The 144,179-nt window shown below is 36.1% G+C and overlaps 1 protein-coding gene across 1 annotated transcript; it reads right to left on the bottom strand.

The window, feature by feature from the left end:
- Positions 1-1,473: 1,473 nt before the first annotated feature.
- On the bottom strand, positions 1,474-120,615 carry ABCB5 (ATP binding cassette subfamily B member 5). Its single transcript, XM_046020966.1, has 27 exons — positions 120,563-120,615; positions 118,141-118,195; positions 116,025-116,175; positions 111,848-111,902; positions 102,235-102,426; positions 101,978-102,149; positions 99,687-99,811; positions 99,429-99,606; positions 97,703-97,816; positions 97,318-97,428; positions 94,013-94,138; positions 92,189-92,392; positions 81,989-82,159; positions 64,476-64,637; positions 59,298-59,432; positions 48,999-49,142; positions 47,971-48,075; positions 47,718-47,795; positions 40,625-40,708; positions 31,779-31,982; positions 28,385-28,485; positions 27,361-27,501; positions 17,137-17,293; positions 14,027-14,224; positions 9,928-10,134; positions 3,719-3,865; positions 1,474-1,671 (listed from the first exon to the last, which is right to left on the bottom strand). Exons 1-27 carry the CDS (start codon positions 120,613-120,615, stop codon positions 1,474-1,476), a joined length of 3,768 nt encoding a protein of 1,255 aa, XP_045876922.1.
- Positions 120,616-144,179: the final 23,564 nt, after the last annotated feature.

Consider the following 144,179-nt stretch of genomic DNA (forward strand, 5'->3'; position numbering starts at 1 on the left):
GGTGATGGGCATTAATGAGGGCACTTGAAGTAATGAGCACTGAGTGTTGTATGCAACTGATGAATCACTACATTCTACATCTAATTCTTTATCTAAATTCTGAAACTAATAATACAGTATATGTTAATTAAATTGAATTAAAAAAAAAAGGAGCCACAGGCTTTCATGCTAATGCTTCTAAACAATAAATCTGTTCTCACCCCCCCAATTCCTATTTTTATTTTCCATTAAAAAAAAAGTGGCATATGGGGTGCTTGGGTGGCTCAGTGGGTTAAGCCTCTGCCTTCAGTTCGGGTCATGGTCCTGGGGTCCTGGGATCAAGCCCCGCTTGGGCTCTCTGCTCAGTGGAGAGCCTAATCCCCCTCTCTCTCTGCCTGCCTCTCTGTCTACTTGTGATTTCTGTCAAATAACTAAATAAAATCTTTTTAAAAAAGTCACATATGCACAAATGGTTTTAGTTTTTTTCACAATATTTCTGATTATTGGTAGAACATACTTTAGAGAGGCTGGCTGTGTCACTGTAAATGGAAGAAAATACAATTAAAAATAGAGATAATATCACTAGGTGAAATTACATCTTTAAGTAAGTGGAAAATATGACTCAGCTTATCAATATTGTTGTTTACACTGAAATTTTAGATAACATTTCATATAAAGTACATGTAAAATTTTAAACAAATTACTTGATTGAATAATAGAAGATGGTTTTAAAATTTTTCACCAATAATAAAACCAGCTCTTATTTTAAGTAAGTGTTCATACACAAATATGCTTGTAATTTATTCGCAAAATCTAAAGCTTGGAATAATGAGATCTTCAGAATGGATCATGTGTAGCATTTTACTTACTGGTAAATTAGAAGATAACTATCTAATTCTGCCAGAAATTTTACATTGTAATCCTCTGTATCCCCCTAATAAAGGGATGTAATAGAATTTTGGGAAACAGTGGATATTATATTAAAAGAAACATTGAGAGAGAGATTATGGGAGAAAGTCCTATGGTCTGAAGGCTAGGAGTTGCACAAAGTGGTTTGATATGTGTTACAAAATGCTGGAGGCTCCAAGTTAAAATCATTCTGTCTACAGTGTCAGCCCAACTACATCTCTCTCTTTATTAAATCTTTCAATTTAGTTAATTGGATAATTTTTCTCTCTTGGAGTATATTCCCAATTTTATAGCCAAAGTTGACAGGAATATAAATTCATTTTGTAGTAAACTTCTTTACAAACACATGGGTCAGAACATTTTTACAAAGAAAGGATGCAGGCATTATCTCACAGGAGTTCAGCAAATTTTGCTTCCTTTAAAAAAATCTGAAGAGAAGTTGTGTACACAGAACATGTCTGTACTTGAATAGCATGATTCCAGGTATTGATACATGTAATAAAAGAGATCAAAGCATGCCAAATAATTACTAAGTACTTTCTTTGCATTACACAAAGATCAAAATATGTGCTAACTCCAACAGCGTCACTGCACTGACTGTGCATTTACTAATTTAAAATACATATCTCGATTTCTCAGGAGTTCTTGATGAGTTCCCTTTTCCTTTATTTTCCCATCGTGCAGGACCACTATCAGATCAGCATTCTGTATTGTGGAGAGTCTGTGAGCAACCACTAGGCAAGTCCTCCCCTTTCTGGCACTATTGAGGGCATACTGAACCACCTGAAAGAGAAAAGGACCTGTGACTGCTAGCTTAACTTAGATGAAAATAAACGTCCCCAAATCAAATTGATAAAAGTAACCTAATAACACTCTTTGTGTATTTGCTTATCCCCAAAGGCAACTGCTCTGCTTTGTGAAAAATTCACCATACTCAAAAGAAATCTAGAAAAAGTAGTTATAGATACATTTAGCTTTCTAATTAGAAAAGCTTTTGTGATAATGAATAAAAATGAGATGGTTGTCAGTATGTAAGTAGCTGGTTCCAAACTCAGAGTCAGAAAGTAGTATTTCCACATCTAAGTAGAATGCCCAATTTTTAAAAATTTTTAAATTTTAAATTTTTCATTAACATATAATGTATTATTAGCCCCAGGGGTACAGGTCTGTGAATCGCCAGGTTTACACACTTCACAGCATTCACCATAGCACATACCCTCCCCAATGTCCATAACCCAGCCACCCCCTCCCTCACCCCCTCCCTCCTGGCAACCCTCAGTTTGTTTTGTGAGATTAAGAGTCCCTTATGGTTTGTCTCCCCCTCAATCCCATCTTGTTTCATTTATTCTTTTCCTGCCCCCCAAACCCCCCATATTGCTTCTCAACTTCCTCATTATCAGGGAGATCATATGATAATTGTCTTTCTCTGACTGACTTTTTCTAGAATGTCTAACTTACTTACTTCATTTCTTCTCATAGGATTTATTTATTTATTTTGGTAGAATTTAGCTTTAAAATTGTCCTGGCTAAAGTCTCAGCTATGATGGGTTATAATGTACAGAAGAAATGAGAGTGGAGTCTGAAAACCACTATTTGTTGAAGATATAAAATATTCATTCCAATGATTGATATCTAATTTAAGTCCCTACAATGGTGGGGAATATTTTCATTTTTGTTATGAATAAACTGAGATTTGAAAAGTCCAGGTCATTTGACCAAGGTCATAATGCTAGTAATCGATGAATCCTGGATTAAAGCTCAGGTATGCCTGATTCCAAAAATCATGTTTTTTTCTTTTGTAACACACTGTCTACTTAGAAGTCAAGAATGATAATCATCTACAAAAGCAATTGTGTGATGGTTAACCACATAAGCTCTTAGATCAGACACACTCTATTAAAATTCAGAGAAGTTACTTAACTTTTCTAAGCCTTAGTGTGTTAACCTATAAAACACACATGGCTAATAAAATAAGATAATTCATCAAGTTGTGAGGATTGAGATAATAGCATATGATGGACACTTAGAAAATTTTAAGTTATCATTCATTCAACTAATGTTCATTTAACAAGTAAGTGCTTACTATGTGCAAGAAACTACTAGAGTACAAGGACATAACAAAATTAAACATCTGAAGGAACTTGCAGTGTAGGTCTATTGTCACATCTCGTTGCTGGTTTTCTTCTCAGAGCTGATTGTCTATAGAGGATGGAGTAACCAGCAGCCTCTGACATTGCAGTGTAGATTACTCTTTTTGTTGATTTTTTTTTAAGGTTTTATTTATTTATTTGAGAGAGAGACAGTGAGAGAGTACATGAGAGGGGAGAAGATCAGGGGGGAGAAGCAGACTCCCCGTGGAGCTGGGAGCCCGATGTGGGACTCGATCCCTGGATGCCGGGATCATGACCCGAGCTGAAGGCAGTCGCCCAACCAACTGAGCCGCCCAGGTGGCCCTAAATTATTCTTTTATGCATGCAGATTGCTTTATTGATTTGTTTGGTATCATAAGAATAATAATAAAATGAGAAAGTTATTTTTCTTGGGCCTTTTCCTTGATTGGAGAAACATTTCAAGAATTGTGCCTTTACTGATAAATCATTTCAAATGAGAAAACCTTCTAGAACATAAGATGCCCTGTGCCCCAACTCCCTCCCACCTTCCCAACCAGCCTCTAACTTTTTTTTAAAGGCCAAAACTTTAATTAGAACTTGTGACCCTATGACTATAATTCTCTCCAGGTCTTTCTTGTCCCAAACTGACCTTGACTTCTTTCACAATACTCCACTCTCTTTTTGATATAATATTCTGAGAAGAAATAAGAGAATGTTACCTTTTCACTCTCATTATCAAGGGCTGAAGTGGCCTCATCCAACAGTAAAATTTTTGGTTTCCGGAGAAGAGCCCTTGCAATAGCTAGTCTTTGTTTCTGGCCTCCAGAAAGCAGTGTTCCTTTCAGTCCAACTTGTGTGTTGTATTTCTATTACAGGAACATGCAATTAAGAAAGCAAGGCTTGGTTATTTAAATTAGCATGACAACTGTGGGCGAGAACCATCTAAATATTTCAAATTTTGCTACTCTTGAAAATTTGTGTCCCAACAAGTGCTGAAATCTATTCTTGGGCTTTGTTGCAAATAAATGCTAAACCAGCAGTAAACAGTACCATCTCATTTACATATCTACACTGATCACAAACAGCAGACCTTTGCCATTATGCTTCTACAAAGGGATTGTTTGAATTAAAACATAAGAAAAAAAAATTACTGGCAAAAGAAAGTTCCCAGTAAACAGAAATCTTTTTGCATTAAATTCTATTACCTTCTATTTTCAGGTCAAAATGATTTGAAGTATATAAAAACAAGGAAGTCACTGGGTTTCTTCACTCTGGCTCTCACCAAACCTCTAGAGGCACATCTCTCTAGGGCCTGGGATTCTGTTCTCAGTCCTGCAGGTTATCTTCCTGGCAGTAAATTAAGCTGACGTCCAGAGACAGTCCGTTCATCTTTTCAGGCCATAATAGGGACATTTACCACTCTCAATGTTTCCACGGCCCTCCTACTTACTAATGACCTTTTCTCCAGTTTTCCTCTACAGAAGAATAAAGAAACTGCTAGAGGAGTATCCTAGAGCTATTGTAGTCTGCTATATCATGACCTGTCAGTTCAGTTGGTGCAAGCAAGCTCCCACTTGCTTTCTAGATTGTCCCATTGACTCTCTTCCCTCCAAGGTTTCACACTGCTTTCTAGTACCCCCTGCCACTTGTCTAACAAATATATGCTACTGATATCCAGAGAAGAATGTGTGGATGGATTGACTCCACTGGGAAAGCAAGTCTAATTATGCAACCTTCTAAAGGTGGATCCTTGTAGCAGCATCATAGCGAAGATGCAGCATGTGATTAATATGCTGTTTATTCTGTCTTAGTGCCTTAGAGAAGCTTGAATTAATTGCCTTTCTCTCCACATCTGACTGCCTTCAAGGGGTACCATTTGGGCAGAGTAGGTATCATGAGAGCCTGTGACACAGCCATATGATAAATGTGTCTACTTCACCTCAAATTTCATTTTTTAATTTAAAATACACAGTTGTTACCTTTATATAAAACAATGGTGTCTGAGTTACTAAAGCCCAGGAGAAGTGTCTTCTTTGAGTGAATGCTCTCCAAAGAAAACAGACTTTATCTTCTCTGTGCTTTTATATAGGACTGCCAGCACGCTGGGTCCCTGCCTTCTAACATACATTTTATTAAATTTGGACTCACAGGGCAGAATAATCAGGTAAAATTATGCCATTCATTTCCACATACCAAAAAGTTCCCATCCAAATGAGAGAATCCAACCTTAAACCAAAAATTGAGAGAGGATTGGGTGGAAATGATAATGGATTGTAACTCTTTCTGCCAGTCTACCTTAAATTGTACATGAATTATTCTAGTGTAGCTGAAGAAGACAACAAAACTAGCTTAGAAATCACTTTGCATTTCTTGGCCTTCTCTGGATTGTAGGAAAATATTAGCATCAAGAATGAATCAGATGAAAATTAAGTCATTTTGTCCATCATTAAGCAGAACATATTATAAATGTGAATATACACCTGTCTTAATACCAAACTAAAAACATTTTCAGATACTTGAAGTAAAGGTTTTCATTTTTTAATTTAGAATTGCAGGCGCACCTGGTGGTTCAGTTGGTTAAGCATCTGCCTTTGGCTCAGGTTATGGTCAAACCTCACATCAGATTCCCTGCTCAGCAGAGAGCCTGCTTCTCCCTCTGCCCGTCCCCTTGCTCATGTAGGCGCGCTCGTCTCTCAAATAAATAAATGAATAAAATCTTTAAAAAATGAACTACAGAGTTTCATTTTCCTGTTTAAAGATTTTATTTATTTTTATGAGGGAGAGGGAGAAGCAGGCTCCTCACTAGCAGGGAGTCTGACTCGACTAGAGGCTCAATCCCAGGCCCCTGAGACCCTGAGATCATGACCTGAGTCGATGCTTAACCAACTGAGCCACCCAGGCACCCCTCAGTCTCCTGTTTACTTACTTATTTTTAAGGATTTTATTTATTTATTTGACAGAGAGAGAGTACAGCAGGGGCAGCTGCAGGCAGAGGGAGAAGCAGACTCCCCACTGAGCAGGGAGCCCGATGTGGGGCTCAATCCCAGGACCCTGGGATCATGACCCGAGCCGAAGGCAGACACCTAACTGCTGAACCATCCGGTGCCCTCTTAGTCTCCTGTTTAAACTGAAAATCTAAATTAATTTTCTGGCAAACACTGGGATGGATTGTGAGTGTCCTGAAATATGCAAGCTGTTTATGACAAGCTCAGGGAACAATGGCTCTTCAATATGAACCTGGGACTAAGAGCCAGTTGGGTTCTGGAGGGAACATCAAAAAGAGTCTCATCCTGAACCAACTGTATTCTAAGGAATCCTTGCAAGCTCTGTGGAGGAATTTAGGGTGGTTTCAGTGGTTGAAGTCTTATTCAAGGAGCCATGATATAGCTTGATTGAGACCTGAATCTACATCTGGTGAGTTTTTCTGAGGATCCTCAAAGAGCAAGGCATGTTGCTGCAACTCCCTTCCTAGGTGGATATTTCTGGATGTCTGCGGGTCACCTCCATGGCATATAGTATAGATGTGTTATCCAGAGTGTACTCTAATAATATATTTTTTTAAGATTTTATTTATTTATTTGACAGAGAGAGATCACAAGTAGGCAGAGAGGCAGGCAGAGAGAGAGAGAGGAGGAAGCAGGCTCCCCACCAAGCAGAGAGCCCGATACGGAACTCGATCCCAGGACCCTGGGATCATGACCTGAGCCGAAGGCAGAGGCTTAAACCACTGAGCCACCCAGGCGCCCCCCAGAGTGTACTCTAAATTGATGCCTTGCTATTCATCCTCTGATATTGAGTTGCCAGGCAGCTCCAAAATCCCTTACCAGAAGCTCTTAGGACTATATCTCTTTAAGAATTCTGTTTTGGGGGCTCCTGGATGGCTCACTTTGTTAAGCATCTGACTCCTGCTTTTAGCTCAGGTTAAGATCTCACTGTTGTGAGATCAAGCCCCTTGTTGTGCTCTGTGCTGGGCGCAGAGCCTGCTTGAGATTCTCTCTCCTGCTCTGGCCCTCCCTCCTGCTCTCTCTCTCAAAACAAAAACAAAAACAAAAACAAAAAAACAACATTATTTATTTATTTAGTAATCTCTATACCCAATATGGGGCTCAAACTTACAACCCTGAGATCAAGAGACACATGCTTTACCAATTGAGCCAGCCAGGTGCCCCTCTGTTTGACTTTAGAAGAAAATTCACCACAAATTGTGTCTACTATATGTACTATATGTGTACTATATTTAGTATGTGGTAACTAATAACACCTTCAGAAGTTCTGGGGAAGCAAGTGGTAATCAAATATATGAATGTGAAGAAATAGTTGATTATTCATTTTAAGTAGGATTAACAAGGCTTACATATGGCTTCACATCATTTTGTCCACCAAATAAGTAAGCACAAAACATAACAAGATTTGTGTGTAAGGGATGGAGTGTAACAGCTTTTGGAAATTGGAACTGGGGAACAGAAAATGTGGACCTGCACTGCTCTCCTCCAGAATGCTGTAAAGCACAGAGGCTTGTCCTTTTAATGCCAACCTCTGCCATCACCACAAAGGCCACAGTGCCTCCTGGATGAGCAAAGAAAAGGCTGAGCTTCAGCAGCAGTTTTTTGTTTTAAAATGTGATCAGCTTATTTCTTTACCTAAAAAATATCTAGTGGTTTCCTATTTCCAATAAGACCGAGTCTAAACTTCTTAGGCTAGTGTATCAAAACCTTCACATTTAGTCTGCTCATGTTTTGGCTGCTTCTCAATTCCCCAATTTATGCCTTATGCTCAAGATTTTAAATTTATTTCCTTCCAAACACCTAAAACTCTTTTACATGTGTATGTTTCCATGTGAGCTTATTTGTCTTCTAAATATGGATTTGTCGGGGCACCTGGGTGGCTCAGTGGGTTAAAGCCTCTGCCTTCGGCTCAGGTCATGATCCCAGGTTCCTGGGATCGAGACCCACATCAGGCTCTCTGCTCAGCAGGGAGTCTGCTTCCTCCTCTCTCTCTCTGCCTGCCTCTCTGCCTACTTGTGATATTTCTCTCTGTCTAATAAATAAATAAAATCTTAAAAATAAATAAATAAATATGGATTTGTCTCCTTTCTGCCTGAAGAAAGCCTACTCATTCTTCAAAACCTGGTTTAAAACAGCATCTTCTGTGTGATTTTCTCTGAGTTCCTAGAGAATTTGTCATTCCTTCCTTTGTACTCTCATCACACACTCTGCGTGCTTTTATTCCAGCGGGCTGTCCAGTGTATCATACACTTTCTTGTTCACTTTTCACAGACAATCCTGAGCCATGTCTTGGCAGTTCCACTTTTCCAATATCTTTTAAATCCTTTTCCTTGTTTTATTTCACGTTATAATTACTAATCCAGGCATTCATAACACTGGAAATAGCTCCTAAGTCCTCTCCCAACTTCCTGTCTTTTCCTCACTACAACAAATGGTCATTTACATTGCTGCTAGATGTAATGTCCAATGTCCTCTTCCAAAATGATATTTTGGCACCAGATTTCTTTATGGTTCTACATATATATATATATATATATATATATGTAATGGTGATATGAAGGTAAACTACAGGTAAACTTAAAAACACTGAGAAACAAGTTATTCTTTCTTTCTTTTAGGAAATATCTTGGTTTTCAAAGTTTACTGTAAAGTTAGCACAGTGAGTCTCTGCAAAATGTAGTTTGGGGTAAATTTGGGAAATAGTACAACAAAAATAATGAAAGATCATAAACAATTTAAGAGTAAAAGTCAAATGGTATAAATAAGTAGTAGGTGACAGGAGTGATGGGGACTCTTCTTCTTCTTCTTTTTTTTTTTTTTTTTAAAGATTTTATTTATTTATTTGACAGCCAGAGATCACAAGTAGGCAGAGAGGCTGGAAGAGAAGCAGGCTTCCCGCTGAGCAGAGAGCCCAATGCGGGGCTCGATCCCAGGACCCTGGAATCATGACCTGAGCTGAAGGCAGAGGCCTTAACCCACTGAGCCACCCATGCACCCCGATGGGGACTCTTCTAAGTAAGGTGGCCATGGAGGGTCTTGGCAAAGATGACATTACAATGAGCTTGAAAGTTAAGGAGCTGGCTCTGCAAAGAGCCAGAGAAAGGGAGGTCCTGGCTGAAGAAACAGCAAGTATAAATGCCCTGAGGTAGGGAAAAACTTGGTGTGTTCATGAGATAGAAAAGAGGACAGCATGGCTGGAGCAGAATGAGTATATGGTGAGGAAGGAATTGCAGAGGCAAGCAGAACCAGATCACAGAAAGCTTTGCCAGTCACATAAGACACCTGGACTTGTTATAAGTGCAAAGGGATGCCATTAGGAAGTTTTAAGCAGGAAGGGACAAAATCTAATTTATGTTTTTTTTTTAATATTTTATTTATTTGACAGAGAGAGAGAGATATCACAAGTAGGCAGAGAGAGAGAGGGGGAAGCAGGCTCCCTGCCGAGCAGAGAGCTTGATGCGGGGCTCCATCCCAGGACCCTAGGATCATGACCTGAGCTGAAGGCAGAGGCTTAATCCACTAAGCTACCCAGGCACCCCCTAATTTATGTTTTTAAAAGATCCCCCTAGTTACTGTGAGGAGGAAGCATTATAATGAGGCAGACTGGCAGCAGGAAGACAGACTAAGATGCTACCGGAGTAGTCCAGGGCAGGGAGGATGATGGTGGTATAGACAGGAATAGAGTGTATACGGATATGGATAAAAGGTAAAGAATCAAAATAAGAAAACTAATTCAGTGAATATTAATACAGTTTGGCTTGGAAAAAGTTTTCACAGAAAAATCTCAATCTTTTTGCTTTTTACATTTAACTTTATATTAGATGCTAGCAATAAATAAATTGTTTAATTCAAGTAGCACAAAAAAAAACAATTTAGGCTTACTTGAGAGCTTTGTAATTCAAGATTTCAGACATTTTTCTTACCTCAGGGAGACCTTCAATAAAAGAATGAATATTTGCTGCCTTTGCTACTTCTTTTATTTCTTCTATTGGCACAACACGGCTGTTATCACCATAGGCAATGTTGTCGGCAATGCTACAGTTGAAGAGGACAGGCTCTTGAGAAACAATTGCTATTTGGGAACGGAGCCATTGTACATTCAATTCCTTCACATCAACACCATCAAATAGCTGTCAAAAGCAAAATGGAGACTGGTATGTGAAGATCCAACAACTATATCGCGTTACAGTTCACTATATTCAAACATATACAAATTATAAGAAGGGTAGGAATTCAAGCCACCTCACAGTAAAATGCTATCCAGGGATGGACTGTAAATGATACTGTATAGAAGCAGAGTGTAACTGCCTAAAATGTCAACTCCTAAACTTACTTGACATTTCTACAAATGGCCACATAGTCTAAAGACTTGCCTGGGGTCTAGAGTAAATAAAGCCTGGTGCTTTGTGTAACCTCTGCTGTAATAGGACCTCACTTTTTTTTTTTTTTTTTGAAGACTTTATTTATTTATTTAACACAGAGAGAGAGAGAGAGAGAGAGAGAGAGAGAGAGATCACAAGTAGGCAGAGAGGCAGGCGGGGGCGGGGGGAAGCAGGCTCCCTGCCGAGCAGAGAGCCCAATGCGGGGCTTGATCCCAGGACCCCAAGATCATGACCTGAGCTGAAGGCAGAGGCTTAACCCACTGAGCCACCCAGGTGCCCCAGGACCTCACTTTTTAAAGCCCAGAGAGAGAAGGTGTAGACTGATAGCAGTCCACATACAGAGAGGTATGTCATTTTGTACACAATCATGCTTATTCATGTGAACATGTAACAACATGCAGCTGGCATTTGATGAGCATATCTACTAGCTGATGGGGACTCTTCAGGTACAAGGGAAACAGTGGTACGCAAGATAAAACTCTTGCCCTCTTTCAGCTTATATTCTAGTGGAGACAGGCAGGCAATAAACACAGTAACAAATAACTCAAGAAAGAAAGAGTCGTGAAGACAGGGTAATGGAATTGAGATTGACTGAGGATGTAGGGGGATGTGGGAAGCAGGTTGGTAAATGCATTATTTTCTATAGAGTAATCTAGGAAGGCCTACCTAAGGAAGAAGTATTTAGATTGAGACTTGAATGATAAGGAGTCAGCAAAGAGATTAGAGCAAGACAATTCCAAGCAGGGGAACAAGAACAAAGGCCATAAGTGAGTTTAAAGAACACAAAGAAGCCAGGGAGTCTGACACATAGTAGTCAAGGTGGGGAGTGATAGGAGAGGAGTTTGGAGAGAGGCAGGGACCAGATCACGAAGGACCAGGACTGATGGAATTGCCTCTGTTTTATTCCAGCTGTGGGAGGACATCATTGGAGGGTTTAAAGTAAGGGATGTGCATATTATGTGCAAATAGATGACTGTTAACCTAATTTTGGACTAACTGTTAACTCATTGTTATCACTGGTAACAAGAGAACCATTCTGAACCATTTTATTTTGCAAAGAGTCATTGAGAATCTGTGAAGGGAAAAACAGTACCTATAAATTGAGGAAGGAGGACTAATATGACAGTCTTTGGCTTTTAGGGGCTTAAGATTTTTTGTAGGGAGGAGGAGGGAGAACAGCAAAGTGTGTGTGTGTGTGTGTGATCTAGTGCTGGTTGGGGGGAGAGGATAATTGAAAAACTGAATACAAGGAAGAGTAAGAAAGGTACCAGGTGAGAAAAAAAGTCATTGGAATTCTAAGGAGAGAGAATTTGTTTTTGTTTTTGTTTTTTTTTTGGAGATCAGGATGCAGGATTTAATGGAGCTGATTTAAATAAGCTGTAACCATGCATAAAATTTTTGAGAGTTGGTGGGTGGAGAAGGCCAGTGGGAATAGTAGGAAGCCTGAATCAGGGTGGCAGAGGAAACTTAGCTCTGTCTTAAACCAAGAGAATAAAGAAAGATTCTAGATATAGATATTAGACCCCTCCTCCAATACCTGTATTCTAAAATAATTCCATGTCTTGTAAGATCAAATTTTTTTTTCTTTTTTAAAATTTCTAATTTGTAGACTTTTCATTTTTCTTAGATTTTAGAAAAAAAATTGAGTCTAGTTGACACACAATGTTACATTAGTTTCAGGTGTACAATATAGTGATTCAACTTCTCTATACATTACGCTATGCTCACCACAAGTATGGCTACCATCTGTCACCATTCAAGTCTAGTACAATATTACTGGCCATATTTCCTATGTTGTGCTCTTTATTCTTGTGACTCATTCATTCCATAACTAGAAGTCTCTATCTCCCACTTACCCCCTTCATTTATTCTGTCCATTCCCCCCCCTCCCCCGCCTACTATCAGTTTGTTCCTCTGTGTTTATAGGTCTAATCCTGCTAGTTTATTTGTTTATTCATTTGTTTTATTTTTTAGATTCTACATATGGGTGAAATCATATGGTGTTTGTCTTTCTCAGTCTCACTTATTTCCCTTGGCATAATATGCTCTAGGTCCATCCATCTTGTCACAAATGGCAAGATCTCATCCCTTTTTATGGCTGAGTAATATTCCATTACATGTATATACCACATCTTCCTTATCCATTTGTCTATCAATGGATACTTAGTTTGCTTCCATATCTTGGTATTACAAATAATGCTGCAATAAACATAGTGGCACACATTTATTTTCAAATTAGTGTTTTCATTTTCTTTGGATAACTATCCAGCAGTGGAATTATTGGATCATGTGGTATTTCTATTTATAATTATTTGAGGAACCTCCATATTCTTTTTCACAGTGGCTGCACCAATTTATATCCCTACCAACAATGCATGAGGGTTCGTTATTCTCCACATCCTTGCCAACATTTGTTATTTCTTGTCTTTTCAATTCTAGTCATTCTAACAGGTTTAAGGTGATAACCCATTGTGCTTTTGATTTATATTTTCCTGATGATTAGTGATGTTGAGCATCTTTTATGTGTCTGTTGGCCATCTGTATGTCTTCTTTGGAAAAATATCTCTTCAGGTCCTCTGTCCATTTTTAAATTGGATTTCTTTTTCTTTTTGGCATTGAGTTGTAGAAATTCTTTATGTATTTTGGATATTAACCCTTTATTGAAGATACCATTTGCAAATATCTTCTCCCATTCAGTAGAATGCCTTTTTATTTTGTTGATGTTTTCCTTCACTCTGTAGAAGTATAATTTAATGTAGTCTCAATAGTTTATTTTTCCTTTCATTTCCCTTGCCTTAGGAGACATATTTAGAAAAATGTTGCTATAGCCAATGTCAGAGAAATAACTGCCTGTGTTCTCTTCTAGGACTGTTGTAGTTTCAGGTCTTATGTGTATATATTTAATCTATTTTGAATTATTTTATATATGATGTTAGAAAGTGGTCCACTTTCATCCTTTTGCATTTAAATGCCCAATTTCCCTAGCACATTTATTGACTGTCTCTTCCCTATTATATATTCTTTCCTCTTTTGTCTAAGGTTTGGCTTTATTTCTGGACTCTGTATTAACATCCATTGGTCTGTGTCTATTTTTGTGCCAGTACCATACTGTTTTGATTACTATAACTTTGTAACATAACTTGAAATCTGGAATTATGATGCCTCTAGCTTTGCTTTTCCTTTTTAAGATTGTTTGGGCTATTCTAGGTCTTTTGTGGTGTCATATAAATTTTAAGATTGTTCTAGTTTTGTGAAAAATGCTGTTGGTGTTTTGATAGACATTGCATTAAATTCTTAGATTGTTTAGGGTAACAGACATTTTAGCAATTTTTGGTCTTCCAATCCATGAGCATGGAATATCTTTCCATTTGTTTGTGTTGTCTTCAATTTAAGATCAAAATTTCTGCCACAATCATAACCGAAGAATCCTTGAGTCTTTGTATTTTGTATTTAGCCTCAAAGGCCTATCATTTTTGTTATTGGTTTGCTTGCCCACTTAGTTAAGGGAGAGAGTTTTCCCCCCCCCAAACTACTGCGCTGTTTGCCCTATTCAAACCAGTAAAGGATGATTAAGCCCAAGAGACTGTTTAAGAATAGCATCACTAAACCCTAGATAAGCAGTATTTAAACTCAGTCTTACCACTTGTCCTTTCACAGGGTCATAAAATCTCTGCAGAAGCTGGATAGAAGTGCTTTTTCCACAGCCACTGCTCCCAACAAATGCTACTGTCTTCCCTTTCTCAATACTGAGGGATAAGTCATAAAGGATGAGAACATCCTGGCGACATGGATAGAAAAAAGAGACTTCTCGAAACTCTATATTTCCTTCACATATATCCTAGGAAAAAAAAGTTGGCAGGGTTCAGAACTTAAAAAAAGACTGTAACACATTATAGTACATTGGCCAACTGTTTCCTGAAAATTACGCATGTTTCCATAACCATTTTATTTTAAACAATATTCCTCTCTATAGAGCTGCTGACTGCATAATCATTTCTGTCACTTTTGTTTAGATTTTTATATCTGTACTTCTTGTCGTTTGTGGACCTCACTAAGTTCCTAAAAAGCACTGGTTTCCTTTGGTTTCACTACATAGACATTGTCTAATCTGCAGACTAGCTGTTTTACCAAATGTTTTGCATAACTGTATATATATATCTTTAAAAATTTAGTTTGTTTTACAGACCTTTATTGCCTAATTCAGAATAGCTGGATTCCTCATAAACTATATGTATAAATGTTAGTTTTGTAAGTTGGACATGGTTTTACAGTTAATATACATTATGTTTTGAATTTGGGCTTATCTTTGTTTTCAATTTATCATTATTTGGCAGTGATGCCTAATAATTTTTCTCTCTATGCTTCAATTTCTTTTTTGTATAAAAGTATTTGTAAACCAATACTTATATATACCAGAGATGTTTATGAAAGACTTCCCAGAACTATTACTAAATGATTAACTCTTCTTGTATAGATTTGGTTCTAAGATTTTGGGGTTCTTTTGATCTTCATGTTTATTTGCCCTCATTCAGTTGCATTTTAAATAGTCAGGTTTAATAGTCACACTCAGCCTATTCTGAACCCAGCATACAGGCAGAAGGCAGGGGTAGGTGGAGGACAAGAGCATCAAAAAATGTTTGATAATGATACTCTGTTGTCAAAAGAAAGAAAATGTTAGGATATATGCCAAAATGTTGTGTGCTACAGTAGCTTATTTTTAGCTTTTTCAGTGCTTTCTGCTTTTCCCCAAAATGAGTATTATTTATGCATAAATGTCTAACAAAATCAACCTGGAAACTATAGTGCATTACTTTTGTATATGCTCTGTGCCTTTGGAAAAGGCATAGAGAGATTTTACACTAGTAGACTTTAATACATTTTAAAATTTATTCTTACTATTTTAAACATTTTCTTAAAAGATTATTTATTTGAGAGAGAGAAAGAGAGCACGAGCAGAGGGAGGGGGGAGAGGGAGAAGGAGAAAAAGACCCACCGCTGAGCAGGGAGCCTGACTTGGGGCTCAATCCCAAGAGCCCAAGGTCACAACCTGAGCCGAAGGCAGACACTTAACTAAGCCACACAGGCACCCTTATTTTAAACACTTATTATGGAAAATTTCAACCATCTACAAAAGTAGGTAGAAAAATGTATTGATTACCTTCATATATTTTGTTTTCCCAGTTTTTAATTTTTAAAAGCACAGGGAGTGATATTTAGAAATATTTGTATATTAAATAAAATGAGTAAATAAATTAATTTTACAGTTTTGATAAGAAACATTTCCAATATTCCATGCCTTGTAATGTAATTCTATGAAGACATTTATCTATGAGATACTCAATCCCTCTACTATAATGCTCTGAAAGAAATGAGTAGCAATGTTATTATAGATCTAAATCCCAAGATTAAAAAAAAAGTTTTCTATGTCCTTTACTTTCTAAAAGACAAATATGAAATCTTATTTTGACTATGATGCATCTTTGAGCATTGTATTTTGAGAATGTCAAGATCTGGGGCACCTGGGTGGCTCAGTGGGTTAAGCCACTGCCTTCAGCTCAGTTCATGATCCCAGGGTCCTGGGATCAAGCCCCATATCGGGCTCTCTGCTTGGCAGGGAGCTTGCTTCCCTTCCTCTCTCTCTGCCTGCCTCTCTGCCTACTTGTGATCTCTGTCTGTCAAATCAATAAATAAAATCTTTAGGAAAAAAAAAAAAAGAGAGATAATGTCAAGATCTTTTCAAAATCTGTAACTAAGGGCTGGCATTCTTTTTAATAATTAGTAGCTTTAGAGATAATGTACTATTTTAGCTACCATACATATAAATCTACTGTTAAAATTTTAACAGGAAAATTATTTATTTATTATTTTCAAAGATTTTATTTATTTATTTGACACAGAGAGAGAGAGAGATCACAAGTAGACAGAGAGGCAGGTAGAGAGAGGAGGGAAGCAGGCTCCCTGCAGAACAGAGAGCCCGACAAGGGGCTCGATCCCAGGACCCTGAGATTATGACGTTAAGCCGAAGAGGCTTAACCCACTCAGCCACCCAGGCGCCCCAAGAGGAAAATAATTTTAAATGAAAAATTTCTTTTAAGTATATACCTAATGGCTATTCTTACTTTTAAATTTAAACTGTCTAGAAAAGTCTTAAAATTGGATATATATTTAATGCATAAGATACTATTAAGAGGCTTGTTTTGAAATTATATAATCTCACTATTATTTCTCTTTTAATATTCATGGTCTTTTAGAGTTAGTGGTTAAATATGTGTGTCTATGTATGTGTGAATTTAATAAATATAGTTCCTCTTTTCCCCCTCTTCTGATTGCAGATATATTTTCCATAAAATATGGTGTCTGAAACAGCAGGCATTATTCATTTGTATAAATTATCAGAGGAAAAAAAAGAATGAATGCCAATGCAAATCCTCATCCAAGACTAAAGTTTCGGCTGTCTAAATAAAATTAAATATATAAATAAATTCTTTGTTCAAGAACATTCTTAAGGCATCAGGTGAATAAACTAGAAGTATATTTTTTAATATAAAATATGTGTATGTTTTAGTAGCAGAGGTGAAAAGACCCCTTTCTCCCTTTGTAGCCATAACAGTTATTTTATACAAGCTTTTAATTCTTTAGAGCACTATCTTTTGCAAAGTTATCAAATAATGCCTTCATTTAAGTCTCTGTATAAGAGTATTCATATGTATAATTAATAATGTAGACATTTAAAATCATACTTGTGCTTACTGGTTTTTTCCCTTCTTGACTATAGCTGTCTATAGTTGGTTTCTTTTCCAGCAAAGCAAACAGATGTGCAGCCCCAGATTTGGCTCTTGAATATTCAGGTGCCAAAACAAGTGTTTCTCCAATGGCCATAGCTCCATATGCAATTGCAGTAAAAATTCTATCAAAAGATAAAGCATTTGAATCTTAGGTTCATTTCCAAACAATAGAACTCTAAAAAAGTAAAGGAAAAAGCAGGCCCAGGAATATAAATAAACTTTCGGTCTAGACAACACCACTAATGTTGAAGTCCCAACAATGATATCTCTTTGTTTGTTTGTAATTAATTAATTAATTATAGAAAGAGAGAGAGAGGGAGAGAAAGAGAGAGAGAATGTGCGCAAGCAAGGGAAGGGTCACAGGGAGAAAGAGAGGGAGAGAAATCTCAAGCTGATTCCCCAGTGAGTGCAGCATCTGACCTGGGGCTCAATGCCATGACCCTGAAATCATGACTGGAACCAAAACGAAGTGTTGGATACTTAACTGAGGCACCCAGGTGCCCCAGTGATACCTCTTTTATAATTTTCTACCACACAGTGATCATCCCTAGCATTGTATACCAAAATAACCTTTGGAGCTCAGGTAATCTTAAAAGTTCCTCTTCCACTTAGAGACAAAGATCAAAGGCCCTAAACTAGTGAATATAAAACTTCTTAGCCACCTTGATATAAGGCTCACTTGCTTGGAGATTTGGCAGAGAATTCAATGACCATGGGAAGGGTGAGTCTCTAGTAGTAAGATCTGAATTTACACAGGAAATATGAGTAGGTATTTCCCCTGCCCCTCTCTCTTTTTTGCATATAATGTAATTAGAACAGACAACTGATGCCAGATGATTGTTTTTTGTTTTTTGTTTTTTTTTTTTTTTTTAAAGATTTTATTTATTTATTTGACAGAGAGATCACAAGTAGACAGAGAGGCAGGCAGAGAGAGAGGGGAAAGCAGGCTCCCTGCCGAGCAGAGAGCCTGATGCGGGACTCGATCCCAGGACCCTGAGATCATGACCTGGGCCGTAAGCAGCGTCTTAACCCACTGAGCCACCCAGGTGCCCCGCCAGATGATTGTTTATGTGCCTGAAGTGCTACATCATTTAAAGAGAGAGCAAAGCATGGAGATTATATTTTGTTAAGGTCCTCGAAACAAAATCTGACTAAAATACACCTTAACAAGCCTGGAAGAAGAGCTTTGATCTTTTAGGTTTGCTATACAGATTATGATCTCACTTCCAAAACATGTTGTAATTCTAAAATAGTAAGTATGCAAATGATGTCCGAAAGCATACAGAATATGCACAAATATGTGGCATATTATGTGGCCATGGTCAAATATTTTTCTCTCATTTTCATTTTAGCCATGGAATTTTTTAATAGAGTAAAATATAATGTATCTCCATAGCAGAACTAAAAGTATAATTCAGCTAAGCCTGGACAAGTTCCAGTGGCAATATTTGTTTATTATTGAAGTATAGATGACATGCAATATTATATTAGTTTTAGGGATATAGCATAGTGATTCAACATTTTTTATACATTATAAAATAATCACCACAGTAAGTCTAGTTCCATCTGTCACCATATAAAGATACTATAATATTACTGGACTAAATTCCCTGTGCTGTACTTTATATCCCCATGGCTTACTTACTTTATAACCAGAAGTTTGTATCTCATAGTCCTCTTCACCTATTTTGCCTATCCCCTTACCCCTTTCTCCTTACTGACCAGTAAAAGGCTATCACAGAACCCAGTTGTTTGTTTGCCATGCTGGATCACAGCAAGGTAAACATGTTCTGGTCTCCTTGTGAGTTTCTCTGGAGATGGAACCTACCAATGGGTGGATGTTGATGCAATCTCTTCAGAGACCTAAACCTCAGATCCTGAATTGTTGTCTTTTCAAAGGTCAAGCACAGTATAAAATATAAAAACCAGTTTACTTGGATGGCTGATGCTTTTTGTAGCCATTAGTTCTGTGATATCAAGACATTTTTAGTACTAATGTTTATGGAAATAGTTTAAAGCCCAAAATGCTGTTCCAAATACTCAACATCCATAATATTCTAAAATATTAGAAGTGATTATTGAGTTTAGTAACACATCAGAGGTTTTTTTTTCCTTGAATGCAAGGAAAACTCTAATTGAATTAGACTTAAGCCTCAGTCTGATCCAAGAGTCAGCAAGTGAGATGGGAAGATCATTGGATTATGAGTCTGGAGACCTGAATTCTGCTCTCACAAGGATAGAGGCTTCTCAGAACAACAGAAAAAATACCTTCCTCCTCTGATTTCAGACATGCCAATATATCTACCTGTCCTAAATTTCCACCACAAAATTCATTTTGAATATTAAGGATAAATATACAGAGGACAATGTCTTTGTTAGGTCCCTCTCTTTTTAAAATAAGAGATTTTATTTATTTATTTATTTCAGAGAGAGATAGAGAGAGAGAGATAGCAGGGGGAGGAGAAGAGGGAGAGGGAGAGAGAGAATCCAAGCCTACTCTGTGCACAACCTGGAGCCCAATGTAGACCTCGATCTCAGGACCCTGAGATCATGTCCTAAGCCGAAATCAGGAGTTGGATGCTCACCCAACTGAGCCACCTGGGTGTCCCTGTTAAAATGTCCTTCTCTTAAAATGGAAGTTTACTGAGAAGGGGAGAAGGGCCTTCCATGCAGAACTTGTATCTGTGAGAGATAAATGACTTTAAGGATGCACATTAGAGGAAGGAAAGTTTCAGTAGAGGAGAGAATTAGCTAAAAGCTCAGTGCTGTCTTTATTGTGTATGTGTTGAGGGGAGGGTAAATACAAAGGGGGGTTGATATTAATGAGGATTATACCGAGGAACCTAATTTTGTGGTAAGGGAACTATCTGGGGATTGAGTCAGGGACATTAATCTCTTATATATATATTTTTTTTTTCCCAGGTGGGTTCTGTATAAACATAGGCTGATACTGGTCTGCTACAGAATGTGCCCTAGCTGCTTCTGGCCCAATTACCTAGAATGAACTGAACTGCAGTTAAACTTTACTCAAAACCTATTTATTGCACAACAAATAGTACTGCAACTTTGTGGGTTGGCCAGGGTTGAGGGAGAATATTGAGCAGGAAGAGGTCTGGAAAGGATTTTCAGGTGCTGGGCTTTGATCTCCTTAGTTTTATGGGTTCTCTGTAGGTTCATGGGGCCATTGTCATTGGATCCTCACTACAATAATTCTTTCAAGCATGTCCAAGCAATGGGGGAAAATCCTCTTGTCCATCACTGCTGCTGAAATCAAACTGGAATTTTACAAATACTCTTTGTTTAGGAACAACACAAAAAAGTACAGAAATGAATGATATTAATTTTAACACAACTGATCCAAATAGGAATAGCCTGTATAGTTATTGGTTCATGTCTATTTGTCTCCCCTTAATCTTGCTTTCATACTCAGTTTGTATACCTTTGGTGACTTACTCTAAGAGTAAGTATACTGGGGGGTTCAGAGCTCTGAAGCCAGACCACTGGGACTACATCCAAACTCCACTGTTTATTTACTAGCTGTGTGACCTTGGGCATGTTCTGTGCTTCTGTTTCCTTACTGGCAAACAGGAGATAAATAGGACTATCTATATCTTACAGACTATTGTGAGAATTAAATATATTAATAATATAAAGTGCTCAGTACAGTGCTCAACAAATGTTTAAGTTATTATTATTACTCTTATGGAACTGAAAGTTAATGAGACACTTTCTGTTGGCAAATAAGCTCTCACACTTCTATGGAGATACATCAGCACACCAGGTCAGATCCCAACTTCTGAAGCCCACACTCAATAAGCTTCTTCTTTTTGACTAGAAAGCAGAGTATTTTTCTTCATAGAGGTGGCCATTATAACTGTACCCATACTCATACTCTTTTTCCCTAACATCCATAGAACACTCCAAAGATTCTTTTCTTCCCACCCTAAATCCTTTCCTCAACACATGGAAGAGAGAAAATACACAACCTTTATTTATTTGGTACTTTGGGCTTTAGAGAATGTTTTCATATATATGAAACCACTTGATCATCTAGGAGATAAGTAAGGCAGGAACTCTTATCCCTTCTTAACACAGCTTAGGGAAATTAAGCGTTTGTTCAGGATCACACAGTTATAAACCTGTAGGACTGGGACCTGAACCTGCTTATTCACTGTACTTTCCTTACATGGTGTTCTTTCCAGTGGAAAGCTGGCCTGGACAATCTCCCCCTGCATGTTGGGGCTTGTTACCACTTTGTTTCCCATTTTAGAATCTTCATAGAGCCCTAGATAATCAAATCCACCTTGATTTTTCTCCTTTAGATCCCGTCAGTGGTTGACCATTCTATCTATTTTCCTTATCTTGTCTCTTCTCTTCTGGATAATCCTTGAGGTGGAGCTGGGCACAAATTGGGTGGCTGCCATGGCAGTGAACACTGAAAGAAGACTTTCCTGTTTTCCTTGTTTGGGCTAGTTAAGGCTTCTCACCTGATTATAATGATGACATGCACAGTTCTTTCATGGCTGCTTGGCCTACCAGAGCAAAAGATGGTGGTGGAGGCCTAGCTTGTCCCCTTCTATCCCTTAGTACTTCAAGGCATCAACCAACTATTAATATTCATTGAAAACCCACTTATGTTGAATATTATATGGCCAATAACCACATTTAATATTCAAAGTCCAAAGGATTTCTTGTCAAGAAATTTATTTGGATTTTTGGAGGACTAGGCCACGACACATGAAATGCATGGTGCTATTTCTCAGCAAGTTTTCATTATTACTGTACTGAGGGCTGCTGTGCCTGATTATTTCTTACCTATCTGCTTCCTGCTAATGTATATAGCAAAGAAGGAAGAAACAGATAGAGGGAAGTTCTGAAGTGGAGGTATGGAAAGTTGCAAAAACCTCTGCTTGGACGCTAGTGGTTTCTGACCTGGATTGCAAAAGCCAAGTCAGCTAGAAAGTAACCTAAAGGTGCTGATGGAAAATCAGACAGGAGAAAATAAACTTATTTTGTATTTTTCAAAATCTGTACATTTATAGTATACATTGAAAGTGTTGCCAGGGCTAACAGAGGCAGAGGGGGAGAATTTTACTACACACAGGTGTGTGAAAACCTAAAAGAAGAGATTTTCAGGGCGCCTGGGTGGCTCAGTGGGTTAAAGCCTCTGCCTTTGGCTCAGGTCATGATCCCAGAGTCCTGGGATCGAGCCCCGTAACAGGCTCTCTGCTCAGCAGGGAGCCTGCTTCCCCCCTCTCTCTGCCTGCCTCCCTGCCTACTTGTGATCTCTCTCTGTCAAATAAATAAATAAATAAAATCTTAAAAAAAAAAAAAAAAGATTTTCTAAATGCCTACCCAGTGCAGCAAGCCAGCAGAATGAAAATGTTATCACCTTTCTGAAATGCTTTATCTCAGAGAAACTCCTATAATAACAGAGATGGATGAAGACAGCTTCTACCAATATATGTTGCCTTTTTTTTTTTTAAGAGGAAAAAAGCTAAGACTGATAGTAGCCTTGCTGATAAACTAATATTATGAGCACATCAAAGGATTCTGCTGTTAAAATTGTGCATTTTCCTTTTCCAAAGCACACTGTCATTTCTGACAGAGACAGCTTACCCATTCCTGTAGCTATGAATCACGAAAATACATTCACATTTTTTGGCTGAATAAAACACCTTTATTTTTTAAACAATAAATTAAAATATGACTTTGCCAATTTTTATATAATTCTGGGAAAGTTTCTGGTAGTGGCCAAAAGAAAACCCTAAGGTTTCAAGTGGGTATGGAGAGCAGCCTGGCATTTAATTCCTATGCTCATATTTCTTGAAGTGTGATCCTCAGATTCTATGTCTCAGAATAATCTGGATGTTTGTTAAAATGTAGATTCCTGGCCCTATATCAAATCTACAAATCTCCGGGTTAAGTTTGTGAGGTGAGACCTGGGTATTTGCACTTTTAACCAGCTCTTTGATTGTTGAATTGGGAAACCACTGATTAGAGAACAGCACAAAGTTCTTTTTACCTAGAGAGGGTTCTAATACAAGGAAGTTTTCTTTGTAAATGTCTTCCATTCGGTTAGTTGATTAGATAGAAAGCTGTCTGTCACCCTAAATTCTGGAAGGCACTGAGTCTACTAGGCCAGGTATTATTGAGTGTGTCTAAAGGACAAATATAACATATCCATGGTAGTTGGAGACTACAGTGAGCCTCTAGCTCAGACAGCTCCCTATTTCTTCCTTTCCTCAGAGTACTGGGAAATACCAATGTGATATTGTTCATTAACCATTTAACCATTGCTCTTATATTTATTAATAGTCCTACATATGTTTTGACAGCTAAAATGCTTATGTCTTCAGAAATGACTCTTTCTAATGAATTTAATGAAAAGAGATTCAGGAAGTATGGCAGGTTAGTAGGAGGAGTTTTTGTATTGGGGCCTTTTGATTCCCCTATATTTTAGGGTCATAAAATAACATTAGGCAAGTTACTTGTTTCATTTATGTTACGACGATTCTTAACATAAATGAATCAGCCCAGCTCTGATGTTGGAAAACTAAGAAAGAATTGAAAAAAAAAAGAATTTACAGAAGGTCTATGAATGTTTTCTATAGAATAAATAATAATAGTCATAATAACAATAATAATAATAAAAAAGTCTGCTAACAAAGTGTCTAGTATCTTGAATTGTGACTGTGGGCAAGTTAGGTAACTTGAGTCTCAAATTTTTTTTATTTTTGTTTTTAAGTTTTTATTTAAGTAATCTCTACACCCAGCATGGTGCTTGAACTCATGATCCTAAGATCAAGAGTTGCATGCTCTTCCTTTTTTTATTTAAAGGTGAAATTAATTTTTAAAAAAAAATTTTATTTATTTATTTGACAGAGAGATCACAAGTAGGCAGAGAGGTAGGTGGCGGGGCGGGGGAAGCAGGCCCCCCCTGAGCATAGAGCCCGACACGGGGTTTGATCCCAGGACCCTGATACCATGACCTGAGCCAAAGGCAGGGTCTTTAACTCACTGAACTACCCAGGTGCCCCAAGAATTGCATGCTCTTCTGACTGAGCCAGCCAGGCGCCCTTAATTTTGAGTCTTAATTTTCCTCATCTGTAAACTGGGAATCTTAACAGCACAAAGCAGTTGAGAGGATTAAGCAGGTAATACATGACAAATCCCTAATAATGAGTAAGGACTCAATTCAGGTTTGCTTTTATAGTGATTATTGTATGAAACAGAATGATGTCAACTGTAAGCATTATTGTAATTAGCATGATTTTGAGGAAAAATAGGAGCCAGTCAAGGAAACAGAGGAGGAAGAGCCAATAAAAGCCTAGAAAAGAAAATGTTTCAGGAAGAAGAGTATCAAATGCTGCTTAGAGGTCAAATTAGGGAGACAGGAGAATGAACAGTGGATGACTGGGTGGGTGAGATGGAGGACAGTGGTGACTCTGATAACAAGTGGCATGGTGGGAACCAAAGCTTGACTGGAATGAATTTAGCAGAGACTGTGGAGATGAGAAGGTGTAGAGAATAAAAATAGGCAACTCTAGAATTTGTTTTGCTGCAAAGGAAAGCAGAGAGTCACTGGAAATAGGTAGAAGGGGACTTAGAGTCATGGCAGAGATTTCTTCTTAAGACAGATGATTATACAGCAAAGAAACAGTAGTGACAGAAAAACTAGTGTAAAGAGATGATTGCTGGAAATTGCTGGAACTCATCAAAAACTCATCTTCCACAAAGATGGCAAGCATGATAGACCATGTGGTAGCCTGGTGAGTTTGATTATGGAAAGATGAGGTGATTCATTCTCTCCCCTTTGCACCACCCCGGCCTTTTTTTTTTTTTTTTTTTTTTTTTTTTTTGGAGAGGGAGAGAGTGGGGAGGGGGCAGAGGAAGAGGGAATCTTAAGCAGACTCCAGCTCAGCCTGGAACCCAATGCAGGGCTTGATCTCAAGATCCTGAGATCATGATCTGAGCTGAAATCAAGATATGGATGCTTAATGAAATAAGCCACTCAGGCGTGCCAAGGTGGTTCTCTCTTAACTGCTTTGTTAAACTACCTTCAGGTAGACCCATTAGAAATTAATTTGGTTTATAACAGGATTTTTTTATGTATTTAATTTGATTTGTTTTTTAAAGATTATTTATTTGAGAGTGAGAGAGACTGAGAGCATGGCCGAATGGAGTAGGAGGCAGAGAGAGAGGCTCTCCAAGCAGACTCTTGCTTAGTGCAGAGTCCCTCATGATGCGGGGTTCCATCTCATGAGCCATGAGATCAGGACCTGAGCTGAAACCAAGTCAGATGTTTAACTGACTGAGCCACTCAGGCGCCCCATAAAGGTTTTTAAATACGGTGAGAACTTATAAAATCATTAGACATCCTACATTAGTATAAATATATTTAATTGGCTAGCCTTCAACTAATACTAAAGACTAGTAACCCTGAAGAAATGAGACCCTAGAGATTTAAAGATGGCTGCAGAAAGTTCAGAGCAAGATGAGGAAAATATGTTCTGAGTCAAACATTTGGCTTGCAAACAAACTTTTGGATTACAATCAACTTTTAAGCTTGTGATTGCCTGTATCACATTAGAACCAAGGGAAAAACTTGCTAATTTTAGTGCAGGCTGGTGAGCTGAATAAATTACTAGAAGTGATTCTACATTTGGCTTCTTGTTAATCTAAGTAGATTAGTTCGTGTAATCAGAATGAAGCTCAGTACTACATGTCTTACTGTGGTTTATGTATTCATACAGGCAATACTGCACAATGTGTTAAGGTGTAGGAAAACATAGAACAAGGAGCCTACAATTTCTGTTGAAATTTCAAATACAGATATTCCATTTTAAAAGGAAATATGCTTCTAGGAAACTGCTAAGTCAGATAAGACTCAGGAATACTGAGTTGGTAAACTGTGGGCTATTTTCTTCTGAGTGCCTAGCAAAAAAAACTTCCCCCAGGAAGTTAATATTTGATAAATAAATAAATAAATAAATAATCACATGAATAGAAGCCAAAAATTATTGCAAGTTATTCTGAAATTAATTGGCTTCAAATGACTTTTTTTTTTTTTTTAAATATTTTATGTATTTCTCTCAGAGAGAGTGAGTTAGCACAAGTGGGGAAGAGGGGCAGAAGGAGAAGTAGATGTAGACTCCCTGCTGAACAGAAAGCCCAACGTGGGGCTCTTTCCCAGGATCCAGGATCATGACCTGAGCCAAAGACAGATATTCAACTGACTGAGCCATCCAGGTGTCCAGGCTTCAAATGACTTTTTGTCATTTCCTCAAATTGAATATATCTTCAAAGTACAACTGTGTGCCATCCCTGAGGAATTCAAAAGAATGTGCCTGAGTCTTGGGAGGCAAACCCCAAAGGCAAATTCCCAATTTATTTTGCCAAATGACAGCATGTTTGGAATAGGTGTAATCTCCCAAGTCAGTATTCTGAAGAGGCTGCTCCTTACTTTGATGTGTATGTTTTGGTGGGCTTGTAAAAAAAACATAGCATTACTTCTGGAGTCAAATACTGTACAGATTTCTCTAGCTCTAAATATTTAGCAGTGACATTTATGATACAGATTAGCAATGTTCGGTCATCTTAGAAGTTCAGATTTCACACTCAAAATTAATTTTTCTAATTTCAGAAGTTGAAGTTAGGTGTTCCTAGAAAGTAAAGCAACTTTCTACTATGCTCAAACAAATGCCTTGAGAAGAATCAGCCTCTTTGGGATGCCATGACCAATTCCAAATGTGACTTTTCTAAAGGGAAGTACTCATTTGTATGTGTTTTTTTCTGGAGCAATTTGCTTAGCAAAGAACTCAGCAAATGTATAGTCTTATTTGATAATGCCATCTCCCCCTGGGAGTTCCATAAAGTCTTACAAATTCTTAAATGAATGGATGACAATAAGGCATATTCTACCCCTACATTCCCACATTCTAGTAAACTGAAGTAGGGAGAAATTCATTTGCGAGTTTAACTCGGACTACTGATACTGTATCAGTATCAGTTTACCAGGTAGACGGCACTTAGAGATATTAAATAACAAATAATATTTTAAAACTTTCTCAGCATGTATTTCCCACATTATGTGATTTAAATGATCAATGAAGTATAAAGTAGGCATCTTTCTGGTTAATTTAAGTACATAACCCATTTACAGGATTTAAATACTTGCACAACTTACATGAACATGCCCTCTGGGGTCACTCGTCCAGCTTGAATTAAATAGCCTCCAAATCGAAAACCCACTGCATATGCGAAATATACAAAAGCATGGCTGAATGCATAACAGATTCCAAAGATCTGTGCTTTCTTCAAGGTATTTCTGAAATGCACAAAATTTACTAAGTAATGAGGCACATGGTATAACAAGTTCATTTAAATAAATGTAGCGTAATGAATACAGAAGACTAGATATATTATCATTTAAGGGATATACATTCTTCTAAGAATAAAAGAGAAAGTGAGTGTTTTAAAATGAGAATTATTATAGAAAAAATAGATAATATAATGATTCTCTCTATAGTTCTATACTCTATAGTTCATTGCAACAAAATTGCCTCTATCTACAAATGGACAAGGTCTGTGAATGAACAGCTACTGAAAGAGTTGAAGAGATTTGGTTTTGAAGTATTTAGAAATATTGTCTATTGTTACATTTCACTAGCACAATAAGTAGTGGAAATTAAAGGGTGGTACCAACCACAGGCATGAATGTAAAAGAGTACAAAGCTATCTCTCTGATAAAGTAATGTAAATAGTACCACTAAGTAAATGTGATAAGGAGGACTGGTTTAAAATTAAAAGGAGTGATCACATTTGTCATATATACATTCATCTTAAAATGTGAACCATTTTAGCTATTCCATATAAAGGGTTAAGCAATCTTATTTTCTTTCTTGAATATGTTATATCCTCAATTTGGTTTCAGGAAAATAATAAAAATGTGCATAGTTAGTAGTAGTTCATACTACTAACTATAGTTAGCAGCAACATGGGAGGACTAAAATATTCTACCTGTGCTTGTTCTCAATTGCTTTTTCTAGTCTCTTCTTGATGAAGTCATAGGAGAAATTATGATATACCATTATTAGGAAAGATTCCAGAGCAAATAAATCGGCAGGCAAACCACTGTTGTCATCCAGGAAGACTGCCTTTACAGGGATAGCTAAAGTTAGTTAATAAAGTCAGTATGAATCTACAATCACCTGTGTTGGATCTGAAGTGTCTCCTCATATGCTTGCTCAAAGGCTTTTTCTCTTGTTAATGATACTATTGTCCGAATATTTTCCACGGCTTCAGTTGCTATCTTATAAAATAGGACAGTAAAATAAAGAAATAAAATTAGTAATGGTTAAACTCTGGTTGTGAATTCCAGTCATTTATACTGGGGGCATATTAAGTATAGCATTAAGTCAATAAGTTTCTTAGCTTCTTTTTTTCTTTCCCAAAAACAAAATATGAAAATAACATTTTGGGAAATAGGCTCAAGAAAAATTTATTTTGAAAAAATTTAGTCCACAGATCTAAATTAAGTCCCCTTGGAATCTTCACTGAATTTCTATTTAAACTGGTTCTGTAGGCAGAGAGATCAAACATTAGCATTATATTCACATGTAATTATGCAAAGGAAGTATGAGATAATTCAAGAAGACAGTAGACAGAATCAAATAAATAATTGCACAAAAATACAAATAGCAACCAAAAAACCTCAGGAACACTGCAGTAAAGTAATATGAGTAAGGCTATTAAATGCTACATAAGTTACAGCCATTTCTCATTTTGATGTCTGTGAACTTAAAAAGATATGTAATTTAGGGGCACCTGGGTGGCTCAATGGGTTAAAGCCTCTGCCTTTGGCTCAGATCATGATCCGAGGGTCCTGGGATCGAGCCCCGCGTCAGGCTCTCTGCTTGGCAGGGAGCCTGCTTCCCCATCTCTATCTGCCTGTCTCTCTGCCTACTTGTGATCTCTGTCTGTCAAATAAATAAATAAAATCTTAAAAAAAAGATATTTGATTTAAATATAATTAATGCCTTTCTTTCTTTCTCCCTTCCTTTCTTTCTTTCTCTTTTTCTTTCCTTCCTTCCTTCCTCTTTTCTTTCTTTCTGAAACAGAGAGAGAGAGCATGCAAGAGCAGAGGGAAGGGCAAAGGGAGAGGGAGAGACAGCAGATTCAAGCAGACTCCCTGCTGAGTGTGGAGCCTGACTTGGGCCTCAATCCTGGGACCCTAAGATCATGAGCTGAGCTGAAATCAAGAGTTGGCCACTTAACCAACTGAGCCACCCAGGTGCCCCAATGCTTTTCAATATTTCTATAATTTTTGAAAAGAAGGAATAATTACATGAGAAATGGAGGAGACTTTTGGCTTAGAATAACTTGTTGGACATGAGAACACATGTTGACTTGAAAGAGAAACTTCCTGCTTTCGCATTCTATTTCCATAGTGGCAGAGTAGACTGTGGGATAGAGGAAGACTTAGGTGGTCACCTAGTGTTATTTAAAGACTAACTTGGGTTATAGGAGAGAACCAGATTTCTGGATGGTGTGCAGGGCACCTGGATTCTGCTCTCAATTTTGACCCTGAGTTGTTCTAAATTCTCATTGATTTTAGAGTAAGCTCAGAGTAACCACCATTTGTAACATACACTGTAGTATGTAAGAAAAATGGGTAAAAATGCTGAAACCCTGAGGGAGAAAATGAGCAAAAAATCTTTGTGATCATTTTTCACAATGGAGAAAGGACTAATATCATTATAGAATCTTAGAAAATAGTCCTCTGTAAAAAATCTAAAAACTAATAGTAACTTTAAGTATAAAAAGTAAAAGTTGATTATTTGTCCAAATCTACACATGCAACTGAAGAAGGATCAATATGTTTTATTGGTCCCTATTCTAAGTTTTGGTGTTTGGTAAATAGATTAAAAGATACTGAGAAAGAGACAGATTGTTTGATTACAGTTACTGACTGTATAGTCTGGGGTTATTAAAATAATCTAAAAAGGAAAAATTGAAGGACACATATAAAGGTTAAAGCACATGATATAAAAATTAAGATGAGTAAAATACAATTAATCATAGCCCCATTAATTTGAAGGTTGTGATAATTTGCACCACAGGGAGGGCCAAACAACTTTTCACTGTCTCTGAGGCAAATATATGCTAAACAGTTCAGTCTGTACTGCCCAAGCAGACATTCCAAGGGTCCTTATCTAGTCCAAGGAAGGTGGAAAGGTCCAAGGGTCACACAAACCAGATTTCAGTGAGTCACGTGCTTGGCATTCCAATTCATGTCTAATTGTGATAGTCACTGGATATGGACCAAAACTAGTATTAAAGTCATTTTCAGAATCAGAGGGTGTTCACCCAAGTGATAAAAGTCTTTGAAACTGTATCATGAGAGGAATAGCTTAAAGACCTGTGGATGGATGACTAAGAGAAGACTTGGCATTTACATGATGCAGTTTCCTAAAGGCTGCTATGAGAAGGGGCTTTGGACCTCTACTGAGATGAAAGCCAAGAATGGTAGAATAGAAAGCCCCCAACAAACAGACAAACACACACCAAAACCAAAAACTGCCTACCATCCAAAGGCTATTCAAGGATAGGCAGCCTGAGAAAGTAATGCACTGTTTGCCACTGGAGGAAAAGGTTGGGTAAAAGATGGGACACTTGATAGGGATGTCATACAAGGGATTCCTTTTTTGGATAACTGGTTGGATCAAATGACATTTCTTTCAATTCTTAGATGTTATGAAACTACAATGCTAATTTCCCCTAAACCTCAAATATAATATAATCATTATAAAATAATATAATATAAATAATATATTATATATTATATTATAAAATAATATAAATAATATATTATAAAATAATATAAAATAATAATCATTATAAAATAATATAATGATTATTTTAATAAATATGATTGTTCCTGAGAGACATTTTCCCAGTAATTAAAATGTTCATCTTGATCAGTATAAAGATGGTCCTTGTTTCTAAAATCTTATTTTAGGCACTATCGGTAACAGCAAATTGCCTTATATTCAGTAACTCTTATTTCCTCTACATTTTGAGAAATAAAAATAACTAAAATTGTTTAAGAAAATTTAATTATTCAACAATCAGAGAATGTGGAATCATGATGTTAGGAATTTCTCTCCTGATAATGGCAATATGGCTGGCATTATTGAGTGCATACTATCTTCTAGACACTATTCTAAATGTCTTGCATATAATAATGGTAAGTGTTTTGTGTAATACTTAGAAAAATCTGCAAGTGGTGTTATTATTATTCCCACCTTACAGAGGAAGAAATTGAAGTCCAGAAAGGTTGACACAACTTGCTCATATCACACATTCGTTAGTGATAGAACCTAAAATGTAATTTAGCCAATTTGACTCTAGAGCCTACATTCTAAATCACAAATCTTGTTATACTATAGCCTATTTATACCCCATCCTAAATGAGTCTGGATGCATTTCAATACATATACACCTCTTTACAGGCACCTAAGAAAGGAAGTTAGCATACAGTAAAAATGGGAACTCTTTGTTTTCCTCTTAAAGTGTTATGATGGTAAAAAGTCTTTATTTTACCTTCCCAGCATGCTTAAGTTCTTGCTTATCCTTTTTGGCAAATCCAGTCATAGCTGTCGTTTCAATCATTCCTGTCAGAGCAAGTACTGGAGCAATACTCAAAATCAAGAGTGTCATCTCCCATCCATATATGAAGGAAATGATAACTGACAGTCCCATGCTAGTTGCATTTTGTGTTAAGACACCAACTCTTGAACCTGTTGCCTATAACAAGACATATTTTGGGAAAAAAGTCAACTAATTTTAAATTTACAAGTATTCCTATTAGTTTCTTACAAAACAAGGCAGGCTTTCTTTTTTAGGATTTATACTTACATTTTTACTTTGAACTCGTACTTAGAAATTAAATAATACCCATACTTAAAAAACTGTCCTCTACTAAGAAGTCATTATGCTTTTTCTATCTTATTTATTTTGTAAAAGATTATTTATTTGACGCACAGAGAGTGAGCACAGGCAGGGGGAGTGGCAAAGGGATAAGTAAGCTCCCTGCTGAGCAGGGAGCCCAATGCAATGTGGGGCTGGATCCCAGGACTCTGTGATCATGACCTTAGTTGAAGGCAGACGCTTAATGGACAGAGCCACCCAGGTGCCCTGCTTTGTCTATCTACGTTGGATATTGTTCTTTGACATGTACCTATCATTCTCTGAATATGTTCTTACTTTCTGACACAAAAAGATTCTCCGGGCTCTACTGCTGGACTCTATCATTTCTCTAAGGAGTCCTGGTTCCTTTTGGTGGATAATGTTATTTAAAAGTCAATATATGGTGTTAGTTGTGCTCATTATTAATGGCATATCAGTGGGAAAAACTGGGGAATGTGTGTGTGTGTGTGTGTGTGTGTGTGTGTGTGTGTGTGTGTGCACGCAGATGCAGACACAAACTGAAATCTGTATTTCTCTATTTATATGAATCATGAATTCACTTTGATATCTCCAATTCCAATTTAGCACCATGAAGTTATTTTCACCTTTCTTCCTTCTCATATTTGCTGTTCCCTTTTCCAACAGTGAGAAACTTGGCTCCCATTTTCCTTGATTTATTTATGTGATCAAACTCTCTGTACGTAACCAATCTGATATCATGGCCTCTGCTTCTCCCTTGCATGGATACCCTTCTCCCTCTGCTCTGGCTTGGCTTTCCCACACCAGGCTGCCACCACACATGGATGTGCAACCCACCATATGTGGGCTCCAAAACCCAACATTCCTCTTTCTTCTACACTGATGGAGGGGCCGGCACTCTTAGTCACTATACCGTAGTAGTGCTGAATCGAATGATTTGTACTATTTATTAAGGTGTATACTTTGGATATCATTACTTTATATTCCATTTTCTGCATTTTATTTGGTTTCACTAAGCAAAGATTTAAAGCATCATTATCAAGATTTATCGAAAAGGAGTTGGAAACATGGTATAAGGTAACTTAAATTTTGAAAAAAATCCCCAATAAGTAGAAATATCTTTATAACAATTTTATGAGGACTATATGTCTTATGAATCAACTTTCAGTGAGACACATGATAAGTAATAAACTGAAATGTTAAATTCCTTTGGTGCTCAGATGAAAAAATGAGACTCCATTTACCTAGAAAAATAGCTATCATCAACAATGTCAATTCACATTTTAAAAGATTTATTTTGTTATGATCATGAAAATATGACCATTGGAAAGGTTTAGATAATGTTAAAATTTACATCCTTCCAGACATTCAGATTAGGATTATTATGTGTATGTAGCTTTGTTTCCTGCTTTAATCCTTTTACATTACACTGCCAGCATTTTCCTGGTAATTAAATAGTCTTCAAAAAATACTTAGAATGCTTCCAATTTTTCACTATTAAAAATAAAGATGTAATGAGCATCTTTGTGCAAAATCTTTATGCTCATCTTTTAATTCCCAATGTTAAATACCTAGACTAGAGTAATATGTTAAAGGGCATATACTCTTACATGTCTGATAGATATTATCAAATTGCTTCTCTAGAAGATTATATCAGATTTAACTAAAGTACCTTCAAATTAGTATAATCATTAAAATAACAACATTAGGGAACCTAGGTGGCTCAGTCTGTTCAGTGTCTGCCTTTGGTGTAGGTAATGATCCCGGGGTCTTGGAATCAAGTCTTGCCTATCAGGCTTCCTGCTCAACAGGGAGTCTGCTTCTTCCTCTACCCTTCCCCCTCTGCTTGTGATCTCTCTCACACACTCTCTCTCAAATAAACAAGTAAAATTAAAAAACAACAACAACAATAAAAAGTCCTGTGTCCCCCAAGGCTCTGCCTTATTCCTAAAATATTTTTCTGGCTTCAGCTTCAAGACTCATTTGGTAATCTGCTATTTCCTTATTTCTCACTATTAAAGAAAATTCCAAAAAAGTAAAAACAAGTAGTAAGAGCAAAACCCAACAAACCATTAAATAATGACAACTAAGACAGGTAAACTATTTTAAGTGTCTAAGGGTATTATAAACTAATTCTAAGACCTGTGAGGCTGAAATAAGAATGTCATTTGCTACTTAATGCTGACTTACACTCTTGACTCTTGAGAGCTGAAGGGTAATGCTGAAGAAACATGATATTGTATATTATGGGATGAATTGTCTCTCTCCCTAACCCCAAATTCATATGTTGTGGTCCTGACTCCCAGCTCCTCAGAATGTCACTATATTTGGAAATGAGGTCTTTAAAGATGTAATTAAGTTAAAATGAGGTCTCTGGTGTGAGCCCTACTCCAATGCAACTTATGTCTTTAGGAGGAGGAAATTTGAAGGCAGACATGTGCTCACGCATGGGAAAGACCATATGAGGACACAGCTAGAAGATAGCTGTTTATTTTATTATTATTATTTTAAAAGATTTTATTTATTTATTTGACAGAGGCAGCAAGAGAGGAAATATAAGTGGGGGAGTGGGAGAGGGAGAAGTAGGCTTCCCGCTAAGCAGGGAGCCCGATGTGGGGCTTGATCCCAGGACCCTGGGATTATGACATGAGCCGAAGGCAGATGCTACACAGACTGAGCCACCCAGGTGCCCTAAAGATAGCTATTTGTAAGTCAAGCATAGAGGACCCCAAATGAAACCAATCCTGCTGACACCTTGATCTCCGGATTCTCACAATCAGAACCGTGAAGAAATAAATTACTGTTGTGTAAGCCATCCAGTCTGTGATACTTTATCATGGCACCCTAGCAACTGAATATACTTACTTGTTCCTCTCCTCCCACCCCTTGCCTTTTGGTGATGGCAGTAGGATAAGAAGAATCTAAATATATTTTTCCTGTTCTAGGAAGAATTAACAAAAAATAATAAACATCTGGCCTTGAAAAATACTACGAGAACTAAAGGAAAACAGAAAATAGTCTTAAAGACCTAGAGGATAGTGTACCTCTGGAAAGAATTTAGGATTGGAATCACAGGAAATTTTTTTTTTAAAGATTTTATTTATTTGACAGAATGAGAGAGAGAGAGACAGAGACAGAGCGCGTAAGCAGGGGAACAGTAGGCAGGGGGACAGGGAGAAATAGGTTCCCTACTGAGTAAGGAGCCTGATGTTGGGCTTGATCCCAGGACCGTGGGATCATTACCTGAGCCAAAGGCAGCTGTTTAATCGACTGAGCAACTCAGGTGTCCTGGAAGCACAGGAATTTTAAAATTCCTTAGATTCTTTAGCAACACGCACAAAGATAAAAGTTTTTTCTTGGAAATGAAGAGCAGAAAGTCATGATGAAATAATTATTTAGATAACAATTTATGGATTATTATGGATTTATAGATTATTATGGAAAAGAACTATGTCTTTGGCAATTTGCTAAATGCAAATAATACGACTTTTTAAAAAAAGATTTTATTTATTTTATATAAAGAGAGAATGAGGTGGTGGGAGGGCGGAGTGAGAGGGCGAGAATATTAAGCAGATTCCCTGCTGAGCGTGGAGCCCCATGCTGGGTTCAATTCTCATAACCCTGAAATCGAGACCTGAGCTGAAACCAAGAGTCAGCCACTTAACCAACTGAGACACCTAAGCACTCCGAGCATAAAAATTTTATAAGAAAATTATAGTGTACAAAGAGGAATGGCTAGTATAAAAAAATAAATGGAAGAGAACTCACAGTGCAATTGTAGAAATAAAATTCTATATGATAAGATTCCTGCTTCTGGGGTAACAAGAAATGGATTTATCTTCCCACATGAAATAAGGGCAGAGATGGGAAACAAACAAGGTGAGCCCAATGACTGCTCCAGTTTGGCCCTTGAAAGAGCTCCCAGGCTGGAGTGTAGGGTAAGCAAACTGAGACAGAGCCCAACAGACCCCCTAAATTCAGTAGACAAAACAGAATCTGGCCAGCTAAGGAAGCTAGAGTTTGTAGCACAGAACACCCGAGAAAAGAGATGCACACAGAAAGAGAAATCTGGAGATCTGCAGAGGGTCCTCCTTGAATATTCAGCTGAGAGTGCTTGTGTGAGGGCTGGGAATAGTGCTCAGTCACACCAGCCAGACTGGAAAACCTCATGCCCTCATAGCATTGGGTAGAGTATATAAGGGTCTTTCCTCAGTCATAGATTCTAGTCCTGCCTATCAAACCGTAAAATTAAGACCCAAATGACTGAACTGTTCCCAGGTAACTTAACTGAATCCCAGAACAAAACAAAAACGTTTACAGAAATGTAAAAATATCCAACACCCAAAAATGTTATATTCGCAATGTGTAACATCTTGTCAAAATTTACTAGATACATAAAAAAGCAAAACAGGACCCATAATGGCATAAAAATCAATCAATTGAAACTGACAGAACTGACACAAATGTTCAACTTAGTAAATGACAATAAAAGTTATCAATGGATAATATATATGCAAAAAGTTAAGAGATAAGGAACATATAGAAAAGACCCACATCAAAATTTTACAAATGCTAATTTCAGTCTCCATAAAGTTTTACTGGAGCATAGTCTCACCCTTTCTTTACGTATTATGACTGGCTGTCTTAGAATTGTAATGATAGAGTTGAGTAGTTGCTAGAGTTAGGGTTGCAATATAAAGACAGATCACCTTTATATTGCTAACCCTAACCCTACCCAACCCAAACTCTAGCCCTAACCCATGTGCCACTGTCCTCACGTTGTATTGCTGCTCACTGTGCTACAAATGTGTGATGCAATTATAATTTGACAGCATTTAGTGCCACATGAATTGTTGTACTGTGACATTTTATCTTAGTTTTAAAAATTACCATTGTATATCCATCATCTAAAAATAAAAAAGGAAGAGAAAAGGAGACCTTGAATGTCCTGCTTTTAAGGCATAGTGGACTGTGGATTACTTTTTCTCATCAGATGCCACAGTGTTGTGTTTATTATGACACTATATAGTACTACCAAATATACAAAATAGGTCAACATTTCCATACTAAGCACTTATCACAATATTCTTAATCCACAGGAAAGCAACATTCAGAAAACTTAGAAAATTTAAAATGGAATCTCTCATTTAGTAGAATTTCTTTATAAAACTAAAAAGTGAAGATAAGTTGAAACCAAAGTAAGTTTCTGAGTGGCTCATTCATTAGCTAAGCAAAGAAAATCATTTATGAACAGTGAGTTTATTAAATCATGTTTAATTGGAGCAGTGGAAGAAATGTGTTCAGTGAGCATAAACCTGTATCAGACAATTAGGCCTTAGGTGAGAACAGTTGCTCAAAAAGTTGACAAGACTGCAGCAACACTGATAGTCAATCAAAATCAGATATACTTTTTTTTTTTTTAAGATTTTTATGTATTTATTTATTTGTCAGAGAGAGAGAGAGAGAGAGCGAGCGAGAGCACAGGCAGACAGAGTGGCAGGCAGAGGCAGAGGGAGAAGCAGGCTCCCTGCTGAGCAAGGAGCCTGATGTGGGACTCGATCCCAGGACGCTGGGATCATGACCTGAGCCGAAGGCAGCTGCTTAACCAACTGAGCCACCCGGGCGTCCCAAAATCAGATACACTTTTTTGAATAGATTTCCCTGGCTCTTGATGGATTGATGTATGTTACTGATACTGCTCAGTTGTTGGTTTTTGAGGAGCCAATGCTGAATTTGAAGCGATTAAAAAATTGGCTGCTATAAATGGTCTGTGTGGATCAACTATAGGTGATAATATTTTCTAAGAAGTTAAATGAAAAGGAAGTCAGTATAACCAGAAGTGGAATCTGCTAAGGTATATTACAACTAATGGTGATAAAAATAATTGTGGAGTAGAAAAAAAGACTTACTTGGACAAATCTACAAAGTTTGTGAAAATGTAAAATGCTTAGAACCTCAATTTAATCCTGTATTACGTACCAGCAACTATTTTGTGGAAAATAATTTATCACATATTATTGGACCAGTATGGTCAATGAAGAAGTTCATTTGGTCCTATAGACTTAACCATCATTGTTTTTACTTTTGTCAAAATTGGAAGCTGAATATCTTGACTTGTCTTACCACACAATAGTTTGAGAGTGTGTTTAGTAGTGATAGTTTCACTGAAACATTCTGAGTTCGGGGCTGAAACGAAAATTTTCCTTTACAAATAGTATCACCTTTAACCACTATGGCTCTGGACATTACCTTTTGCTATAGATTTGATAATGTTTCTTAATGAATTCAACCTAAAATGGTAAGGCAAAACAGCAATTACATGCCAACCTAATAATGTGGTAGAGTCATTTTGATGATGACTTACATTGTTTGAATCACAAGTAATATCAAATTGTTTTATACACCTCCCATGTCAAAAAGTTAAATCAGGAAATGAGGTCACCACTGTCTGGGCAATGATATTCTAGCTCTGGCTATAATCCAATCAATTTATCTGGCTCTTGGAATTAAATGAAATTTTTATGATTTCTTGGGACAATATAATTATAGTTCTGATGAGAAGAGTTCTTGGAACTAACATTGTATCTGCCAGTGGTATATCAAGTGTACATCATGGCATGAATAACACAATTTCTTGTGGGCAAAAATGAGATAACACCTGTGGGTGATGAAAAAAGGTTGCTAAAATATACAGAACTAATTCCTTATAGTTTTATGGAACCTAGTTTTCCAAAGAATCTAAAATGGCTTTGTACCCTTAATAGCACTATATATTACATAGAAAATCGTCTGTTGACAGATGTATGGCAATAAGCCATTACTTTGGGCTGAAATAGTATCAGTTAAATCAGTTGTATTCAATCAAGTATTTCAAGACTCATGTTGTTCTGTGACTTTATTTTACTAACATGTCTTACTCATGACTTTCAAAGTACCTGAGTTTCTAAAAATGACTAAATGTGTATATATTTTTTAGTCATTAGTAAAGGTTTTAAAGTAATGTTTACCATTATTAAGGAGGTAATTTATAACATTTACCCTAATACATTTGATAAAATAAAATTTAACTGAAATTGCATGATGAAAAACTGAGATGGAATATGTCTTAAGTTGAAAAGATAGGAAATATGACCCTGAGTTATTATTTCTTAATTCATCTCTAGTATGTTTTTGTGAGAAAATAAATAATGGACAAATAGGATTGGTAAATAATTCTTCCTTCAATAGAAAGAGTATTCATTCAAGTTAGATATGAATCTGTCTTTATATTGCAAAGCAAGTGTTTATGTGAATTACATGCCAGTAAACATAGTCTCATTCTTGGAAAATTTCTTTGCTTGTCCTGCTTTTTAAATCTGACAGCTTTAAAATCTCCCATGAGTATTTCAACCATTTAATCTTTAGCTATTACTTTTCATTCAATGAAAATGATCTGACTTGCCCAGAAATTATTATGAGACCAACATTTACAAATTCCAACAAAAAAACTTTCCCCTGATCAAATGGTATTAGCCAGATGCTTGTAAGTAATCAGGCTGACAAATATTTTCATTCATTTTTCTCAATGAGAGACAACACTATTTGTTAAAAGCTGAATGGGAGGAGAGTGAGGTTGGTCTTTCAGTTCTAATTTGTTTTTTTGGCTGAAGTAAATACTTGCTAAAAGGGAAGATGTCATACAAGTCTAACATTGCTGCTAATAGGAATGCCTATTTCCCTGGAATTTTAAAAAACTTGAATGATAGGTAGAAAGAGAAAAATATCAGCAAAGAAAATATTACAGCCCTTTTTTAAAATTTAAATTCTGTCTAATAAATTTAGAACCTTGCCTTCCAAATAATGAAAAGGAGTTTCAGGAAGAAATGAAGATGAAGATTTCCTCTTGAGCTCTTTCTACATCGTAAAATTAGTTTTGAAAGCCATTATGGATGCTTATGAATATTCACAAATGTAACTAACTTCTTCTATTCTCTGGTAAGACAAATCTATCCTTAGAAGGAAAAACTACACTTTCCTCTTTTATTAAAGAGGAAAATTTAGAAGAGGAAATTTAGAAGTTATTAAAACTTCTAAATTTTGTGTACATTTTCATTTTGCTACCTTTTCATGTCTTACTATTCAATTCTGAGCTCTTTAGCTCATTCTTGGTATCTTCTTTGGTTCTCTGTTTATCCTATTATATGTGCTAAATCTTTTTTCCCCCTTTTTATTATTTTTTATGTGAGCATATAGTTGACATAAAAGGTTATATTAGTTTCAGGGGTACAATGTGGAGATTCAATAATTTTTTTTTTTTTGTTAAAAACATCCAGAACTGAAAGCCTTTCTTATATCTTTCATCGAGAGCTGCCAGTCAGCCCTGAGACTTACCTGCTCTCCTTAAGGATGTGGGTCGTCTTACAAATATGCACAGATATCTGTGTGTTGCACACATACACACTACATACATACACCACTTAAGAATAAAAGCAAAAAACTCCCTCAAGAAGCAATATACATACTCCTTGGATTTGTGCTATATCTATGGCTAATACTGTTGTCAAGGCTCCCGTGCTGTTTTCCTTATCATCAAACCAGGAAATATCCTAGAGAAAAAGGAGAATTAACATGTGGTTATCAAAAGAAACAAACCAAAACAAAAAAAATGGGTTATCAAAAAGGTTATTTTCTGACTTGTGATTCTGTTGAAATAAGTCAGAAGGCATTTACCAGCCCCCACACTCCCACATATTTAATTCTTATAAATACCATGAATCAAATGACTTGTTTCTTACTTCATAAAGATTTGTAATTAGATACAAAATGAAGAATGTAAGCCCAATAGCTTGGAACCATTACCAATGCTATAATATTGTACAGTAATCAACATCAGAAATGGTCATTTTGAACCATTTGTAATTTGTAATTTTTACTCCACAAGTAATTTGTGAAGAGCAGACTATTTAAAAAGTTAATGCACAAAACCATTTAGAAATATTTCTGAACAATACCAAATATTGTTAAAATGTCTATATTATCGAAAGTAATCTATACATTTAATGCAATCCCTATCAAAATACCACCAGAATTTTTCATAGACCTGGAACAAACCTAAAATTTGTATGGAACTACAGAAGATTCCAAGTAGTCAAAGCAACCTTGAAAAATAAAAGCAAAGCTAGAGGCATCACATTCTGGACTTCAAGCTGTATTATGGGACAATATATTACTGGCATCAAGACAGTATAGTACTGGCACAGAAATGGACATACAGATCAGTGGGACAGAATAGAAAAACCCAGAAATGGACCCACAACTGTGTCAATAATCTTCGACAAAGCAGAAAAGAATATCCAATGGAAAAAAGTCTCTTCAACAAATGGTGTTAGAAAAACTGGACAGTGCCATGCAGAAGAATGAAACTGGAACATTTTATTACTCCTGCACAAAAATAAATTCAAAATGGATGAAAGACCTAAATGTGAGACCAAAACCATCAAAATCTTAGAGAAGAATACAGGCAGCAACCTCTTTGACACTGACCATAGCAATTTCTTACCAGACACATCTCTGGAGACAAGGAAAACAAAAGCAAACATGAATGATTGGGACTTCATCAAGATAAAAAGCTTCTGCACGGTGAAGGAAAAAACAAAACTAAAAGACAACTTATGGAATGAGAGAAGATATTTGCAAATAACATATCGGATAAAGGGTTAGTATCCAAAATCTATAAAGGATTGATCAAACTCAACACCCCCAAAATAAATAATCCAGTCAAGAAATGGGGAGAAGACATAAAGAGACATTTTTTCCAAAGAAGACATACAGATGGCTAGCAAACACACAAAAAGATGCTCAACATCACTCATCATCAGGGAAATACAAATCAAAACCATGATGAGATGCCACCTCACACCTGTTGGAACGACCAAACAACAGAGGAGACAGCAGATATTGGTGAGGATGCAGAAGAAGGGGATACACACACACACACACACACACACACACACACACACACCACACAGGAATATTACTAAGCCATCAAAAATATGAAATCTTGGCATTTGCAATGATGGGGATGGAGCTATGGTGTATTATGCTAAGTGAAGTTAAAAGAAAGACAAATACCATACAATTACACTTATATGTGAAATTTAAGAAACAAAACATATAAAAATAGGGGGAGGGAAAAGAAGAGAGAAGGAAGCAAACCATAAGAGACTCTTAAATATACAGAACAAACTGAGTTGATGGAGGCTGGGGGATGGGCTAAATGGATGATAGGTATTGGGGAGGGCACTTGCAATCTACACTGGGAGTTGTAAGTGAGGAATCATAAATTCTACACTGGAAACCAATTTTACCATACATGTTAACTAACTGAAATTTAAACAAAAACTTGAAATTAAAAAAAAATTTCCAAACCTTTCTGTCTAAACTGATTAATGATAAAAAGTCTATCTCCTCTTTAGGACCCACATAGGCAAGATTTCCTCTGACACTTCATATTACTTCCTAGATCTTATAAGCACCGGGCATTGTGAGAGGCTAAAGAGGCAAAAAGGCCAATGTAAAACCCCTGTGGCCAAGAAGCATGCGATCTGAAGGAGGTAGGTCAAAAATATAAGCAATAAAAGCATAATGTTGTAGCCAATTTCATTTTCAACAGCAAATAGAGACAGCACGTCTTAGCACTTCTTAGCCTCAGGAATTCTGATTTCCTTTTATTAGCTACTGAATGTTTCCTTCCACTCACTAAAACCACTTATCTCTCTTGTGGATTAAAATCATGTGGAGCCTGTCTCTGGAAAATGACTTATTTTTAGTAAATGAAGAGCAAAAGAATTGTTGACTTACAACACGGCCAGGGCCCTGACACTCAGGTTACATGTTTCTTCCAACTAAGTAAACAGAAGCATAACAGAGAGAGGGCTGTGTGTGCATTAATCACACAGTTGTATGAGAATAATTCTCCCGTGGAGGAATATGGCAAGAGCAAGGGTGGGTACGACCCCAGTATGATAGCACTACTCTGTAAGCTCCTGCATTGGGAAGGTGTTCCAAAGAGTTGAGGATCCAAGATTCCCAAAGGGCATCCTATAGAGATTACAATTTGCACTACTAGCCACCATTTTGAAAACACACCCCCACTCAAGAGCCTAACATACTATGAATACACATCAGCAATGATAATAACTATGGCATTCTTGAACTGGAAGACATTACCTGTTTTTTTTTTTATTGTATACTCAAAAAAATTAAGATAAACTTCATATTTTCCAATTATTTCTTTTTTTCAACATGGCATGGTACACAAAGAAATTTTGGATACAATAGAAAGTAAAAATCTAGAAAAGATAATTTATTATGGAATATTACATTCTTGATTCTAGAGTAACTTGTACAATACACTAGGTATAGGATATATATGTGATGAGTCTTAGTCATTATCTGATGTTCAATCAGCAAGAGGTCCAAAATTACTTTCCAACAAGTCAGCAATGTATACTCTAGGGACTGTATTCCAGCACAGACAATGTATGCTAAAACACTTAGAGTTTCTGGAGTATAGCTGGTGTTGAGTAAAAATTAACTTCTTTTTTCTTTTCCTGATGGTAAACTGATTGTAAGATTATCAGTTTTTTGATACTATTAAATCCATTTTTCCCTGTCAGTAATTATACTAGAAGCAAACAAAACAAAACAAAACAATAACACATCGTGATGCATACATATTTGGTATGTATTTTCTCAATTAATCATAACTGTATGAGGTAGATATGACTATCCATATTTTTAAAACAGATTTTATTATTTATTTGAGAGAGAGAGAGAATGAGAGGGAGAGAGGTCAGCGGGAGAAGCCCAATGTGGGACTCAATTCTATGACTCCAGGATCATGACCTGAGCCAAAGGCAGTCGCCTAACTAACTGAGCCACCCAGGCACCTGACTATCCATATTTTATAAATGAGGATGCCAAGGTACTGAGGGATTAAATAACTTACCCAGGTCCACATAGCTTGCAAGTTCTGAGTCCAGGATTTGAACCTAGGCAACCAGATGCTAGAGTTTTTGATCCACTGTTATGTTCTATCTCCCATTTAACTGAAGCATTATAGTTGAGTCTCATTACCTGTTTCTCTTGCTTCAGGACTTGTTACCTGAAATCCTTTTGGAAGTAGCTTTTTGAGATCCCTTAGTGATCACCATTAATTCTATCATCTCATGATTTAGAGACCCCCCCCCCCCAAAGAAGCCCTAGCCAATCTAATTTAAAGAGAAATAAGCAAAAATACTTATCTGTTCAGAAATCCAATCTTTAGGTCAATATTTATCATTAAGAAGTATAAACTTAGCTTTAGGCAATGAATTATTTACAAGCACTGAAGTCAGCAACACTTAGGACATTCTTTTCAACTGGAAGGATGTCAAGTAATCAAATAAAATACAGATTTTATACCTACAAAAAGACCACACCTGATTCCATAAATACCTCTGCCTCAAGTGAGGTTTCAAAATAGTTGTAAAAAACAGTGCAAGTCTCAGCATGCTTTCTAAGCCTAAGAAGTCTTAGGACAAAAACCAGGCAATAAGAGTTGGACAAAAACCAGGCAATAAGAGTTAGGCAAAAGTATGGATTAGGAGTCCCTTACTGTAGACAAAATTGAAACTGGGAAGGTATTTTTAAAGAAAAGGCCAAATACCCTGCTCTTCTTTTCCTCCAATTTGAAAAAGCAAAGAAAAGAAGCAAAAAGAATGCTAAAGCATGAAGAGAAAAAACAAATAATGAGATGACAGGGACTGAGTTGAATTTAGAGGGGAATTTGATAACATGTGGTAAATAGCACAGAGTCTTTGTGTGCGTGTGTTTCAATGTGTATGTTTTTTGAAGGATCAGAGTTTTTTGGTTTATAAATTGGGGAATTCTTTTTTTTTTTTTTTTTTAGATTTTTCTGTAATTTATTTACTTGACAGAGAGAGGTCACAAGTAGGCAGAGAGGCAGGCAGAGAGAGAGAGAGAGAGAGGGAAGCAGGCTCCCCGCTGAGCAGGGAGACTGATGCAGGGCTACATCCCAGGACCCTGAGATCAAGACCCAAGCCAAAGGCAGAGGCCCAACCCACTGAGCCACTCAGGTGCCCCAAATTGGGGCATTCTTATGGGCAGAAGCTACTTTATCCAAGAATGTTACCGTCCAGCTATTCATGTGCCTAATGGTAGGCAGAGCATTAATGTCTAGTATTAACCCTCAGGATATTGGATTCACAGTAACGACTGGTTAAACTGACTCCTGGACTTGGAACTCCACCAAAAGCACACTGTGACCCTTTAGAGACAAAGTTCAAAGCATGTTTGGAGAAGTTACATATATTCTTCTGTTCAAAACATTCAGACATTCAAGATACACTGTCAAAAGTTCCTGGAAATTGAAAAAAATAAATTTCCTTGAATATAGAAAAACATAAATTCATACAGAAAAACAAAAGTGAGCAGAAATTGTCAATAAGTGTAAAATACAGTATTAATTAAAATCCTACCCTAATTTCATCAAAGATTTGAGGAGAGAACATAAAGTATTCATAAATAAAAAACAAAATTAAAGTATAAGTTTAACTTGAGTGAGTTGTGCAGCCATTAAATGGTTTTATGATCCCTCAAGTATATTTTTGTTTATCTCGATTAAGGAGAATCTCCAATTATCTCTGACAGGCCTTTGATCAGAGAATGCATCAAGTTGCTATGAGAAACCTCGCACTTGCTCTACTGAATTTTGTAGCTTGTAGCTCCCCGAGAGGAAAAATTCCTAGGAATTTTGTTACACGGCAGTCCTTTGAATATTACTGCTAAACATCATAAGATGTAAAAACTGGTTTTGACGACTCAGCTGGAGTGACAGTAATTTTGTTTTCTGACAAGAAATGACCTAGGCAGGAAGCTGTTTGCTCCTGCACAAGGAGCTCTGGTGACATCAAGTGTGGTGAGTGTTCCAAATGAGTACTGGCTTTCAGGGAACCCAATACACCTCACCCCCTTGAAAAAATTTTAGAAGTGCTGATTTGGGATATTCTTGCCATTTGCTCTCAAGATTCACTTCTCAAAGGGAGACGAACCATAAAAGGAAACAAACTGAGGGTTGCTGGAGGGGAGGCAGGTGGGAGGGATGGAGTGGCTGGGTGATAGACACTGGGGAGGGTATGTGCTATGGTGAGTGCTATGAATTATGTAAGCCTGATGAATCACAGACTTGTACTCCTTAAACATATAATACATTATATTTTAATTAAAAAATAAAATTCACCCATTCAGAAACCATTAAAAAAAAAGATTCACGGGGCGCCTGGGTGGCTCAGTGGGTTAAGCCTCTGCCTTCGGCTCAGGTCGTGATCTCAGGGTCCTGGGATCGAGTCCCGCATCAGGCTCTCTGCTTAGCAGAGAGTCTGCTTCCCCCTCTCTCTCTGTCGGCCTTTCTGCCTACTTGTGATTTCTCTCTGTGTGTGTCAAATAAATAAATAAAATCTTAAAAAAAAAAAAAGATTCACTTCTCAAGATCATTACTTGATCTACCTAGTTTTAGTTATTTCACAGGTGTGATTGATCTTCTGTGTATGGCAGGCGAACCTGCCAGTGCCTGCTACCTGAATTCAGTACTTTTCTGATGAGGACAGAGACATGATTGGCTGCTTTCAGAAACATGGGGTGAAAAAACTTAAGGTATGCACATGGATGAGAACTAGAGGAATTATCTCCTCCTTTTAAAATATGTTCCTGAGATACTGTAGCTCTTAATTCTTCTTCTCAGTTTTTATTTGGTCTTTCAATCTGATCCTAGAACACTACATTGTACATTAAAAAAAAAAAAAAGATTTGTCAGGGTGCCTTGGTAGCTCAGTGGGTTAATCCTCTGCTTTTGCCTCAGGTCTCAGGTCATGGTCTCAAGGTCCTGGGATCGAGCCCCCCATTAGGCTCTCTGCTCAGCAGGGAGCCTGCTTCCTCCTCTCTCTCTGCCTGACTCTCTGCCTACTTGTGATTTCTCTCTGTCGAATAAAAAAATAAAATCTTAAATAAAAAGATTTGCCAAGATAAATAGAAGGAAAAAGGAATGGACTCTACTGTTTTCTATTATGTTATATTTTCTTTTTACTTTTTTTTTTTAAAGATTTTATATATTTATTTGACAGAGAGAGAGGGAACAGAAGCAGGGAGAGTGGGAGAGGGAGTGGGAGAGGGGAGTGGGAGAGGAAGGCCCCTGTAGGGATGCCTGGGTGGCTCAGTCAGTTAAGCCACTGCCTTTGGCTCAGGTCATGATCCCAGTGTCCTGGGATTGAGTCCCGCATGGGGCTCTTTGCTCAGCGGCCTGCTTCTCTTTCTGCCTCTGCCTGCTTGTATGCTTGTGCTCGCTCACTCTCTCTCTGACAAATAAATAAATAAAAATCTTTAAAAATATATATATGTACTGTAAGAACTCTGATGTTCGATGCTGTTTAGAACACAAGAGGCATGCTTTTAAGGGATCAAAGGAAAGATTATGTTAAGAAATTGACTTGAAAAACTACAAGCTGGAATATTTAAAAATACATTTTAAATAAAATAAGGAAAAAATCAAACACTGACCTGATATAACATGGCTTTAAATGCCAAATGTCTTAATCTCATGGTTAAAATTTCCCCTGCTCTGCCATAAAATAACCCCTGAAAAAAAAAGCAAATTTATATTTATTCTTAATTCTCTTCTCTATTTCTTTATACCATTTAGTCACTACATTGCTTATTTATATTGTTATTATTATTATTATTATTTTTAACTCAGAGAGGATGACATAAAAAATAATCACGTTCAAGCTTATTTAATTCTTTGAAAACTTACCTGAATGAAATAACTGACAAAGCAAATAACACCCAAAATCACAAATATCATGGAATACATCTCAGCATCATGCTTTAATGAGGTTTTATCATCATTTTCAAATATCTAAAAAGGAACAGATTTTTTATCAGGTGATTGGAAGAAAATATAAAAGAAAGATAAAAAAACTGAAATATCTATCAGGAATTTTTTAATGGATTTCAACACAAGAATAAGATTATATATACATTTTTGGAATGTACAATGAAAAGAAATATACCATTATTCTATCCACTACATTCATTACATATGATAAAAGATGATTTGCTGTCAAATTTCTCACTTAAGCTTTGTAATTATGAGATCAGACAATGAGTCTTCTGCTATTATTATCACAATATATTTTCAAAGAAACCACCAGTTTGTTTGAATTACTATTTCTAATAATGGCTAATAATTTAGGTTTCTTAATATTCTTCTAAGGTACTACCTACAATGTGAGACCTTTATACATGTCCCTAGAAATTGTTTTGAAAATTAGTAATTATACATATATTGGCATCTATGTTGACAAAGCGTAGCTGTGCAAATCTGGGAGACTGAAGACTTAACGTGACTGTGTTCTTGAATCCACCAACGCTCCTGAGTCCCTTGGCACAATCCTAAGCTCTTGTTATTTCCTTTCTTTGAGCTGGCTAGTAATAAAAAATGGCCATTGTTCGGACTAGTTGAAAGAAGAGTAGTTGTATTTGTCTATTTTATTGCTTCAGTGCTTTGGAATGCTGATACGGCACTGGAGTCAAAATTAGAAAACAAAGTCATTTCTTTACTGATTGCCCAGTCAACAAGGCCCAGCCAAGACTTCACAATAGAGGCTGGCTTATCCCCTGAGAACATTAGTTAACCTTCCTATTGTGGATCCTACACTATGGGTGATCCACTGCAAATCCCAGTTTCCCCATTACTAGGTCAAAGTACAACAGATCTTTTCTCTCACGCTGTATTTTGTTTAAAATTGTTAAAAATATTAGCAAATTAGCTTTACTTACAGTTACAATTTTTGCAAAGATGACTGAAAATACTGGATGAACAGCTCCATTGAGAACAGCAGCCAACGTCCCCAGAACCACAGAAAGCCATTCAGACTTGATTAATTTAAAAATTTTGAACAGAGAAACTTCAGGAAGACTGGTCTATGAATAAAACAATTTGGTTAGAATTCCAGTTTGAGAGCATAATGGGACCTAGAGAAGTTAGCCAATTTTAAACAGATTTATAATGTAAAATATCAAATATAATAGATAGCAGAGTAAAAGAATATATTTTTTAAAGATTTCACTTATTTATTTGACAGAGAGATCACAAGTAGGCAGAGAGGCAGGCAGAGAGAGAGAGGGGGATGCAGGCTCCCTGCTGGCAGAGAGCCCGATGGAGGGCTCGATCCCAGGACCCTGGGATCATGACCTGAGCCAAAGGCAAAGGCCTTAACCCACTGAGCCACCCAGGCATCCCTCGTAAAGAATTTTAAATGTCATGTATTTTAGAGCTATAATGAGTTACTATAGTTTTCATACAATAAGCTGTATATATTTAAAATTTACAACTTGGTAAGTTTAGATATAACTATACACCCATGAAACCATTACCACAGTCAAGATAATGAACATATCCATTATTTCCAGAAGTTTTCTACTGCCTTTTGTAATCCCCCTCTCCCACACCTCTCAGCTTCCAATCCTCTTCCTGTACAATCACTGACATGCTTTCTGTTACTAGAGATTATTTTGGATTTCCTAAAATTTTATTTAAATGAAATCATACAGTATGTATTCTTTTTCATCTGGCTTCTTTTGCTCAACATAATTACTTTGAGATTTATTCATAATATTGTATAAATTAACACTGCATTCATTTTTATTGCTGAGCAGTATTCCATTGTATGGCTATGCCAAAATTTATATATCCATTTACCTGTTGACATGTTATTTGGATTTTGGGCAATTACAAATAAAACTGCTATGAATATTCATATTTAAGACTTTGTGTGCACATATGCTTTCAATTCTCTCAGGTAAATACCCAGAGATAGAATGGCTGGATCAGGTAGTAGGTGCATGTTCAACTTTTTAAGAAATTGCCAAAGTGTTTTCGAAAGTGTTTACCATTTCATATTACCCTCAGCAAAATGTGGAACAATAGTAGCTTCACATCATTGCCAACACTTGCTACTGTCAGTCTTTTTAGATTTCACCATTCTAATAGGTGTGTCATGAAATCTCAATTACAAGTTTAATTTGCACTTCTCTAATGAGTAACGACATCTGGCATTTTTTGTATGCTTGTGTCCTATATGTGCATCTTCTTTGGCAAAATGTATATTCAAATCTTTTGCCCATTTTTCATTTGGATTGCTGATATTCTTTTTGTGCTTTGGGAGTTCTTTTTATATTTTGGACACAGTCCTTTATCAGGTATGTGACTGACAAATATTTTCTCGCAGATCTTAGCCTATCTTTTCGTCTCTTAAGAGTGTTTTACAAATAGCAAAGGTCTTGGGGTGCCTGGGTGGCTCAGTGGGTTAAAGCCTCTGCCTTTGGCTTGGGTCATGATCCCAGGGTTCTGGGATCGAGCCCCGCATTGGGCTCCCTGCTTGGTGGGAGGCCTGCTTCCTCCTCTCTCTCTGCCTGCCTCTCTGCCTGCTTGTGATCTCTGTCTGTCAAATAAATAAATAAAATCTTTAAAACAAAACAAAACAAAACAAATAGCAAAGGTCTTGATTTTGGTGAAGTCTAATTTATCATTTCTTTCTCTTTTAAGAATTGTGCTTTTGGTGTTGTATCTAGGAAGTCTTTGCTAAATTCAAAGTCACAGAGATTTTCTACTGGATTTTCTTATGGAAGTTTTCTAACTTTAGGTTTTACAGTAAGGTCTGTAATCCATTTTGAGTTGATTTTTATCTGTGATCTGAGGTATGGATTGAGGACAACTATTTTGCATATAGTTATATAAAGTACAGCATCGTTTCTTGAAAAGACTATACATTCTCTATTGAATTGCCTTTGGACTTTTGTCTAACAACAATTAACCACTTATGTGTGGGTCTATTTCTTAACTCTATTCTGTTCTATTGATCAAGTTGTTTATTTTTGTGCTAATAGCACATTATTTTGATTACTATAGCTGTATAAAGAATTGAAATTAGGTAGTACAAATCCTCAGGTAGTATAAATCCTCCAACTTTGTTCTTTTTCAAAGTTGTTTTATTTTATCCTTTTGAATTTCCATTTAGAATTAGTTTGTCAAATTTTACACAAAAGCCTGCTGAAATATTGTTTGGTATTGCCTTGAACCTGTAGAACTGAAACTTCTTATTCATGTACATGGTATATTCCTCTATTTAGGTCTCCTTTCCTTTTCTTAGTGATACTTTATATATTTCAGTGTGTGGATCTTATAATTTTTAAAATCAAATTTATCCCCAAGTATTTCATATTTTGATACTACTGTATATGATGCTATTTTTAAAATTTCAATTCCTATTTTTGATTTTTGCATATTGATCATGTATTCTGCAACCTTGCTAATAAGCTCGATTACCTATTTTAGTATCTTTTTTTGGGTGCATTGGATAGAATTATTTAAAAAATATGGGGCGCCTGGGTGGCTCAGTGGGTTAAGCCGCTGCCTTCGGCTCAGGTCATGATCTCAGGGTCCTGGGATCGAGTCCCGCATCGGGCTCTCTGCTCGGCAGCGAGCCTGCTTCCCTCTCTCTCTCTCTGCCTGCCTCTCTGTCTACTTGTGATCTCTCTCTGTCAAATAAATAAATAAAATCTAAAAAAAAAAAAAAAAAGTTGTTATCTCTGAATAAAGACAGTTTTATATCTTTCTTTCCTATCCAGATGCCTTTTATTTTCTGGCCTTATTGCACAGGTTGGAACTTGGCACAATGTTGACTAGAAGTGGTGGAAGGGTACATCCTTGCCTTGTTCTTGATCTTAGTCTTTCACCATTGAGAATGATATTAGCTGTAGATCTTTTGTTGATGCCTTTTATCAGGTTGAAACAATTTCTCTCAATTCCTAGTTTGCTAAGAGTTATCAGGAATAGACAGTGCATTTTGTCAAATGAATTTTCTGTCTTGATTGATTTAATTTTTTAATAAGAGGAATTACATTAATTTCTTTTTCTAACATTTTTTATTTTTTATTAACATATAATGTTTTATTAGTCCCAGGGGTACAGGTCTGTGAATCGCCAGGTTTACATACTTCACAGCACTCACCATAGCACATACCTTCCCCAATGTCCATAATCCAACCACCCTCTCCCTCCCCGCCTCACCCCAGCAACCCTCAGTTTGTTTTGTGAGATTAAGAGTCTCTTATGGTTTGTCTTCCTCCCGATCCCATCTTGTTTCATTTTTTCCCTCCCTAGCCCCCATGACCCGCACCCTGCCTCTCAAATTGCTCATATCAGAAAGATCATATGATAATTGTCTTTCTCCGATTGACTTATTTCGCTCAGCATAATACCCTCTAGTTCCATCCATGTCGTTGCAAAAGGCAAGATTTCATTTCTTTTGATGGCTGCATAGTATTCCATTGTATATCTATACCACATCTTCTTTATCCATTCATCTGTTTATGGACATCTAGGTTCTTTCCATAGTTTGGTTATTATGGACATTGCTGCTATAAACATTCGGGTGCACATGCCCCTTTGGATCACTACATTTGTAAATGTAGGGTATTTACAAATACCCTAATAAATAGGGTAAATACCCAGTAGTGCGATTGCTGGGTCATAGGATAGCTCTATTTTCACCTTTTTGAGGAACCTCCATGCTGTTTTCCAGAGTGGTTGCACCAGCTTGCATTCCCACCAACAGTGTAGGAGGGTTCCCCTTTCTCTGCATCCTCACCAGCATCTGTCATTTCCTGACTTGTTAGTTTTAGCCATTCTGACTGGTGTGAGGTCGTGTCTCACTGTGGTTTTAATTTGTATTTCCCTGATGTTGAGTGATGTGGAGCACTTTTTCATGTGTTTGTTGGCCCTTTGGATTTGTTCTTTGCAGAAATGTCTGTTCATGTGCCCATTTGATTGGATTATTTGTTCTTTGGGTGTTGAGTTTGATAAGTTCTTTGTAGATTTTGGATACTAGCCCTTTATCTGATATGTCGTTTGCAAATATCTTCTCTCATTCTGTCAGTTGTCTTTTGGTTTTGTTGACTGTTTCCTTTGCTGTGCAAAAGCTTTTGATCTTGATTAAGTCCCCATAGTTCATTTTTGCCCTTGCTTTCCTTGCCTTTGGTGATGTTCCCAGGAAGAAGTTCCAGCGGCTGAGGTCAAAGGGGTTCCTGCCTGTGTTCTCCTCAAGGATATTGATGGATTCCTTTCTCACATTGAGGTCTTTCATCCATTTGGAGTCTATTTTTGTGTGTGGTGTAAGGGAATCATCCAGTTTCATTTTTCTGCATGTGGTTGTCAATTTTCCCAACACCGTTTGTTGAAGAGACTATCTTTTTCCCATTGGACATTCTTTCCTGCTTTGTCGAAGATTAGTTGACCATAGAGTTGAGGGTCTATTTCTGGGCTCTCTGTTCTGTTCCATTGATCTATGTGTCTGTTTTTGTGCCAGTACCATACTGTCTTGATGATGACAGCTTTGTAATAGAAGTCTGGAATTGTGATGCCACCAACTTTTGCTTTCTTTTTCAACATTAAGAGGAATTACATTAATTTCTTAATGTTAAACCAAACTTGTACTTTTTAGATAAATCCTACTTGGTGATGATGTATTATTCTTTTTATATAGGATTCATTAGATTTACTAAAATTTTGTTAAGAGTTTTTCCATCTATGTTCATTGTTGGATATTTACCTATAATTTTGTTTTCTTGTAACATCTTTGTTCATTTTGATACCAGAGTGATGTTGGTCTCATAAAATAGGAGCTCTTCAATTTTCTTTGTGTTAGAATTCACCAGTTAAGCAAAGTGGGCCTTAAGTTTTCTTTAAAGGAAATGTTTTCACTGCAAATTCAAGATGTAAGATTATTCAAGCTATTAATCTATTCTTTTTAAATTAATTTATTCTTGAGCGGGCTTTGGTAGTTTGTGTCTTTCAAAGAATTTGTCCATTTCATCTGAGTTGTAGGATTTATTCGCATAAATGATTTCAAAAGATTATCTTATTTTTCCTTTAATATCTGTAGAACCTGTAGTGATGTCACTACTCTAATTCTTGATATTGGTAATTTGTGTCTTTTTTCTTAATTTGTTCATTCAGTCCAGTGGTTTTTCAGTTTATTGATACTCTCAAAAAACCGGCTTTGGATTTCATTAATTTTTTTTCTTTATAATTATTTTTTTCCTTCTAGTTTCCTAAGGGGTAACTTTATTAATTTGGGTTTTTCCTTTTTATATAATATAGGTGTTTAGTTGTATAAATTTCTTTCTCAATACTACTTTAAATGTCATCACATACATTTTTTTAAAAATTCGACTTACTTTTTTTAAGTTTTAATTTAAATTCCAGTTGGTTAACATGCAGTGTAATATTAGTTTCAGGTGTACAATATAGTGTTTCAACACTTCCATACATCACCCGGTGCTCATCATGGCAAGTGGACTCCTTAATACCCATCACCTATTTAATTCACCCCCTCACCCATCACCTCTCTGGTAAGGATCAGTTTGTTCTCTATAGTTAAGAGTCTGTTTCTTTTCTTTCTTTCTTTTTTTTTTTTTTAAGATTATTTATATATTTGAGAGAGAGAATGAGCGAGCATGAGAGGGGAGAAAGTCAGAGGGAGAAGCAGACTCCCTGCTAGGCTGGGAGCCCAATGTGGAACTTGATCCCGAGACTCCAGGATCATGACCTGAGCCGAAGGCAGTCACTTAACCAACTGAGCCACCCAGGTGCCCAAGAGTCTGTTTCTTGGTTTGCTTCTCTGTTTCTTCTTTTCTCTTTGTTTGTTTTGTTTCTTAAATTCCACATATGAGTGAAATCACACAGTATTTGTCTTTCTCTTACTTATTTCACTTAGCATAATACTCTCTAACTCCATCCACGTTGTTACAAATGGCAAGATTTCATTCTTTTTTATGACTGAGTAATACTCCATTGTGTATATTTACCACATCTTCTTTATCCATTCATTGGTTGATGGACACTTGGGCTGTTTCCATAATTTGGCTATTGTAGATAATGCTGCTATAAACATCTGGGTGCATGTATCCCTTTGAATTAGTGTTTTTGTATTCTTTGGGTAAATACCTAGTAGTACAATTGCTGGATCACAGGATACATTTTGATTATGTTTGGTTTCATTTTAATTTAGTTCAAAATACTTTTGAATTTCTCCTTTGATTTCTTCTTTGATCCATGTATTATTTAGAAGTGAGTTGTTTAGCTTCCAAATATTTAAAGATTTCTAGGCCACCTTCTGTTCTTGATTCCTTTTTCTTTCTTCTTCTTCTTTTTTTAAACGATTTTATTTTTAACTAATCTATACACCTAACATGACACTTGAACCTACAACTCCAAGATCAAGAGTTGCACGCTCTACCAACTAAGCTAGCCAGGCATCCCTCTGTTTTTGATTTCTGATGTAATTCTACATAGGTTAAGTAATATACTGTGCATTATACGAATTTTTAAAAATATATTGTGTTATGGCTTAGAATATGGTCTATCTCAATAAATGTTTCAGATGCATTTGAGAAGAATGTGTATTCTTCAGCTGATACATGGAGACTTTCATCTATGTCTGTTAAGCTGGTTGAGAATGCTATTAAAGTCATCTATATCCCTGCTGAATTTTTTTTCCTTTTTAATTTTTTATTAACATATATTGTATTATTAGCCTCAGGCATACAGGCCTGTGAATCGCCAGGTTTACACACTTCACAGCAGTCACCATTTCACATACCCTCCCCAAAGTCCATAACCCAACCAACCTCTCCATTCCCCCACTCCCCCCAGCAACCTTCAGTTTGTTTTGTGAGATTAAGAGTCTCTTATGGTTTGTCTCCCTGCTGATCCCTCTAGTTCCATCCACGTTGTCACAAATGGAAAGATTCCTTTTGATGGCTGCATAGAATTCCATGGTATATCTATACCACATCTTCTTTATCCATTCATCTGTTGATGGACATCTAGGTTCTCTCCATAGTTTGGCTATTGTGGACACTCTTGCTATAAACATTCGGGTGTACATGCCCCTTCGGATCACTACATTTGTTATCTTTAGGATAAATATCCAGTAGTGTGATTTCCCTGCCGAATTTTTGTCTACTTGTTTTATCAACATTTAAGAGATGTACTGAAATCTCTGAATAAAATTGTGAATTTTTATTACTCTTTTCAGTTCTTGATAAATTGATTCTTTTATTTATATTTTTAAAAATGATTTTATTTATTTATTTAACAGAGAGAGACACAGAGAGAGAGGGAATAGAAGCATGGCGAGTGGGAGAGGGAGAAGCAGGCTTTCCGCTGAGCAGGGAGCCTAATGTGGAGCTCGATCCCAGAACCCTGGGATCATGAACTGAGCTGAAGGCAGACTCTTAATGAGTAAGCCACCTAGGTGCCCAAATTGGTCCTTTTAAAATTATGAAAAAACCTTCTTTATCCCCCCCTTTTTTTTTGCTCTGAAATCAACTTTGACTACTGTTAAGGTCATAGTCTACTTTCAAGTAATATTGCATATCAGTTAGGAACCTTAAAATAAAATATTTCCATTTCTCACTGCTAGTCATTTAGCTATTGTTTTTACACATTTTTACTTATACTTGTATTATAAACCTTATACTACAATGTTATTTTTTTCTTAGAAAAGTAAATTATTTTTAAAAACATAATTAAAAAAATTATTAGGGTGGCAAGTTGACTTAGTAGAGCATGAGACTCTTGATCTCAGGTTCATGAGTTCAAGCCCCATGCTGGGCATGGAGCTTAGGTAAAGGAATTATTAATCATTATTAACCATTATTATAGTAACATTTTTATTTACTATTTTTGATATTTTTCGTTCCTTTTTATAGATTCAGATTTCTATTTGGTATCATCTTCCTTCTGCCTGAAGGCCTTTTTTTTAACATTTCTAGTACTATAGGTCTTCTGGTGATAAATTATTTTAGCTTTTTTTCCCTAAAAAATTCTGTACTTTGCCTTCAATTTCGAGAAATATTTTTCTGCATGTAGCATTTTAATTGAGCTTTTATTCCTCTTATGAGTTTAAAGATACCACTCTATTGTCTTCTGGTTTGCATTTTTTTTTAAAGATTAAAAAAAAATTATTTACTTGACAGACAGAGATCACAAGTAGGCAGAGAGAGAGGAGAAAGCAGGCTCCCTGCTGAGCAGAGAGCCCAATGCGGGGCTCGATCCCAGGACCCTGAGAACATGACCTGAGCCGAAGGCAGAGGCTTTAACCCACTGAGCCACCCAGGCAACCCCCGTTTTGCATATTTTTAATGAGAAGTTTGTGATTTTCTTTTTCCCCCTCCTTATACATATTATGCTGATTTTCTCTGGCTATTTTAAATTTTTCTCCTTATTCTGGGTTTTAAGCAATTTTATTATGATGTGCCTTCATATAGTCTACCTTATCTTTCTTGTATCTGGAATTTATTAAATTTTTAGGATGTGTGAATTTTAAGTTTTCACCAAATTTGGGAAAAAAATTTCATTGTTTATTCCAATGTTTTTGCCTTTCCTTTGGGAACATATGAAATATACTTTTAATAACTGTTTATTGTTCCTACTAAGTCTACCAAGTGTATCATTTCTGGGTCTATTTTTTTTTAATTTTTCAAGATTTTTTTTTTTTTAATTTGACAGAGAGAGAGAGAGAGAGACAGTGAGAGAGAAAACACAAGCAGGGGGAGTGGGAGAGGGAGAAGCAGGGCTGAGTAGGGAGCCTGAAATGGGGCTTGATCCCAGGACCCTGGGATCATGATCTGGGTCTATTTCTATTGATTTAGTTTCTCTTCATTTTGGGAACTATTTTCCTGCTTCTTTACTTGTCTTGTGATTTTTGAGTAGATGCCAGACACTAAATTTTACTCACTGGTTTTTTTTTGAAAAAATTTTTAAGATTTTATTTTATTTTTTAAAGATTTTATTACTTTATTTGACAGACAGAGATCACAAGTAGGCAGAGAGGAGGCAGAGTGCGGGAGGGGGGAAGCAGACTCCTTGCTGAGCAGAAAGCCAGATGCAGGGCTGTTATTGGGGTCTACAAGGTGCTATAGATCTGGTCCCTGACTATCTCACACAACTCTCTGCTCATCCCTCTTCTTAGTCAATGTGACCCCCAACTCCAGGCCATTATATTAGCTATTCCCCTTATTTAAAATAATACCATCTCTGTCGTGGTTACTGATTTATTTCTTCTTGGGTCTAAATCCACCCTTTTGCCTTATAAACACTTTCCCTTTACCAGTTAGTAAGATGTCAAGATTTGTCTGTTAAGGGTACTGGAAAAACGATGCACGAGGAGGGAACTTTTCTTCCTTCTCTTTCTGGTGGCTTTCTGGGAAGGCTCCTCCATGATAAGTTTTTCTCTCTGCTGCTCTGCTTGCAGAGTTTTGTCAGAGTAGGTGCCTGCTGAGTACAGTTTTCTCCTATATTTGGCCAGCAGATGCTTTCTCCAGCTCTTGAATTGGCCAGGAGAAGTATAACCAGGGGACCCAGACAGCATTGGTCTGTGTTTTTGCCAGATGACTAATGCTTGCACCTGCTTACACATGGAACTGTACTTGACTCCTGCAGAGGGCAACCTCTCCAGCTCCTGGTTTCAAAAGTGCCCCGTAGCTTCTCCTGGTACCCAGTAGGTTCTAGCATGCAACAGGACAGATTTCCAGCAAACTCCACCAGTGAGGTACCTTAGCAACTTCTCTGCCATCCACTGAACCAAAGCTGTGCCCTCTGAACCAAGGCATGAATCTCAGCCTTGACAGGGGAAAAGAAGGAGACTCTTCCTTGGATCTCTATTTTAACCTCAGTATTGGTTGCTACTTTTATCTCCTACCTCTGCATTCTTTAAAGTTCTCTGAATTTTCACTAGCCAATTCCTGTTACACCTAAAGGAACTAGAAAAAGAAGAACAAGCCCATTCTTAAGAGTTTTCTTGACCCCAAATGGCCTGTGACATATATGGTCTTATTTGAGGGCCACTTTCTTAAAGCATCACAGTGATATTACAGTGAAGTTTGGGAAAGACTTATGTTTTGTACACTTAGTGTTATAGTAATATTTTATCATAAATTCTAAATATTATAAGAATTAAATAAAAATTAATTGGAGGACATGTGGATAAAACTTAAACCATTAACCATTACCTCTTTATACTGGATGGATTCCTCAGACCTGTTAGGAAGGTCTGACTTGCTGCTCTTTATAGAGCACAGAGGAACTGAGTTGATACTTATTTCAGTAGACATTGATTCCATCTGTTCATCAGCTTTTCTAATATCCTTAAATGAAGAATATATGTTACTATTAGAACAATGTTTTCAAAATTGAAGACTTTTCTTAAGCACCCCTCTAAAACTGTATTGCCTTGATACTGAAGGTGATATATTCCTGTGTAGCTCTCGCTGAAGTTTTCAGGCTTAGTAGAGAGCTAGTAAGTTTAACTTTTACTAAAATGTTAATGGGTGACAAGAGCTTATTGTGGCTTCTTTTCCAAAGACCTACTTTAACTGGAAAAAACAATGCCTTAGTTCAAAACAATTATTCCATTAGTAGGGACAGATTTTAGTAAAAAGAGCTTTGTGAGGGAGATGACTCAAATACTCTTTCTGACTCTGCTGCTACCTACAGCAGAGTAGCTACCTTTCCTACCCCTTTGTAGAGCTTGTACATTTATAACATATCACTAGGCCCTTAAATGTGATGCTAGCCCTGGGTCTGAGAGAGATCTCAAGAGACAGGAACACTTTCCAGGCCAGCAACTCCTGCCCATTCCAAACTGTTCAGAAAGCAAAATCAGTAGGACCAGCTCCTAAAGAATAAAAAAATCCCAGAGACATCAAGTTAACTTAAAAACAAAACAAAACAAAACCCAACTACAACAAAAAACAACTGTTTAAATCACTGGATAGGACGAAATTCTTTTTTTTTTTTTCTTTTTTTTTGATAGGATGAAGTTCTAAACCAGATTGCTCTAAGTCTAGTTTTTGCTTTTCTTGCTACTCAGAGAAATGAGACCAAATTCAGTGAAAAAAGAAATTACATATTTCCTGCTCCTCTGAATGTGGTGTAAGTAAATCTGTGGCTTCTCCATTAAGAGACGGGATGGGAGACAAGACAGAAATGAGCAGCCGGGTTTGGATGATGGTGTCCCAGATCAGGGTGGGGAGCGGAGACAAAAAGCCTTAGGTGGATTTAGGTGCAAATGAGAATATGTATGTGGAAGGCTTTTCAGTGACTGTGACTCTTTGACAAGCTTAACAACTGTTAATCAGGCATTTCAAAGTACAGTAAATTTTAACCAGCCTTATAGTATCCCAACTTCTTTAATCAGATATTCTTTTATGCTATCACTTTCTCTTTTTTTCTATAAATTTCTCTCCCAAGAAAGAAATCCTTTATTTGTCTTTTTTCAAGAGCTATTTACTTTATGGCAAGTTTAAAATAAAAATTTGACCTCTTCTCATAATAAATTTTTCTAAGAAGTTTCTTTAATAGGTCAAAGACAAGTTCTTTTCCTGAGAAGGCTGCTAGACAAAATAATGATGACAGGAAGTTTTGGTATGTATCTGTCTCTACTTTTTTTTTTTTTTAAAGATTTTATTTATTTGACAGAGAAATCAGAAGTAGGCAGAGCAGCAAGCAGAGAGAGGGGGGGAAGCAGGCTCCCCGCTGAGCAGAGAGCCCAATGCGGGGCTCGATCCCAGGACCCCGAGATCATGACCTGAGCCGAAGGCAGAGGCTTAAACCACTGAGCCACCCAGGTGCCCCTCTCTACTTGTTTTTATTTAATTTTCATGTGAAAAGTCACTAAAGGAATAGGTCTGTAAATAATCATGTATGTTCAAGGTAAATAATTATAGCATTAATCTTCATGGTTTGAACTTTCATAAAAAGTTTGACTGAATAATGTTAGTATTAGTAATATAATAAAATTTATTATACCAACATAGATTCTAAGCACTTTACATGAATGACTCATTTAATACATTTTTCACATAATTTCACATATTTTCACATAATTTCACATATTTAATTCATAAATAAGTTACTATTATTTTCCCCATGTTAAAGATTAGCAAACTGAGGCACAGAGAATTTAATAAATAACTCACCTAAGGTCCTAAAACTGTTAAGTGGCAGAGTCAGGATTTTCAAATTTATAGTGTCTCCAGAGCCCATAATCCTAACCACTGCTATTCTGTTTCCTGGGATTGATTCCCTTAGCAATAGTAACTTCTTAGTACTTAGGGACACATGGAGTCTAATAAACTGATTCATTTGGACACTACAGGCATAGCGGTAAATACGCATTTCTAGGGTTTCAGAAATGAGTTCCTGTCTATGGAGATATCATGGGTGTTATATTTACTATGCAGTACCCAGAATATTGTAGTTGTTCATTGAATATTAAAATGGTATTTTTTATCAGAATGAACATTATTTTAGGTAATGAGAGACTACTAATCCATTTTGAATAAGGCATTTTAAGTATTTATACATTCATAACACACTCTATTTTTATTTTCCTTACGCTATGAAACTCTTTAATCTAAGACCTAATAATAGAGTTTTTGTTTAGTTATAATGAAAAATTAAGACATGTTACTTCAAAGAAAGATCTGAGTGTACTGGTTTAAAAAAAATCTCAAAATAGGGTTATTTTAACCATAGCTATTTTCTTTTATTATTATACTTATTAGTTTGAAAATATTGAACTTCATAATTTCATAACTTATTAAGTCTACTCTGGAAAGAAAATCATGCAAATTCAACTCACATAGAACAGCTAACTTTTATTTTTAAAGTAAAATATGGCCTAATGTGAAATAAAATTGGAACTGGAAGTTTTTGAATCAATATAAGATTATATTTGCAAACTTTTTTAAGACTATCCCTGCTTTATAGCAGATGTTTAAAAATAACTTATTCTAGCATTGTGGAGAAAGCTAAGGTTTTAAATGTGAAGTTTTGAGTTTGATGATGAGATAGAGGATCATAACTTTCTAAATTTTCTAATTTGTGAAAATTATTTATTAAGTTCTAAATTTTAATTCTGGTGTAGTTAACATACAACTTTAATTAGTTTTACATGTACAATATTGTGAGTCAACAATTCTATACATTAATCAGTGTTGGTCATGATAAGTGTGTTCTTTAATCCCCATCACCTATTTAATTTACCCTCCCCTCCTCCCCCATCCACCTCCTCTCTGGTAACTATTAATTTGTTCTCTATAGTTGAAGACTCTCTTTCTTGGCTTCTCTCTCCTTTTTCCTTTGTTTATTTGTTTTATTTCTTAAATTCCACATATAAGTGAAATGGTATTTGATTTTCTCTAACTGACCTATTTCACTGAGCATTATCCTCTCTAGTTCCATCCATGTTGTCACCAATGGTAAGATTTCATTATTTTTTTATGGCTGAATAATATTCCACTATACCCCCCCCCCCCACCTTCTTTATCCATTTATCAATCAGTGGACACTTGGGTTGCTTCCATAATTTGGCTATTGTAATAAAGCTGCAATAAACACAGGGGTGCATGTTTCCCTTTGAATTTGTGTTTTTGTATTTTTTTGCTAAATATCAAGTAGTGCAATTACTGGGTCAGAGGGTAGTTCTATTTTTAACTTTTTGAGGACCTGCCATACAGTTTTCCATAGTGGCTCCACCAGTTTGCATTCTCACAAATAGTGCATGAAGTTTCCTTTTTCTCCACATTTTCACCAACACTTGTTGTTTCTGTGGTTTTTATTTTAGCCATTCTGATAGATGTGAGGTGATATCTTATCATAGTTTTGATTTATATTTCCCTGATGATGAGTAATACTGAGCAGCTTTTCATGTTGGGCAACTGAATGTCTTCTTTGGATAAATGTCTACTTATATTTTCTGCCCATTTTTAAATTGGATTTGTTTTTTCTCATGTTGAGTTATATAGGTCCTTTATATATGGAATAATAATATTAACATAAAAATGTAATCAAAATAATAATACTAACATAAAAAATGTAAAAAAAATGTAATCATAAAAATGAAGAAGTAAAATAAACTGCAAAGTGGTGATATTTGTTGTCTGTACATGACCCCCTGAAAAGAAGACTGCCTTCCAAGTCAAGAGAAGACCTGGGCCAGAAGAAGGAAGTTAGCTACAGCCTAATTCCTACAATTTATATTAATGTGTCCTAATGAAAAAACTACGTGAGATCACATGGCATGCTGAAATGTGGATTCGAAAAAAAAAAATTTGCAGAGTGCCTCCAGCATTATCATGCCTCGTTTTATTAGCTAAAGCTTTTGATTGATAAGCTTTCTAGTCTACCTGAGAGGGTGTGGTTTATATAACATACATTTTTGTATATATCCTTTTATTCAGCAGGCATTTATTGAATGCCTACTATGTGTCAGGCGATGCGTTAGGTGATTCTGATACAGTAAAGTAAGTCAGAGTGAAAAAAAATTAACAACTCTTCTGCCTGGTTTCTAAGAATTTCCATGATTTGGGGTGCCTGGGTGGCTCAGTGGGTTAAAGCTCTGCCTCCGGCTCAGATCATGATCCCAGGGTCCTGGAATCGAGCCCTACATCGGACTCTGCTCAGCGGGGAGCCTGCTTCCCTTCCTTTCTCTCTGCCTGCCTCTCTGCCTACTTGTGATCTCTATCAAATAAATAAATAAAATCTTTAAAAAAAAAAGAATTTCCATGATTTGGCTTTCTAATACAACTGTTTTTGATTATGTTCCCAACATTCATTTTTACTTGTGGGAGGAAGGCTGGTTTTTTTGTTTGTTGCACACCAAGTTCCTTCTTACATCTGTGGTGCTTCTCCACCCACAAAGACTTCTCTTCCTCTTCTAACTCCCACCTTCTAGCCTTCAAGACTTCTTCATGAAACCTTCCATGGGTAATTTAGCTTCCCTTTTCCCTACCAGTTTTGGTTATTTCTACATTTTGTAACATCCATATGCAGCATTCTGCATTTTGCCTCTGCAACTAAGTTTTCAGAGATTGTGTGTTAAATTTGTGTTCTAATGAAAAGATGACAGTATATAGAGTTAGACTGTTCTGGATCTGCCATGTACAAGCTTTGAAGCCTATTTGCAGTGTGCCCGGCAATCATTAGGTGCTATGTACCCATTAATTCTTTAATTTTCATATTATCTAGTACAATGTTGAAGAAATTAATCACAGTGAATTTCTTCATTGAGGAATTCCTTGATTGCTTTCTGAAAACTGAGATGATGATTCAATACTTCTGTGGTATGATCTCTGGAAAGTTAAAAAAAAACCGTGCTAATATAGCATTATATAACATAAACATACCTGTGACATTGCAAGTGAATAATATAGACCTTGGTTTGCTATTAGTTCAGCATGTGTTCCTTTTTCCACCACCATCCCATCTTTCATAGTCACAATGAGATCTGCATTTCGAATAGTGGAAAGTTGGTGTGCTATGATAATTGTAGTCCGACGTTTGCTTGCCTACAAAAGAGTAAGTATAAAAAATAAATAAGAAATTAATATAAATAACAAACTCTGTAATATTCAAGAAAGCCTATTGTAGTATTTTTAAAAAATATTTATTTATTTGAGAGAGAGAGAGAAAGGGTGCACACACAAGTAAGAGGGAGGGGCAGAAGAAGAAGGAGAGAGAAAATCTCAAGTAAACTCCCCATGGAGTGCAGAACCTAACACAGGGCTTGATTTCACAACCCTGAGATTATGACTTGAGCCAAAATCAACATCAGATGCTCAACCAGCTAAGCCACCCAGGTGCCCCTGTAGTATTATTTTAAATATCAAGGAAACTTATCTGTGCATATAGAAATTTGGACTTTAATAGATGAGGAAGGCCAATAAAAATAAGAATAAAAAGAAAATCTGAAAGTTAATTAGATTCTAATTTGGTGGACTTGTAAAATTACAGTATCTTGAACTAGACAGGAAACTAAAGATCATTTAATCTGAGCGATGTAATAATTGCCTGGCTATTAGTAACTAAAAGTTATTCAGTAACTTAAACTCATTATTTTCTTCATCTCCAAAATGGGGCTATTACTTAACTAGTTGGGTATGAATTCAAGGTAATACATATTTTTAACTTTTTCACAAGTTTCTTACAGATATGGAAAAGTACTCATAAATGCATAGATCAGTGCATTTTGACAAAAAAATACATCCAGATGCATAACATCCATTTTTTAAAAAGGTCATTACCAGTACTCTGAAACTCTCTTTAGGCTCTGTTCAATCACTGTCACTGTTTATCCACACCACTAGTGATAGGTAATCACTATCCTGACTTTAAACAGTATAGATTAGTTTTGATTTTCTGTTGTATTTTATGTAAGTGGAACCATGCAGTATATACCCCTCTGTATCTGTGAATTTTTTTTTCAACATTACATTTTTTGATATTCATCCAATTTGTTGTATTTAGTTGCAGATCATTCATTCTTATTACTGAGCAAAATTCCATTTGTATATACCACAATTTATTTATCCATACTATTGCTGATTGGCATTTGGGAAGTTCCAGGTTTTTTTCTGTTATGAATAGATTCCTATACACATTTATTGGATGAACATATGCAGAGAATTCTACTAGTTACATACTAAGGAGAAGAACTGCCAGTTTTTTTAGATTCTGCCAAACAGCTTTTTAAAGTGGTTGTCCCAATTTATAAACTCCCAAAATGCAGGAGAGTTATGGCTACTCTATTCTCACTAACACTTGGTACTTTTTGTCTTTGGTAGGTAGGTACTATCATATTGTGGCTTTATTTGGATTTCCCTGATGACTGATAAAGTCGAACAACTTTTCATATGGCTGGTGACGATTTGGGTATCTCTGCTGTGAATTGTCAGGTTTTGCTTGGTTTTCTGTTGGAACTGTCTTTTTCTTGTTAATTTTCAGGACTTGTTTATATATTCTTTTTTGAGGACTTAGTCACACAATATTACAATGAAAAAATGCTTCACATCATTTGCCATCAGGGAACTACAAAACATAAACACAATGAGACACCACCTTACTCTAGTCAGAATGGCTAAAATTAACAAGACAGGGAACAACAAATATTGGTGAGCATTTGGAGAAAGAAGGACCCTCTTACAAAAACTACTGATGTATTTATTACCTTGGCTAATTGAATTTAAATTCAAAAAATAAAGAAAAGTTCCAGTGAAATCATATATATCATATCAGTGGGGAGCCTGCTTCCCCCTCTCTCCCTCTGCCTACCTCTCTGCCTACCTGCAATCTCTGTCAAACAAATAAATAAAATCTTAAAAAAAAACTAGATTTCTGCATTAAGCAGATATTGTTATTAATTTAAGTTTTTGAAATAGTCATCTATAAATATACATATACATGTAAAAATATATTTGTCAAGAGTACATCCATACATATATACATATTCAATATAGGTATATACATTCCTGATGTGTCTGTGTATGTGTGTGTTTGTGTGTGTGTGTGTGTGCATGTATGCATGTTTTGTACTCAACCATGCCAACTAAGAATGTTATAATTTGGGTTAGTAAGGAGGAATGACATCTAAAGCTCAGAAGTGAGGGTAAGTCACTCTTTCCGTCAAAAGTTCCTCCTAGTCATGGTGGCAGTAGAGACCAGTTTCATGGTATATGAATTATTCAGTTGCTCAAGGCCCCATAGCTTAAAAGGGTCCCAGTCTTGGTTTAGTGCTCTGCTGTTGTCATCTCGTAATTCTTGGTAATTTTTGATAAAGAGGCCCCACATTTTCATTTCTCACTGGGCTTCACAAACTATGTAGCTGGCCCTGACTACTGATAAAAGTAAAAAGATTTCCAAATAGGTGTACCTTTGCTGGTTTGTGTTAAGCATAGATATTAAGGGTCCTTAAAACAAGCAGATAAAGAAAAGGGAAAAAATGGATAGTTTTACATCTTTCCAAGGTAGGATCTCTCCCTGTCATGACTCAATAACATTATAATAATGAGACTCTGTAATTATTATTCAAAGCATCTAAATGTGTATTATATTTAACCTACATCTCCTATCACACAGACTAAATACAGATAGTTGTTTCTACCTCCAGCAGCCCAATTTCATTCTTCTTTTATAAAAGTATGAGATAATGAGATAATTTCATCAAATTTCCATTGATTTTTTTAGATTGAAAGCAGATCATCCCACTGCATGAATAGCTAAGGAAGTTTTATGAACTATAGACTAAGAAGACTCACGATACAGGAACAGTCTACTGTTTCAATAACAATTCATACTATAGATACTCTGACATATATAATGATGCACATAACTATTGTATTACATGCTAATTAAGTACAAATAGTAAACAATCTCATATATAGTGTATCATGCTTATAAAGGGAAACCTAATTTTTTTCTTTTTTCTCTGGAGAGTTTACTTATTTATTTGACAGAGGGAAAGTCAGAGAGAACAAGCAGGAAGAGCAGCAGAAGGAAAGGGAGAAACCACACTGCCTGCTGAGTAGGGAGCCTGATGTGGGGCTCAATCCCAGGACCCTGGGGTCTTGACCTGAGCTGAAGGCAGACGCTTAAATGCCTGAGTTACCCAGGCACAGCAGGAAAACCTAATTTTCTCTTTTTATTTAAAAAAAATTTTTTTTAAAAGATCTTATTTATTCATTTGACAGACAGAGATCACAAGTAGGCAGAGAGACAGAGAGGCTGATGCGGGGCTCGATCCCAGGACCCTGGGATCATGACCTGAGCCGAAGGCAGAGGCTCAACCCACTGAGCCACCCAGGTGCCCCAGGAAAACTAATTTTCAATAATTTCTTCACTATTTGTGTTCTCTGGAATCACAAATCCTAGGTTTGAATCTTTTTTCTGTCAATTTCTGGATTTGTGGTGTCAGACTAGATATTTAAACTCCCTGAGTCTCAGTTTCCTCATTTGTTAAATGGGGAAATATGTTACCTATATTTTAAGGTTATTGTGCAGATTAATGTTTTTGGTACCGTGTTCTGCATATGGGAAGTTCTTAGGAAATAACTAAATTTTTTTTTTTTTTTTTTTTTTAAGGGAGAGAGATAGAGTACATGCGCCTGGGAAGACAAGGGAGTGGGGAGGGAAAGAAAGAATCCTAAGCAGGCTCTACGATCAGCATGGATCCCGATGTGGGGCTCAATCTCATGACCCCGAGATCACGGCCCAAGCCAAAATCAAGAGTCAGACACTTAACAAAGTGAGCCACTCAGGCCCCCCATAAATAACTATTTTTACATTATTAATCAAATATCTTCAAGCTGGAGGCCCTCGAGTATTTATTGAGGGCAATTCCAAAGCCCTTGACAGAGAGTGCTAATAAGGGGGGGACAAAAAAAGAATTACAACATAAAGTAATAAGTATACAACAGAAGTTATATAAAAATATTATAGCACAGACATAATTAACTGTTTTGTTGAATAGAGGAACATTGCCAAATAGATGACTTTTGAGTAAAGTCTCAATATATGGACAGAGGTTTTTCAGGTGGGAAAGAGAGAGGAGGGGCAATTATGACAGAGGCTATGGCAAGACCAGGCATTTGGGCCTAACAGAACATGAATTTCTGAAAAAACTGAGGTTCACATATAGTAGAGGTGTGTGAAGAATGGAAGGTCATGGGCCTAGGAATAGAACATTTGGGACTAGTTCATATAAAGCAATGTTAAGTAACTTTCTTCTCTTATTGGAAGTTTCAGAATGGGGAAATTGTTTATATAAATGATATTTGCTTTTTTACAAATTACCCAACACTCTGTATCTACATATGGATATAAGACTTTCAAGGTCTTTCTCAACACTTAGATTCTATTTTTTTTCCCCTAGAAGCCAATCTTACCATGTTTTTGAGATATAAGACATTGTAAAATGATCAAGGTAAAAATTATTGTATGATATAATGAATAAATATAGACATGATATATTTTTTTTTTAAAGATTTTATTCATTTATTTGACAGAGAGAGATCACAAGTAGATAGAGAGGCAGGCACAGAGAGAGAGAGAGAGAGAGAGGGAGAGAGGGAAGCAGGCTCCCTGCTGAGCAGAGAGCCCAATGCGGGACTCGATCCCAGGACCCCGAGATCATGACCTGAGCCGAAGGCAGCGGCTTAACCCACTGAGCCACCCAGGCGCCCCTAGACATGATATTTTGAATTACTTTTGCTGATTTGTTTTTTTACTCAAGACAACTGAATATAAATATGTTAAATATTACATACATACATATGTGTGTGTATATAATTTTAATTTCAGGTGACTCACACTAGCTTTATCTTTTTTTAAAAAAAAGATTTATTTGAGAGAGAAAGAGCAAGCGAGAGCACAGAGGGAAAGGGAGAAGCAGACTCCCTGCTGAGCAGAGAGCCCAATGTGGGGCTCTATCTCAGAACCCTGAGATCCTGACCTGACCCAAAGGCAGACACTTAACCCACTGACCCACCAGGCTTCCCTAGTTTTATCTTTAATAAAGAAATAGGAAGGCCATAAAATAATCATCCATCAATGAGCTAAACAATATTACAGATTAACTATTAACTACTGATGGCAAAAATAATTCTTCTGAAAACATATTTTAAAGAATGTTAGAGTGTAGAATGTTCTATAACATTCCTCTGTTTGGTTTTGCTCACATAGTCCTATGAGCCGTCTGGGAAGAAAGGTTTCTGAGAGATAGGAAAATTGGGGCTCAGAGAAATTAATGGGTGCCAGTCCATATAGAGGGTAGATGGCAATGCCACAACATAACTCAGGTCATTTGAATATTCTAAGTCCACAAACTCTGCTGTATCTTTGTGGCATGATGTGTTCCTATTAATGACTAAAGCCCTTTGCATTGACTGCTTCCCATACCTTGCAAATTTTCTTTTCCTGTATCTTGTACCAGCACTAAAGATAGGCTTTCATTTGGCAAGTATACATCTTTGTAACAGTTTTACACATGAACCAAGTATACCCATTTAAACTCCCTCTATTGAAATGCAGATAATGATGAGAATTACTGATCTTTAAGAGTGATCTTATAATATTGGGCATACATATCAAAAGAGCTATTTTTGATTCTATAACATATACTTCATCTAAACAATATTTATTTATTTTTGAAAGACTTTATTTATTTATTTGATAGACAGAGATCACAAGTAGGCAGAGAGGCAGGCAGAGAGAGAAGGGGGTAAGCAGGCTCCCTGCTGAGCAGAGAACCCAATGAGGGGCTCCATCCCAGGACCCTGAGATCATGACCTGAGCTGAAGGCAGAGAGGCTTAACCCACTGAGCCACCCAGGTGCCCTAAACAATATTTATAAATATACCCTCTGAGAGTTTATTGTATATGATTTAAAAGATGGGTGGTTTCTAAATTTTATAAAAAATAAAAAAGTGGGGTGCCTGGGTAGCTCAGTGGGTGAAGCCTCTGCCTTCGGTTCAGGTCATGATCTCAGGGTCCTAGGATGGAGCCCCGCATTGGGCTCTCTGCTCAGCAGGGAGCCTGCTTCCACCCGCCCTCCCCGCCCCGCCCCTCATGCCTCTCTGTCTACTTGTGATCTGTATCTGTCAAATAAATAAATAAAATCTTTTAAAAAATTAAAAAAAAATTAAAAAGTGAGTATTTTGGAAAAGGATAATACCAAAGCAGTGCCTCAAAAAATGGAGTAAGTTGTATAAAAAAAAAAAGACAGACTTCTGTTTTCAACCCAAGATGGACTATCAAGAATAAGATTTAAAAAATAAATAGAAATTTATTCCGATGGCTAACATTAAAACACCTGTTTATCCCAACTTTTGGCAAGTATGTGGACTAGCTGTAATTCTCATATATTACAGGAATATAAAAGGAAAATAATTTGGTAGTTCATTTAAAATTTAAACATACTCCTACCATAAGGTCTGTCCATTTAAATCCTAGATATTTACCCGAGAGAAATAAAAGTGCATGTCCACAGAAGACTTACAGATAAATGTTCAGAGCAACTTTATATGTAATATCCAAAAACTACAAACAAACTGAATAATTTCAATGGGCATCAATACCAATCATCTCAAACAGTGGTACATCCATATAATGCAATACTATTTACCAATAAAGAGGAACTCTTGATACCTTTCACAATATCAACAGGTCTGAAAACAACTATGCTGAGTGCAAGAAGTCAGGCAGGACAGAATTTATAATGTATGATTCCATTTACACAAAGTTCTACAAAATGCATGGTAATCTATACTGGTAGTAAACAAATTAATAGTTGATAAGAGTGGGGCAGGGCGAGGAGAGGGAAGGTTGGAATGGAGTGTTTACAAAAGGCATGTGAAAATTTGGGGGAGTGATTTTTTTCTCTATGTTGATTGTGGTGGTTTCATAGGTGTACATGTATGCCCAAACTTTTCTAATTGTATACTTTCATATGTGCAATTTAAGTCAGTTAAATCTCAAAAAAATCTGTTAAACAATGTTGAACAAAAGAAGCATCTGTATTTATAGCACCCAAGTTGGCCATTCTTGAAGTTCTCTAAGAATTCTGAATGGGATTGAGGCACTTTGATGAATGTAATGCAAACGTAATGATAAAGTGGATTGAGGAGCAACTAACTGTATTGTAGGTAGGAAGATTTATTTTTCTAACTGCTGCAAGGTCTGATAATGTACACATAATTATGTTGTTAATTGGCACTTACAAGCATATGTGAATTTCTCTAGGTTATATTTATGTGTAACATAGTTCTCAGAAAAGAGGTCAAAACACTAAAATGTTTAGTGCTTCCTTTATTTTTCAAATTGCCAAATATATAGACATTTTATTAAACTAACAAATGAAAGATAATTGGGAAGAGAGTTTTTATTGTTTGCTTTTTGTTTTCCTCAGTTTCCTATTTACTTGTATGTGGTAATTCTAAGCCTTGCTATACAGAAACATCCTAGTGAATGGTACAAAGAAATTGGCAAAATGTTTTTTTTTTTGCTTTATTTTTATTTTTCCTATCTATCTGTATATATATCTATCTATTTATAAAAGATTTTATTTGTTCACCTGACAGAGAGAGACAGAGATAGCGAGAGAGGGAACACAAGCAGGACGAGTCGGGGAGGGAGAAGCAGCCTTCCAGGACCCTGGGATCATGACCCAAGTTGAAGGCAGATGTCCAATGACTGAGCAACCCAGGTGCCCCTGCTTTAGTTTTTTTAAATAAACTTTATTTTAGAATAGTTTTAGATTTAGGGAAAATGTGCAAAGACTTCAGTATTCCTATATCCTGCACACAGTATCTCCCAGTGTCTACATCTGACATTTCTGATGCATTTGTTACAACAAATGAACCAGTATCAATACGTTAAACTCCATACGTTATTCAGCTTTCCTTAATTTTTACTTATTATTCTTTTTCTGCTCCTAGATCCCCTTCTCAATACATTACATTTAACCATCTTGTCTCCTCAGGCTCCTCTTCGCTGTGACAATTTCTCAGATATTCCTTATTTTTTATGATCTTGATAGTTTTGAGGAATACCAGTCAGAACTCTGTAGAATGTCCCTCAGTCTGGATTTGTCTGATGTGCCTAGTCTTTAGAGATAAGACATTCAGCCTATAGTAATCCCACTTTTCTCACTCAAACTTCAATTTTAACTCTATGCTGGGTCTTGGAGACCCTGAGACTGGCCTCCAGAACCCTAAAGGGCAATGAACATAGAATGGTGTTGTTGAGTAGGCATGCATTAGGACTACTAGTACAAAGGTGAAAATACTCAGACACCCAGGCTCCTGGCTCCTGGCTCATCTCTCTCTCATTTATTCAATTACATTCCCTCAAGGTGACAAATGTTCTTTTCTTTTTCTTTTTTAAGATTTTATTTATTTATTTGACACAGAGAGAGATCACAAGTAGGCAAAGAAGCAGGCAGAGAGAGAGGGGGAAGCAGGCTCTGTGCTAAGCAGACAGCCCGATGCGGGGCTTGATCTCAGGACCCTGAGACCATGACCTGAGCTCAAGGGAGAGGCTTAACCCACTGAGCCACCCAGGCGCCCCTAAATGTTATTTTCTAAAAGCAACCAGATCTCAAACCTTACTGATGAGGGTGTAAGATGTTACAAATTAGCTAAATGATTCACAATACTATTAAACACTTCTCAAAGCAAATTAATATGTATGAAGTTTACTTAAAATATATAAAAGGGCACATATAACACAGATACTCAAAGGAGAATGTAGGGAAAAGGAAGTTGTAAAATCAATTAGGAGACTGCAATTAGAAAAGATCTGAGAACGCTGTGCAATCTTATGACATAATCAGAATTACAAAGTTTCCTGATGCAGGTTGTATTTTCTAGACCTTCTTTTCTTCATGGGAGGCTCACTTGACAGGTATTTTTGTAGACCTCACTTCTAATATTTCTTCACTTCTTAGCCATTACATATGGAACAAGTTTACTTATTTTGCAAAAGTTAATGCTGTTGTCTGACATCTGAAAACTGACAGTAAGGGATGACATTTCTGCAGTTGTGCCTTAGTGAGCACTGATGTTCCTGTAGACCGGAATGGACAGCATTTACCCATCTGTACCATCTTTACTCTGCCAGACTCATGGTCCAAACTCTAAATATTTGATTAAGGTATATATTTTATTACAGTGTAATCTATTATAGCATGAATTAGTGTCTGAGTCTTTCAAACCACAAAAAATGCCTAATACTTTAAAAGGTAAAAAACTAGGGGTCCCTGGCTGACTTAGTCAGTAGAGCATTTGACTCTTGATCTTGGGGTTGTAAATCTGAGTCCCACATTGGAAATAGAGGTCATTTTAAAAAATTACAAAATAAAAAGGGGAAAAGCTGTGCTCTGAAAAACTCATAACATGGGCTTCCAATTATCTTACACAGTTACGGCACCATGAAGTGCACTACAAAAATACAGCTCTACTACCTCATCATAAATGGGACCTAAAACTGATGTACTAGCCATAGAAGACAACACTAATTGTTTCAGACTTAAAACATGAGAGAAATTTTGGAAATCAAGACTTTGTAGAAAACCAATCAAAGAAATTTGAGCTGATGCTTTGGTTTTTGTTATTGTTGTTTTTTGTTTTTTAACAAGAAGTATTATAAAAATAAGGGAGGTAGTAGAATCCATTCCACTGATTTTTTTTCAGATGTCTCAGAGAAGATATGGTAGATTTTCAATATGTCTTTGTTGCTATTAGTTCTTCCAGAGAGTACCAAGTTGCAAGAACTTCCTAGTATCTTCTCCCCTCCTTCATAGTTTAAACAAAGTTAAAAGCCAGACAATTAGGTATTTAACCAAAAAAAGGTCAACAGGAAGGTAGGTCTCTACTTGACACTTTGCTGGCATTTTTTTTAGATTACTTTGTAATTCCATGCACAACAATAAATCACCAGGTAATTAGCTTGCACTTTGAAATAGAGGCTGTTTTAAAACATCCCTCATGGAAATACTAGGGCAGAGATAAGGGCCTAAGGAGGCTAGGTTTTCACCAGTGGTGGTCATGTGCCTTGAATAAAGGTTAGCAAGAGGAAAAGAAAGAACAATGTAAAACTGTGAGCATTTGAGAGGGTCTGAATTTGACTGGTGGGTCAATTAACAGGGGTAATATACTCTCTGCTGAAGCCTGTAAACTCAAGAGTTCTCATGTCCCACAGCAAGCAAGGGGTGGGAAACCTATGGAAGGCAAGTTCCCACTGACTGCATCCTAGCAGGTTGGCTCAGGTGGACTTGGGGTTCACTGATGACATATACTCGTGATGTAATACAGTCTTGTGGTCTAAAAATTCTTTTTTTTTTTTTTTTTTAAGCTGCAAAATCCTTTTATCAAATAAAAGCACATGTGGAAGCTTAACAGATTTAAATTAACCATACAAACTAATAGCTGCCATTTGAATTTTTGGAGTGGTGGTGCACAGCCCTCCCTGCTCAACCACCCTATCTCTCTACTTTCCTCCACTCCTCAAAAGGCTTCTGGAGGGGGGCCTGGGTGGCTCAAATAAGTTAGGCGTCTGGCTTCAGCTCAGGTCATCATCTCAGGGTCCTGGGATCGAACACCATGTTGGCTCCCTGGTCAGTAGAGAGTCTCCTTCTCCCTCTGCCCTTCCCCCGCTTGTGCACTCTCTCTCTCTCTTAATAAATAAATTCTTGAAAAAAAAAAGAGGCTCCTGGAAAATGCTAGTACCTTAATACTCCAAGGACAGTCCAAAAAAACCTCTAGTTACTGTTTTACAAATTTCTTCCCTTTGAGCTACTGAATTTTAATTGACCATCTGCTATAAAAAGGTCTTTATGGCAGTTTTAAGGAAACACAACATTTTTGGTGTCTTAACTACCTTATGATGTTGAAAGTCAATTGGCTTGCCATTCTTCTGAGTCAACCCTGGTTCCATAGCTGAACAATGTAGAATTACTGTAAGGCCACTTCACCTGTCCGAAAATGCTTTCTCTTTTGTAAAACGGAGTGGCAAATAGCAAGCTATCAGCCCCTTAGAAGCCATATTTAATAAGTGATTCACCTCCTACTCAAACCTCTTGTTTTCAGCTTGCAGGGATCTACTCATGTGAGAACACACACACTAAGGTTAAGACTCTTTATATAGAGTAAAACACATTCAAAATCTAAACTCTTTGATGAGATGAGGCCACATGTACTACTTAATTAGGAATATGGAACAGTACTCTATAGTGCAATGTTTTCTTTTTATAACCTGAAATATCTCCATTCTCTCTTCTAAATAAGTTAACAAAGAAGTTAATAATTGATAATAATAAAATTATTCATAGCCATTTAATACCTTTCTCCTTCATTTAACTTTATTAAGCAAATATCTGTGGAGAAATTACAGCAAAAAATTAATGATAAAGTAGATGGTGGGCAAGAAGAGAAAATGCTACAATAATTAGCTCATCTTTCTTCCAGGAGGGAATAATATCTTATCTAGCCCAGAATACTGATGAACAAATAATATATTAGAAATATATTATTATATAACATAGGTTATATATTAGAGATAATATAATATAGATAAATTATGTAGATTATATTAGAGATATATTAGAGACATCTTATTTGGTAGCAATTAGAAAAATTAATATCTTATATAGAAGTTTTTCTTATTTGTGGGGGAGGATGAGGCTTAGGAATAATTAAAATTTACAGAAATTACCAAGATAGTTACTTGTCTCATGGAAAAATATTTTGCTATATTTTTAAGGCTTTTAATTATATTTTTTTAAGACTCTGAAATATCCTGCTGAGTAATAATGATTTAAAACCATTTGTGAAAGAAAAACCCATGAGCTATATACACAATAGGATCCAAATAAGCAGCTTAAGGGGACAAAGTGAGTCTATTATAAGCTGACATGGGAGCCTCAATTTGGGTATGGTTTGTTTCTTTCCCAAGGAGGCAATGTGGTTTCAGAAAAAGCCTAGTGTTTTCTTTTCCTGTTTTTTGTTTTTTGTTTTTTTTAACTTCGGTAAAATATACATAACATGAAATTTACCATTCTAACCATTTTTAAGGGTTGGGTCCTCCTGGATCAGAAAGGTCAATTCCTTCTGTGTCATTATCCTTTTATATTCAGGCTTAGATTGCTATTCTTTTTCTTTTTCTAGTGGTAAAATACATATAAAATTTTAACCAGTTTCATCTGTTTTAAAGTATATAATTTAGTGGCATTAAGTACATTCATACTGTTGTGCAACCATCACCACTATCTAACTCCAGAACTTTTCATCCCGTGGTGGAACTCTATACCTCTTTAAACAATAACTTCCCATTCCCCCTCTTCCCTTAGACCCTGATAACCTCCATTTTACTTTCTATGAACATGACTATTCTAAGTATCTAATATAAATGCAATCACATAATATTTGTCCTTTTGCATCTGTTTTTCAGTTAGAATAGTATTTTTTAGGTTCATCCATGCTGCAGCATGTGTCAGAATTTCCTTCCCTTTTAAGAATGAGTACTATTCCATTGTATATACCTATATTTTGTTTATCCATTCATCTGTCAATGAGCATTTAGGTTGTTTCTACCTTTTGGCTATTGTGAATGATGCTGCTGTGAACACTAGTATATAAATATCTGTTTGAATTCCTTTTTAAATTTTGTTGGGTATATACCCAGAGGTGGAATTGCTGGATCATATGGTAATTTATCTTTAATAAGGGGCTAGTTTTGAAGGGTGATCTGGATTAAGATTTAGTTTAAGTTCCTAGCAGATGTATAATCTTGAAGCAATATAGCACGGTGGCTACGTGAATGAGTTAAAGAAACATGTCTGGGTCCACATTTTGGCTTCATTGTTGCCTACCTGTTATTCAACCTCTCTGTGCTTCAGTGTGCAAATCTGTAAGATCGAAAAATAAGTGTTCATATGTCATTGGGTTCTTATAAGGACTAGCTACTATCACCCATTTGTTCCTTTACTATACCTAAAATAATGACTCATGAATGGCCTCAGGGCACCTATAAACCCTTCAATATATACTATATGTAAATCTTGGTGTACAAGTGCATTTGTAGATTTTTCTGGGAGTTAAGGTGATTTATTTTTCCCTTTCTTAGTTAGACTCAATGGGGACCTGAGCTATCAAAGAGGAAGAAGCACTATTCTAAAATAAATCAGTGGTCTATAATTTAACACCAAGCCTAACAAATGTGAGCTTGATTAGGCAGGCTTATAAAGTGTTTCATGATGCTTTTAGAATGAGATAGTCTCTATGCTATCTTCATTCTTCTGGCTAAATTCCAGCCAAGGAAATCCCCTTGCAGAAATTCCCTTTCTGTTCTCAACTATTATAAAGTTGCTACAAATGGTTAAAGAAAGAAAGAAAGAGAGGAAGAAAGAAATGAATAAATCCCTAATTCTACATATAAAAAGCAAGATATTTAAATGAAAAAAATGCACCAAATGTGTAATAATTAACCTATTTTTAACTTTGGATAACCACTTTTTTGGGCTTAATTTAATAAAGCAGCCCACAGCTTAATGCAATATACCAATTTTCTTACTATTCAGTTCTCCAAGTAATATAAGTATGTTAAGGGGCCTCTGAGGAAGATCCGCAGAATGCATCACAGTGAGAAAGAACAGTAATGATAAAGAAAAGCCCATGAGGGCGGCAACAAAGCAGCTCTGTCTCTTCAAAGAATAAAACTGTAATGGAAACCCTTCCCTCATAATTAGCAAAGGGTCTTTTTAAAGGTTGTCCATTGATGTGCTGTAGCTGACCCTCCCTTAGTAATAATTATCTCTAGATTTGCATACCACTTTTAACATTTCAAAGAGCTTTCACAGGCTTTATCCCAAAGTCAGTATGGGCTTCCTCTGCTTCCCCAGGGGCCTACAGGTTTTTACTGCCATCCCTCCTCCACTGGGACTGAATGGAAGCCTGTTGCATTGGCATGCTGGGTCCAAACCAGTAGCAGAGTGGAACCACATAGCCTGTAGCATAAATCTTTATTCACTGACTCCAGCTTCCCCTCATGAACAAGATAAGTGAAGCAAAACTACTTTGCAACAAGCCTAACTTAAGAAATCCAGAAAATAGGACTTCAGGTTTTGAAACTATTCTGTGTCACACTCATGAATTTAACAAATGCTTACTAGCTATCTACTAAGGACCAGGCATCATTTTAGTGCTGGTGACACTGCAGTTAACCAATAAAAGCCTTTGTCACCACTGACTTTACATTCCAGTGGAGAACAGAAAACAAAATAAACAAATACACATGTAGTTTGTTAGCTGATAAGTAGTGCTATGGCACTTTAAAGAGCAGCCAAGGTTGGGGATGTGAGGTTCCAGAAGGAGTTTGGAAACTGACTCCACAGAACCTTGTAGCTTATTATAAGGAATTTGGTTTTTACTCAGAGTCAAGAATGAGTTAAGAAGCCATAGGAGGATTTGAAACAGAACATGACATGTTGGGATTTACATTTTTGTAGCATCACCTGAATGCTGTGTTAAAAACAGATTGCATGGGCATGGGCTGGGGCAAGAAGTTAGCTACTGCAATAATCTAAGTGAGGACAAGAGTGATAGATGCTTGATGCTCTTTTAGTCTAAACCCACCATCTGCTGCAGGAAACCACCAATTTGATTGATTTCTTTCTTTTAGATTTGTTTTTATTTGAGAGAGAGAGAGAACACAGGTGGAGTGGGGAAGGGCACAGGTAGAGCAGGAGAGAGAATCTTAAGCAGATTCTGCACTGGGTGGGGAGCCAATGTGGAGCTTAATCTCACACCTTGAGATCACGACCTGAACTGACTGCTTTTAGATAAGTGACTACTTTAGACTGCTTTAGATAAGATAACTAATCAGAACAGATTAGTTTTACTGTTCTAGAACTTGACGTAAGTGTAAAGCAATGAGGGTAATGGGGAGGCTGGGTTGGGAGGAACAAGTGAAGGCTCGGTATAGAGGGAGGTGGATACAGCATTCACCAACAAGAAGGGATATATTTTGTTGTTTCCTCTTTATTTGGTTAGTAGCTTACAAGATATTTTGAGCTGTAAAAATCTGCTAGCTATTGTAGGTTAGGCCATATTATGCAGCAGATCTGAGAGTTCTTAGATGAGCAGAAATGAGATCTGCTGCAAGCCCTCCCTTGTTAGGTAGGGACCTCTCCAAAAGTTTGATTCCACAACTGTGCTCTGTGTGGTATATGTAGAGGACTCTCATGGGACTGGAGCTCTTGTTACCTTTACTATATTTTAATTCTCTTTGCTATGAGTCATTTTCCAATCAACTGAGGCATATATAATTACTCAGTTTATTGTACTCTTGTCACCCCATTTGTTACCATTTACTTCCATCCCACAAGACCAGCAAAACCTACTTAAAGAAGTTTCACACTTATACATATCCACAATGTCAATAATCCCCTCACCTTTAAAAACTGAAAAACAATACAGTAAATGAATTTTTAAAAACTTAAGTTCCCTCATAATCCTGCCATACAATTGGTATTTTTATACATGTTGTCTTCATTTTTGTGCACAGGTACACTTATTGTATATAACTGTATCATGGTTTACATTTTACGTTGTTCTCTTATTATGATATAGATTTCATTTTAACCAGTAGTAAAAAAAAAATCTTTTATTAGTTTATAGTGTTACCAAGCAACTATTATTTTAGAAGTTTGAGCAAGTTCTGATTGCCTGAAGTGAGTAACACATTGGATGAAAAGGCAATGGGCACTTAACCTCTAAACAATGGCTGGAGCCTATTATGATATGTTTTTAAAAATCTTATATATCTGTTAACTATACCTCAATAAAATGAAAGCAAATCTTATATAAGTTAAAAGATGGTTATGTTAAGTATAATAAATTTTTGTACATTCAAGCCCTAAGGAACTAAGTATCACCACTGAACACAATTTGAGTGCAACACACAAAGCATCACATGGCACTCTTATTTTGGAATGGAAACAAGGGTAAAAACTTACACAATCTGACTTGCAAGTAATAATAGTAACTAATAGATTATTCAATAAGCAGTGGGGACTCTGGTGGTATCCATTTCTGGTTGCACAAAGTTAATACTTAAAAAGAAAAAGCCTGTAATCTTCTTAGGCAGAAAAAAACAACACATTTTCAAACAAGCTCAAAGTAATATGTGTCATTAAGACTTCTGAAGGGTCGGGGCGCCTGGGTGGCTCAGTGGGTTAAAGCCTCTGCCTTTGGCTCAGGTCATGATCCCGGGGTCCTGGGATCGAGCCCTGCATCGGGCTCTCTCCTTGGCGGGGAGCCTGCTTCCTCTTCTCTCTCTCTCTGCCTGCCTCTCTGCCTACTTGTGATCTCTCTCTGTCAAATAAATAAATAAAATCTTAAAAAAAAAAAAAAAGACTTCTAAAGGGTCTGAAGGCCATGAGCCATGATTTTAAAAAGAGGTTGGAGATACCTGGGCAGCTCAGTCAGTTAAGAGTTTACTCTTAATTTCAGCTTGGGTCATGATCTCAGGGTCTTGAGATTGAGCCCTGTGTTGGGCTCCATGCTCAGCAGGGAGTCTGCCTGAGATTCTCTCTCTCCCTCTCCTGCCGCCTGTCCCCTTGCTCACTCTCTCTCTCTCAAGTAAATAAATAAATCTTAAAAAAAAAAAAAAGAAAAAAGGTAAAAGTAGGGTTGCCCACTGAAAGAAGTATTCAATGGTTTTCCATATGGCAGAGATATGAAAAATTACTCCCCCAAATTACTCTCCCAAATTACAATCACTCTCCCAAATGCAATGCAATTTGGTAAAGGACCATCCCTGCACTGTAGTCCTGAAGTATGTCAGCAGTAAACAGTAAGCAGGAGGTTAGTGTGAGGTTAGAGGGTCCAGGGCTCTTAGAGGAGGATGGTTTAAGGGCAGGAAAACTAGACTGTATGCTTCTCCACTGGAGGTGAAATTAAGTTAAGAACTCTTTGGGGCTGTGCTAAAGAGGAAAAGTGGTCACAGAAGAGAACCCACAGGTGTGTATAAAAGAGGCTAAGAGTTGATGTGGTTATAGCTGTGGTGGTGGTAGTGGTGTGGGATCATTATGGGGAGGTGTAAAGTGCAGAGCTATTGGAAAAGAGGCATATATGGGATGACTGCTTGGATATCAGCCTCCTGTATGTTTTTAGCAGCAGCTATGGCATCTTCTTCTCTCATCCAAATCAATTCCATCATGTAGAAGATTTTACAAGGGTGAACACTTTGCATCAATATCTTAAAGATGGCTCTGAACTCAAGAAATAATCTACTGCAGAATCATACTTTCTTGTGTTAAAAACAGTGTTGAACCAGGACTATGGATATAAGGAATAATCTGGTCACTTACCCTCTCCAGTGCAGCTTGAACAACTGATTCACTTTCTGCATCTAGGGCAGATGTAGCCTCATCTAAGATCAGGATCTTTGGGTTTCGAACTAAAGCTCGAGCAATAGCGATTCTCTGTTTCTGTCCTCCACTCATTTGTGCTCCTTTTTCTCCTACCAAGGTATTAAATTTCTATTTGAAAAATCAGAAAAAGCACAAAACAGAAGACAGCATGATCAAGTCATTTGAGCAGGAAATGACAATCACATATTATTACATATTATGTTTTAATATCAGCTTAATCACTACTTCAGCCTGGCTGCTTTTGACCTTTGATCTGTTCTTTGTAAAAACAAACAACTATTTGAAAAAAAAAGTCTAGTAAAGAGAGGACCTAAGAAAAATTAAGCTAGTACTAAAAGAAATGAGAATGGGACACCTGGAGGTTAAGTTTAAGTCTGCCTTTGGCTGAGGTCATGATCCCAGAGTCAAGGATCCCAGAATGGAGTTCCACATTGGGCTCTCTGCTCAGCAGGGAGCCTGCTTCTCTCTCTCTCCCTTTGCCTGCAGCTCTTCCTGCTTGTGCTCTCTCTCTGACAAATAAATAAATAAAATCTAAAAAAAAAAAAAAAAGGAAATGAGAACATATGATCATGAAGGATTTTTAGATGGATTAACAATAATTTGAACCAATTTTCAAAGTTTTTAAAGACAGTTTTAGAATGCACTGATATCTTTAAAAGAACCATAGTAATACAACTACATTCTTAACTATTTTTTTTTTAAGATTTTTTTTGGTTATTTGACAGAGAGAGAGAAAGATCACAAGTAGGAAAAGAGGCAGGTAGAGGGAGAGGGGGAAGCAGGCTCCCCACTGAACAGAAAGCCCAATACAGGCCTCAATCTCAGGACCCTGAGATCATGACCTGAGCCAAAGGTAGAGGCTTAACCCACTGAGCCATCCAGGCACCCCTACATTCTTAACTGTTATTTGAAACGTTTACTAACAACTTAATATATTACCTACAATTTCCTCCCTGGATATTCTGAAAGAGAGTATGGGAAGGTTAATGCAAAATCAAACTTCTCAAAATATTTTTCCATCTTGGAACACTTTTTAGGCCTTCTTTTGCTTATTTAGTTTTTTATTTTTTGGGATATACATCTTTAACAGAGTAGATATCATTAGATATTTGAGGTTAGAGATAATTTCTAGAACTAATGAAACACAGTAATATTGTATTGGATTATGTCCATGACCCAAAGCTCATTTCTTCAAGGTTATAAATTTAAATAGTCTCTAAAACTGTGATTATTCTAGAGTCTGGCCTTCACATAAAAAAAAACACACACCATAAACCTTATTGAGAAATAATTTATACATAATAAAATGCACACATATTAAGGATATGGTTCTATGAGATTTGACAAATGATTACAGCCATGTTATTACCTACCAGTAAAGATACAGAATATTTCCATCACCCTAGAAGGTTCCCTCATTAATCTTTCCAGTCCAAATCCACACTGATTTGATTTTTATCACTATAAATTAATTTCACTAGTTCTAGAACTTCTGATAGAATCATACAGTGCATGCCTTCTTTTGATTTATTTTTTAAGAACAATTTTAGGTTCAAAGTACAATTGAAAAGAAGGTATAGAGATTTCCCATATACCTTTTACACACATATGCAATGTCCCCCATTCCACAGGATATCCCCCATCCAACATCCTCCACAGAAGTGGTACATTTGTTATACCTGAGGAACCTACACTGACATATCATAATCATCCAAATCCATAGATGACATTAGGATTTACTCTTGGTAGTATACATTTTATGAGTTTGGACAAATGCATAATGACATGTATCTGATTGTTATAGTATCATACAGAGTATTTTCACTACCCTAAAAATCTGTGCTCTGACTATTCTTCTTCACCTCAAACTCTGACAACCGCTCATCTTTTTTACTGGTTCCATAGTGTTGCCTTTTCAAGAATATCATGTAATTGAAATCATACAGTATGTAGGTTTTTCAGACTGGTTTCTTCCACTTATACATTTAGGATTTTTCCATGTTTTCATGACTTGTTGAGTCATTCTTTTTTTTTTTTTTCTTTTCAAAGATTTTATTTATTTATTTGACAGGCAGAGGCAGGCAGAGGGAGAGAAGCAGGCCCGAGCAGAGAGCCTGATGCAGGCCTCGAGCCCAGGACCCTAAGACCATGACCTGAGCCGAAGGCAGAGGTCTTTTTTTTTTTTTTTTTAAAGATTTTATTTTTATTTATTTATTTGACAGAGAGAGATCACAAGTAGACAGAGAGGCAGGCAGAGAGAGAGAGAGAGAGGGAAGCAGGCTCCCCGCCAAGCAGAGAGCCCGATGCGGGACTCGATCCCAGGACCCTGAGATCATGACCTGAGCCGAAGGCAGCGGCTTAATCCACTGAGCCACCCAGGCGCCCCCGAAGGCAGAGGTCTTAACCCACTGAGCCACCCAGGCGCCCTGACTGGTCATTCTTTTTAGCATTGAATAACATCCTATTGTCCGGACTATCACTGTTTATTTATCCATTCACTGTTTATTTATCCATTCACCTACCCACCTGTTTTGGGGATACAAATAAAGGTGCTATAAACATCTGTGCGTGTGGGTTTTTGTGTGAACCTAAGTTTTCAACTCCTTTGGGTGAGTATCAGGGAGCATGACTAATAGATAATATGATAAGACTATGTTTAGTTTTATAAGAAACTAACAAACTGTCTTTCCGAATCTCCATACCATTTTATATTCCCACCAGCAATGAATGAAAGTTTTTGTTGCTCCACATCCCTGTCAGCATATGGTGTTGTCAGTGTTTTGGATTTTGGTATTCTAAAAGGCATGTAGTTGTATCTCACTGTTTTATTTTGCATTTCCCTGATGACATTTGATGTGGAACATTTTTCACACACTTATTTGCCATCAGCATATCTCCTTTGGTGAAGTGTCTATAAAGCTCTTTGGTCAATTTTTAAATCAAGTTGGTTTCTTGTTGAATTTTAAGATTTGTTTATATATTTTTGAATAACAGTCCTTTATTGGATATGTGTTTTGCAAATGCTTTCATCCAGTCTGTGGCTTATCTTCTCATGCTTTTAACGTTGTCTTCTGCAGAACAGAAGTTTTAATTTTAATGAAGTTCAGTCTATCAAAGACTTCTTTCATGGTTTGTGCTTTTGATGTTGATTCTAAAAAATTTTGCCATACCCAAGTCATCTTGGTTTTCTCCTCTGTTATCTCTAGAAGTTCTATGACTTTGTATTTCATATTTAGGTCTATGATTTATTTTGAGCTAATTTTTGTGAAAGGTATAAGGTCTGTGTCTAGATTTATTTTTTTTACACGTGGATGTCCAGTTGTTCCATTTGTTCATTGAAATGAGCAATAACACATTATATGTTCTCTGTTGTATTGCTGTTGCTCTTTTGTCATATGCTAGTTGATTGTATTTATGTGAGTCTGTTTCTAAACTCTGTACTCTGTTCTGTTGATCTATTTGCTTAGTCTTTCACCAATACTACACTGTCTTGATTTCTATAATTTTATACTAAGTTCTAAAGTTAGATAGTGCTGTCCTTTAACTTTGTTATTTAATATTGTGTTGTCTGTTGTGGGTCTTTTATCTCTCCATATAGATGTTAGAATTGGTCTGTTGATATTCACAAAATAACTTGCTAAGATTTTGATTGGAATTGCACTGAATCAATAGATCAAACTGGGAAGAAATGACATCTAGGTAACATTGAGTCTTTTTCTCCACAAACATGGAATATTGCTCTATTTAAAAAATTCTTTGATTTCATTCATCAGTCGTGTGGTTTTCTTTATATAGTTCTTGTACAAACTTTTTCAGATTTATACCTAAGTAATTCATTGTTTTGGATGCTAATATATATAGTATCGTGCTTTTAATGTCATATTCCACTTGTTCATTGTTGATATATAGGAAAATGACTGACGTTTGTGTTTTAACCTTGTATCCTGCAGCCATGCTATAATTGCAGTGTGTACTTTTACAGTCTGTCTTACCTAGGATAATATTTTTGAGATTCATCCATAATGTGTAGATCAGCAGTTCACTCCTATTTATTTCTGAGTAGTGCTTCACAAAATGTGAATCTATCTTGGGTTACCAAATTCAACAGAAACAAAAACAAAAAATGATGGAGCTCAGTTAATTTTGATTTTCAGTTAACAGTGAATACCTCTTCTTCTTCTTCTTTTTTTTTTTTTTGTTAAGATTATTTATTTATTTATTTGACAGAGAGAGAGAGAGAGAGCACAAGTAGGCAGAGAGGCAGGCAGAGGGAGAGGGAGAAGCAGGCTCCCCAGTGAGCAGGGAGCCCGTTGCGGGACTCAATCCCAGGACCCTGGGACCATATCCCGAGCCGAAGGCAGTCGCTTAACCAACTGAGCCACCCAGGCGCCCAACAATGAATACTTCTTTAGCGTAAATATATCTCATACACTATTTAGCATATACTTATGCTAAAATTATTCATTGTTTATCTGAAATTCAAAGTGTACTGAAAATCTTGTATTTCATCTAACAATCATATAACGATCACAATTTGCTTATCTATTCAACTGCTGATGAACATTTGAATTGTTTCCAACTTTTGAATAGTATGATAAAGGTGCTACAAACATTCATGTACATAATGTTCTTGCGATCATATTTTCATTTCTTTTGGAAAAATAAGTGGGAATCGAATGCTGAGTCATAAGTATAGGTTTAACATTATAATAAAGTGGCAAATTTCTTTCTAAAACAACTGTATCAATTCACTTTATTCAGAATAAGAGACTTAATTGTTTTACAGCCTCATCAAAAGTTATTACTGTTATTCTTTTTAGTTTTGGCCATTCTAGCAAGTGTAGAATGGCATCTCACTGTGGTTTTACTTTGAATTTCCCTGCTGACTAATAATGTTGAATATTTTTTGTCTGTATATTGTCTATTTCTTTTTGTGGGTGTTTGAAATATCTGTTCGAGTTTGTACATTTGTTTTATTATTGTGTTGTAAGAGTTCTATATATATCCTGGGTGTGTGTCCTTTGTCAGATCTATGTATTGTGAATATTTTCTTTCACTCTGTCTTATCTTTTTACCTTCTAAATAGTGTATTTTAAAAGGTTTTAATTTCAATAAAGTTCAATTTATTATTTTTTAGATAATAAATGATTCCCTATCTAAAAATTCCTTGACTACTTCAAAATCACAAAGGTTTTTCACCTAAGTTTTTTTGTGAAGTTTGATACTTTAATTTTTTTTAAGATTAATTTATTTTTAGAGAGAGAATGTGAGTACAAGTAGGAAGAGGAACAGAGGGAAAGAACCTCAAGTGGACTCCTTGCTGAGTGGTGAGCCTGACTTGGGGCTCAATTACATTTCCTGAGATAAAGACCTCAGCTGAAATCAAGAATTGGACACTCAACCGAATAAACCACCCAGGAGCCCCTTGATAGTTTAAGTTTTTACAGTTGATCTAAGATACATGTCAAATTAATATGTGTTGGGGTGAGGTAAGGGCCACATTTCACTTGTTTTTCTCAAATGGATATCCAATTTTTCCAGCACCATTTGTTAAAAAGACTTTCCTTTTCCCAAACAAATTAATACTGGCCTTGTCAAAAATCATTTGGCTAGGTATGTGTGGGTCTTTTTTCTGGGCACTATTCTCTTCTACTGATCTACATGTCCATTGCTGTGCCATTTCCATTGCCTTAATGGTTGTCTTAAAATTAGATATTTATGTCTTCCAGCTTTGCTGTTTTTTTTTTTTTTAATTATTTTAAATAACTGTTTTCCCTTTCTTGGTCCTTTAAATTTTCAAATAAATTTTGGAATCAGCAGGTCAATTTCTAGATACACAAAAAAAGACTACTGGGATTTTGACTTGTATAGCATCAAATTTTTCAGTTTTGGGAGAATACATATCTTTAAAAATACTGTATCTCTAGATCAATGAATAAGTTACATTCTATTTATTTAGATCTTTAGTTTCTCTCAGAAACATTTCATATTTTTCATATAGATGGTTTACACCTTACATTAAATTTGTTCTATTTTGGGGCGCCTGGGTGGCTCAGTGGATTAAGCTGCTGCCTTCAGCTCAGGTCATGATCTCAGGGTCCTGGGATCGAGCCCCGCATCGGGCTCTCTGCTCCGCAGGGAGCCTGCTTCCTCCTCTCTCTCTGCCTGCCTCTCTGCCTACTTGTGATCTCTCTCTCTGTCAAATAAATAAATAAAATCTTAAAAAAAAAATTTTTGTCCTATTTTAATGTTTTTTGATGTTATTCTGAATACCACTTTTACTTTTATTTTCATTTGTAACTGTTGACTCTATTTAGATATCTAGTCAACTTTTTTTATAGTTATAGGTCTTATTAAAATTATCTCCTTTTTTTTGAGTGAGTTTTGGTGGTGTCTTTCAATAAATTGACCCTCAACTAAGTTGTCAAATTTATAGGCATAGTTTTTCTCATACTAAACCTGTAATCTTTTAACCTCCTTGAGATCAATAACGGTATACTATCTTTCATTCCTGATATTGGTAATTTCTCTCCTCTTTTTTGATTCTTTATCAGCCTTGCTATGGTTTTACTGATTTCATTAATCTTTTAAAGCAAACAACTTTTGATTTTAATGATTCTTTCTAATGTTTTTCTGTTTTTGCTTTCACTCATTTTTGCTCTAAATTATTTCCCTTCCAATTGCTTTGGGTTCAACTTGCTCTAACTCTAGTTTCTCAAATTGGAAGATTCACTTACAGATTTTGGATCTTTTTTTTCTTTATCAAAGAAGAATTAAGGCTATAAATTTCTCTTAAAGCAGTTCTTTAACTGTATTCTACAAGTACTGATAAACATCAGTTTCATTTTTATTTAGTTTAAAATAGTCATTAACTTTCAATGAAACTTCCTCTTTCAGGGTGCCTGAGTGGCTCAGTGGGTTAAACCTCTGCTTTTGGCTCAGGTCATGGTCTCAGGGTCCTAGGATTGAGTCCTGCATCGGGCTCTCTGCTCAGCAGGGAGCCTACTTCCCCCTCTCTCTCTGCCTGCCTCTCTGCCTACTTGTAAACTTTGTCAAATAAAAAAATAAAATCTTAGAAAAAAAAACACTTCCTCTTTCAGCTCATAAATGATCTAAAAGTGAGTTATTTAATTTTCAAATACTTGTGATTTTCCAACCTGTGGCCATACCACCCTGAATGCACCTGACCTCGTCAAATATCTGGATTTTCCAGATATATTTCTATTACTGATTTCTATACTTTAATTCTATTATGGTCTGAGAACATATTGGTATGTTTTCTTTGAATTTGCAAAGTTGTTTTTTTTTTTAATGGCCCAGAATATTGTTTATCTCAGTGAATGTTCCATGTGTACTTGAAAAGGATGTATTCTGCTGTTATTGGGTGGAGTGTCCTATAAATGTCAGTTAGAGCTAGTTGGTTGATAGCATTGTTCAGGTCATCTGATTATCTGAACTTACTGATTTTCTTCCTACCTGTTCTATCAAGTACTGATGGCTTCAGTAAAATTGTGGGTTTTTCTTTTTCTCCTTTCAGGTCTAGCAGATTTTGCTTCATGCATTTTGAAATTTTTAAGTGCATACACATTTAGATTATGATTTCTTGCTTATGGGTCATAGTTTCCTGTTTCTTTGGGTATCTATTTGTTGCAGAATATATACTGAATTCTGTACACATTATGTTGGAAAAACTATTGAATTCTATTTTCTTCTGAAAACAAAGTTGATTTTTGTTCTAGTAAGCAATTTGAATCCTGACTGATCATTTTGAACTTGTGTAATCCTGGTTTTATGCTTCGTTGGGTGAATCTGTAGAAAATCTTTAAACTTGGTAGGACCCAACCTATAAGTTCTATCTCCTTTGGGGATCTTGTCATGGCTAGGTTTTAGAATTTGTTAGGGCAGGTCTAGAGTCAGCATACTATAAGGTATGGTCTTTATTCTTAAGGCATGGCCTTTTTTGGTGTCTCAGCTATATGCCTGCATATTCCATTCCACTATTGCTGGGCTGTGCTTTCAACATTCCCATCACACTCCCTGGCTTTTAGGATCTCTATTATACTCAAAGCTTTGTAGCAGTTGCTCTTTGATAATCCTTGGGAAGTCTTATCCTCAGCTAAGGATTCCTAAGGGGTGCCTACAGGGACTTCTATCCCCATACCTTAACTCTACAGCTCTTTCATTGCCTCTCCAGTTGCTTAAGCTGCTGTGAAATTCTATCTCTGCCTTTCAGTTTAGTGGAGTGCCATGTTCTGTCTGGATTCTAGTTCACAGAGATGGGGTCAGAGATTTGTTCCTATGCGGAATGCTGCAACTTTATGGGCTTTCCTCATAAGTTTCCTTTCTCTCAGGGATCATGGTTTTGTGTTACCTCTTGTCCAATGCTTGGAAACAATTATCCTATGCCTAATATATTTTAACCAGTTTTATGGTTGATTATGGCAAAAGGCTAGGAAATATCAGTTAATCCTAATACATTAACTTAAAAACATGTGCATATCATAGAAGTAGTGGCATTTATTTTTAAGCACCAATTTCCCCAATTTTTCTGTTGAGGACTTCTAGAAATCTTATTTATTACTGTGCTTATTATTTCTCTGGTCAATCATGGCTGTGTAATTTAGTTTCCATCATGATAAGGCAGTATCTTTAATTTGTTCTTTGGATTATATCTTTAAGATTTACATAAAAGTTATAGCAAGGAACATCTTTGTGTAAATACTGACCTTCTACTAAAGGCAAGTAGTAACTTACAGGGTTTGAGTTAAGAGGTCCCAGAAAACTCCCTAATTCCAAGTGGGAAACTGAAGATCCTTGGTGTTTGAGGAAAGGAAGTCACTGAAAGTGCTAAAAGGTCAAAGAAAGGAAGTCTGTTTTCCCAAACTACAAGGCAAAGAATGATCTCAAGCCCTTAATGAGTTTGCTATTCCAATTATGATCCAAAATAATGGGGGATAAAAGATAATTAGTGACATAACAAAAGTTTTTAATAAAAGAAAAAGAACAAAATTATTATGACTCATGGAGTATGGTTTGTAAAATATATCCACTGAAATAAACTTTTCTGTTACTGTTTCCTTTTGGTGTAGTAGAATTTTATTCTGTATTTTATTTTTTAAAGATTTATTTTAGTGAGAGAGAAAGGGAAATATGTGCACGTGGTAGGGCAAAGGAAGAGGGAAAGAGAGAGAGAAAATCTCGAGCAGACTCCCTCCTGAGCTTGATCTCAGAACCCTGAGACCATGACTAGAGCTATAATCAAGAGTTGGACGCTTAACTGCCTGCACCACCCAGGCACCCCTTAGTCTGTATTTTAATTTCAAATCTCATCCTTTTGTAATTTACAGAATGTTTCCCACAATAGTTTCAAGGTGATTTTGATGAATGAATACTTTGGAAAATGTAAATAAATGGTTTTATACCTATCAATTCTAAATACCCATTAGGATGTGATATAAACTAATATCAAGAGTTTTAGTTTATTATATCTCTTTCCAAATACGATTTTACATCTGTTTTCCATTATTGGCTTCATGTGCTCCTTTTTTTTCTTTTTTATAATTTTATTAATGTATAATGTATTACTTATAAAAAAGCATAAAACTTATGAAACTGAGCAACCTTCAGTTTATTTTCTGAGTTTAAGAGTCTCTTATGGTCTGTCTCCTCTCTGGTTTCATCCTATTTCATTTTTTCCTCTCCTCCCCCATGATCCTCATGCGCTTCTAATAAACAGTCGTAGTTTTCCTTTTGCATTATCACAGAACCAATCTCCACACTGTCTGTGACATTCTCACTTTTAGCCACAAGATGGCCTTACAAATCAGCAATTTGCAGACACAGTAATTCTCAGTTTAGACTGATGATTTTGTCTCATATTTCTTTGTTATATATTCTTCATTTATTTTTCTTTTCCAGCTGCAGTGAGAACCAGTAAGAACTAAGTATGATTCAATGATGCATTTCTTCTTCTGGTTGCTGCCACGCTTTCTCATTTACAGACGTTTCATTTAGGACAATCCAACAGTTATTCACACTGCCCCTACTCTGTAGAATTTACTGTTTTGTTATCTTATTTTTGGAATATTGCCCTGCATTAGTTCTAAGTTAAGACCACAGGCTACATAGTGTACTTACATTGGGAAATGCCATTATAAAATCATAAGCATTTGCTTCTTTTGCTGCTTTCTCAACCTCTTCATTAGTCACTCCATCTCGTCCATATTTAATATTGTTATTAATGGTTGTCTCAAACAAAACAGGCTCTTGGCTGACCACTCCAATATGTTCTCGGTAATGGTGTACATTTAAAGTTCTGATGTCATTCCCATCCACTGTGATCTGCCAAACCAAAGGAATGAATCATGTTGTGATGCCTTATGCTGCATTGTGTTTAGAGTCTTTTTAGTAGTCCAAACCATAAGCTCAGAAGCAGGGTGTTTCAGGGATCAAAGACTTATTTTGATAAAATATTTATAGTACGTATATTGTCAACACTTTTTCTGATAAACGGGAACGAATAAAATGATGTAAAAAACCTGGCTTAAGGGGCGCCTGGGTGACTCACTGGGTTAAAGCCTCTGCCTTCAGCTCAGGTCATGGTCTCAGGGTCCTGGGATCAAGCCCACCATCGGGCTCTTTGCTCAGCAGGGAGCTTACCTCCTCTCTCTCTTTCTCTGCCTGTGTCTCTGCCTACTTGTGGTCTCTGTCTGTCAAATAAATAAATAAATAAAATCTTTGAAAAAACAAACAAACAAATAAAAAACCTGGCTTAAAATCTTGTCAAACAACCTCAAAATCTTAACTCTAAGAAAAACAAATTACTATGTAGATACATGCTATAGGAGCCACAAATGTTCTCATGTCAACACATGTAACAAACTTCAGTTTTGTTATTTTAAGACTGATGTGATCTTTGCATATTTTTCTAAAAAATGCACTTTAAAAAAAAAAGTTTTATTTCCCACATGGGGTTCAACTCACAACCCTGAGAACAAGAGTCACATGCTCTTCCAATTGAGCCAGCCAGGTGACCCTAGGAAATTCCCTTTCTTCTCTTTAACATCCCATTTCACTGCAAAAGGCAAAAATACCTTTTACTCATTTATAGAAATAATAGTAAATGAACACAGTCTTCCTCATAGATAGTGTCATTACCCATTACTCTAAATATTCCAGTGGGAGAGTCAAGGTTTGATAATTATAACTTACAGAGCCTATCTTTCTCACCAACTTTAGTATTCTCTCTGGGCATGGGTATCCTATGCAACTGTTTTATGTATGCAATGCTTATCCAATAATTTATTTATTTAATATTAGCATGAATACGTGAATCTAGTATACTCCAAATGAAGACATAGGAAGTCAAATTTAAATGAAACCAGGCTCTAGCAAGGTAGATTTTCTTTTAAATAGCTGAAAATCTTAAGAGAAACATTAAGAATTATGCTCTGTAACTATCATAGTTACAGAACTATGCTATTTACAAGGGTAACAAAGTCAAGTGTAACATTATAGATAACAGAAGAAAATGAGAGAGCATATTTTCTACAGATATTCTTCGGGGATGTTTTGAGAAACTGATAATCTTTTAAATTCTGAGTACTACAAATTATTTTTCTCCACAGCTTTCATCACCTTCTAGCATACTATATGTTACTTATTTTATTTGTCGATCTCTACTTATTAGAGTGTAAACTTGATGAAGGCAGAGGTTTTTATGCTTTGCTCATCAGTATTCCCCAGGACCCAGAACACTGCCTAGCACAGAGTAGGTGTTCAATAAATATTTTCTGAATGAATGGATATGCAGGAAAGAAAATGAATTGGCTGAGAAAAGACAATGTTAAAAATTAAAAACTGATATGGTTGTAAGCTCTCTGTTATAGGTGGTATTTCCTAATTTCATCATGTGATGAAATGATTGCTAGGTGCTACAAATGATTTTGCTGGTTAACTTACAAAGCCATTATCAGGATCATATAACCTTTGTAGAAGCTGGACTGTAGTACTCTTCCCACTGCCGCTGGGGCCAACCAAGGCCACTGTCTCTCCAGATTTGATTTTGAGATTCAGATCTTTCAGAATCTATTGGAAAGTAGGGAGAAAAATTCTATAAAAGTAGGTATGTGAAAATATGATCCCTATATTTTCAGAGATTTAATGTATAATTATAAACAAAATGAATTTTTCTGTGACACTTAAAAACAAATTTAGGTCTTGTTTTCTTTCATGTACATGTATAATAAAAATTTACATAACTTTGAAAAATGATAAAAAAATCTCTCACCATCTCTCTATGTAAAGAGGGGATCTAGATTAAGAGTACTCATAGAATATTAACTAGCCACAGCAAACTGTTCATATTTTCAATTTATATCAATTTAATGACTACCAATTAGTGAAAGCTTTTATCTTCTAATTTGCAACAACTGAATGAAATCTTGCCAGGTATTTTCATAAGCTACTTAAGGAAATTATTTCTTAAATATGTGGGATGCCTGGGTGGCTCAGTGGGTTGAGTGGCTGCCTTTGGCTCAGGTCATGATACTGGGGTCCTGGGATTGAATCCCACATTGGGCTCCTTGTTCAGCGGGGAGCCTGCTTCTCTCTCTCTGCCTCTGCCTGCCACTCGGTCTGCTTGTGTGCTCTCTCTCTCTCTTTCTCTCTCTCACAAATAAATGCATAAATAAATAAAATACTTAAAATATATATATATATATTTAATATTATCACAAAAGGTATTGCAAAGTAAAACAACCAGGAAGACTCTCTAGGTGCTCCCATGAATGGGATTCCACCATTAGAAACCTTCCTTTTCGGGGTTCCTGGGTGGCTCAGGGGTTAAGCCTCTGCCTTCAGCTCAGGTCATGATCTCAGGGACCTGGGATCGAGCCCCACATCGGGCTCTCTGCTCAGCAGGGAGCCTGCTTCCCCCCTTTCTCTCTGCCTACTGTGATCTCTCTCTGTCGAATAAATAAATAAAATCTTTAAAAAAAAAAAAAAGAAACCTTCCTTTTCTACAGATCTCATGGTGTAGCACTTTAAAATTTTCCTCAATCACTGAGAGTTGCTACCAGCTTTTAGTGTCCTACAGACCTTCAGTGTGAGAGAAGCCTGACAAATAACTACCCTATGAAAATGACAACAGCAAGCAAGCCCTCACCTATTTTTGCTTTCATTTATATGTACGCAGCCAGAAAACATGGGAATCTCTCTTTGGACTCTCTCACTTTGATTTCCCCATTTGTAAAGAAACAGACCCTTTATTTTATTATTATTTTTTAAAATATTTTATTTATTTATTTGACACAGAGAGAGAGAGAGAGATCCCAAGTAGAGCAGCAGGCAGAGAGAGAGGGGGAAGCAGGCTCCCTGCAGAGCAGAGAGCCCGATGCAGGGCTCGATCCCAGGACCCTGGGATCATGACCTGAGCCGAAGGAAGCGGCTTAACCCACTGAGCCACCCAGGTGCCCCAGAAACAGACCCTTTAAATAAGCTAAACATAAAAGGGCCAAGCAGGGAAGAATTGTGTAAAGGAGGTGAGAAACTGGGGACTCCTGGTGGGAGTACCTCCTCTCGCATCCGTACTTCACTCTGGAGTTGGTTTCTGTTACTTTTCTTGGAAGAATCTGTGTTGTTGTTTTTTAAATATTTATTTATTTATTTATTTGTCAAGGAGACAGAGAGAGACACACAAGCAGGAGGAACAGCAGGCAGAGGGAGAAGCAGGCTCCCTGCTGAGCCAGAAGCCTGAAGTGGAACTCCATCCCAGAACTCTGGGATCATAACCTGAACCAAAGGGAGCCACTTAACACAGACTGAGCAAATCAGGCTTCCCAAGAATCTGTATTTTGTTTATTTAAAAGTGGCAGACTCTTTCTTTGTTTAAAATTATTCACTCTTAAGCTTTAAAAAAGGGCTACATTTCAAAAGTTCACTTAAAAAGTTGTTTAAAACCCAGAGAGCTCTTTACTATGCAATTTAATGGCAAACTGGTACTTAAGTCTTCAACAACCAACCCAAATGTAGTTGCAAATGCTCTGTTTATGTTAAGAAAAATGGTAGAAAACAACACTATCCCAGTAACGGTAATTAACAAAAATTTAAAAAAATAAAAAGCTTTGAAAAGAGAATTTCAATCAAAAACTTAGAGAAAAATAAGAAAATAGGAGTAGACAGATCTTTTCTGGATGCAAATTTTCCAGGGGGTATGGGGACATTCTAGACAGTATTAAAGGTTGATGGCATTAGTAATTGTTATCAGTTTTGCTTAAAATAATAGTCTCATTCTTTTTCTTGAAGGTTTTATTTGTGAGAGAAAGAACACAGAGGGAGGAGCAGAGAGCAAGAGGGACAAGCAGACTCCTTGCTGAGCATGGAGCCCAACACGGGGGTCAATTTCAGAATCCTGAGATCATGATCTGAGCCAAAACCAAGAGTTGGACACTTAAAGGACTGAGTCACCCAATTGCCCCATGGTCTCCTTTTTCTACGACATAGGTGTTTTGTTAGTAATTACTCTTTGCAATTTTTAGCTATAACTACCTTTTTTGGATAAATACACAAATAAAATGAAAAGAAAAAGAAAAGACTGATAAATATTTTCACAAGAACTTGCCAAAGTCTAAATGATGGAGGGTGGAAAAACTCTGTGCTGCAAGTGTGCCTGCTCATACACATGAGTGTGTATATGTATCTAAACGTGAGGAAGAATGTACCTGAGACACGAATGCTGGTGCAGTAGAGCTCTTAGGAAAGGGAGAAGGGAAAGGCACAACATGGGCATAGTTTCTCCAGGTTAGAGACTAGAAAGTTAATATAAGTTATCTCTGTTGAGTGTGATAATATCCAGGGACCACTGATAGGTGATGCCATCAATTCAAGACATTTTGGTGTGCTCCCAAATGCAGAGTAAAGGAATTTCAGGGAGTTGACAATGTTTTAGTCAGTTGGATGTAGAAGAGGCTGCAAAATATAACTAGCTCTTCAAGAGTTTTTGGTCCATTACTGATCTATCTTTCCTCCTCTTCCACTCTCTCCCTCTCCCGGTTTTGGCCTACTCTTTCCCTCCCTCCCTCTCTCCCTTCCTTCCTTTCTCTCTCTCTCTTTTTCTTTTTTCTTTATTTTCTCTCTTTCTCTCCTGAAGTCTCAAAGAAAAGAAGCAAAATTTTGGTCAAAATAATCCTAAATAATCTCTTAAGAAGAGATCTTGGCCAGGATAAGATAATATAAGACTGCACAATTCTATAATTAAATTAAGCTACCTTGACAGATGGTCTTGACGGATAACTGAAAGAGACATTTTTAAATTCCACAGTTCCTTCTATGCATTCTGGTTTATATCCTGTTGTTGAGAAGTTATCTATTGCAGGTTTCTTGGAAAAACAAGGAGAATGTTACAAATCTGCAATGGATGAACCTGACACTCTACATCTTAAAAATAGTTTAAAGACTATTTTCTTTTACAATGTTTTCAGGTTTCAATAAAACACAATGTCATTTTAGAAAAGTAAAAAAATCTCTTTCCATAGCCAATTGCCCAACATGAATTTTGTCCATCTTTTTGTTTTAGTGAAATAAGTGTGTCAATTTTTTGGTTTCTTTCCTATAGTAATAGTAGCTATCTTTCAAAGCAGTTTGAAGTCTTACCTTATCAATAACCTGGAAAATATGAAAGGCAGCTCCTCTGGCTATAGTGAAGGTTTCAAAGTTAGGGGCTGCTGTTCCAATGCAGTAACTACTATGGATTACGCTAAAAAAAACCTATAGGAACAAGAAAATAATATTTACCCTCTTCAATTACATAAGAGAGACAACAGAATGAAATGTATATATGGTTGAGATCAAAGAGATATTAGATAAATAAGGTAGGAAGGAATGGAAGTTGTTGTCAAAACATAAAGGAAACAAGTTAATTCAAGTATGATGGCTTTTTCTTAATGTGGAACAACTTTTGATTATCCCATAGGCTTCTTATCACCTGCCAGGAAGTCTGAGTAGGAAAATCTGCTTACTATGGAGTGCTTACTGTTTGAGCGAGATGAGTTGCCTTTCCTCCTTGCTGGTTGATCCCTTAAACTTTACAGAGAAGGATGTCACAGATTTCAGTAGCATAGAGACATTATACTATTTTTGTTTGAACTTATCTGAATTCTTGTATTATTGAACATCTTTCATTTTCAGACAGACACATGTTTGCAAAAAATAAAGTAAGGAAAGAACCAAAGTCAGGGGCATTTTCCCTATCTTACAAATGAGGAAGCTAAGGTTCAGCAAGTCATTTGCCCAAAGTCACACATAAATTGAGAAATAAGGATGTGTCCAAAATTCCCCATGCTCAAGTTTCATTTATATACAAGTTTAAATGATGAAAGTCTCAAATCCAAAAGATAACTTTAGTTGACAAAAAAGAAATCTACATAGAATGGGAAGGCCGAATGAGAACTGAAGTATATAGACCAGATCAATTCAGTTCAGCAAGACAAATTGTTCTTAACCCTGAACTGAACTGTTTATTGTTGAAATTTGGGAGGATAAGGGAATAAATTAAAATTTAACATAAAACCCCTAAGAGTTTAAAAAAAAACACCCCTCTAAATTGTGATGTTGGACAGAGCTGCAGATAGTCTGTCTTTAACTTTACCATATGCTGAAGGACAGAGGAAGGGCAGGAGAGTTTCATCTGCAGAATTTTTCAGAGGGAAGGCATTCAACAAGGTTAATGTAGACTGCCATCTTATCTCAGCAAGTTTGAAAGGAAAAAGTCTCACTAGAGACTGGCCTTTTTAATTGCTGGATTTAGAAAACTCTATATCCTAGTAGGGAATTCATTTAGGATTCTTCTAAAAGCATGGTCCTTTTAAAGATACACTGGATGAATAAATCCTGCCTTTATAACTATAATTTAAAGGTATATACAAATCGTTTTTTTTTTCATATTTTTTTAATTTTAATTTTTATTTATTTTTTTAATTTTTATTTTTTTATTTTAAGATTTCATTTATTTGACAGAGAGAGAGATCACAAGCAGGCAGAGCAGCTGGCGGGGTGGTTGGAGGGAAACAGGCTCCTTGCTGAGCAGAGAGCCTGATGTGGGGCTCAATCCCAGGACCCTGAGATCATGACCTGAGCTGAAGGCAGAGGCTTAACTCACTGAGCCACCCAGGCGCCCCTATACAAATCATTGATGGAAACAAGAATTTATAAAAAACATTCATTTTTTGACATTCATTGTCATTCAAAGACAATTTTTACTAAACTCTAGACAAGAATTTTTTTTACTAAATTTTTACTAAACTTTTTTTAGTTTACAATTTTTACTAAACTCTAGGTAAGAAGACTGTATAGGCCAGTTACCTTTGCTCTCAAGACTTACAGCAAGAACAGTTCCGATGGTATAATCAGGTTCTCCACTAAGAATCAAAGAGGTTCCATACCAAAAACCAAGTCCATAGGTTCCATTCATAAAAAAGTACACGGCACCAAGATAGAGTTTTGAAGCTATAGCTTTTCTTATGCCAATATCCTTTGCATATTTTAGATTCTGTGTATACCTTAAAAAGACAAAATGCAATGGAACAGACTTTGGGAAAACTAAAACCAAGCAAATATTGTCATAATTAAAGGAACAGACCTTTGAATTTCTTTTTCCTGGGCCCCAAAGGCTACAACTGTTCGGACTGATGACAAGACTTCTTCTGCCACAGCCCCAGCTTTGGAATAGGCATTTAATTCCTTAGTGGTCAATGAAATGATTATCTGTAATAAACAGGACCACAGTTAACAACAACAAAAAAATGATCCTGAGGCAGTAACGTGCAGAGAATTTAATTCAGGTAGAATCTAGAACAGCAGACTTTTATTATTGAAAAGGTACTTAAGATCATTTGACCTAACTTTCTCAGTTTGCAAATTAGGAAAGCAACCGCCAGAGATATTAACGGACTTTTTAAAGTCTCACTGCAGTGAAAAAGCTTAGTCTGAAATAATCTTCAATCTAAATCTCTACTCTGCCTTGTATAAGCAGAGCTTCACTGTTCCCTCCCTATATTTTTAAAACCTTAGAACCTGGGTACTTACATAAATAAAATTGGGAAAGACTTGATTTGGAGATGGGCATTAGGGACACAGTCCTTTTTGGGTGCACTCTGGAAACTAGTAAGCCTAATTTGACTTGATTTGTTATTATGTAAAAAGCAAGTCTTCTGTAGGCTATACGTCACAGAAGCAGGAAGAGGAGGTAGATGATCCTGCATATATCTGAAGTATGACCCCTGAAGCTATTACTGCATAATGCAGGCTACTAGTAAATCCTGTATCTCTAACAGTAAGAGGTGAGATTTAAGAGACAGAGAAGAAGGAGTGTATCATGCTTGTTGATATTAGGCAGGTTTACCTGATTTTTAAAAATTTTAAAATCAGAATGTGCTTCTTTATTAAACATCTCACTTCCTACTCTTTTAATAGTAAAGGATTTCATTTAGTTTAGCACAATTGTTCAATGAAATGGAATAGAAGGAAAACTGACCTCTGAGTTATAAGTCTTTATTGCCTACTCACATAACAAATTTCATTTTCAAAACACATTCCACATTAATTGGAGATGATTTTACATAAGACACACTTGGACAGTTGTTAAAGAAAGTAGCATAAACTGAGTAATACTCATTATTTTCTGAATTCACATATATATCACTGGAAAGGAAGAAACACCTAGCAAAAAGCCCTGATGTTTAATAAATGAATCAAAGTAAGCTAGAAACCACACACCCTGGCGTCTTTGGTTATTTGGATAACTTTGAGCTTTATTTGCTTCTTTTTTATAACCGGTTAATATAATAGCAGAACTTAGATTTCCCACTGTTGTTACTTCTGAACTTCTTATCCACTTTACTTTCCTGGGCAGTTAAGTTTAAGCTCTGACCTCAGTAACTCATAGTTGGCAATCTTCCTATTGAGAGGGTTTCCTCATTTCAAATACGCTGGGGATGAAGATTTTTACAAGGGCTATAAGGTCAATACTAGAAGTCTCATTAGATAAAGATTTCTTGCCTAAACATTGAAGCCTGTTAAGAAATTATTCAGCCATAGAATTTTATTGCTGCAAATTCTTTTTTGCTTGAACTTGAATAGTGTTAGCAAATAAACTCAGTGAATTTTATAGCTTTGATTTCCATAAAGAACAATTAGCTTTGCAAAATCAAAAACCTCATCCATCCCTAAGAATGCACTGTGCCTCCAATCTAGGTGATGGATATACATATTGGTAGAATTGCCAGACTTGATTTGGAGAGAGATACTGGGATATATTGGTTGTTTTCGGACTTAACAAAGAGCATTGGTTTCTAATCCAGGTTATAAATGATTAATATTTTGTGGTATACTCATAATAGTGCTAGAAATATAATTTAAAATGAAAATACATAATTTGTTTAAAAAATTGAAACAGATTTCTAAAGTACGAAAAGTAGACATTAGCAGACATTTGCAATGTAATTTAAGAGCCTTATAAAAAATAAAAACTTGAAATGGCCGACATGAAAAAGTGTTTACAATTTTAGAATTTTCTTATTTTGTTCTGATGAAATGAATTGCACACATTTATCTGGAAATTTAGAACGCGTAAGACTCTCATAATTCTCTATCTATGCTATCATTTGAAGTTGCACTAGGCTACTAAATGAAGAGGAATTCTTTTAGTGTTAGTAAGATATTAAAATTAACCTCATTGTGGTCAAATAACTTGAAGGCAAAAAAGTGATTAACAGTGAACAAAATCAAAAGTACTGGTGATGTTTATTTTAATATCCCTTTCCATTTTTAGATATAGGAAATGAATAGAAATGCCTTATTTGACAAATTTAGTAAATAACCTAGTTTATACTCCTGTTTCCGGTCAACACTGCATTTAGCCACCTTGCCTACCCGAGAAAATATGGCTGCTGAAGCAATTATAAGTGGTGATGTGGAGAGAATCACCAGGGTGAGTTTCCAGTCCTTGACCAAACCAACTGCCAGGCCAATAGAAAAAGTAGATATGTTTTGAAACAACAGAGCAATCTTCTCTCCAATACCATCGCTGATTTTGTTGATGTCACTGAAATAAGTAAGTAAATGCAGTTAAGTCACTGTTATAGCATATATGAAAACAAAGTTGATATACTACACATCAATCCTCTTACTTAGTCATGCGAGTGTTAAATTCACCAATGTCACAACCATCAAACCATTTCATGTCCTGTGCCAAAACTGAACGGAAAAATTGTTTTCGAATTCTTTTGGTCTGTCGTGCTGCTGTCATAACCCAAAAGGAAATCTGCATGTAGCCAAAAACCAAGGCAGCAACTCCTATTCCAATATAATACAAAGTCAACCTGAAAAAAGATTATTGGAAATATTAGTGAGACTCAAGTGCAGTTTTTGCCTTTGATAAAAAAAATGAGATCTGTCATAATATTTGATAGAGAGAATTTGTGCTAGAACCTATAAAATAAGTCAAAATAAATTTCTATGAGAAGTAAAGTACATTGAACACAAAATTCTAGGTTTCCCTAGTCTAGAGTATGTCTCTCTTAAATTATTAGTAGAAACTACTATTTTATAACACTTGCTACTTATATCTTCTTTCAATAACTTTTAATACTTTCAATTGGAAAGTTACATTGAAGTAATTAAGATAGTTGTACATGGAATAGGTGGAAGAAGAAATGATAGTAGTCTAAAGCACTGTACAAAATAGTTTAAATATATATATACTATTAAATATAAAATTCAACTTTAGGAATTTGGCCTAAGTAAATATGTAAAAAGATTAATCTAGCTGGATGGTCATGGTAGTTAGCAACAAAAAAGAAGAGCTGAAAACAATCTAACAGGAGACCAGATAAATGGAGTCATTTAAAAAAATATATACTAGGTACCCACTATGTGTGGCATTTTAGAGATACAGTCATGAGCAAGATAATAAGGCCCTCCTTCATTTACATACCGGTGTAAAATTTTACATCCTGGTGGGAGGAGACAGACAATACACACAGAAAAATAATTTTAGGTTGTTCTATGAGGGAAGTAAAGAGGGTGATAAGTCACAGAATAACCAGTGAGTAAAAGGTGGGTTGGGAGAGCTAGTACAGATAAAATGGTTAAGAAAAACTTTTTTTTTTTTAAAGATTTATTTATTTGACAGATAGAGATTACAAGTAGGCAGAGAGGCAGGCAGAGAGAGAGAGAGGAGGAAGCAGGCTCTCCGCTAAGCAGAGAGCCCGATGTGGGGCTCGATTCCAGGACCCTGGGATCATGACCTGAGCTGAAGGCAGAGGCTTTAACCCGCTGAGCCACCCAGGTGCCCCAAGAAAAACTTTTTTGAGGAAGTAAAAGAGCTGGATTCCAAAAGGTAAAATGGAGATAGCCATAAAAAGAGCAAGAAAAGCGAGAAAAATAATAGAGAAAATAATAAGGTATCTGAGGCAGGAAAAACCTTAGCATGTTCCAGGAACAAAAGAATTCCAAACTGGTATGAAATGATTAGGTCAGAGAATTTAGCAAATATTGTAGGGCAGCCATGGTACATTGCACAGCTTTTTTTTTTAAAGATTTTATTTATTTATTTGACAGGCAGAGATCACAAGCAGGCAGAGAGGCAGGCAGAGAGAGAGGGAGGAAGCAGGCTCCCTGCTGAGCAGAGAGCCTGAAGAGGGGCTCAATCCCAGGATCCTGTGATCATGACCCGAGCTGAAGGCGAGGCTTTAACCCACTGAGCCACCCAGGCACCCCTCAGTTCAACTTTTAAAAAGATCAGTCTGGCTCCTTTATGAAGAATAAATGGAAGTGAAACCAATTGAAGCAGGAGTTTAGTTGGGAGGCTATTGCAATGGCCAGTGTGTGAGAAGGATAGGGACTTGGACGAAAATGGCAGCTGATGTACAGAGAAATGGACAGATTCTAATTATATTTTGGAAATACAGCAAAATGAAATTGCCAATGTACCGATTGTGAGGAATGCAGGAAGGGGAGAAGTTAAGGATAACTCTTTAGATTTTGATTTGAGCGACTGGGTGAATGGTGTGCCATGTACAGCCATGGACAATGGGGAATGGAATAGATTTGTAAGAGCTATCATGTGTTTTGATTTAGATACATTAGGACCAAGGTGCCTATTAAACATCAAAGTGGGTTTTAAGTAAGAAGCTAAAAATGAGAGTCTGACATAGTTGGAGCAGGGTCTAGGCTAGAGATGTAAATTTTGAAAGTCATCAGCTTACAGGTGGTAATTAAAACAAAGTACTGGCTGAGACTACCCACAGAGAAAGAAAATTAAGTGTAGATGAAAAAGATAGAGGACAAAGGAATGAGCTCAGGTACATGGTAGAGTTTGGGGTAAAGAGAAAGAATTGCAAAGCAAGCCGGAGAGTGGACAACATGAAAGAAAGCCAGGAAAGTGAAGTATCAAGGAAAACACAGAGGAACATACAATTCATCCCCATTATTCCCAGATTATTTGTTGGCAAATCTGCTTGGTCACTAAAGCTTATTTTTAACCCCCAAATACTCAGATGTTTTCATTGTTACTCATGGACATGCATAGAGAATAAAAAATCTGAGCTGCCCCACAAAGATGTTCCTAGCTGAGGTTGAACAAGGCACACTCTGCCTTCTTGTTTCAGCTTTCACACTGTGAACAAGTGCCATTTTTGTGGTCTATGTAGTGCCACCTTTTTCTGATTTTTGTGTTTTTGTTTAATTTTTGATGATTCCACTGTTTAAAATGACTCTTAGGCAGCATGCTTAAGTGCTGTCTAGTATTCCTAAGTGTAAGAAAGCTGTAATGTGTCCTATGGAGAAAATATATGTGTTAGATAGGTGTCATTCAGGCACGAGTTACAGTGCTATTGACTCTGAATTCAATGTTAATGAATTAACAACATATATTAAATAAGTTGTCTTTTTAAAAAAGTACTTTTATTAGCATATAATGTATTATTAGCCCCAGGGGTACAGGTCTGTGAATCATCAGGCTTACACATTTCACAGCACTCACCATAGTACATACCCTCCCAGATGTGCATAACCCAACCACCCTATACCTACCCCTCCACCCCCCAGCAACCCTCTGTTTTGTGAGAATTACGAATCTCTTATGGTTTATCTCCCTCCAGATCCTATCTTGTTTCATTTTTTCCTTCCCTACTGCCCCAAACCCCCCACCTTGCCTCTCAAACTCCTCATATCAGAGAGATCATATGATAATTATTTTTTAAATAAGTTGTCTTTAAATGGAAATACACATAATTTGAGGTTTTGTGTTGAATGATGAAAATGTTGTGACCACAGGGTCACAGGAACCTAACCCTGTATTTACCCTAGTAACAATGGTTTAATATTTGCTAATTCAGTATTCATGACAACTTTAATAAAACTGTTGCAAATAATAAGAGTTGACTATTTTCTAATGTTTACAATATTTTAAGAGGAAAATGGGTTATAAAAGCAAATAAAAAGAAGAAACGCAGGATCTGAACACTGAACTACAAACACTGTTGATAGAAATTAAAGAAGATATGAATAAATGGAGAGGTAATCCATGTTCATGGATTGGAAGCCTCAATGTTGTTAAGATGACAATATCCTCAAATTGATGTACAGATTTAATACAATCCCTATCAAAAGTCCCAGTAGGCTTTTTGGCAGAAATTGGCAAGATGATCCTAAAACGTACATAGAAATGATGAGAACCCAGAAGACCCAAGATAATTTTTAAGAACAAAGTTGGAGGACTTACAATTTCTGGTCTTATTTATTTATTTATTTTCTAAAATTGCACGAATCAAGACAGTATGATACTGGCCTAAAAATAGATATAATAATAAATGCAGCAAAATTGAGAGAACAGAAACTAATTCTTATATTTGGACAATTGATTTTTAGCAAAGATGCCAAGGAGAATAGGAGAAAGGAGAATAGAAAATTTTTTCAAGGAATAGTGCCAGGCCAAATGGATATAGCCATATGCAAAAAAAGTTAGAGTCTTACCTCATAACAGTCACAAAAATAAACTCAAAATGGATCACAGACCTAAGTGTAAGAGCTAAAATATTCAAAGTCCTAGAAGAAAACGTAGGAGAAAATCTTCATGATCTTGGTTTAGACAAAGAATTCTTAACATCCAAAGGCACAATCCATAAAAGAAAAACTTGATAAATTGTACATCACCATCCAAACTTAAAACTTCTGGGCTTCAAAAGAAACCTTAAATAAAATGAAAAGACTACCTACAGACTAGAAGAAAGTATTTGCCAATCACACATAAGACAAAGAACTTGCATCTAGAATTTAAAAAACAGAATTCTCATAATTCTGTAATAAGACAAATGACACAATTAAAAAATAGGCAAAATATTTGAACAGACATTTAACCAAAGAAAATATACGAATGTCTAAAAAGTAATGAAAATAGTGCTCACTATTAGTCACTGGAGAAATGCAAGTTAAAGCCACAATGTATCACCCCACACCTACTACCATGATTATAATAAAAAAGAAAGACAAAACCAAATGTTGACAAGGATATGAAGAAATTGGAACGCTTACACATTGTTGGTGAAAAAGCAAAATGGTATAGCCACTTTGGAAAACAGTTTGGTAGTTTCTTAAAAAGACAAACATAACTTAACCTATGACCTAGCAATTCCACCCCTAGGTATCTACCCAAGAGAAATAAAAACGTATGCATACACAAAGACTTCTCTATTGATGTTTACAGAAGCATTATTTATAAATAGCCCCAAACCAGAAACATTCAAATTTTCCATCAACTAGTGAACAGATAAACATTGCAGGTGTACCCCAGCAACGAATTACTACTAAGCAATTAAAAGGAATAAACTACTGACACATGTTACAAAATGGATGAAACTCAAAAACATTATGCTAATAAAGAAAAGAAGCCAGATACCCTACATATGATGTGCTCCCACACACATGCAAAGTCCAGGTGATGGAAATCTTTAGAGAGAGAAAACAGGTAAATGGTTGCTTGGGGGCTGGGTGTGGGAATGGGGATTGACTACAAAAGAGGGATCTCTGCAGAGTAGTGGAAGTAGGCTAAAAATGGATTGTGGTGATGGTTGCACAACTCTGTCAGTTTACTAAAACTTATTGAATTGTACAGTTAAGACTATTGAGTTTTATGATAAGGAAATTATGCCTCAATAAAGCTATTAAAATCATATGAACAGTATAATTCTATTAAAATTATATATGCATACACATACATGCAAAAAAGTTGTAATAATATAAACTAAAACTAATGTTCATTATATATTAATGGCAGGATTATGAGTGATTTATTTTTCTTTGTACCTTTTTACACGATTTACAATGAAACTATTAAGCATTTAATCAGAAAAAGTTGTTAAAATAATTTTACAGAAGAACTGATGCACTCTTTAAGAGATTATTTCTTGGGCGCCTGGGTGGCTCAGTGGGTTAAGCCGCTGCCTTCGGCTCAGGTCATGATCTCAGGGTCCTGGGATCGAGTCCCGCATCGGGCTCTCTGCTCAGCGGCGAGCCTGCTTCCCTCTCTCTCTCTCTGCCTGCCTCTCTGTCTGCTTGTGATCTCTCTCTGTCAAATAAATAAATAAAATCTTTAAAAAAAAAATGAGATTATTTCTTAAAAACAAAGAGAGCAACACATTCAATTTATTTCAAAAGGAAGATACTATACTTACTAACCCTTCATTTATCCAGTAATCAGACATCCAAACTACCAGGGACCCAGGAAAAAAACCTCAGTAGTCCCAAGAGAACAAATGTCAGTAGTCCCAGAGCCCGGGTATTTTATTTTGCATCAGGAAATGAGACTACCTTCATAGTCTAAGTCTTCTGATTCAAAACTGCTTGCAAATTAAGGCTGATTTGATGGCTTCACTTATTGAGCATTTAATTTGTGCTAAATATTATGTCAAGTCCTTGATATCTGAGTTTTACTGAATCTTCAGGAAGTATTAACATCTCATTTCACATGTGAAGAAACCAAAGCTTACAGAAGTTACCCAACAGCTTCTATAGTTAAAAAGTGGCAGAGCCCAAGATCTGAATCCTGAATCCATGATCTGATTCCTGAACTTAAAATCTGAATCACTTTACCAGTATTTCTCAAGTAGATTTGGGAAACCCTGTATACCTAGCATCATTCTTCCTTGGAAACTGATAATATACATGAACATAACAAAAAAATGAAAAAAGTAAGGAAATTCTTTAATTTTGTTCTTCAACTCAATTCAATTTTCTCAGACCAATTAACTATGAACATCTATCTCCTTTTACAATGTATCACCTATTAACAGTCCTACTGTACACAATCTGGGAATTATTTTAGGCCACTACTTGATGTAGCAGAAATTGCTATCAGCCGATATCCTAAATAATAGAAACTCCATTTTATTTGAAGTGGCAATATGCCCTGCTAAAACAGATGTGGTGATAGGACCAGTACAAAGACAGAGGGTGCCAAGTCCCTAATGGCTTTTTTTTTTTTTTTTTTTTTTTTTTAAAGATTTTATTTATTTATTTGACAGAGAGAGAGATCACAAGTAGGCAGAGAGGCAGGCAGAGAGAGAGGAGGAAGCAGGCTCCCCGCGGAGCAGAGAGCCCGATGTGGGGCTCGATCCCAGGACCCTGAGATCATGACCTGAGCCGAAGGCAGCGGCTCAATCCACTGAGCCACCCAGGTGTCCCCCTAATGGCTTTTAAGCCATATTTCATACATAGACTACCTACGTTCAGATATTTACATGTGAGAGAAATAATTTCTATCATGGTTATACAACTATTATAATGGATTTTACATGAAATGCAACTGAACTAAATCTAGCGCAACCATGGTCATATAGTTTGCCCCTTTAAAATAGACTATGGGGGGTGCCTGGGTGGCTCAGTGGGTTAAAGCCTCTGCCTTCGGCTCAGGTCATGATCTCAGGGTCCTGGGATCGAGCCCCGCATCGGGCTCTCTGCTCAGCAGGGAGCTGCTTCCCTTCCTCTCTCTCTGCCTACTTGTGATCTCTGTCAAATGAATAAATAAAATCTTAAAAAAAAAAGTAGATTATAAAAGATGTATCAGAAGTAGTAAAAGGAGGAAGCAAGTTGCTTAGAAGTTCATATGGATTTAATTAATTAACTCTTGAGGCAAGAGGAGGCATATTTACCAGCAATAATCTTGGTACTATTTAGTCATTATGATTTGGATTCAACAAGAAAATATTCAACTATTTTCAGAATATTTGGTAAATGAAGCAAGGATACAGGTTGAACATTAAGTTTAACATTTTAATGTTCAACCTCTGTCCTTGTTTTATTTACCAAAAATTCTGAAAATAATTGAATATTTTCTTGTTGAATCCAAATCTGGGGAATTCAAAGGGGAGAAGGGTGGGGTGAGGGAGAAACAGGGTGATGGGTATTAAGGGCACATGCTGTGATAAACACTGGGTGTTATACTTAACTAATGAATCACTGAACACTATATCAAAAATGAAATATGTACTATACAGTGGCTAACTGAACATAATAATAAAATAAAATAAAATGTTAAACTTACATAAAGCTATACAAGTTATTGTCTTTGGAAAATAAAAAGTGGAATAAAATTCTTTGGTTCCTGATGATTATAGCTGAAAGAGGTATTACCTTGTCCTCATCAAAAAAAAAAAAAAAAAAAGATATAAAGCAATGATTCCCCAAAATGTTACATCAAAACATTAGTTTCACAGGATGTTAGCAGGTATTTGGGGGAAAAAATTGGGTTTTATAATCAAACAGGTTTAATAACTTAGAGTAAATGGAGTTTTACCACACTTATCTATACTGTATGTATCCAAGAGGAGGCTGTTATATACAGCATTTTTAAAACCTGTTTGACCACGAAAACTTGTTTTCCAAATATTCCAAAACAGAACACCAGTTTGAGAAACAACAGCATAACAAATTTTATAGTATGAATGTTAAGAATTTTTTTGGTAAATTTTGTGACCTTCTAATAATTGTACATAGACATGCCTTTTCATTTTATTCTCTTTTTTAAATGTTTTTTTTTTAAAATGGATGTTCCTATATTTAAAAGTTCCAAACTTCTTTGTAAGAAACTCAAAATTCATGGTTATACATCAGAACCCCAGTTTGACATTGTAGAAACAGAATTCAGTAGAAGGAAATACACTGGATTTTAATCAGGAATTTTCAAAAGAACCAATATAAAGAAATTCTATGTAAAAGTTGCTAAAAACCAGCTGTGTCTCAACGAAAGCTGAGGCTGCAGCAAAGTACAACTGGAGAGGGCGCCATTTACATTGCATAGAAGAGTGCTGTACGATAAAACTTTCTGTGATGAAGAAAATGTTCTGTTATCAATGATATACAAGATGGCACCAGCCAAATGTGACTACTGAACACTTGAAATGTGACTGAGAAGGAGGAACTAAATATTAGGTTTTATTGTTTTAACTGATTCAAATTTAAGTAACCATATGTAGCTGTGGCTAACATACTGGACAGTGCAGGTCAAGAATTATGGCCCAGAGAGCTTCACTGCAACATGATAGGTGTCCCTTGGGTTGTGTAACACACAAGCTTCACTTTTTGGAGAAAAATGAGGGATCTCTTAGGTCTGTAGCAAAAACTCTCATAATTTTAGCGAGACACTATGAAAGTCCAGCAAATACAGTAAAGCGGCATCTAATAAACTTAACACATGACAAAGGAAATGATACTGTTGAATACAGAAACTATTAAATGTCCTTTTAAAATTATTTACTTCAGATTTTACAATATTTATTTATTTATTTTACCTTAAAGATTTTATTTCTTTATTTAACAGAGAGAGAGAGAGACAGACAGTGAGAGAGACTACAAGCAGGGGGAGAGGGAGAAGGAGAAGCAGGCTCTCCACTGAGCAGGGAGACTGATGCGGGGCTCAATCCCAGGACCCTGGGATCATGACCTGAGCCAAAGAGAGGCACTTAATGACTGAGCCACCCAGGTGCCCCCAGATTTTACAATTTTTAGTATGAATACAACATTACTTTCATAGTCTGAAAATCAGTCTCCAAAACTAGTCAATAAAACTTTATTGTTTTAATTTTTAAAATTATTTTATTATTTTTAATATTTGTTGCACATGACTCTTTGGTTTTTAAAGTATATAGAAGTAGCATTTTTCTATAAGGTTTGTAAGGAAAATAATTTGGAAAAAAAAGGAAAAACAAATCCTTTTGCCTTTAGGATATGTACCTTCAGTTCTAGAATGCAAAATTGGCCTAAAAATGCAAATTCCGAAATGAATTTTATTTTCATGAAAATTCTGTCAAATACAACTTAAAGCAAATGAGCCTACGTATATGAACCTTTCAAATTAAAGAAAAATTTATGTAGAAGTTATATTCAATTTTTAAATTTAAAAATAATATATCTAGGGCACCTGGGTGGCTCAGTGGGTTAAATAAGCCTCTGCCTTCAGCTCAGGTCATGATCTCAGGATTCTGGGATCAAGGCCTGCATCGGGCTCTCTGCTCAGCAGGGAGCCTGCTTCTCCCTCTCTCTGCCTGCCTCTCTGCCTACTTGTGATCTCTCTCTCTGTGTCAAATAAATAAATAAAATCTTAAAAAAATATATATCTAAAGAAAAGGACTCATTTGCATTAATCACTTACATGTGATATTCATCACCAAACCTCAGTTTCTTCCTTGTAAGTACTGAATAAAGCAGCATGCAATACACATGATATAACATTTTATTTGGACTTACTTAATCATATCTTCATTCAGCTTCTCTTGAGACTGAGTACAATTCTGGTAATTTGCTGTAAAACATGTTTTAAATTTTGAAAGCAATTAATTCATAATTGGCCACACTGCTTCATACATAGCACTCTAAATCAAATATAATATATTCTCAAGAAAATGGACTTATTAGATTTATAATAATGTTAACTTTCTATTCTTTAAACTAAAATTTGTAATAGCAATCTCTGATCTCTTTAATAATATGTCATGATATGCCAATGATATCAATGTATTTATCTAAACCTTTATCAAACTCTTTACATGTTCACCATATTTGACGGCCTACATAATGAAATTCAAAAAACCTGTAGAAGCCTTAAGCAAAATCAAAAATTATCATTCAAAGCAGTATCAGTTGCTATGTAGTACCCATCCTATCTAAAGCTGTAAGAGAATCTATTATAGAGCAGCTCTAACAAAAGGAATACTCACAAGCATATTGACTTAGGGTTGCTAAGTTTTATTTTTCCTCCTCCTTTCACTCATTAATTTGGAGAGAAGGACATGGGTGGCAGTCAATAAATATTTACTCAGTGAATTGGTGGCTCCATTTGTTTAATAAGCAGAATCACATCCTAAATCTACTTTCTATCATTAAAATATTAAAAATTAATAACTCTGGAGACAGGAAATCATCACATGAAGGATCTAGAGGTGGAAGCGATGGTTTTATTCTGCTCAAACAAGACTGGAACACTTGAAAGATTAGCCTTCAGGTGGAAAACAAGAGGATATAAATTAGTATTTAAAGTTAAATAGGACACAGAAGGGAGTATAGTATATAAAAGCTAGGCTTTTGTCTAAAAAAAAAAAAGTACAGGTTTAAAATTTTTTTTTATTAAATTCAACTTAATTAACATATAGTGTATTATTATTTTCAGGAGTAGAATTTAGAGATGCATCAATTGCATATAACACCCAGGCTCATTAAATCAAAGGTTCTCCTTTAATGTCCATCACCCAGTTACCCCATTCCCCCACCCACCTCCTCTTCAGCAACCCTCAGTTTGTTTCCTATAGTGAAGAGTCTCTATGGGTTGTCTCCTTCTCTGTTTTTGTCTTATTTTTTTCCTTCCCTTCCCCTGTGTTCGTCTGTTTTTTTCCCTTAAATTCCACATATGAGTGAAATCAGATGGTATTTGTCTTTCTCTGACTGACTTATTTCACTTGGCATAACACTCTCTAGTTCCATCCATGTCATTGCAAATGGCAATATTTCATTCTTTTTGATGGCATATATATATATATATATATATATATATATATATATATAAAGAGTTTGATAAAGGTTTAGATAAATACATTGATATCATTGGCATATCATGACATATTATTAAAGAGATCAGAGATTGCTATTACAAATTTTAGTTTAAAGAATAGAAAGTTAACATTATTATAAATCTAATAAGTCCATTTTCTTGAGAATATATTATATATATATCCCCCCATTCATCTGTTGCTAGATATCTGGGCTCTTTCCATAGTTTGGCTATTGTGGACATTACTGCTATAAACACTGGGGTGCATGTACCCCTTTGAATCAGCACTTTTATATCCTTTGGATAAATACCTAGTAGTGCAATTACTGGGCCATAGGGTAGCTGTATTTTTAACTTTTTGAGGAACCTCCATACTGTTTTCCACAGTGGCTGCACCAGGTTGCATTCCCACCTATAGTGTAAGAGAGCTCCAATTTCCTCCCCATTCTTGCCAACATCTGTTGTTTCCCGAGTTGTTCATTTTAGCCATTCTGACCAGTGTGAGGTGGCATTAATGGTTTTGACTCTTATTTCCCTGATGACAAGTGATGTTGAGCATCTTTTCATGTGTCTGTTGGCCATTTACATGTTTTATATGGAGAAATCTCTGTTCATGTCTTTGGTCCCTTTCTTGACCAGATTTTTTGGTTTTTGGGTGTTGAATCTGATAAGTTCTTTATAGATTTTGGATACCAGCCCTTTATCTGATATGTCACTTTTGACATATCCCATATGTCACTCCCATTCCATAGATTCCCTTTTAGTTTTGTTGATTGTTTCCTTTGCTGTGCAAAAGCTTTTCATCCTGATGAAGTCCCAATGGTTCATTTTTGCTTTTGTTTTCCTTGCTTCTGGAGACAGGTCTAGCAAGAAGTTGCTGCGAGTGAGGTTGAAGAGGTTGCTGCCTGTATCCTCCTCTAGGATTTTGATGAATTCTTGTCTCACATTTAGGTCTTTCATCTATTTTGAGTTTATTTTTCTGTATGGTGTAAGAAAGTGGTCCGGTTTCATTCTTCTGCATGTGACTGTCCAATTTTCCCAACACAGTTTGTGAAAGAGACTTTTTTTCCATTGGACATTCTTTCCTGCTTTTTTGAAGATTAGCTGACCATAGAGTTGAGGGTCCATTTCTGGGCTCTCTATTCTTTCCACTGATCTATGCATCTGTTTTGTGCCAGTGCCATACTGTCTTGATGATTACAGCTTCGTAATATAGCTTGATGTCTAGAATTGTGATGCCTCCAGGTTTGGTTCTCTTTTTTTAACATTACTTTAGCTATTTGGGGTCTTTTCTGGTTCTATACAAATTTTAGGATTGTTTGTTCTAGGTCTGTGAAAAACACTGGTAGTATTTTGATAGGGATTACACTGAATATGTAGATTGTTCTAGGAAACATAGACATTTGAATAATATTTGTTCTTCAAATCCATGAGCTTGGAATATTTTTTGATTTCTTTGTGTCTTCCTCAATTTCTTTCATAAGTGCTCTATAGCTTTTAGAGTACAGATATTTTATCTCCTTGGTTAGGTTTATTCCTAGGTATCTTATGGTTTTTGGTGCAATTGTATACACTGTCAGTGTACAGAAATGCAACAGACTTCTGTACAATGATTTTATATCCTTAACTTTGCTGAATTCTTTTATCAATTCTAGAAATATTTTGGTGAAGTCTTTCAGGTTTCCTACATGTCATCTGTGAAGAGTGAAAGTTTGACGTCTTTTCTGCTGATTTGGATACTTTTTATTTTTATTTATTTTGTCTGATTGCTGAGACTAGGACTTCCAGTGCTATGTTGAACAACAGTGGTGAGAGTGGACCATCCTAAGACAGTCCAGGTTTTAATGATACATTTATCTCAGTTATAATAAATAGCCATAGGGATGCTTTCTACTTTGTTATTTGGAGGAAAATGTATAAAATCAAGGAATTACTAAAATTTATAATATCCAACAGATAAAAAAAGACTGGATACTTAGTATGTCAGTACATAGAACTGCTGGGTTTACATCTAAAGAATGTTACCTTTAAGGACATGATCTTGAAATAGGATACAACAAAGGTAATGATATATGAAAGACATCTATAATTATGGGAAAACAGAACCCCTTTTTCACCCACATCTGATTGCTAGATTTCCCTCCTATTTTTATTCAGAGTTTTTGTCTCCAATACCATAATTTTCTGCATGTTCAGTTTGGCTTTTTTGCTGCATTATGTTCTACAATGCCATGCATATCTACATACTATTAATGAAACTTTAAGCAGCTGAGAGATTTTTGTCATTCTTGGCTGCTCCTTTTTAAAGGGTGAATTATAGATCAGTGCCCTAGAATGGCCTGAGCCTTTGGTTAAATCATCTAAACATATCTAAAAGTGATATAATTTAATTAAAATAAAATTGATATAATATAATGATTTGGTTAAATCATCTAAACATATCTAAAAGTGATATAATCATCACTTCTCATGAAAATTATTTTAATTTCCTAGAGAGAAAAGGTGAGGTATACTCAGTCTCAGATGAGTTTTATATACCATGATCAGTTCACTCCTGGGTCTCCAGCCTGCTGGCCCATCCTCCAAATTCTGGACACGTCAGCTTCCATAATGGCATGAACCAATTTCTTAAGATAAATTTCTTTTTCTCTGTCTCTATCTCTAGATATATATACACACACACTCATATCTTACTGATTCTGTTTCTTTGACAAAGGCTAAAACAAATTTTGGTTCTTTTGTCCCTAGTAACGAGGAGGATAAATGACTTATATACATATTATGTGGAAACTGATGATACAAAAATCTGTATTATGAGCTCTCTGTTTTACTTAAGGCTTTGAGTCCCCAGAAATACAGAAAAGTAAATATTGTACTCACTTGTATTGGTTTTGCTTAGACACCCACTAATAAGGTCATCACTCATTTCTCCTAAAATCAGTGACATTAGAGGAAGACAGGCTCCATTCACCAGTGATGCCAGTAATCCCAAGATCATGAGTGTGATGTCCAGTCCATCAGCAAAGCGGAACTGAGGAAAACAAAACATGTTGGCATTATAGCTATAAAAAACAAAATCAAAATGAGCCTACGTTTTTGCCATCTAGTAAATGTTATTTTATAAATTAGGAGACTAACTAAATGTATAAAATTGTGGAAAGGTATTTGTAAATAAAGTAAAAAAAATCCCTGATCTTAAAGATGTACAATGCATTTTGAAGAAGTGTTGAAAAATATAAAGTAGCAAAATCAGTACAAATTATACATCTGTGACATCTCTGACACAGGTCAGATCAGATGTGGGTATGAATCAGAAAATTCCTTCTATTTGGTTGATTCTGGAATAAAATATTTTGAAACACTGCATTGACCGTATCTTGGCTTATGGAGAGCTGAACTTTAAACTCTCAATTCCTTAGGCTTATCAGCATCATAGCAATGATACAACTATGTGCAGTGAACAGTAACCATGTAGTAAAAATTAGTTCATCAAATGTAATACATCATATTCATTATTATTTCAAATTTGTTGGATTTTTTCCTACCCAGGACAACATCTATTCTTTAAATAAGGGTTTATAACAATTTGCAAAGCTGTTTAGAATAAGAAAGAAATAACTGAAAGCCAAATACTCATTGCTTTATATTCTATTCTTTAGCAGATCCCAACAATGCTATTCCAAAACAAAAACATGAACAAAATTTGAAAATGTGGATTATTATCTTACTGAGAAGTCAAGATAAAATGTATAATGGTACTGAAATGAAATGAGATTTGCATAACAGCAAGAGGAACTTAGTACATATTTTATGAGTAGAGACTGAAAAAAATTAATGTTTTTCCATTTATTCATGTGATTGCTAATAAATATTTATGGAGTAACTGCCAGAGTATTGTACTTGGTACTACAGAGAAGAGGGTATCTGCTTCTCCACCTTCCTCCAGAATAGTGTGTTATCTCCTTGATAAGGTTTGTCATGTTCTCCTATGTCCCACATTTTTTAGAACCTGATTTCTGAAAAAGCAGGTACTGTTTCATGTGAATTTCTAATGACACTGACAGCCAGGCTGACATAGAGATTAGAGTAGGGAGAGGAGTTGTTTTGGGAACACATTCCTGAAAATGTTCCTTGAACATAATCCCAAAGAAATGCACCCATATACTTTTTTATGTATAGGTTTTATAAAATATTTAGATAATTATTTTTTATTTCAAAAGAATTTATACACTTTAAAAATAACAAAGCAACTTATATCAATGTATTCTCATTAGCAAATACTGAAATATAAACACAAAATAGTAAAAGTCACTCACAATTCCCCACCACTTGAAATAGCCTCTAACGGGTATTATGCTTAGTGAAATAAGTCAATCGGAGAAAGATAACTATCATATGTCTCCCTGATATGAGGAAGTGAGATGTAACGTGGGGGCTTTGGGGGGGTTGGAAAAGAATAAATGAAACAAGATGGGATCGGGAGGGAGACAAACCATAAGAGACTCTTAATCTCACAAAACAAACTGAGGGTTGCTGGGGGGAGAGGGGTCGGGAGAGGGTGGTAGGGTTATGGACATTGGGGAGGGTATGTGCTATGGTGAATGCTGTGAAGTGTGTAAACCTGGCGATTCACAGACCTGTACCCCTGGGGCTAATAATACATTATATGTTTTTAAAAAATAAAAAAAATTTAGAAAAAAGAAATAGCTTCTGACAATACTTACGCATCACATACACATACACACTTTTTTTGTTTTTTTGTTTTTTGCAAAACTGGGATCATTGTATAAATAAATACTGTGCTTCTTTTCTTATCTCTATTATCGGAATGTTGGTTTGATTATATTTTTTCCTATTGGAAATCATATTGTGATTAATAACTTTTTAAATTTCCCTTTACCCCCCAATAGATGTAAACTACCAATCATTTTAGGCACTACTGACAATTCCCTAAAAGTTTTGGATACACATACTTTCTTAAAGTGACTTTACTTACTATCTCAATAGGTCCAACAACTTGTTTTCTTACTTTGGGCAGTTCTGGTGGTTTTCTGGAAAATAAATGTTGAAAATGGAAAGGTTACAATGTGAATATAACTTGCAAAATTTTCTAATTAAAATTGTTCTGAAGTATCAAATTTCACTCTTGATAGCAAATCTGCATAAACACTGAAATTTAAAAAACACACTTAATGATACATAGTACAAAGATTTGTATTATAATCAATGGGAAAGTAAGTTGTCACTGGCTGTCTCTACACTAGTTAGGGTAACAACTGAAGTCATACCTCTGAAGTAGAATTTTTTAAAATTGTGGTAAAATACATGTAACATAGAATTTACCCTCTTAACTAATTTTAAGTGTACAATTCATTAGTATTAAGTACATTCATATTGTGCTACCATTACCACCATTCATCCACAGAACTCTTTTGAAAAACTGCCTCTGTATCATTAAACAATAATCCTCCTTCTTCTCTCTTGCCTTCAGCTTCAGGCAACTATCATTCTATTTTCTATCTCTGTGAATCTGTCCACCTTAGGTGCCTCATGTAAGTGGAACCATACAGTATTTTTCTTCAATTCAATTCCTTAACATATAGTTAACATACAGCGTATTATTAATTTCAAGGGTAGAATTCAATGATTCATCAGTTGCATACAACACTTAGTGCTCATTACATCAAGGGCCCTCCCTTAGTATCGATTACCCAGTTGCCCCATCCCTCCACCCACTTCCCCTCCAGCAACCCTCACTTTCTTATAGTTAAGGGTCTTTATGGGTTGTCTCCTTCTCTGTTTTTGTCTTATATTATTTTTCCTCCCCTTCCCCTACGTTCATCTGTTTTGTTTCTTAAATTGCATATATGAGTGAAATCAGGTAGTATTTTTTCTTTCTCTGACTTATTTCAGTTGGCATAACACTCTCTAGTTCCATTCACCTCACTGCAAATGACAAGATTTCATTCTTTTTGATGGCTAAGTAATAGTCCAGTGTATGTGTGACACACATACACACCACTTCTTTTTCCATTCATCTGCTGCTGGACAACTGGATTCTTTCCATAGTTTGGCTATTGTGGACATCACTGCTATAAACACTGGGGTACACATGTCCCTTCAAATCAGCACTTCTATATTCTCTGGATAAATACCTAGTAGTGCAATTGCTGGGCCATAAGGTAGCTCTGTTTTTAATTTTTTGAGGAACCGCCATACTATCTTCCACAGTGGCTATACCAGCTTGCATTCCCACCAACAGCACATACACAAAAGATTCTTAAACATTAATGGAAGACTGGAGGTCATCAGATTAACTTTTCTAAAAAATACATTAGAGAAAGATGAACTTCTGACTCTTTTCTTCAGCTTTATAACATATTGTTCTGTCAGCTTTGATAAATGGCAAGTCACTTAATTTTATTCCTCTTGAGGTTAATAATTTACTTAAGTACTGGGCCAATCTGCTCTGAGATATTTCATAGATGACAAGTGCTTTAAGATTGTATAGCTCTTCCATTATTCCAAATGCTGATTTTAAAGTTTTTTATTTTATTATTTAAGTAATCTCTACACCTGATGTGGCACTTGAACTCATGCACCATGAGATCAAGAGTCACATGCTCCTCCAATTGAGCCAGCCATGTGTCTCCCAAATGCTGATTTTAAAGAGTAAGACTCAGTATACTCTCTTTTGATACATTTTGTTTCAGGGAAACTTTTCTGTCACCCATTGACCTTCATGAAAAGCCTTTGAAGGGAGGTTTAGGTAGTCTTTTGAAAGTCTCTCTTCTATCAGAGTTGAGAGTAGAGAAGAGTACATGGGGAGATACAGTGAAAACTCCCTTTCTGGTTATTTGTAGTCCTGCATTAATGAAACAGGAGATCAAAAGGAGAGTTCTTGGATTTTACAGCTCATATATCTAAGTGTAACACAATTATTATGGTAAAAGTGAAATTAAAATAGACTAAGCCATTTCAATTTTAAATCTACAAATTAACAGATTATAGGAAATTTTTATAATATACACACATACATAGACACACAGACATCCATTTAGTGAAAAATAACCAGAATCCAGTATTTTCTTTCATTAACTGCACCATATGGAATAAAGTTTCCACAGAGAATTGAATTGAAAATATCCAGGTATTTCTCCTCTTATATTGGTAAGGTACAAGAAATTCAGAAGAGAGATCTGAAGAACAAAAGTACTAAATCAATAAATCCTATAGTTATTACACTTCCTAAAATTACTATTAAGCCAGTTGTAACAGTGATTAAGATGAGGTCCAGAAAAACGCAAATAGGCATTGCTCTTTCTGGAAAAAAAATTAATATTTTTGCTATAGTTTTGAAAAGGATAAGATATATTTGAAGTTGCAGAACACTTTTGTAGAATTTAGGCAAAGCTTACCCATTTCTTTGATAATTTTCATGCATCTCTTCAGCTCTTTCAGAATTAACCATATTTATAATTCAATTCTTCTGAAATATTAAGAAATATAGCATGACTGTGTAAAATGTCATCATTTAGTTGATATAAAGCATTCTTTACATCCTTAAGAGCACCCCAAATGAAGTTTCTGGTTAGGAAGCTATTTTTTCAGATGTTACCACTGAATTTGTAATTTTGTTGCTTCATCCTGGGTTTAGATTTGGAGCTAATAAAAATTCTAGAAATGAAATAAAAGGAAAGCCAGATTCCATAGATAATGCATGTTTTTTCAGGACACTGGATTTTATTCCTATTCTGCCACTCGTTTGATTGTAATTGATGAAACTTTTAAACTTCTCATGCTTAGTTTTCTCTATAAAAAGTTGATGCAAGTTTCTGTTAGTCAGCAGTTTTAGTGAGTAGGGCTTTCTAATTTACGAAGTATAAGCCAGTTAGAGCTTCTATCATGTATAAATAGCTGTCAAAAAAATTAGAATATTTTGAAAACCCATTGATCATTAAAATTATATTGAGAATAATTTATTCTTCCTTTGGATGACACTTCAGAATCCTAGCCTGTCTTAAGATTGTAATTATGTATATAAATTTTCATTTCATTTCATTTCAATGTATTTTGACTCAGTCTCACTTGTTAGGCAATATAACATATTACTGATATTGAGATGATTATAAATACTATGGATTTTTTTTTTTTTAAACTTTTTTTTTTTTTCCCTATTTATTTATTTTTTCAGCGTAACAGTATTCATTCTTTTTGCACAACACCCAGTGCTCCATGCAAAACGTGCCCTCCCCATCACCCACCACCTGTTCCCCCAACCTCCCACCCCTGACCCTTCAAAATCCTCAGGTTGTTTTTCAGAGTCCATAGTCTCTTATGGTTCGCCTCCCCTCCCCAATGTCCATAGCCCGCTCCCCCTCTCCCAATCCCACCTCCCCCCAGCAACCCCCAGAAAGAACCTAGATGTCCATCAACAGATGAATGGATAAAGAAGATGTGGTATATATACACAATGGAATACTATGCAGCCATCAAAAGAAATGAAATCTTGCCATTTGCGACGACGTGGATGGAACTAGAGCGTATCATGCTTAGTGAAATAAGTCAATCGGAGAAAGACAACTATCATATGATCTCCCTGATATGAGGACATGGAGAAGCAACATGGGGGGGTAGGGGGATAGGAGAAGAATAAATGAAACAAGATGGGATTGGGAGGGAGACAAACCATAAATGACTCTTAATCTCACAAAACAAACTGGGGGTTGCTGGATTTTTTTAAAGATTTTATTTATTTATTTGACAGAGAGAAATCACAAGAGAGGCAGGCAGAGAGAGAGGAAGGGAAGCAGGCTCTCCGCTGAGCAGAGAGCCCGATGCGGGACTCGATCCCAGGACCCTGAGATCATGACCTGAGCCGAAGGCAGCGGCTTAACCCACTGAACCACCCAGGCACCCCATAAATAATATGGATTTAAACTCCATATTAGAGTATTAGTATTATTGTATTAGTAGAGGGTACCTGGGTAGCTCAGTGGGTTAAGCCTCTGTCTTTGGCTTAAGTCATGATCTCAGGGTCCTGGAATCGAGCTCCACATTGGGCTCTCTGCTCAACAGGAAGCTTACGTCCCCCTCTCTGCCTGCCTACTTGTGATCTTTCTCTTTGTCAAATAAATAAATAAAATCTTTAAAAAAATAAACTCTAGAGTAGAATTACTGACTAATGAAATACTTTCCAAGTATCAAACAAACAAACAAACCCGAAAACCAAAAACCAAAACATCTACACTTTTTTTTAAATAGTAAGCTCTTCCATGAAGGAATGAATTTCAATGGGTCATTTTTTAGTGGCTGAGAAGTAAAATATGATACATATACGTTGGCCTATTATTCTTTTTCAGGGATCAATGGTCATAAGATTATAATATAAGAAATCTTTATAATTGCTATACTGACTTTACATTATCTCCAGTTATTTGGCATATTTGTAAGGAAAGTAGTAATAGACTCTACTGATCATTTGTATTTTATAGAATTTAACAATTACATAATAAAATTCACAAATTCATAAAAAATAAAAACAATTATGGCTTACCTCATTCAGTGCATGGTATGTTCATTTACACCAAAATCATGTGTGGTTTCTCTCCTCAACAAATAACTAACTGTACTTTCACGCTGTGCTTTACCAAGCTTATTTTCTGACCATGCTGTAATATCAGATTACAACAATGGTTAATTTCCAGGTAAAACACACTATGTTCTTCATGCAATACTGCACATGGGAAACAAAGTGAGCAAAAAAACTCAAGTGATTCAAAGAAACACTTTTTAAAGACCTGTAGTATCCCTGATTTTCTTTTGGGCTTTTCTCATATCTGTAACATGTTCACTGACACATTCTTTCTTATATTACAATTCTTAGTTACCCTATTTGATTGTATTTCTTTACCTATTCCTTCAAAAATTCACTGAAAAAGGTATTGAGCTTGTACAATGTAGCAGCTGTTTACAGAAATAGAAATACACAGTCCCTTCTCCTGAGAAACTCACACAAATCCTTCTCCCCAACACTTTTCCTCTATATTATAGTCTTGCTACTCAATGTGGTTCCAAGACCGGCAGCACCAGCTAACACCTGAGACTTTATTAGACATGCATAATCATTTGTTTTTAATTGTAGCAGAATATACATAAAATTTAACATTTTAACCGTTTCAATTACCATTCAGTGGCATTAAGTACATACATAAAGTTGTTCAAACATCACCAGTACAAAACTTTTTCATCATGCCAAATTGAAACTCTGTACCTATTAAATAATAAGCTCCCATTCTTTCCTCTCCCAGTTCCTGGTGACTACCATTCTACCTTCCATCTCTATGAAGTTGTCTCATATAGGTAACTCAGATAAGTAGAACAGTGTAATATTTGTCCTTTGTGTTAGGCTTGTTTCACTCAGCATGCTTTCACGGTTCATCCATGATATGGCATGTATCAAAGTTCCATTCCTTTTTTAAGGATAATAGTATTTCATCAATTATATATACCACATTTTGTTTACCCATTCATCAGTTGATGGACATTCGGACTGTTTTCACCTATTGGTGACTGTGAATAATGCTACTATGAACATTGGTATATAAGTATTAGAGTCCTTCTCTCAATTCTTTTGGAACTGAAGTGGAAAGTGTGGATCATATAGCAATTCTATGTTTATCTTTTCAAGTAACTGCCATATTGTTTGTCACAGTGGCTATACCATTTTACATTCCCACCAGCAATGCACAAGAGTTCCAATTTCTCCATATCCTCACTAAAACTTTTTATTTTCTGGTTTATTGATAACAGTATCTTGATAGGTGTGAAGTGGCATCTCATCATGGTTTTGATTTGTATTTCCCTAAATCATTACTGAAATTGAGCATCTTTTAATTTTTCACTGGCTATTTTTTTTTTGTCTTCTGTACAGAAATGTCTGTTTAAGCTACCTGCCCATTAGAATGTTTTTCTTTTGTAGTTAAGCTGTAATTCTTTATGTATTCTGGATATTAAACCACTATCAGATATGGGATGTGCAAATATTCTCTCCCATTCTGTGGGTGGTCTTTTTAGTCTTGTGATTATATACTTTGATGCACAAAGTTTTTTATTCTGCTGGAGTCAAATTTATCTATTTTTTATTTTGTTGCCTGGGCTTTTGGTGTCATAGTCAAGAAATTATTGTCAAATCCAATGTCAGAAACCTTTCCCCCATGTCTTCTTTTAAGAGTTTTATAGTTTTAGCCCTTACATTTAGATCTTTTGTTCATTTTGAGTTAATATTTCCATACGGTGTAAAGTGAAGGGTCTAACTTCATTCTTTTATATATAGATATCCAGTTTTACCAGCAGCAGTTTCATTCTGTTGAAAATGCTATCTTTTCCATATTGAATGATCTTGACATCCTTGCTGAATATCATTTTATCACATATGTTAGGGTTTATTTCTGAGCTCTCTATTCTATTCCATTGGCTTGTATGTCTTCACAATAGTACTGCATTGTTTTGATTACTACAGCTTTGTAATGTGTTTTAAAATCAAGAAGTGTGAGTCTTCCAAATTTTTTCTTCTTTTTCAAGATTGTTTTTGCTATTTTTAAGATGGTCTTTGCTATTTGTTATTTTGCCATTGTTTTGCTATTTGTTATTTGCTATCTTTTTCAAGATTGTTTTGTTATTTGCTACTAAAACTCCATAGGAATTTTAGGATGAGTTTTCCTGTTTATGCAAAAAACATTATTGGGATTTTGATAAGGATTGTATTGAATCTGTGGATCACTTTCAGTTATACTGTTTTATACTATCTTTCTTAACAATATTAAGTCTTTCAGTCCGTGAACATAGGATGGATTCCCATTTGTGCTTTCTTTCAGCAATGTTTTGTGTTTTCAGTGTATGCATCTTTCACCTCCTTGACTAAGTTTATTCCTAATTCTTTTGTTTCTCACGATGCTATTGTAATGGGATGGTTTTTTAAATTTTCTTTCTTGATCAATGTTAGTTTATAGAAAAGTAAATACATTTTTTTAGATTCCATATATAAGGGAGGTCATATGATACTTGTCTTTCTCTGATTTATTTCACGTAGCATAGTGCCCTCAAGATTCATCACAAATGGCAGGATTTCTTTTTTTATGGGAATAATATTCCTGGTGTGTGTGTGTGTCTCTGTTTGTGTACACACCACATTTTCCTTATTCATTCATCTGTTGATGGACCCTTAGAGGTTGTTTCCATGTCTCTGCTATTATAAATAATGCTGTAATGAACATGGGGGTACAGATAACATCTTCAAGATAGTGATTTGATATCTTTCAAATATATACCCAGAAATGTAATTGCTGGATCATATGGTAGTTCCATTTTTCATATTTTAAGAAATCTCCACATTGTTTTTCACAGTTGCTGTACTGAATCACGTTTTTTATAATCTATTCCCAAAATGCAGAATTTTGGGTCCTGCCCTAAAACTACTGAATAGAATCTGCATTTTAACAAGATTCTCCAGGTGGTTTGTATGCACATCAAATTTTGAGAAACATAATTCTACGGCATTTGATGCAAAGTCTTGGCAAATAGAAGGCGCTTTTTTTCCCCTTAAAACTAAGAATATAAAAATAAAGTGGATTACAAGAAGGGGGTTACCATACAGAGATCAGGAAGAGTATCCCAGGCAAAGGGAGTATGATTTATATGGTAGAAAGAAAAAGTGCATTGAGGCAAAGAGACACAAGATGAAAAAAGTCACAGGACACTGAGGAGGTCATCATTATATGAAAAGATATAAGTTGTCCATGATAGCTGCCCTTTTGTTCTTCCATATCCTGACAATGTTTCAAAAGGAAGATAAGATTAGTTTGAAACATGTCAAGTGTGAGATACTGGTGAGATAATCAGGTAGTAATATTAAAAAATCAGGTAATGTGGGAATAGAACTCAGAACATCTTATTTAGCCAAAGAACTACCTGTCAGTCAGCCAAGCCTTAGTAATTAGTAACTATGCAGAAGTTATCATAGCAAGTACTACAGAGGGTACAAATAAATATAAATTTAGAAAGAAACATTTTGTTTACAAGGGAACTTACTTTTTTTTTTTTCTCTTAAGTAGACTCCATGCCCAGTCTGGGGCTCAGACGCACCACCTGAGGTCAAGCCAGATACTCCACTGACTGAGCCAGCTATGTACCTCAGGGCTCTTGCTTTAAAAAAAAAAAAAATAGATTTCATATGGCAAAATGGAAAGTCATATGACAAAATATCACCGTGGGAAGAAATTTTCTGAGTGGCAATTAAGCATGCTGGGTAAGAATGATTTGATGCACAGCTAAAAGAGACTAGTTGGATGGAAAGCGCAGGACTTTTGACTAGATAAAAGAAGATATGAACGTAAGAGAAGCTCCAAAAGGAACAAACTAGTAGTAGAAAGATTATTGTTGTGTATGGACGAATTTCACAGAATTTTTCCTTTCCATTTTCTCCATAAAGCTATGCTTTCTGAAATGGATGAGTGGTTTTATACTCTTCACAAGCTCCAAATGTTTTTATACCCTGCAATATTTACACTTTGACTTACTGCAATTTCTCAAATGTTGTTCCCTTCCCCCATCCACATGTATAGCTGGATTGTGGAATTAAGAATTATATACAAGAGCTCTAAATATATATATACACCTAAAGTGATGGTTAATTTTATGTATCAACTTGGCTAGGCAACAGCATCCACTTGTTTGATTAAATAGTCATCTAAATGTTATTGGGAAGGTAATTTTTTAGATGTAATTAACACTTCAATCAGTAGATTCTGAGTAAAGCAGATTATCTTTCATAATGTAGGTAGGCCTTAAGTTGTATTCTACAACTTAACAATCAGTTAAAGGCCTTAAGAGAAAAGGCTGAGGTCCCCTCAAGAGGAAAGAATCTGTCTCCAGAGTACTTTCAGACATAAGACATCAACTTCTTGCTAGAATTTCCATTCTTCTAGCCTGCTCTGAGGATTTCAGACTTTGCAGATAACATACTCATGTAGGTCAATTCCTTAAAATCAATCTCTCTGTTCCTCTCTATCATTCTCTTTCCATACACATACACACACACACACACACACACACACACACACACACACACATACATACACAGATGCCTAAATATATAGATAAACCCAACAGGATATATATATCTTAATGGTTCTGTTTCTCTGTAGAACCTTGACTAATACACTTAGCAAAACAGAAAGTTATATGAAGACTAGTACTAGAGTGACTACTCCAGCAACCGAAAAGAACATAATGACCTAAAATGGTTTCACTCCACAGATGAGGAGGTCCCTGAGGCTAATCCTTAGAGGATGTTAAGATTTCAATAAGTAAAGATGTGTGGAGGAGGAACAAGAACATAATTTTAGGAATGCAAAGGTAAACTGTATCATAATGGAGGAATGAGACCAGTCTGGTTAGAATGAATTGTTCCTGCAGAAATGGAGAAACAGATAAGGTAGATAAGATTGTAAAAGGCATTCAACCAATTCTTAAGGGTAAATATTGTAATTTTCTGAGAGGGATAAGGCCACTGGTATTTGGTATTATTAGCCTGTTGTCATGGGTAGACTGGAAGGACTAGCAGAAAAACAAGATTCAATACACCCATTATGGTCCAGTGTCATAGCAATAGAAAAGTAATATTTCCAGAGATATATTTTTTTAAACTTTTAGACAGACAAAGCATTTGAGGGGGAGGGGCAAAGGGAGAAGGAGGACGTGAGTCTTAAATAGGCTCCATGCTCAGTGAGGAGCCCCATGACATCTCATGACACAGAGATCATGACACAGAGATCATGACCTGAGCCAAAATCAAAAGTCAAATGCTTAACCGACTTAGCCACCCAGATATCCCTTGAGAGGATAGTTTGATTGGATATAGATTCAGAGAACAAGCAAAAAGGAACAAAAAAATAAAAGTTCAGTGACTAACTTTATTATCTGGAAATAAAAAAAGTAACAGAGATGGAATTGGGGAGGTCAAGGGAAGCTGTTGGTTTTAGAGAAAAGGAGATATTCAACTTTAAACTATATTTGGATTGATATCAGACTGCCCAAGTGAACATATCTGGCATATAGATAGAAATGTGGCACTGATAATTAGGAAAAGTGCCAAGCTACAGCTATAATGGTCATCAGCACAGACGGAATAATTAAAACTGAGAATAAATTTGCTTTAATAATCTGACAATGGTATATAAAAGTACAGATGAAGTGGTATAGTATAGAGGCCAAGAATTTTGCTTCCATAGTGGTGTCATCCAACAGAGCTTTCTGCAAAAATGGAAATATTCCTTACTATCCAATATGGTAGCCACTAGGCAGGTGTAGCTATTGGCCACTTGCAATGTAGCTAGTGAGGGAACTGAATTTCTATTTTCATATAATTTAATTTAAATTTAAAGAGCCACATATGGCCAAAGGCCATCATACTACAAAGCACAGTTGTAGAGTCAAACTGCCTATCAAATTCTGGATTCCCCACTCACACTAGACTTATAAACTTTGGGCAAGCCATTTAATCCTTACTGAACAGTAAAAGTATTCTACAACTTAACAATACCTGACTTCCTTATTTGAATTACAAAACTATTTGCTTCATTTTGTCACTTTTGGGCAAACAAGCCATATCAACTAACATAAGCTGTGACTGCAACATCACTATTAAAAAAAAAAAAAGCAAAGTCATAGTTAGACAGGGATAAAAATGATGAAATAGGAGCTTTCTACCATTTCCTTCCCAAAGCACACCAATTTAGACAATCATTTACAGGTAACGGTGTCTTTGCGGAAGTCTAGGAATCCAATGGAAAAGTTCCAGCACAGTGTTAAAGGAAAAAGTTGTAAGATAGGATGGATTGAATTAGTAAAAGAAACTTCACTTTCCAAGCTGGGTGGGAAGCTGCTAAAAATACCTATTCCTTTCTCACTCTGTCCACAATATTGAGGCATGCTATTTGACTGCAGGGCAGGGAGTGGCTTGTAGAATAGCAGCCAGGGTTTGGAACGTACAAAAGGAATGCAAATCTATTAACCGTATGGCAGAAAGCCAACTCTTAAACTGCTGGGGACCTCTTGCCTGCAGCCCAGTCCCAAGCTGGCCTATGGACACCCCAACATTCTGCATGTCTCACCTGCCCCGCCCTTACCCACTGGGAATTGTGGAAGCAAGCCTTTGCAGATAGCTAGTGAGCGTACATACACATGCATAAAAAACTTGCCTGATTCTGTGGGACTGGGAGATAACACAAAAAATTGAGCAGCATTCTAGGGGGAAAAAAACCAAAGAAGCTGTCAGCACCTGGCTTGGTTTTGCAAGATCAAGAGAAGGCACACAATCTTAAGAATTTCCAAGGGAACAAGAAATGGGGAGCAGGTACATCCATAGAAAAATCCTAAGAATGTCTCAGAATCCCTAACACTGCTGAAGAAGGTATTTTTTATCCTGAAGCCAGTCAGTAGACAGGAGGAGGTGACTGCTTCTTTAAATGTAAAGACAGTATTGCAAGATTTTAAGGAGCATGAAAAAGAAGGAAGCATGACATCACCAAAGGAACACAATGATTTTCCATTTCTCAAGGAAATGGAAATCTGCAATTTGCCTGATTAAGCATTCAAAGTAGTTGTTTTAAGGAAGCTCAGTGAGCTAGTATTAGAAAATAGAAAGACTGGGGCGCCTGGATGGCTCAGTGGGTTAAAGCCTCTGCCTTCGGCTCAGGTCATGATCCCGGGGTCCTGGGATCGAGTACCACATCCGGCTCTCTGTTCAGCGGGGAGCCTGCTTCCTTCTCTCTCTGCCTGCCTCTCTGCCTACTTGTGATCTCTGTCTGTCAGATAAATGAATGGAATCTTTAAAAAAAAAAAGAAAATACAAAGACAATTTAATAAAGTCAGGAAAAAATATATAAACAAAATGAGAATTATAACAGAGATAGAAAAAAAAGAACAAACAGAAATTCTGGAGCTGAAGAATCAGAAAATAAAATAAAAAATGGAATAGCATCAACAGGTCACTACATGAAGCAGAAGAGAGAATCTATGAAGTAGAGGATGGAACACTTGAAATTACCAGTCAGAGGAGAACAAAGGAAAAAAAAAATGAAAAAGAGTGAAGAAAGTCTATATGGACAATAGGGTACTATTAAGAGAAACAATATAGGAATTATTGGAGCCTTAGAAGGAAAAGAGAGGAAGAAAAGGGCAGAAAGCTGTTTTAAAGAAGTAATGACTGAGAACTTCCCCAAACCAGAGAACACCTAGACATCAAATTTCATCAAGTAATGAAGTTCAAATTCTTCACATGCAAATAACCCCCATAAGGCTATCAGTGGATTTCTCAGCAGAAATCTTGCAGGTTAGAAGAGCAGGATGATATATTCAAAGCACTGGAACAAAAAAAATCTGTCAACCCAGAATACTTGAGCTGGCAATCGTGTTCTTCAGAAATGAAGAAGAGTTATCCTTTCTCAGACAAACAAAAGCTGAGGGAATTTTTCATTACTAGACATGCCTTATAAGGAATGCTGATAGGAGCTCTTAAAGCTGAAATGAAAGGATGCAAATATACAAAAGTAATGTAAAAATATAAAACACACTGATAAAATATGTAATAGTCAAATTCAGAATACTCTAGTACTATAATGTGATGATGTATTAAATCATTTACCTCTAGTGCAAAGTTTAAGATCAGAATTAGTAAAAATAATTATAACTATAATAATTAATTGGATATACAATATAAAAAGAGATAAATTATGATACAAAAACAAAATGTTGGGGAAAGGAGTTTTTGTATATAATTAAAACTGTCATCAGTTTATTTTTATTTTATTTTTAAAAATTATTTATTTATTTATTTGACACAGAGAGAGATCACAAGTATGCAGAGAGGCAGACAGAGAGACAGAGAGAGAGAGAGAGAGAGAGAAGCAGGCTCCCTGCTGAGCAGAGAAAGCCCCATGCAGGGCTCGATCCCAGGACCCTGGGATCATGACCCGAGCCGAAGGCAGAAACTTTCACCCACTGAGCCACCTAGGCGCCCCAAAACTGTCATCAGTTTAAAACACATTGTTAAATCCATAATATGTTTTATGTTGATTCTCCCTAATTGGAACACTTTGTAACAATAAAGCCCCAAACTTATAAAAGATAAAGAGAAGATGGGGTGTCTGAGTGGCTCAGTCAGTTAAGCATCCAACTCTTGGTTACAGCTCAAGTCATGATCTTGTGGTGGTAAGATCGAGCCCACCCAACAGTGGGCCCCATGCTTAGCACAGAGTCTGCTTCAGATTCTCTCACTCTCCTTTCTCACCACCCCCTTACATGTGCACTCTCTCTGTCTCTAAAATACATAATAAAAAGAAAATCTTTAAAAAAAGATAAAAGGCAATTAAATTATACCACTATAGAAAATCATTAATTCACTAGGAAGGCAGGAAGAGAAGAAGAAAGGAACAACGGAACTACAACACCACCAGCAAATCATTAAAAAGATGGCATTAGTCAGTACCTATTAAAAATTACTAAGATATAAATGGGTTAAACTCTCTAATCAAAACGCACAGAGTGGCTGGATGAAAAGACAGTAACAACAAAAACCACAATATATGTTGCCTACAAGAGATTCACTTCACCTCTAAGGATACATATACATTCAAAGTGAAGGGATGGAAAAAGATACTACACACATATAGAAATTAGGGGTGGCTATACTTGCATCAGACAAATAGACTTTGAGTCAAAAACTGCAATAAGAGATAAAGAAGATCATTATATAATGATAAAGGGGTCAATTCATTAAAAGGACATAACAAATGTAAATATTTATGCACCCAACAATGGAACACCTAAAATATATTAAGTATTAACAGATATAAAGGGAAAAATAAATAATGACACAATAATAGTCGAAAGCTTCAGTACTCCACTTTCAACAATGGATAGATCGTTCAGACAGAAAATCAATACAGAAACATTGGACTAGAACTTTATTTTTACATTTTTATTTATTTACTTATTTTTTGGACTAGAACTTTAGACCTAATGGACCTAACAGATATCTACATTACATTCCACAAAACAGCAGTGAAATACACATTCTTCTTACGTGCACATAAAATAGTTTCCAGCATCCATATGTTAGATCACTAAACAATTGTTATCAAATTTAGGAAGACTGAAATGATAACAAATATCTTTTCTGACCACCATGGTATGAAACTAGAAATTAATAATGCAGAAAAACTAGAAATTTCATGAATGTGTGGAAATTAAGGAACATACTTCAGAACAACAAATGGATCAAAGAAGAAATCAAAAGAGAAGTCAAAAAATATCTTGATGCAAAGTAACTGGAAACACAACATATCAAAACTTATGCGATGTAGCAAAAGCTATTTTAAGAGAAAAGTTTGAAGTGATAAATAACTACATTAAGAAAATGAAAGATCTCAAATGAATAACCTAACCATATACCTTTAGGAAGTAGAAAAAGAATAAACTAAGCCCAAAGTTAGCATTAAGAAGGAATAACAAAGATCAGGATGAAAATAAAGGAAATTGAGACAAGAAAGACAATAGAAAAGACAAAGGAAACTAAGAGCTGGTTTCTTGAAAAGATAAACAAAATTGACAAAAGCAAAGCTAGCCTAACAAAAAAAAAAAAAAGAGAGAGAGAGAGAGAGAAAGGACTCATATATATAAAATCATATATGTAAGAGGAGATACTACCACTAACACAGAAATACAAAAGATCAAAAGAGACAATTATGATATAATGAACTACAATTGTACACCAAGAAACTACACAACCTAGAAGAAATGAATAAATGCCAGAAAACAATATAATCTACTGAATAATGAGCAGAGGGATTAAATCAATAATCAAAAACCTCTCAACAAAGAAAGGCCCAGGACCAGATGGTTTCCCTGTAAATTCTACCACGAAAGAAGAATTAACACCAATCCCTCTCAAACTATTTCAAAGAACTGAATATGAGGAACACTTCCAAACTCATTTTACAGGACAGCATTAACCTGATACCTAGATGAGGATACTACAAGAACGAAAACTATAGGTTAACATCTATTTTGAATAGAGATGCAAAAATTCTCAACAAAACACTAGCAAGCCAAATTCAACAGCACATTAAAAGAATCATATACCATGAACAGGTGGGATCCATTCCTAGGATGCAAGGATGATTCAATATATTCCAATCAATAAATGTGATATATCCCATTAATAGAACAAATGATAAAAATTATATGATCAGCTTAATATATACACAATAGAAAAAGCATTGGACAAAATTCAACCTCTTTTATGATAAAGTTCTCAACAAATTGGGTATAGAATAAAATCCATGTATATTAAGCCCGCAGCTAACATTCTCAATGGTAACAGTTTAAAAGCTTTTCCTCTAAGGTCAGGAACAAGACAAGGGTGGGAAGGAAACTGGTTTGGTAACTATGGAAAATATTATGAAGTTTCCTTAAAATATTAAAAATAGAACTACCATATGATCCAGTATTTGTACTTCTGGGTATATATCCAAAGGAAACAAAAACGTATATTGAAAAGATATCTGTACGCCCATGTTTACTGTAGCATTACTCACAATAGCCAAGACATGGAGGCAATCTAAATCTCCACAAAGAAGATATGGTAAATGTATACAACAGAATATTATCCAACTATGATAAAGAAGGAAATCCTGCCATTTGGGACAACATGGATGGACCCTGAAGGCATTATGCTAAGTGAGATAGAAAGACAAATACTGCATGGTCTCACTAACATACAGAACCTAAAAAAGTCGAACTCATAGAAACAGAATAGAAAAGTTGTTCCCAGGGGCTGGGAGGTAGGGGAATCAGGGAGATGTTGGTCAAAGGGTATAAACTTACAGCTAAAAGATGAATAAATTCTTGAGGTTTAATGTACAGCATTATAGTCAACAATTACAATACTGTAATCACACTTCAAAGTTGCTAAGAGAGTTTTTTTTACTTACTAAAATAATTTTATTTGAATCCCAGATGGGATATTTAGCTTTTTTAAAAGTAAATAATAAGCAAATATAACAAATTGGAGTTATTAAACTTAAGAGACTAACTCTTAAATGTTCTCAACACAAAATGAAATTATTGTTTTATGATATGACACAGGTATAAATGCTATAGTGGTAATCATATCGCAGTACATAAATGTATCAGACCAACACCTTAAATATACCTTAAAATTAAACACCGTAAATGCTACATGTCAACTATTTTTCAATAAAAAGAACAGTTAAAATAAATTCGACTAAGGTGTTAATAGTAGAAAAGCTACTTTAGCTAGATAGATTTAAGATTATGAAAAATAGTTACTACATGATTCAAAAGATAGAGTACAATAGAAATCAAGGAGTATTAATTTAATCTTTATAGAATTATTGGATACTAACAATTATTATAACATTAAACAATGTTACCATTATAAGGCATACTTAATTTTTAACCTTTAAACTATATTTAAAATGTGCGTTCTCTCAAGAAAAAGTCTCATTGGAAATTCTTCAAAACTTATGAGCAAGAATTAAAAGCAGAGTTATCAGTTTGCCATCTCAAATATTCCTGAGGATAAAAAGTTCCAAAATCATATAGTTTTCAGACATAATAAATAATATAAAGACTATGGAGAAGAGAAAATACCATTGTGAGAGAATATTTTTGTCTTTCACTTATCTCAGATAAATTTCTACGTAGTAAGATAAAAATGCTGTGTAGTCACTCTAGGACCTAGTAGCAGGTGACAGTGGAAAATTATGGCTCTTCTCTGTCATGTTTATTGCAGCATTCACTATCATGACTTTAAAATTTTCACTACGATTTTCCGTAAAAATTTTAGTTATTCTTTTATACTGGAAGTTCATATTATGATTTGATTTTCAGCAAAGTATCAGTTTTTACCACTCAACGTTTGGCATTGGTATAAAAAACATATACATGTGTGTTTATGTATACATGTATATTTATATATTCAAAACACTACCAATATTATGGGAGCATAAGAGTGGAAAGTTAAAAAAAGTCTTTGTGAGAAAGTTTCTTTTAGTGACACCACGGTCTTGCTTCTGTTTTATAGTATCAAACCACAGTATCAACTAAATTCTCAGTAGGTTTGCTTACCACATTACCCCTGAATTCTAACCCTTGGCCCTCTAAAATTCATGGGAATAAAATGGTCAGTTTACTTTGGTTTGAGCCTAAATGAACACTTTAAAGTGACTCTTTAAAGAAACCCATTAAAAATCCTCCTACTCTGGAAGTGTTCTGCCAAGACTAACTCAAAGCCACAAAAGATTTAGGGTTGGTGCCAAATTGGAACCTGTAAGAATTGTGTGGGCCTTTAACTCAGCAAAAATTCCATCTTTACCAGAAACTCAGAATATTAAACAGAAGACTAAAAAGTAATTTTCCAGACCAAGAGCATGTGGGATAAAACCATGGAACTCTGTAATGGAATTCCCTAAGTGAAATTCTTTCTTTGGAGTAAAATGAAAGGATCATAGCAATCTCTAGAGAAGAAAAAAGGTCTTGCACAGAGCAGAAATCCGACCTTGCCATGGCGTCATTTTGTGATCTGGGTTTATCAACATAGTCTCTTCATGTTTACTCTGTATCCTAATAAAGTAAGTACTTAAAACAGTGACTAATCTTTTGTCCATTAGCTATCTCTTCACATTAGAAAAAATTCATTGTTTCACTCTTGAGTTGGCAATAGTAATCAAGAGCTCCCAGATATCAGTAGTACTTGTAGGTTGCATGTGTGGGTGGGTATATACCATCTCTATTTTGAGCATGAAGAGTACCTGATGGAAGCTTCAATAAATATTAGATATTATTACTACTATGCAATAGATCTTATTTAGTCACTGCTTTATTAGCCTTGTTTTTACAAGAGGAAATTGAAGCTTAGAAGGCTTAAATAATATTGGTAACACAACCATTTTTTAAAAGATTTTTTAAAAATTTACTTAAGAGAGATACAGAGAGTACACCAGTAAGGGGAGGGGTAGAGGGAGAGAAAGAGAGAGAGAAGCGGACTCACAGCTGAGCGCAGAGCTTCATGTGGGTCTCAATCCCACAACCCTGAGATCATGACCTGAGCCGAAATCAAGAGTTGGACACTTAAATGACTGAGCTACCAGGCACCCCAACACAACTATTAAAGTGGTGGAACCAAATTTGTCTACTCTAAAACCTAAGCTCATAACCACTGAGCTACTCTGCTTTGCCATTCTATAAATTTGAAACTCACTAGGAACTCTGAAGTTTACAGGGGAATTCTGTGGCACACTAATTTCTTGGCTTCAAAAGGCAAACGAAATTCCTACCCTTTACCCTTTCAACTACTCTGAGGCTCATTTTTTCCCCACTAGTCTGTAAGAGCAAACGCTCATGACAGCAGACTTAAGTTGAATCTGACTTATAAATTGGAATAAATATTGTGTGAGTATAATGACATGATGTGTGTCAAAGAGCTCTGGAAACCATAAAGCAATTTCTTTACAAATGTAAGGCATCATTGGGTCATACTGCCTTTGCCCCTATCCTTTAACAGTAATACCTACTATTTACTGACCCCTTAACTCTTTGTTGTATATACATTTACTCATTCAATCCTCACCATAATTCTATGAAGCAGCATTGTAATCCCATTTTAAAGATGAGGAAACTGAGAGTCAAAGTGTTTAACTTGCCTTAACTTGGATAGACATTTAGTGACTGACCTGTTTACCTATTTATGTCTGGATCTGAAGAGGGAGTATTAATGATACAAATATATCTAGATACATGTATGTATTTATCTACATATAAAATTAACATTATCAGTCCAACATGTGGAGAGAAGATGCTACTAAAAAATAACTTATGACCCAAAAGCTGATGGCTGATTGTAGACTGGCTCAACAATGGGTCTTTAGGAGGTAATGGTTTCTCTGGGATTGTTAAACTATGATTCTTAGAACACCTGTGTCAGGGTCCAGGTTTCTTGATAAAAACGCAGATCCTTAAGCCTCTGCTCAGATTATCGCATCAGAATCTCTGGAGAGTATGAACCCTGAATACACATTTTTAAACAAGCTCTACAAGTGATTTAATGCAAATCAGAGGTTGAGATCCATTGCATAAAATAATGAGCACTCTAGCTCTATCCCTGGTTGTTTTATATATAGAATTTTTGTAAAGTTTCTCTTTTAAATGAAGGAAAAATAACTTCTCAAGGACACTTATGCTTTTATTTCAAAATATGAATTTATTACATAATATGAATTATAGAAGATTACATTAATGTGGCTCTGGTGCATAAAATATCCCAACCAGACAGCCAGGCATTCATAAACGCATTTTTTATCTACCAGTTGGCCATCAACTGCATTCTCATTTAAACATCAGTTAAAAGAAAGGGTATAATTGATCACAAGATTAATTTCCTCCAAGCAAAGAAACACCAGCTAGTTACATGTGGTGGCCACTTGCTTGTTAATAGCTCCTTCTGTAAATAAATTATAAAATTAAATCATAGGCTCTAAATGAACAATTGAGCAAGTTGTTAGAAGCAGTGCTTTTGCCTCTGAGTTTTATAAAGCTTTCTGAAATAATTTTTAATTCACAAATCACTCAGCACGCGAAAGCCTAATAAAGGAGATGTTTGAAGGTATGGGCTCTGAATTTGCTTATGTATGTATTTTATGTATGTATGACTTATGTATGAAAGGAGCATTCTAGAATGAATTGTTTTCTATCTCTAGGAATTAGCTAACTCTGGGAGGGCAGTCCCTCCAGGGTCAGCAAGGCCCCGAGATGTCAAAACATCAGAAAATATGGAAAAAAAAAAAAAGTACCCGCCACAGTTAAGTTCCTGTGTTGTTGATCTAAACTGGACAGATTTCTGAATTCAAATGTTAGATATACTTACAGATGTGAGGGTGGGTGGTTTCCTACATACCAACCCTATTCTGAGGTCATGTGCTAATGTTCTATCACTTCTCAAAGAGTGAAAGGGCACTTTTTAAAACTTAGCTTTAAATTCTTAAACAGTTTTACAATGATATTTTAAATTTAGAACAAGAAAAAAATTAAACTCTACAGCAGTATTTGGCATCCAAGTCCATCTGTTCTGAAATTCTGTGTGTGGCCAAAGAGAAATACTAATTGGTTTTCTTCCTTGCAACACCAAACACCTGAATATCATTATTAGGGACAGAGTAGACCTGAAAAAACTTATAAATATGAGGAACTGCTACATCTCAACAGTATCCACTATTGGCATGGAGCCAGGGCATTAGCTAAGATTTCACTGGTTTCTTGATGAAAAGGATACAGAGCTCATTCTGTTTGAAGAACATCTGAGAAAAGTGGAGCTGGGTAAATGGCTCAGATGTGGAGTAGAAGTGATCAGAATGTTAGACAAAGGAGACTGAAGGGAGGAGTCAGAGAAGGTTTAGAAAGGAAAGCTCTTTGACTACAGCATTACCCTATTTTCTAAATGTCCTCATCTGGCCAGAAAAGTGGTTTTCCTTCTATTGTACGGGAATACCTATGACAGATTATATATTTCTTGGCTGACTGGCTTCTAGTACCACAGAAACTTGTAGGTGACTGAAAAGTCTCAGCATGAGGAGCAACAGTGGTATGGCATGAATTGTTTTAGCACTAATAGTCTGAACTGGGTTACCTACTTGATTTCTTCTTCAAATTTTATGTATTAAACAATAAGAACAACAACAAAACTGATTATTCCTGAGGGAGGTATATTAATTAGGACTCTTTATATTACAAGTGACAGAAATCCAACACCAAGTAGGTAAATGAAAACAGTTTTGGGAGTTTGCCAGCTTCCCGCACAGCCAGACTCAGGGACCAGAATTATGCTTAAATCTCACCCTATTCTGGTAGGCCAAAGCTCATATGCTGGAAACCTCAAAGTGCTCCCTGGATTAGGATGATCTCTCTTAAAGGTTCTCCTGGGTGAGGACAGAGAGGCAGAATTCTTGAAATTTGATGGAGAAGCAAAATGCTTCTTGGTGGACATTGGGATCATGAAAGTCAATCAGGAAGCCCTGATTTTCTTTTTTAAGTTGTTTAATAAATTTTTATTGGCCACCTACTTCGTGTTACTTACTGAGGACAGAATAAATCAAGGAGAATATTTTTCTTTAAGGGGCTTTAAGGCTAGTACTAGATGTTAAGAACAAATATTCTACTTCATCTTAGCAAAGGTCCAAAAGTGATCATGGGGAAATTGAGTGGCTAGATGACCTTCAGCTGGGGGTTTTCCCTGAGCCTGGCAATGGCAGTGGGGGACAGGATAACATCTCTGGGATGAATCTGTTATTCCAATGAAATGTTCTATCTCTGGGGAGGACCATGATCTCTCCATTCTGAAAACACCCTTTTGCTTGATAGAGGTCCCTGGATTTTGTAAAGAAAGGTTCTTTAGCTAGCTTTTTTGTTTTGCTTGCTATTAAATGGTCTGCTTAACAGCTGATTAAAAAGAAACCTTAGGCTGAGGTCGAAGAGGTTGCTGCCTGCGTTCTCCTCAAGGATTTTGATGGATTCCTTTCTCACATTGAGGTCCTTCATCCATTTGGAGTCTATTTTCGTGTGTGGTGGAAGGAAGTGGTCCTATTTCATTTTTCTGCATGTGGCTGTCCAATTTTCCCAGCACCATTTATTGAAGAGGCTGTCTTTTTTCCATTGGACATTCTTTCCTGCTTTGTCGAAGATTAGTTGACCATAGAGTTGAGGGTCGATTTCTGGGCTCTCTATTCTGTTCCACTGGTCTATGTGTCTGTTTTTGTGCCAGTACCATGCTGTCTTGATGATGACAGCTTTGTAATAGAGCTTGAAGTCCGGAATTGTGATGCCACCAACTTTGGCTTTGTTCTTCAATATTCCTTTGGCTATTCGAGGTCTTTTCTGGTTCCATATAAATTTTAGGATTATTTGTTCCATTTCTTTGAAAAAAATGGATGGTATTTTGATAGGGATTGCATTAAATGTGTAGATTGCTTTAGGTAGCATAGACATTTTCACAATATTTATTCTTCCAATCCAGGAGCATGGAACATTTTTCCATTTTTTTTGTGTCTTCCTCAATTTCTTTCATGAGTACTTTATAATTTTCTGTGTATAGATTCTTAGTCTCTTTGGTTAGGTTTATTCCTAGGTATCTTATAGTTTTGGGTACAATTGTGAATGGGATTGACTCCTTAATTTCTCTTTCTTCAGTCTTGTTGTTGGTGTACAGAAATGCAACTGATTTCTGTGCATTGATTTTATATCCTGACACTTTACTGAATTCCTGTACAAGTTCTAGCAGTTTTGGAGTGGAGTCTTTTGGGTTTTCCACATATAGTATCATATCATCTGCGAAGAGTGATAGTTTGACTTCTTCTTTACCAATTTGGATGCCTTTAATTTCTTTTTGTTGTCTGATTGCTGAGGCTAGGACTTCTAATACTATGTTGAATAGCAGTGGTGATAATGGACATCCCTGCCGTGTTCCTGACCTTAATGGAAAAGCTTTCAGTTTTTCTCCATTGAGAATGATATTTGCGGTGGGTTTTTCATAGATGGCTTTGATAATATTGAGGTATGTGCCCTCTATCCCTACACTTTGAAGAGTTTTGATCAGGAAGGGATGCTGTACTTTGTCAAATGCTTTTTCAGCATCTATTGAGAGTATCATATGGTTCTTGTTCTTTCTTTTATTAATGTGTTCTATCACATTGATTGATTTGCAGATGTTGAACCAACCCTGCAGCCCTGGAATAAATCCCACTTGATCGTGGTGAATAATCCTTTTAATGTACTGTTGAATCCTATTGGCTAGTATTTTGGCGAGAATTTTTGCGTCTGTGTTCATCAAGGATATTGGTCTGTAGTTCTCTTTTTTGGTGGGATCCTTGTCTGGTTTTGGGATCAAGGTGATGCTGGCCTCATAGAATGAGTTTGGAAGTTTTCCTTCCATTTCTATTTTTTGGAACAGTTTCAGGAGAATAGGAATGAGTTCTTCTTTAAATGTTTGGTAGAATTCCCCTGGGAAGCCGTCTGGCCCTGGGCTTTTGTTTGTTTGGAGATTTTTGATGACTGTTTCAATCTCCTTACTGGTTATGGGCCTGTTCAGGTTTTCTATTTCTTCCTGGTTCAGTTGTGGTAGTTTATATGTCTCTAGGAATGCATCCATTTCTTCCAGATTGGCCAATTTGTTGGCGTAGAGTTGCTCATAGTATGTTCTTATAATTGTCTGTATTTCTTTGGTGTTAGTTGTGATCTCTCCTCTTTCATTCATGATTTTATTGATTTGGGTCCTTTCTCTTTTCTTTTTGATGAGTCTGGCCAGGGGTTTATCAATCCTATTGATTCTTTCAAAGAACCAGCTCCTAGTTTCATTGATTTTTTCTATTGTTTTTTTGGTTTCTATTTCATTGATTTCTGCTCTGATCTTTATGATTTCTCTTCTCCTGCTGGGTTTAGGGTTTCTTTCTTGTTCTTTCTCCAGCTCCTTTACGCGTAGGGTTAGGTTGTGTACTTGAGACCTTTCTTGTTTCTTGAGAAAGGCTTGTACCGCTATATATTTTCCTCTCAGGACTGCCTTTGCTGTGTCCCACAGATTTTGAACTGTTGTGTTTTCATTATCATTTGTTTCCATGAATTTTTTCAATTCTTCCACTCTGGAAAACAGCATGGAGGTTCCTCAAAATGTTGAAAATAGAACTACCCTATGACCCAGCAATTGCACTACTGGGTATTTACCCTAAAGATACAAACATAGTGATCCGAAGGGGCACGTGTACCCGAATGTTTATAGCAGCAATGTCTACAATAGCCAGACTATGGAAAGAACCTAGATGTCCATCAACAGATGAATGGATCAAGAAGATGTGGTATATATACACAATGGAATACTATGCAGCCATCAAAAGAAATGAAATCTTCCATTTGCGACGACGTGGATGGAACTAGAGCGTATCATGCTTAGTGAAATAAGTCAATCGGAGAAAGACAACTATCATATGATCTCCCTGATATGAGGACATGGAGAAGCAACATGGGGGGGTAGGGGGATAGGAGAAGAATAAATGAAACAAGATGGAATTGGGAGGGAGACAAACCATAAATGACTCTTAATCTCACAAAACAAACTGGGGGTTGCTGGGGGGAGGTGGGATTGGGAGAGGGGGAGCGGGCTATGGACATTGGGGAGGGGAGGTGAACCATAAGAGACTATGGACTCTGAAAAACAACCTGAGGGTTTTGAAGGGTCAGGGGTGGGAGGTTGGGGGAACAGGTGGTGGGTGATGGGGAGGGCACGTTTTGCATGGAGCACTGGGTGTTGTGCAAAAAGAATGAATACTGTTACGCTGAAAAAATAAATAAATAAATAAATAAAAAGGGAAAAAAAAAAAAAGAAGTTGAAAAGATCCTCATTAAAAAAAAGAAACCTTAGGTTAGAAATGTTCATCCATGGGGGGAAAAAAGCTCATCGACGGGCATCTATGCCATTAACTTGTTATTCTAATTTGATAATTCAACTGCCACTGCTAGACCCTGTGGAAAGTTTGGCATAGAGGGTGAAGAAGATTCAAGATATAAAGACTGGCATGACAGATGCACTCTTTTGAGATATGTGATGGGTAATGGATGTGGCCACAGGACAAGACGTGCTCTTATCATACAATGTGTTATCAGTAATATGACTTCACAGGAATTTCAGCAATGCTTAAAATTATTTTTAATTGGCTTTGAGCCATAAAATTGTGATAGTCACCTTACATCTTTATGCTTTAGCTTGCTCAATGGTAAAATAAAGGAATCTCCTGGATGTCACTAAAACCCTCAGGTTCCAAAATTTCACATTTCTAAGAAGGCTTCAGGGATGCAATGGAATGTACACTAGTTTGTAGCCACACGATGTGGGTCAGAGAGTACTTTCTACCTGGTTGCTGCATCACTTTAGGCCAGTGAGTCTGAACCAAGCATGATTTTGTCCTCTAGGGGATATTTGGTAATGTCTGGAGACTTTTTTTGTTCTTAGAATTGGGGGTGGTGGTGCATCAAGTGGTAGAATCCACAAATGTTGGTAACTATCATGCAATGCACAGGACAGAGCCCCACAACAAAAATTATCCAGTCCAACATACTTATGTTTGGAAACCTGCTTTAGACAAATCACCTCAAGCTTTATGATCCTTGGTTTCTGCATTTAATACTATTTCTGATAACAGTAAAAGATAAAGCTGTGAAAACACTCAGTAAATGATAAAGTGTGGCTACATTGTGATCATTAATCTGAGTGTTGCCTTCATAGTGACAACAATAGAGAGGGAGGTATGCAAGTAGAGAAAAGGCATCTGGGACACAGCAATGAGAGGAGACCAGTGAACTGCTGCCACCTGGGGAAGTGTAACAAAGTATAAAATATTGCTTACTTAACACTCCTGTTACTATTGACTTTCCCCCTTTTCTTTGGCAGCCTCTGATGGAATTTCCTGGAGGTTTTGGGACACTGTCATCTGGGTAGTGCTGTGGCTGAAATCCTGCACTTTAGACACTTGAGTGTGAATCCTGCTTTACCATTTCTAGTCTGTGTGACTTTACTTTTCTGGCACCCAGATTAAGATGGGTATATTTCCTATCTCATAAGGCAAATCCTGAGGCTTCCTAGAGAATGTTGTATGTTAAGCCAGAGCCTGTGATCACAGAATAAATGGGAGCACTAATCATCATTATTTTCTGGGTCAGTACTATAATGTTCACTTTAAGCATCATTCCCTTTACTTTTCTGTCACATCTCTTTCTCTTACTGAGCAAAATTCATTATGTTTTCTTATGAACAAATCAGTACCTGTTCTTTTTGCCTGGTTAAAATCAGCTGATTAAATTTGTATTAGATTGAGATACAAATAAAGTTTAAACAAAGTTACATAAACAATACAACAA

This window comes from Meles meles, chromosome 10, assembly GCF_922984935.1.
Source record: "Meles meles chromosome 10, mMelMel3.1 paternal haplotype, whole genome shotgun sequence".
Lineage (NCBI taxonomy): Eukaryota > Metazoa > Chordata > Mammalia > Carnivora > Mustelidae > Meles > Meles meles.

Bases quoted from the DNA above. Each gene is read 5' to 3' on its own strand.
- ABCB5 (XM_046020966.1), bottom strand. From the start codon at position 120,615: ATGGTTAATTCTGAAAGAGCTGAAGAGATGCATGAAAATTATCAAAGA. The intron at 97,429-97,702 runs GTAAGACTTCAA...TGTTTTTCCAAG, and splicing joins TTTTCCAGGTTATTGATAAG to AAACCTGCAATAGATAACTT. The intron at 31,983-40,624 runs GTATGTATATTG...GTCTTGTTATAG, and splicing joins ATATAGCACAAATCCAAGGA to GCAACAGGTTCAAGAGTTGG.